The following is a 130,523-nucleotide window of genomic DNA, read 5'->3' on the forward strand; positions in this document are numbered from 1 at the left end:
TCAATCGTGGAAGATAAGGAACAGTCAGGAATGGAGGAGGCAAGTTTCTGAAAAAAAGTTGAAAAATTCTCCACAGTTCCAGAATTAATTATACGTGTAGGGCGTAAGAGAGCATCAGGGTGAAGTTCAGAAGTACATAAGTTAGCATCAGAGATAACAGGAAAGTGATCAGAAATCCCAACATTGCTTATATCCTTAATGCTAATGTCCTAGCCATATGAGAAAACCAGATCGAGAGTATGGCCCCTAGCGTGGGTTGGTTGGTTAACCCACTGGACAAGATTAAAAGAGTCCGTTAATGCAAGGAAATCTTTGGCTAACGGATCGTCATTACAGCAGATATGAATGTTAAAATCACCAACAATAAGCACACAGTCATATTTAAAAATAACTGAACCAAGACGGTCAGCAAATTCGTGAATAAAAGTCTTATTATATTTAGGTGGCCGGTAAACCACAACAAACAGAGAAGTTCGCGAGGCAGTCAACTCCAAATGTTGAGCCTCGTAGCTGAGGTAGGAAGGACAGGGTAGCTGTCGGACTTTGTATTTACATTTAGAGAGAGCTAAAAAAGACACAGTCCGAGGGGAGACGCTCAGAAAAGGGAAGTGACTCACCAGGGCGAATCCAGGTCTCCGTCAAAAAGAGAGCATCAAGGCTCGTGGCGGAGAAAAAGTCGTTTAACACAAAGGTCTTATTTACCAGCGACCTGACGTTGAAAAGAGCCATCCGTGTGTCAGGGGCGCAGCATCCGCACGAGTAGCACATCGCAGGGCACTGAGGTTGCTGTGGTTGACACCACGTCTGTACCAGGCGATCCAGGTCCGAGCTGGGAGGCATGCCACTGGAAGGAAGGAAGCTTGCTGTGAGACGGAGCAAATCTACCGGTGGCCAAGCAGTTTAGTGACGAGGCGATCGCTGGAGACTGGATGGAAAGAGCGTAGCAAGTCCCCAGAGGCATATGGGTAAACCGTAGCCCGTGCTTCAAGGTAAGCTTTCATACGCACATGGAAGCCACTCCTTTTACCGCGTCTCCTGTGTCGTTTCTTATACAGATTGAAAGAGGGTAGGCAGGGAAAGCTAGTGGGGGAGTCTGGTCGTAGTGGGGCGGCATCTCCCAAAGTCCAGTGTCGATCGAAGCGATGTGAATAGGAGAAACGGAGGTCTAGGAGTGTTTGCCGATCATATGTTAATAATGCACAGCCACCTGATGAGCATAATATGAAGAAAATAAAGAGTACTATGCCAAAATCCAGAAGCCGGGGTAGAGAGGGTGAAGAGCAAAGGGGCAGATGCAGGCGAGTGCGAGAGTAAAGACGGCCAGCCATAGACACCGGCGCCATCTTAAAACGTATGTCAAAGTGTAAGGAAGGAGTTCGCTGGCTCTTATCAACCTTTATCCCTCTCCCCCCACCCTCAAAAACAGACAAAAAAGCAGTTCATCTCCCCATTTCTTGAGATACACGGCATCTTAAAGTCTGAAAGAGTCAACAAAGCGCAGTTGTTAAAAAAAATGTGACAATGCAACACACACACACACACACAAACAATTTGCCGTTTCAGCTCGACTGTCTAACAACAAAAGTCTTTCTATAGTGTCAGGATAAAAAGTAACTCCTGTTTGTGTAAATTTACCATGAAAAGCCAAAATGCACACAGTGGCTGATGAACCTAATTAAAACACACCCCGCTAGGAGAAGACAGAGCGTGCGCAGCTTTTATTTTTAAAGAAATAAAACTTGAAAACTAATCCCCTTATTCCTCTTTTTATTAGTTCTTCAGAGGAGTGTCACCTAGCCAAACTCAGGGCTATTCTAGGGCCTTTGTTATTATTTGACTCCATATAAATAAAACTGAATTGAATCGAACAATTTGCTGGCAAACAAAAACTCCCAAACAGCTAAAATACTTTGCTTTATTCTCTTTTTTAACAAATACGTTGAAGTACATCCATAACAACACAGATGAGATCTCCTTTTTAATCAAGTGTTTACATCCTTTGTACAGATCTGTATACAAAACAATCATTTATGCCCCACAGAAGTCTAGTTACACTTAACTATACAAGAACTCGTAAATGAAAGAAACATAAAACACATAATCACAGGTGAAAACAAAAAAAGAGAAAGAATTCATGTGTTGGTGATGTTTTTGCAGCCCTAATGGCTCATGTTGGAGAAACAAACTGAGGAACATGGAAAGTTCACATACACAAGTGTGCGTGAGCGCACACACAGAGAGAAAAACACAACTGAACCATCTGGTGTGTTTGCTTTCATCATTTCTTTTCTGCTGCTTTGTCAGGCTGGAGTATCTGAGTGACTTGGTTGAGGTGAAGTATGATGAGTATCCCTGATTCAGTCCATCGAGACAAAGGGGAAAGAAAGCTGTTGTTAACAAACTCTATGGTAATGTGGCATTTAGCTCTGATTCTACACTCTGCTGAATCCTTTGAAGCTGTTCTGCTGATCAGTAAAGCTCTACGTGCTGCAGCAGATTGACCTCATCTGTTTTCACAGGTGTGGACTTCAGCGCTGAGGTGCAGGAGAGTTTCATTCAGTTCTCCCTGCAAACCAGCATCCAGCCTTAAAATACTGTCATGTTTCCCAGAAATGGTTCTCTTATCTCAGAGAAGAAGTTTGATGTAAATAGCTGCAATCAACAGTGATGTTATGCACAGATCACTTTTCCATTTTGCTCTCTAGATGAGTCCCAGCAGCCTGACCCTGTGTCCAGGTGATCGTCTCACTGAGGAGCTTTTGTTCTGAAAATCTCACGTCCATGACCTGTTTCACAGAAGATGACCAAAAAATGCACCCATGTTCTGCATCTAAAAACATGCATGTTTCCCTTTGTACAGGCAGATTTACAGCAGACAAAGCAACACGGCTGATAGACTTTGACCGCTCCAGAAACAAAACACCCACCAAGTCTGAAGTAGATCAGAGGAACTGTTGAGCAGACAGACTGACAGACAAACATACAGATGCTTGATTCATTAGTGCGATGAAATGATCTTCTTTAAAAGCATCACTTCAAGGGACGGAAGTGACGGACAAGGTAAGCGACACATGTTGTGACTGACGTCAGACGCCGGAGATTTTGGCGGAAAATTTAAGCGAATGGTAGTTTAGAACTGAACAAAGTTTCTTTAAGCTTTAGTATTACCAAATATACTAATCAATTGTCATATAACTAACAACATCTGTCCTATCATCTCTAAACACCCTGGAGGACAACGGGGAGAGTTTAGACGCTCTCCAAGATTACATCGACCGCTGTTTCCAAGATTTAGTCATGGAGAAGGCCCAGAGTGCATCTTCCCCGGCCAAAATTGAGACACCGTCATCGAAGAGATGTCGCCCGGCAGACTCCCCCGGCACAACATCACCTGCCGGCAAAGACATTGCAGACATCCTGGAGTCAATCGACCAACGTTTGTCCAGTTTCGATGCGAGGCTGTCCCTGGTGGAGATTTTAGACCGGGAATTTAAATCTCTGCGAGAATCCCTGGAGTTCAGCCAGCAGCAAGTGGAAACGCTTGCCGCTGAAAATGCCACGCTACGGGAGTCGGTCAAATCTCTCACCGATAACGTGACCCAGCTAAACACTGAAAATAAAAAAATAAAAGAGTCCGTTATCGATCTACAAGCCCGTAGCATGCGTGACAACCTTGTATTTTCTGGTATTCCAGAATCTGCCGGAGAGGATGCGGATGCAACGGTGAAAAGCTTCATTAAAATCCACCTGAAGCTGCCGGAGGACACCGTAAAGAACATTGCCTTCGATAGAGTGCATCGCTTGGGGGCCGTGAGGACGCCGGCCGGGAGACCACGTCCAATTGTGGCCAAATTCGGCCACTTCAAACAAAAGGAACAGGTGAAAAGCCGCGGGAGGGAATTAAAAGGAACGGACTTCAGCGTGAACGACCAGTTCCCCAAAGAGATCCTGGAACGACGCAGGGTCCTCTTCCCAATCCGACGCGGCTTCATCCAGAAGGGCTCCCGCGCTGTCATCGCTGTTGACCGGCTGTACGTGGACGGACAGCTCCACCGCGACCCCGACATCACTCCGTGGCTGTATTAACTTCACACCAGATAAGAATCCGCTACACCCTTTCCGTATCCACTCACACTAACTTGCATTAACTTAAAATTAACATCTGTTTAACTTACCAGCATCAAATCGCATCTTAAGTGTGATTTCATAGCAGAATTAACACCGTCACTCTCCGTCAACGGTATGATTGGAATGTTTCCGGGTTTTGTTTTTTTTTGTTGTTGTTGTTGTTTTTCTCTCCTTCTCGTTTTTTTCTCTCTTTTCCCCCTCCTGTTTTTATGCTGCTCACCCTTGTCCTTGGTTTCTTTCTTTATTTCTTTCACTGCTTCGATCACCTGCTTCCACACTCATCCACAAACAACATCCTTTATTTCGACACATACGCACAGCACGATCACGCACAGTCATGCGCTCAACGGCAGCACATTTACATCACACAGACAGCGCACACAGTATAGGATACACACACTTAAGTCAAGCGTACTACTCATATTAGTAAATATGCACACACATAGTCAGACTCAGGGAGCATCTCGCCACGCATTTTTTCTCTCTCTCCCTCTCTTTATTTATGAACAAGTGATGTTTTCTCTCCACCTGTCTAAGCGACACACACAGCGTACACCCCTAGTTACACACAGACATCTATGGGTGCACTAAGATTCGTTACATGGAATGTAAATGGAGCTGGCTCCAGAGAAAAGAGGTTAAAAATATTTAACCAACTCAAAAAACTACAGGCAGATGTTGTCCTTTTACAAGAGACCCACAGACCTCTTAGAGGTTCGAATGAACTTAAAACACCTGAGTTTCCTAATGTGTTCTCAGCTTGTTATAACTCTAGACAAAGGGGAGTAGCAATTTTAATCCATAAAAATATTAATTTCACAGTACTCGATACAGTTATAGATCCAGAGGGCAGATTCTTAATCATTAAACTATCTATATGTGATAAAAAGCTATGTATTGTAAGTGTATATGGTCCAAATGTTGATGATCCCTCATTCTTTCACAGTTTTTTCAGTGCACTCTCTGAGCACTTAGATGGCACACTTGTTCTTGGAGGCGACCTCAACCTTGGACTAAATGAAGAAATGGATAGGCTCAATACAGCAGGAACTCAGCGTAATTGGCAGTCCACAAATATAATCAAACAGTATATGAGTGACTTTGGTCTTTGCGATGCATGGCGCTCCCTTCACCCCACCAGTAAAGAATATACTTTTTTCTCACATGTTCATCACTCCTACTCGTCTGGATTATTTTTTGGTCAGCAGCTCACTGCTGAGGGACATTTCAGACACTGAGATTCACCCTATAGCTGTCAGCGATCATGCTCCTGTATCTTTAACACTAATGCACAAGAATAATACTACGCCAAGTAAAAACTGGAGATTTAACACATCACTGCTTAAAGATGAAGACTTTATTAAATACTTTAAAAAAGAATGGACTCTATATTTAGACTATAATGACACTCCCAGAACATCAGCTTCTGTTTTATGGGAAGCAGGGAAAGCTGTGATTAGAGGTAAAATAATTTCTTTCTCATCACATAAAAAGAAAGAAGAAAACAAAAATATTCAGGAATTAGAAAAAACCATCAAATCCCTAGAAGAAGCCTACGCGTCCCACCAAGATCAGGAAACATTGAACAAAATACGCAAAACAAAACTAGAATTAAATGAGATAATTGATAAAAAAACAAAATTCTTAGTACAAAGACTACGCTTACAAAATTATGAACATAGTAATAAATCCTGTCAATTTCTAGCAAACCAGCTAAAAATAAATAAAGAAAAAACAACTATATGTGCTGTTCAAGATTCATCTGGGAACACAATATATGACCCGAAACAAATAAACAACATTTTCAGGGATTTCTATAAAACATTGTATTCACCACAAATAAACCCATCTAAAAAGGAAATTGATCAGTTTTTAGACAACATAACTCTCCCAAAATTATTAGACACTCAAGCAATGGCACTAGATTCGCCACTGACACCAGGTGAACTCCAGGAAGTATGATAAGTATGCCCAATAATAAGGCTCCAGGCCCAGATGGCTTTCCTGCAGAATTCTACAAAGAATTCTGGACGATTCTAGCACCAGTTTTTTACAGAACGTTGTTGGAAATCAAAGAAAATGGCAGACTTACATCAAATATGAATTCTGCAAACATTAATCTCCTGCTAAAACCAGGCAAAGACCCTGTATATCCCTCAAGCTATCGTCCAATATCCCTTATAAATGTAGACCTCAAAATAATCTGCAAAGCTCTCTCAAAGAGACTAGAGAAAATAACCCCCCTCTTAATTCATCCTGACCAAACTGGTTTCATAAAAGGTAGGCACTCATCAACAAATACACGTAGATTACTTAATTTGATAGACTACTCATACAGTAAAAACCTTGAAACTACAATATTTTCTTTAGATGCAGAAAAAGCGTTTGACAGAGTTAACTGGAAATTTCTATTTGCAACTTTACACAAATTTGGTTTTGGATCTTCTTTCATCAACTGGTTAAAAATATTATACAATTCCCCAACAGCTTGTGTCAGAACAAATGACCAGACATCCTCCAGCTTCTGTCTCCTGAGGGGCACCAGGCAGGGATGCCCACTCTCCCCTTCACTGTTTGCAATTTTTATCGAATCACTAGCAGCAGCAATTAGACAGAATTCAGTAATTAAGGGCATAAAATGCAAGAACGTGGAACATAAAATCAGCCTTTATGCGGATGATGTGTTACTCTTTCTCCAAAATTCACAAACCAATATCTCTGGGGTGATTGAACTAATAAACTCTTCTGCAAGAATATCAGATTACTCAATTAACTGGTCAAAATCTACAGTCCTTCCGATTAATTGCTCCTTTCATAATTCCTCCTCTTCTCCACTGCAATCGGGAAATATAAAATATTTAGGTATTAATGTTTCTCCCAAGCTTGCAGATCTAACTAAATTAAACCATATCCCACTTTTAAAGAAAGTAGAAGGTGATCTGGCTAGGTGGAAATGTCTACCCATATCACTCATGGGAAGGGTTGCCGCTATAAAAATGATGGTATTACCAAAAATAAATTATTTATTCTCAATGATCCCAACTAAACCGCCGCAAGATTGGTTCAGATCTCTAGATTCATATATGTCCAAATTCCTTTGGAAAAATAAGCCCCCACGTATAAGCTTAAAAACACTACAAAAGACCAAGGATAAAGGAGGATTAGAACTACCTAACTTTCAGCACTACTTCTTAGCCAACAGGCTTCAGTTTATCTCAGGATGGCAAAAACATACCCTCTTAGATGAACCTTGGCTAGATGTAGAACAAGCACTTTGCAATAATCTAGAGATTTCAGATCTACCATTTATCAGCGCAAACATCCAACGACATGAATGCTTCAAAAGCATCAACATCAGCTCTTCTCTGACAGCATGGTGGGAGTTTCTGAAGTTGACAGAGTCTTCATTAATCCCATGCAAACGTACACCTATCTGGGACAACCCTGACATATTACAAAACAATAATATGATAAACTTTTCAGATTGGAGTGGTAAAGGAATCAAATTTTTAGAACATATACTAGAAGGAACAGAATTTATTTCATTTGACAGACTAGTTACACAATATGGGATCAACAAGAAAAGATTTTTAGAATATCAGCAAATTAAATCCATAGTAAAAAAGAGATTTAAACCAGGTCAAGTTGAACTACAAACACCACCAAGTGTGGTTCAATTTCTTACTCTTAAAACCCCCAAATTACTATCCAAAATATACAGAATGCTTTCTAAAACAGATGAATCAATATCACTTCCTATTTCAAAATGGGAAGCGGATTTATCAGTTAACTTTGACCAAAACTTCTGGTCTCAGATTTGCTTAAAAACCTTTCATCTAATTAGAAATCCCAGTCTTCAATTAATTCAATACAAAATACTACATAGAGTGCACTATACAGGTCATCGGATGTTCAAGATGGGCTTTACGTCTACCAACAACTGCTCACACTGCCAAACCAATTCACCGGACAATTATATCCACGCTCTTTGGTTCTGTCCACCAGTTCAGAAGTTTTGGCGCGAGATATGTGAAGACTTATCAAAGTGTCTGAAATGTAACATTCCAACTTCCCCTTTAGTATGTTTGTTGGGCAGCTTAGATAATGTCACTACAGAAAAGAATATAGCCCATATGGTTTTCACTGCCCTATGCATAGCCAAGAAAACAGTCCTCATGAACTGGAAAAATAAAAATAATCTTAAATCTAACCAATATAGAAATTATCTATTAGATTACATTAGTCTTGTGTTACGACCCGGCTCAAGGCCGCAACAAAAAAAAAGATGAATACCAGGTTGTGGGTGAGAAGAGGCTTTATCTTAAAATGGACAACCAGGTTGGCTAAAAATGGCTGGTGCCACTAAGGCAAACACAACAAAAGAGATGGACAAAATGGTGAACGGAGAACTAAACTATACTGGGAAAAACTAAACTACTGACCCTGAACAGAAACACGAACCTGAACACAAATAACCGCGAGCAGAAAACAGATGACGGTTGGGCAGCAGGGAAAACACATGGATGAGACATGGTGGATACACAGACGGGCCAGCCAAACTACAAAGACAGAGGACGCGACTTAAATACACACAGGGAAACACAGGGAGATTGCACACAGGTGGGGAACACAGCTGGGAATAATCAACAAGACGAGACAGAGGTAAAACTGAACACACTCACATGAGACGCAGACCTTCACAATAAAACAGGAAACGAGAACAAATCCTTAAACATAACACAAAACAAAACACTGACAACATTAAATCGTAACATTTCCCCCCACCCAAAAATCAAACATTTAACCCCAAATGAAAATGTTTGATTCATGACCTAGAGAGCCATGAATGCTGTAGTCCTGGAGGACCAGCGCACAAGGCACTGGCCGCTATTCTGCAGGCAGACTGAATGCTGAAGCGGTCCTCCGGACCCTCCAGCGAAGACAGACGAAGGCTGGACAGGCCCCTCAGACCCTCCAGCGGAGACGGACGAAGTCTGGACAGGCCCTCGGACCCTCCAGCGGAGACGGACGAAGTCTGGACAGGCCCCTTGGACCCCTCCAGCGGAAACGAATGAAGGCTGGACAGGCCCCTCGGACCCTCCAGCTGAAACAGAATGCTGAAGCGGTCCTCCGGACCCTCCAGCAAAGACGGACGAATGCTGGACAGCCCCCTCGGACCCTCCAGCGAAGACGAATGTTGGCTGGACAGGCCCCTTGGACCCCTCCAGCGGAAACGGAAGGCTGAAGCGGTCCCTCGGACCCTCCAGCGAAGACGGACGAATGCTGGACAGGCCCCTCGGACCCTCCAGCGAAGACGAATGTTGGCTGGACAGGCCCCTTGGACCCCTCCAGCGGAAACGGAAGGCTGAAGCGGTCCCTCGGACCCCCAGCGACGACGGACGAATGCTGGACAGGCCCCTCGGACCCTCCAGCGAAGACGAATGTTGGCTGGACAGGCCCCTTGGACCCCTCCAGCGGAGATGAATGAAGGCTGGACAGGCCCCTCGGACCCTCCAGCTGAAACAGAATGCTGAAGCGGTCTCTCGGACCCTCCAGCGACGACGGAATGCTCAAGCGGTCCCTCGGACCCTCCAGCGACGACGGAATGCTGAAGCGGTCCCTCGGACCCTCCAGCGAAGACAGACGAATCCCGGACGAGCCGGTGCGAGAGGTCCCGGGTTCAAATCCCGGACGAGCCCCCAATTCTGTTACGACCCGGCTCAAGGCCGCAACAAAAAAAAAGATGAATACCAGGTTGTGGGTGAGAAGAGGCTTTATCTTAAAATGGACAACCAGGTTGGCTAAAAATGGCTGGTGCCACTAAGGCAAACACAACAAAAGAGATGGACAAAATGGTGAACGGAGAACTAAACTATACTGGGAAAAACTAAACTACTGACCCTGAACAGAAACACAAACCTGAACACAAATAACCGCGAGCAGAAAACAGATGACGGTTGGGCAGCAGGGAAAACACACGGATGAGACATGGTGGATACACAGACAGACCAGCCAAACTACAAAGACAGAGGACGCGACTTAAATACACACAGGGAAACACAGGGAGATTGCACACAGGTGGGGAACACAGCTGGGAATAATCAACAAGACGAGACAGAGGTAAAACTGAACACACTCATATGAGACGCAGACCTTCACAATAAAACAGGAAACGAGAACAAATCCTTAAACATAACACAAAACAAAACACTGACAACATTAAATCGTAACACTTGATACAGCCTCTGCCACCACATCAGATCAATTGCTCTGGGCTCCTTTGATCAGCTCCATCACCGAGTGGGGGTTGGGGGTCTTAGTTTGGTCCCACCTTCACTGTTGTGATTGGTGTGGGGGTAGGGACAGGCTTAGGGCATCGGGGGGTTCCCCGGGAGCATCTTCCTTGGGGGGCTCAACCCGGGGTAGCGGTCATGGCCAATTAGGGGCTCTGTTGGCTCTTAGGTGACGGTTTCCTCGTGGCTGTGTGCAGCAGGGTTAGGGGAGGGTCTGTGCTGACGGACGTGGGTTACTGGCCTGGTAGCCTGGCTGCCCCTGAGTGGATCCGGGGCAGGCGGGGGGCTTGGGGTTCGGGGTGCTTCGTCTCCGTGATGGAGCTCTGGCTGGGCGTTGGGGGCTTCGGTCCTCGTCGGTGTGTCGCCGAGGTTGTGGGCGGGTGGGTGCACGGGGGCTCAGCCCTGGCGCAGGGGGCCTCTGGTGCATCGGCCTAACTGGGGGCTCTTCAACTGGCAGGGAGGCTGTTCCATCCTTGCAGAAGTCCACTCTGCAGGTGGGGGAGAGACACAGGAGAGGTGGAGAATAAACCTAACCTGGGTGTCTGTTGTCTTGTGTAGTCTGGAGATGATTGAATGTTGGAGTGGGTATAGTTTCCTCTGCGGTGGGGTAGGGTGGGCTTCCCCAGGTCCTGTGGGGCTTGGCGGTGCTGCTGCCGTAGGCCCCGGTCTGGATGGGCCTGGGCTCCCTTGCCTTGGTGGGTACCAGAGGACGGGGGGTGCCTACTGGGGTCAGCAGGGGAGCTGGCCCTAAGGAGGGGCATCTTGCCCCTCCCTTCTTTTCCTCCCCATCCCCGGCTGCCTCCCTCTTCCCGCTCCACCACATCCACCCACAAGGTAGGGCCTTGGGGTGCGGGTGTGTCACCAGGGTGCAGGGGAGGCATCCCCCCCCCCCCCCCCCCCCCCTGTCCCCTTCTGGCCACCTGTGCCTCAATTTTATTCCACAACTTAGACATCCACATTATTCACACTCTCATAACACACACATATATATGGGGCCTTGAGGGTGACCACGTTAACGATGTCCAGTGGACGGTCTGTGTACTCAACCCTACCTCTGGCGCTGGTGCCCACCTCTCAATTTTAAATCCATGTAGACATTGAGGGTTCTCGGGAGGGGCCGTGCTAACACCTGCTGCTCTCTGGCAGCAGCACCATGCCCTCCCTTGTTTTAAATGCACTTTAGAACAACATGCAGCAACACTACACATGAGCGGGAGGAGGGAGGTATGGGGTCTTCACACACCCCCGTTCTCTGCTAGCTATCGGGGCGGGGGGCTGGGAGGAGGTGTTGGCTGTCCGATTGGCCTCCCTGCTGCTGCGGAGCCTGGGGCGGTCTGCTTGCCTCCACCCCGGGGGAAAGGGTCACATCTCTTGGGTCTGGGTGCCGTTTCCCCCTCTGGGGGCGAGGGTACCTGGACCCGGGGTATAGATTATGTTTGGGGAGTATGATTGTGTGTACATGTCTATGTATGTCTATCCCTACGTTGGGTGAGTGCTGAGTGTTTGTATATGTGTTCATGAGGGTGGGAAAGCATGTTTGTGTCTGTGTGTGGCTGTTTGTCTATGTCTATATGTCAGGTCGGGTCTTAGACTCCACCTCCCTGGGAACTCCCAGGCCCTCCAAAGTGTGGAGGCCTATCTCCCCTCACCACACTCCCTGCCGGTAACTGATGCCCTCAGGGGTTGGTGCATTGGTGGTTCTTGGTGTCCGGGGCTGGGCACTCAGGTATGCACCAGCTCACTCTCGGTGGCTACTTGGCGGGGCCTGGTGCCTGTCGCTCGGTCAGGCCTCTTCCGGGGCAAAGGGGGCCCTCGGGCCTCCGGCCTCGGGGCCTGCGACTCGGTTCACTCTGGCACAGCTGGCTGCCGGCAGAGCCGGCGGGCATGCCAGTGCAGCCCCCTCTGGCTACTGCTCCCGTGGCTACTGGGTGACCCCCTCGTCTGGGGATCTCCTCAGCCCTTCCCAGGAGGGTGGCACGAATGCCCCTCCGGTGGTACTCCTTGGGCTCTCGCACTCTGGGGCCTCTGGATGTCTGGAGCCTGGATCTCCTCCATGCCTGCTTCATGCCCTGGGGGACGGGGCTATGGGCCTCCACACCCTCTAGCAGACCGTTACATGGGGAAACCTTTTGTATACAAGCGCGTTGATCCACCCAGGTGTGCACACGGGTGTTCACTGTTCGTAGACATAAACTACACCTTTCTTAGCTGCTACTTCAAAGCACATTGTGCGCTGTCTGTCCTGCGTGCTGCACAACAACTTTCAATATTTAGTATTTACTGCTGTTCACACTTAGCTAGATTAACGTGATGGTGTTGTGTTTAGTATGTTGCTTTGCTTTGTTTTGTTTTTTGCTTGTTTTCTCTTCTTTTTCTCTCAACAGGTGATCCAGGAGATTTTTTTTTCTTTGTCTTTGTAAGTGCCCTTTCTCACTGTCCCTTTTCCCTTCTGTTTTTCTTTTCCTTCCTCTCTTTCTTTCTCCCTTTCCTATCCCCCAGTCATGTCTGTCCCATCTGTAACTGAAAATAAAATAAATGATAACAACAAAGTTTGATCAAATGGACCAATACGGCAATGCCATGATGATCCATTTGGCAAAATAAATCCATTTGGTATCCTTGTTGGTCTTCAGACAACAATTCTGACGGCTAAAGAACCAAATGGGACAGACAAAAAAACAAAAAAACAAAAAAAGAAAAAAAAGAAATGGCATCAGGCCTAAAAATCTGTCCAATCACACACAGTCACCCACTGTGGTGCCCCGTGAGTAACAGTGCAGCTGAACGTAGCCAGTAAGCAGTTAAAGCAATTCTTTTGTTAAATCCCTTGAATTAAAGCTCGAATTCTGCACTTCAACCACATCCTGATTGTTTTACTTTGTACAGAGACACAACAAAGTTCATTGTCCAAATACTTATGGGACAAACACTTATAGTATATTACACAACATAGTACGTGAACATGTACTGAAGCACCCCTTCCTGCAACCCTAAGTTAGACATGGTTATGAAACTAGATGGGCGGTAAAATAAAAACGATTATGGATGACTGTTGCCGCCTGTAAATCAAAGTCTGCCTGAGGTGGGATTTCAGAAGCAGAAACCATGAGGGAGCACAGTACCACTCCCAGAAGGGTGAGATGTGAAGCCATGAATGCTGATGAGTGAAATGATGATGGAGGAGAACACAGATGAAGATCTGGAAGTTGCTGCCTCTTTATATAGTAGACACTGGACACTAAAAACTCACTTACACAAACCCTCGGCTCTGGGATGGATTCAAGAACATGTCAGTTCTGGTAAACAAATGGACCGTTTTGCAACCACAAAGTTTAATCCTACAAGGGCAGAATTATGTTCACTGTGTGAGAGGTGAACGTCAGACAGTTAGCAAGAGAAACATTCAAAGAAACAACTTAAATAACACAAACTTAGAAGTTGGGATGTAGATCATACGATATCAGCAACGTGATGATCAAATTTAGTTAAAAACACAAGAGAAAACACAAGAAAAAACAGGCTTTTTGCTCCAGAAGGACAAACAAAGCAGGGCCAGATTAACCTGTCGGCACCTGCTGGCATGCAGAGTAACATGTAACAAAAACACACACGACACACGTGGTAACCTGAACATGTTTCACTGGAAACTTGTAGTTTCTCTTTTATAGTCAGCCCTGCTGCTGTTTTTAAAAGTACTTTATTAATAAACTGGCAGAAATGGTCAAATTGAACACTTGTCAGTGTGAACAAAAGGTTCTTAACTTTAGCATAAAAGCTTCAGTGAACCTTTCTCATGGCAGTTACTCCGGTTTGTGTATTAATGGAAGAAAAACTAGATTCCACACAGCTGACGTACCAAGAGTGTCTGCTGTGTGGTTAACTTTATAACCTTTGGTACGCAGTGGTGTCGTTCCACCTGTTAGCTAGTTTAAGAAACTGGTTAAGGAGGGAGTATCTGTGAGGATGAGGAGGATTTAGTTCTTTAAAGACACATCAGATACTTGCAGGAAGCTTCTTTCAGGTTCTTTTCTCCACAGCGCAGGTTTAAAACCATGACAGCAGAAGTCATGATGAAGAGATTGATTAGTCAGTCACAGTGTAAAGAGTCCTCCTGCCTGCATCGCTCGCCAGTATAAACAGACCTTTGCTCCTGGAAAACAAACATATAAAAGTCATGTTGTCCAAGAAATGCATTTTATCTCACTAGTGAATCAAAGAAAGTCTTTATACTTTCTGAGCAGCAGTTCATCTGATCCACTTTAGACTTGGTGTTTTGTTTGGGACTCGTCCTGTGTGCTGTGTTCAGTTTGAGCTTGTTTGGATGAGCTGTTGCTTAATTGCGTCTTTCTTCTCCAAATTGCAGAGCCTGTTGCTTTGTCTGTCCTGAGAGTTGAACACTATATCTGCTGCTGCTCTTTAAAACCAAGGGCTCGACTCTTTGTTTTCTCCTACATAGATGCACATATTGCTGAGAAACATTGTTTTTAGATGCACATTCAGCAGACAGGTGCTTTATCTTTAAGACTTTTTATTAGCCAGCTGTAATAAACATACAGCACATGCTACGTGGTTATAATAGCAGGCAGATAAAAGCAAAGTGATGAATATTGTTTTCAGACATTTCATTAATTCAAAGTTTGAAAGAGCAGAGATAATAAATGAAAACTGTTGCAGGTTATGGATGTGAGTGAAAGTCGTCCTCTGTGACATGAACACTGGGACAGAAGATTGAGCAGCTGAGCACTGAAGCAGCACAAAGTTCCCCCACCTGCTATATAAATATTATAATAAAATCATTTTAATACAAGGAATACAAACTTCTAATGAATCCACAAAGCTTCAAAATCTATAATGTACAAAGGAAAAACAAAGGGAATAAAAATGTCTGTATTTGATGATGATTGTAGGTGGGTGACTTTCCTGACACACTTAGAAAATTAAAGGCATGATGAAATGAGACGTCTGTTCCCCCTGATGTAACCCAGCTCTAACATCATTTGTCCAAAAAAAAGTGTTAGTTTGTGTCAATCTAAACACATCTGCACCCAGAGTGCAGTGTACTTCACTTTATTTGGCAAGAAGTTCGACAGCAACACATCATCAATCTGTCGATCCAATCCACATCTATCAATTAAAACAAATTAAAGTGAGCTTTAAATTTGCAGTTGAACAAATTCCACCGAGCAGTCCTTTCAAACTAATCCCTCTTCTTCCTCTTCTGTGTTTCGTTCTCCATCTCTGAGTGATGTTAGCTCATATTCTTTTCTCTCCCTGGGAAACACTGCAAATGTACCTGTAGCTGCAGACACACTGAGTGACTAACTGCACAGAAACAGTTTGCTGATATTTGCTGAGCTGTGAAGAAGGTTACATGTGTGCTACTGTTAAAGTGGACAATCAAGAGAGAGTTCACGATCACTGGTTAGCAGGACGGAGAAAGAGAGAAGCAGCTCATGAGCTGAAGCATCATCTGTGAGGCAGGGTGGATGCTGTGTCATGTACATGTGTTTAGTGCCTTTTAATAATAATGTACAGATTCCTGTCATACATTTTAAATGTAATTCCACTTGTTTGTTTTTGGAACAGTCACCACTAGATGTCAGCAGACTACAGACTGCAGTCAGCTGACTTCTGTTGTCTTGTTTTTAAAAACAACGACTGAGTCCACAGTTCTTAATGTATGAGGGAGAGAGTCCACAGTGTCGGGGCCACAGTGGCAAAAGCTCTGTCAGCCTTAGTTCTCATCTTAGTCTGTTTTATAGCAAGTAAGCCCTGATCACATGACCTCAGGGACCTGCTGGGGACATCGGGCTGTAGCAAATAACTGCAACATGACAATTATTGTCAGATTTATCAAATGTGCACCAACCTGTTTTGTTCTTTGCTTGATGCAAATGTTAATGAATCCAAATGAGTGAAAATCAGTGTTCACCATCTGTACCCTGCACACTGTCACACACTCTTATTTCTCCAGATAAAGAATCATGCTTACCTCATGGTAAGATGGGTAAATGGTGAGGATACTGTAAGAGAGCGTGGTTAAGAGAGGGAGAAGAAATAACTAAATAATAAGCTTGGCTTCAATAACATAGGTCTAAATATTGTTTTCCCTGAGACACGCTGGCTCATGTAAACTAGCAAATAAATAAAAAAGAAAAAGATCATTTCAATTCAATGTTATTTATATAGCACCAAATCAAAATAGCAGTCGCCTCAAGGTGCTTTATATTGTAAGGTAAAGACTGCACAACAATGCCGAGAAAACAGAGGAAACTCCAGCTATCATATGACCCCCTATGAGCACTTTGGCAAGAGTGGGAAGGAAAACTCCCTTTAACAGGAAGAAACCTCCAGTGTAACCAGGCTTATGGAGGGAAAACCATCTAACAGTCAAATGTTTGATCATTTCTGAGACAGTCCTATTTGAGACATAATACTATTGTTATAATGGGTCTCTCTGATGATTATTTATTCATCTTTTATCAGTCCAACACTAGAAATTATTAAAACTTACAAATACACAAAGAAAATGGTGATCACAGTTGTAGAGAATCGTGAAATACTTGTGTGAATTGTGTTGTTGTGGATGTTCTTCAGTTTATTTCATATAAAGGACGAATAATGAAGAAAAACATTGTAGATTTTTGCATTTTTATTGTTAAAAACTGCTCCAGATGTTGCTCAGTCACATTTCCATAACAGATGGTGTCAGATCTTTATGCAGTGTCGGTGAGACGATCAACAACAGATCAGTCAAACAAAACACTCAAGCGGACACTCCTCTGTAGAAGGAAACATGGAGAGTGTGAGGTAATCAGTGCACAACATCAATTTGTATTTCAGGCTGTTTTTATATAGAACTTCAGCACCAATGTAAAAGTGCCGGTTTTAGGAGGATGAAGAATATTTTCAGGAAGGATGCCGGTCTGCAAGCAGAGCTGGTTGAACTTCTCCTTCAACTCAGCGCTGAGCTCCAGACTACATCCTGTGAAACCACGTGATGTAAATCTGCTGCTGTAACTTCACAGTTTACTGAACACAGCTAAATGCAACTTTACCATATAATCTGTTTTCAACAAAGGTTTCACTCCGTCCAGTGTTGATGTAATGATTCAGGCCGTACTCGTCAGGCTTCCATCGACCATTTCAGTCACAAACCCCGTGACTGACAAAAAGGGAAACAGCAGAAGAAAAGATGTGAAAAAAAGTAATACTGATGATGATGATGGAGGATTAACCGTGGTGGTTAAACTGTTTCCTGTCTTTGTGGGCGTACTCACAGGGAAGTTTCCAGGCACGTCAGTCTTGGTGGCTTAAGTCTCCATTTTCCAACATGTATCGCTACGGGTGCAAAGGCTACTGTGGGCTACATATAGTGGGCTGGTAGCTCCATAGTGTTGGAAAGAAACTATTCAATGTGCAAGTTTAAAATCAGAGGCTCTTCTAACACAGGAGCCATGTTGAGTTTAGATCACAGCGACCACCGGCAGTCTGAAATAGAATGAAGCCCATTGACAGCCAGCAGGTCTAAACAGGAACGCAGCCATTTGTATGCGTGGCAATGATGTGGCTGCAGCTGACACAGGATTGGTTCAAACTAAACATCAGACGCATTTCACAGAGTTCACAAATAAACTCACGTTTTTATCTTTGAAGATGATCATAAAGTAGAATTGATGGTCCAGCAGACAACAGCAGGAGGTTTGAGCCCTTCTGATGCAGCAGAAACAGGATTTGGAGGAAGATGTTAATAGATTAGAAAGAATTGTACACTGTGAATCAATGCAAGTCTTTCTAGATAGACAGATCTTTAATAATCCCTCAGGTAGGTTCCTCTGGGACAGTCACAGATAGAGACTCCAATTCTGACGTCCTTTGAAAGTTTTCATCACTCGTCATGTACACAGATGTTACTTCTACATATTCCTAGTACTGAACTCTAAATCAATATGAAGAAAATGCTCCTACTAATCTGCATATATGTTGATATCAAATCCTTTTCCAGCACATGGATAAATCTCTATAAATCTTTCAGTCTGATCAGAATGGGCACAGTGTTGTTATTGCAGCACTCCCTGATGTTTGAAAAGCTAAATGTCCATTTTAAAGTGCTCGTGTGTAGGATTGTGTTTCCTTCCTTTGTGCAGTTCTTACAGTAAACATGTTTGAATGTTTCCTGTTCCCCTGATGCTGCTTCCTGTTGGATAAAGTTGGTTTGAATAACATGTTCTTATAGGTTTCAATGAACTTCAAACTGGGATCCACTTACAAAACTGTCTCATTTTATTGGAACGATCCACATTTGCATCCATTCACGGTACATTTGACATCTGAACACGTTTGTACACATGATGAAAGCACAGATGGTGTTTGTGTGTCCTTCTTAAACTTAGTGTGAATGTTTCATCATGTAGAACTACTTAGAACAAAGTCTTTGGGAACATTTGGAGAACACGTTTAGGAAAGTAACATCCTGGTAGAACATTTTCTTAAAGCAAAGCAGAGCTGCAACATGACTGTGAGGATTCACAATAATAAAGTCACAATACTTTATTATTATGAACAGAGGTGGGACCAAGTCATTGTTTTGCAAGTCTCAAGTAAGTCCCAAGTCTTTATCCTCAAGTCACAAGTCAAGTCTCAAGTAAAGTCAAGCAAGTCAGAGTCAAGTCGCAAGTCAAGACAGACAACTTTCAAGTCAAGTCCCAAGTCCGAAACTTTGAATTTCAAGTCCTTTCAAGTCTTTTTTTTAACCCTCTGGGGTCCTGGGTATAACTGGCCGTTCTTGACTACTTTTGATTTTACTACTATATTTCACTTTTAAAATATGTTTTTCTTGCCTTGCTTTCTTTCGCTCGCCCGCTTTCCGTCGCGGGTGTCACTCCTAAAAACTTCCCCTTCTCCCTAAACAACCAAATGTCACATGTTGCCTTATCATTTTTTTGATTGGCTGACATGGTAAACTCTAACACCAATAGGGAAGGGGTGTTTTTTCTTTTTCTTTTTTCACTCGCAAGTGGAGAGCGTATGCTAGGCTGTCTGTAGAAAACGCCGTTTTTGTCTAGCATCCCTGTTGAGAATAACCTTTGCAAATAAACAACAGCTAATAACAAGATCAAAATATTTTATTTGATGTATTGACATAAATGACAGAAGAAAAAGGCCATGTATAGCAGGACTACTCAATTACACACTAAGGTGGGCCAGATTTTCTAACCAAAAAATTTTTTCCCAGGCTCAGACATGCAAAAGTTAAACACGACCATACACTAATTGCAAATTAAACACAGTGATTTTGAATTGTGATGTGATGGTAAAATAAATATTTGTCAGTCTAAACTGGGTTAAATCTACGGGGTTAATGATGGGGAGGAGACGGAGAGAGACTGAGTACAGCTACAGAACCCACTTTCTGAAACGGACCCTGCTCACCATTCACCGACAATTCTGAGCTAACAAGTTGCATGTTATTCTTGGATGCGCTTGCAGGACCGGATTTAAAATAGCATGACAAACATATCATACCTGTTAAAGCCAAACAGTATCATCAACGTAGCCCGAAGAACATTTGCTAATAAGATGAAGTTAGCTAAGTCAGCTGTCTCATCGTAGCAAAAAAAAAAAAAAAAACACCACCTACCGTTCTTTATGAAACTTCAAATGTCGGACAAAGTTGGAAGTTGTTCCATCTCCGTCTGTGATTCTCTTCTTGCATGTTTTGCATATTGCATTTCGTTTTTTGTTGACTACTTCGTAGTTTATGTACCCGAAAGAAATTACTCTTGGGAGCATTTTTGGCTCGAGCGTTTTTGTTCTTGTTTTTTTCAAATCTGGTTAATTTGATTGGCTGTGCTACAGCCCACGCTCAAATACATACGGAGTGTGGTAAGAATGAATGAATGAATAAAGTGAATTAATGGTCCGCACTTTTTATATAATATGTATGTTAAATTTTAGATTTGGGTAAAATATCAAGTCTTTTCAAGTAAACAGGTTCAAGTCCAATTCAAGTCCCAAGTCACTGGTGTAAAAGTCCAAGTCAAGTAACAAGTCTTACAACCTTTTTTCAAGTCAAGTCTAAAGTCATAAAATTAATGACTCGAGTCTGACTCGAGTCCAAGTCATGTGACTTGAGTCCACACCTCTGGTATGTACCACCAGCAGAGAGAGGAAGTGGCTCTGTAGATGTTTATAGTCAGTCCTCATGCATATGCTGTGCATATAGTAAGTGTCTGTCATGAAGGCGTCATGTGTGCATATCTGTGGTCAGTAAAGCTGATTGTGATTAATAGCTACACTACAGAGAGCCCAAAGAGTTGTTGCATTGCTTGTTAGCCTTGTTTAGGGAGGGCTGGGGTTTCTTTGGAGCCCCAATTCATTAAAGTTAGTTCAGCACCAAGTGAAAAGAATCCCTGAAGACTCAGCACAGAAAGTGTGGACAGAAGTTTGCTTTGGAGACATGGACTGAGTTAGAAAACTAGCCAACATGATTTATAACGGACAGTCATCATTAATGATGGAGAACTGAAAGGACATGAAGGCTGCGCTGTTACACTTTTTGATAGCTGGAAACTTTAACTGTCATCAGAAAACATCAAATATTCTGGATCCTCTCTGCAGTGTCTCTTCTTTCCTCTGTGACTTCCATGGATTTTAGCTCAAAATGTTTTTAAATGGTTTGTCAGCAAACTGACCTCTGCAGTACTGACCTGTACAAAGAGCTGTCAGTCTCAGCTCTTCTCTCCCAGCACTGGTGGAGCAGGTGTAGTTGCTGCTGACAGCCATTGTTGGTTTTCTCAGAGACAGGCGGAGGTCTGAAGTGTTGAGAGCATCAGCTCTCATCGATGTGCGCCGCTGTAACGCTGCTTTTGTCCTCTGAGATCACCAGGTATGAAATCCGAGTACTGACAGGGCAGCAGGACAGATCTTCCCTCTCATTCACTTCCATGAGCACAGCCAAGGCATGCTGGGAAACTGAGGACACACCAACAGATGTAGAAATGACCTGCATGCTGTGGGTTTGTCTCAGAGTCCTCACAGGTGACACATTAGCTGCAGAAACCCAAGCCAGGTGTCTGAATACTGACACATGGACTCTTCCCATCCAGAGGGAGGATTTAGTCGCACTTTATAATAACGACACAATAGTGAGCATTAGTATGTAGTTTATTAACGGAACCAGACCCAAACTGGTCCTTTTATACTTTCAGGACCTCCAAGTCTGCACTTATGTTTATTATCAGCTGGAGCCCCTCCTCATTCTTCTTCTTCTTCTTTGGTGCAACCCTGTAAATTTTGTGGTACCCCTTTGGCCCCTCCCCTTTTCTACAATTCCCCTGTGGGAGAGGTCGGTGTCATTTCTTTCCCAACACTGTACAACACACATATAATGTATATTTAGCCACCCTGATGTTCTTTGGTGCTAATTAACAGTTTATTCTTGTTGGTAATTATGTAATGAAAGGTAGCAGTAAAAGTCACACACACACACACACTGACAACAACAACTACAGACACGTCTGTGACTGCGATGAACACCTGAGTGTAAGACGAGGACTGAATATGATACAGTAACAGTCACATATGAATGTGTGTAACAGAGCATGATTATGTATTATACATATATCAGAAATATGTGACATTTAACAGCAGGTCAAATCTCTCTGAACATGAAACCAGTGTTAAACCATTTCAGTCTCAGTGTTACTGAAACATCTCCAACAGCATCACTGACACAGACAGTTGGAGCAGCTACAGTCAAATCATTGATCAGTGTTTTTATAACATGAGCTGCTGTTGCTGCACTAGTGCTGCTGCTCTCTTTCTCTTATTGTAGGTCTTTAGCTAACAACATCAAGTGTCTTCATGTGACTGTTGTCTAATGTTCAAATGTAGATAACACCACCTGCACCACCCTGTTCCACAGCACAGCCCTCTCATGTAGGCTTGGCTGCAGCACATATTAGCAGCTGCAGTGACATCAGCTTTCTGTGCAGAACTAGACAGGAGATCCGCTCCATAGTGTCATCACATCTACAGACTGTTACATATTCTCACCTGGTAATAAGAAGCTGCTCACAGCTCCAAGATTAACAGACTGAAGGAAATACAAATGAAAGTTACAGTAAACTGAAATCTTGGAAACACAACATGAAACAGCTGGGAAATATGTTCATGTTGCATAAAACATGTGTTGCATTACAGATATTTATATGATCCATATTTAAGGTGGATGGGCTCATCCACCCACTCTCACACCATCATATCACCATCCTGGGTTAGTGTCTTGGTCTCAGGTCACAACATCAGCACAGTCTTGGCTTGGCTGAGGTAGCTGAGTGGTTCTTGTTGTCCCTGACAGCTGCAGGGACAGTGCCATCAGCCATGCAGCAGCACAATGACTGCTCACAGTCAGTGTGGCTCAGTCTACTGTAAACATTGTCCTAAAGTGGTGGCAAAGTGGCTGCAAGCTGGCTGTACATGCACTGTGTCCAGTACTCCCAGTACGTGCACCTGCAGATGATATCCACAGACCTCTGAGTGTCACAGAGTGGGCCTGTGCTCAGGTCACTCTGCCCCATTGAATTCTACTTACAGAGTTTTACAAGTGTGAGTAAAATTATATATACAAGTTGGTGGCTGATAAGTTCTTGTAGTGACCCCTGACCCCGTGGTTCTTATTGGTTAATAGTAGCTTAGAGCATCTGCACCAATCATAAAGCACCAAGTTTGGAGCTCGTGGGTCTCTGCAAGTAAGTCCCTGTAATGTTGGCCAAGCCTGATATACTAGAAACATCTGTCATTACCAGCAGATGAAGCTGCCCTTAAAGCAGGATCTCACTTTGACCCTGAAAAAGAATTTGCTATTAGCATACTATGGTTATATGTCTCTCTCTCCTGTCTCTCACCTGTCTGCCTGGGCGGAGCTCAGCTGGGCTCCGCCCTTGGCCCACGCACCTGCCGTGAATCTACCTGATGACCTGGACTCCTGGGCTGTTTAAGCTGAGGCTCAGAAGGTTTCTTCGCTGGGTGGTGGACTTACTCTGGTCAGTACAGCCCCGATAAACCCCGTTTGTCGTGTGATTACTCTGTTTATGCTCACCGCAGTTCTCTTGTGCTCAGGTTCTCGGACTCGTCCGTGACCCCGATCTGTTTCCCTGGTGGCGTGGAGTGGAGTGAGAGTGAGTGTGCTGGAAACAAATACGAGAGGAGCGAGTGTTGGACTTTGTCCCTTTTCCCCTGGACCATTGCACATCCTGCCCTGTACACGTGGGGTTTGTAAATAAATGTACGACTGCTGTTCTAGTTCAGCTGCTCTGCGCCTGCTGACAGCTGCAGTTATTATATGACATTTTATTATTGTATTATCCATCCATTCACCTCTACTGTTCTTGCATTACATCACATAGTCAGCATAAATCTGTTTTTAATGAATGATGAAAGTGGGATGAATTTAATGACCCTTGTTGAGAGAGGTGGGACAGAGAGAGACAGAAGTCCCCCCCTCACCTCTTATTGGCTCTGAGAGAAATAAAAAGGTTTTAACATTTAGGCTGTTGTGTTTACAATGATATGAAGTGCTGTTAGTAAATCATCTTCATTCTGAATCAGAAGTTTAATGAATATATTGAATGAGAATGATTGACATGATTTAAATGTGTAGATGTTGTGTGTGTAGACTCAGCTTTGAGAGATTAGTGTGTGTGTGGCTGCAGGAATGTTGGAAGATAAGAAATGTGCCAGAACTCCATCCTGATAAAAGACATTAAGAGTTAACAATAGAGTCATAATTCATATGTGATTGTGCTGATAGTTAATCCTGCTTAACTGACTGAAACTGTTTAGAATACAATCAGGTATAAGTTTAACCAAAGCAACGAATAAGAAAATCTGATAATAACTCTGTAGGCCCCACACTGAGAGTCTGTGTGGAAAGGATGGAGGAGCCACTAATCTAACATTAACATGGAAATCAAATCAATTATACTGAATATATTTGTTTCTGGGAAGAAAGTTTTCCTGTGTGTTTGAATCAAAAAGACATTATGTGGATGTTGATGTGAAAATGAGCTGATGGTGAATCTAATTGAAGATGAACTGCATGGTTGATGCTTCATAAAGTGAAGTATATTCATATGCAGCCAAATGTTCATAATGGAATTTTCTATGTTAAGAAGAAAAGAAGAAAATGAAATGAAGCGATTTTGAAGCTAAAAGTCAGACACAGAGAGGATGAACGTTTATGGTTAGTTGCTCGAGTTCTTGCGGTCTCTGTTCTTCAGACTGGAGTGTTCCAGCTTTTTCAAACATGCCGTTGTGGAAGCAAAGCTCAGCAAACCCAGCTTAGATCCAACATTACATCAACATTATAGATCAGTTTCTCTTTCAGGTCAAAGCTTGTTGAGAAGCCGCTTGCTGTCCACCTCACAGCCTGCTTGAAGAAACACCACATCTATGAGCGTTTCCACTCTGGTTTTGGTCAAATGCATCCACTGACACTGCACTACTAACAGTAAGCAGTTATATTGTGATGTCAGCAGATGGTGGAAAATACACAGTCCTGGTCTTGTTGGAGCTCTCCTGCTCTGAACATCTGAAGCTCTCCACCACATGACTGAGCACAACTCAGGGAGGAACATTTACTGAAGCTGCTGCAACATTTCCTGTCAGCACATGTGTGACAGTCAAGGAGCCACCAGAGGACACCTGCTAACAGGGCTGGGTATCCTCACTCATTTCTACAATCCATTCACTTTGAATCGCTGAAGTTTGCCTCAGACAGTCAGAAATATTATCATTCATTTCCATATTTTTATATCTATAAAAGAAAGCTGACACTGTGAGACGTCATCAGAGGTGTGAGCATCACAGCAGAGGCCTTTGTGTCAAAGTCACTGAGGATAAAACAGAAGAACATGAAGCAGATTTTCCTGGCCTGGCTTTTTATAGCAGATGACCTTAAAACTATTCTGCAGTAGAACAAAAACACATGTGAACATGACCTGATGAAGTGAAGCAAAGTTACAGAGCTTTGATTACAGACACAGCTGAGAGTTTTGCAGTTTTGCATCATTTTACAAAGTTTGTTCAGTTTTGAACAGCAGAAATGAGACTAAGTCAAAAACAACAACAAACCCAGCGGCCGACAGCGCTGTCAACAACGGTAGACTGGTGGGTAACAACAAGCCAATAATGCAGGAAACAGAGATTTTTAGATGGAAACTGATCCTGATGCGTCTTTGTGCAGAATCCGTGTTCCTGCTCTCAGTTACTGTTTTAGCTGTTTGATGGTTGTTGAAACTGTGGGAGCTTTAACCTGAGATTCAGGCGTTTCAGCTAAAATACATTTATATTTAAACATCGATTCAGGATTTTAATGAATCAATATGACGTTATCCAAGCTAGAATCGATTTCAATCACTAATCAAAACCCACCCCTACCTGCTAACCATCGGCATTATGGGTAGTGTAGTAGGAGACACTCACCCAACTTAAAATAGTGCCGGAAATGAAATAAAAGACCTCCAGAGACGATGAGAACAAGAGCCAGGAGAACCAGGAGGACCAGCAGAACCAGGTGAAACAGGAGAACCAGGAGAACCGGGAGAACCAGGAGAACCAGGAGAACCAGCAGAACCAGGAGAACCAGCAGAACCAGCAGAACCAGGAGAAGCAGGAGAACCAGCAGAACCAGGAGAACCAGGACAACCAGCAGAACCAGCAGAACCAGGAGAACCAGCAGAACCAGGAGAACCAGGAGAACCAGCAGAACCATGAGAACCAGGAGAACCAGCAGAACCATGAGAACCAGGAGAACCAGCAGAGCTGTGGCCCAGGATGGAAATGGTTCTGTAGAGAAACACAAATTGTCAGGTGACCTTTGACTGAATGTAATGAATTAAAGAATCTGGTCAGATTTAAAATGGTGAAGCAAGCATGCTTATTGTGACAATATTAAAAGTTCAGTTTGAGTGATTGTGATCGTCTACAGCAGGGTTTTGGTTTGATGTTGACCTTTGACCTGCAGTGGGACATCTCTCAGTCTAAATGATGTGACGGAGCAGGTGTAGGTGGCGCTGTCAGACAGGTGGAGGTTGGTCAGGTTCAGGCTGAGGTCTCCAGTTTCCAGAGCGTCAGTCTTCATGGATGTTCGGCCGCTGTAACGCTGGTTTGGATCTTTCAGTTCGTCTCCTTGAAGCTGACGCTGGTGGACGGTTGGAGGACTGAGGTCGGAGCGACTCCACCCCACTGTGGGGCTGTCCAGATCAAAAGTGGGAAACTCACAGGGCAGCAGGACAAACAGCTCTCCCTCATACAGCTCCACAGCCGAGGCATGCTGGGAAACTGAGGACACAGACAGAGTCCATGTGTCACTTTGAGATCAAACGTGGACACAGCTTCAGTTACAGGATATCAAATATCTACATATAGAAATAAAATCACTCTGCAGGTCAAATAAATAAATACAATAAAGAAAGAAATAAGACGTGGTGTAAGTGAAAAGTCTGAGTTCAGCTCGTCGGCTCACAGAAACACTGACTTCCTGTTATTAATGAGGCGGCTGTGGGAACAGGTAGGAGGCTCCTGATTGGTTCATAAGGTGTGAATAAATGTGTCATGTAGCAGGAAGCAAAGCCACATCAGGCCTTAGAAGGAATTCATGAAAGTGTGAAGTCTGTCTGCAGTGCAGTGGAGTGATCTCCTCCCTATGAATGAAGTTAGAAGTCTGGAAGTTTAGGAAGCAGCTGCACGTCAGGAAGCACAAATGTGATGAGGAGAAGGCGTGGAGCGCTGTGTCAGGCTCTGCTGTGGAAACCAGTGAACTTTTGCATGTTTTGAACTGGAAGAAGAAGCAGGATGTGAGCTTTGTAGGTCAAAACAAAGCTCAGGGTCACATTTGATCCAGTACTTGTGTCACCATCAGTGTTGGGCAAGTTACCTTGAAAAAGTAATTATAGTTACTAGTTCCATCCATCCATCCTCATCCGCTTTATCCGAGGTCGGGTCGCGGGGGCAGCAGCCTAAGCAGAGAAGCCCAGACCTCCCTCTCCCCAGCCACCTCCTCCAGCTCATCCGGGGGAACACCAAGGCGTTCCCAGGCCAGCCGAGAGATATAAGTCCACATTGTTACTAGTTACTTCTTCAAAAAGTAACTGAGTCAGTAACTGAGTTACAATATTCTAAAAGTAATTTATTACTTGAAAAGTAACTATTGCGTTACTTTAAAAAACGTTTAACCCTCTGGGGTCCAGGGTAGAATTGGCCATTTTTAACTACTTTTGATGTTTCCTCCACATTTTACCTTTAAAAACTATTTACTTTGCCTTGTTTGGTATCATTGTTTTCAGCACAACCTCATGTGTCTGAATTTACAGTTATGTTTTCATTTTGACATACTGTATTAACACAATTGATCTAAAATCAGACAACAAACATAAAATCAGAGTAGAAAAAGTTATATTTTTTACTGTAACAACCACAAACATCTTTAATGAATCATATTTCATGACTTTTAAATGCAAATATAAATTGTCAATTTTAAAATCATATGCACAAGTTTTGCAAACAGCAAAATTATTTGCATCCATTTACCTTTTACCTTGATTTTTTAAATAACCATTTCAAACTATTTACAGAAAAATCAGCTGTTCTTCAATAAGATACCACACAAATTGTTTGTGCCACTCTCTCTCTCGCTGTCACTCCTAAAACTTCCCCTGTTTTTGGTTTTTTGCTCATAAGCAGAGAGGTCTCGCTGCGCTGTCCTCAGACAGTAAACGTGATGAAACTATTGAGGAAAAACGCCGCGTATATATTGTTTATCATGACTCTGGTTTTACGTGGCCTATCAACACAGTTCATAAACTGGTCTATATCACCTTGTTGCTTTGTCTTTAAGTGGTCATGTGATTGGTTACCACGACTACTTCATTCTTCCTCAGTCAAACAGCAGCACTCATGCGATTGTTTTGCCCCCTGAGCTCCAGGTGTTGTGCTAGACAGTGATCGTGATTACCGTCCGCGGGAGCGCGCAGCTGCTTAAAGCTGTAGCGTCCAGATTACTTACAGCTACTTCCTGCAGCTGATATAAGATGCGGTAACCTGAACACAGCTTCAACCGTCTGTTTGTTGAAAAATAGTAATGGACCATGTTTTCTTGTTAGTAACTGTAACGGCGTTGTAACGATAGGAATAGTAATTAGTTATGTTACTCGTTACTGAAAAAAGTAACGCCGTTAGTAACGCTGTTACTTGTAACACTGGTTACAAGTAACAGCGGTCACGATACTGATGTCCTGACTGCTGATCAGCTGATCGGTCCTTTCATGGTTTATCAGAGGACAAAGAAACTTGATACCTTGATTTAGTTTGGACAATCCACCAATCACAGAGCTCCATCAGAGACCTTACTGTAACTACATTCACCAGCAGAGCTTTGATGGCGCTACTCTCCACGACCACTAGATGTCTCCACACTCTGTGCTGACTGCAATGAATGATCAGAGCTGCTGAGCCTGTTTGCAGACCGAGGAGGAGCTCCTGGTGATCCGTGTGGGACTAAAAAGCTCTGATAACGTCCATCCAGCAGCTGATAACAGGGACATTTGGTGCCATGTCAGAGCTGCACAGTCAATCATCAGTTTGGCTCTTTAGTTTGAAGAGTTCAAAGCAGCAGCAGAGAATCTAAAGTGTGTCACACAGCACCAAGTTTCCTTTGGTCACATATGAAATGTGAGTCAGAGCTTCAGCTACACAACAACAACACACACAGCAGCTGATTGTAACATGAGCTCATCTGAAAGCCACCAAGAAGAATCCAGTGATTTGAAAGTTGCTGCTTTGGATTGTTAGTTTGATCTGAATCAGAATCCAGTGTTTGATGGAAATCTCCTCCTGAAACAATGAACCAGGTTAAAATACTTTAAAATGTAGATAATGGTTGTAGTGGGCTTGTAATGTAAATGTGATTAAATGTGACATTAATGGTGACGCTGCATAAACCTGATAAAACAGTTCTATTAGTGGGTCTGTGTGATCAGCATCAGTGGGTTAAGGTGAGGCCTTGACTAGTAGAACGTCATGTTGGTGTCTGACAACACATGAGCCAACTATACTAGAAACTAGGAACATTTGGAGAACACGTTTAGGAAAGTAACATCCTGGTAGAACATTTTCTTAAAGCAAAGCAGAGCTGCAACATGACTGTGAGGATTCACAATAAAGTCACAATACTTTATTATTATGAAGACTAAAGTGCACCTTAATGCTGCCAATGAATACACATGTTCTTTGTGAAAGCATGAGCACAGCTGACATGCACCACACTGACCCCACTCGCCCCATTTCATCCACTTCTTGCTCTTGTGCTTGAAATGAGACGCAGATGCAGCAAAAGTCAGAGGCTCTAAAATCCACAAAAAGGGGGCTTGTTAGATCAGGATATTGATGTGATCCATAGAAAACATGGATAATACACCACTTTATTTGAAGACATCTGTAGCACTGCCTCAGGATGTTTCCACAGACTCCTCTGTGCACCTAAAGAAAAGGTCAAAGGTCAGCAGCACATGTAGTTGGGACAATTCTTCATTTACAAACAACAGTCGCACAAACTATACAATCATTTTCCTTTAATGACGACTTTTCACTTGCAGAAATGGTCCTGTGTGATTTCTAGGCTGTGATATAAAAACTAGTTCCTAATGGCAGCGATTCACTCAGTAAACATGTGTTTCCTTCACCAACCTCACACACAGATCCAATAAGATCAGGAAGTGGGCAGTATAGTACAATATAATAATAATAATAATAATAATAATGGATTGGATTTCATATAGCGCTTTTCAAGGCACCCAAAGCGCTTTACAATTCCACTATTCATTCACACACTGGTGGAGGCAGCTACTGTTGTAGCCACAGCTGCCCTGGGGCAGACTGACAGAGGCGAGGCTGCCATATCGCGCCATCGGCCCCTCTGGCCATCACCAGTAGGGTAAAGTGTCTTGCCCAAGGACACAACGACCAGGACAGAAAGCCCGGGGATCGAACCGGTGACTTTCCAGTTGCAGATACGCTTCCCAACCCCCTGAGCCACGGTCGCCCCCCAACACAATATGTGTTATTTTGTACTGTACTGCCCAAACTAAAGATCTGCTGAAGTGTTGGAAATGATTCAGATGTTTATTTTGGACGATACAGCAGAAGATCAGACATGAAAGTGGAGATAACACAGAAGACCTGCAGCAAAGGGTCAGAGGTCAGACTGGGCCACTGGATTCAACAATGAGCCAATGATCATCAAGTAGTGACTAAAGCAGAGCCCTGACGTTCTGACATTTATCACACAGTTAGAACAAATGTCTGCTGATGACTTCATCTCATGAAATGACTGATAGATGTCAATTCATTGATCAGCTGAGCTGCTGCTGCTGATCTTCATCGTGCACAGAAACATTCAGCTTGTTTCAATCAGTAAATAACTCCCACTACTCTCAGTTTGAACTGTTCCCACTCAAAATGCTGTCAGAACAATGATCATTGTAGAACTTCACAAACATCACGTGTTGTTTTCCACATGTAAGATCAGCAAACATACAGAAACTTCCTGTTGCCACACACGGCCTCTAAAATCTCTTCCACGCTTTCTGTCTGAAGTCCACTCTCTGTGTCGGATCCACAGGAAACAACAAGATCTTATTAACATGGTTTTCAATGTGTCTCCTTCCAAAAAGTCCAACCAATGAACAAATGTGTATATTTGTGGAGGCCGAACAAAAGCATGACACATTTGTCTGTTTCTATAAACTGGTGTCAAACACAAATATGAAGAGTTTCATTGACAGACTCCAAAATGCCCCCGCAGTGAATCACAGGGAAATCCTACAGTGTGCAGAGAATCTTAATGGCTCCAACATCAACACATCCACAATGTTGGATCCAGTTCTACCTCACAGAGTTACTAAGACACACCCTCTGCCAGCATTACAACAGCTCCACCTGCTTCACCTGCCTCCTCAGCCTCTGTACACCTGAAGAGAAAAGAAAGGCTCCAAAAGCTCAAATCTACAAAGGATTCATGAAGTTTCATCCAACAAGAACATGTTTGCCTTCCACAGTGTGCTGTTAGACACCACTGTACCTCTGCCATTTCAAAAAGAGCAGCTTGGGAACATTTTGGCTCCAAACACTTTGTGTTTAACTTCCTAATCTTTGTTTTCTTTGTGAACAACATCTGGAGCTTTTTGACTCATAGAAACATCATTTTGTTCTTTAGATGACAGCAGATTGGGACTGAATAATCAATCACTATCAAACCAATAAAGATGCTGATTTTACAGGAACTTTGTTGGAGAAGCTGGAAAGACATGAAACTGGTGGAGATCCCAAACCAGTTGATAGTGCTGATTATTCCAAATAAAGCTGTTTTCCATTTGAGATGAAATGACTTTCTGTCCTGATATATAATAAAGATGTTGGTTGTTTTTGAGCCCCTGTATTAAAAGTAGATCCAGTTTAAAGTCAGCTTGAGTTTGATGTCTTTATGTCAAAGCTGCTCATGATGTTGAGCTGCTGATGGAATAAAAACAGGTAAAAATCTGCCTCAATATAAAAGCATGTAGTCCAGACTTAAATGTAGCCTATTGTTAGCTGAGGTCCACACACAGTGTTTGACAGTGTAAACTGTGTGAAAGGGCTGCTGGTGGAGCTCACTAGGATGAGCAGGTGACCATGTGCCACGAGGTGGAGAGCAGCTGGCCTGGCTTTGATTCTGACCACGCCCCCTTTCTCTCTCCCTCTGCTTTGCTGTCACTTATCTTCACTGCTCTGTCCAATAAAGCTGAAAAAGGCCCCAAATCAAAGAAATCTGCTGCAGCCTCTGAAATGTCTTCTGTTTCCTTCCCGACGGCTTTTTCACCGTCAGCCCATCAGACAGTCCAGCAGCATTTATGATGATGTCATGATGTTGAAGAGACTGCTATGGTGGCCTCCCATGACCCCCAGCCTCATCTACACTGAGATGCAGACATTTGAAAAGCAGACGACTGAATAATAGTCCAACACAACAGTCTGTGTACAGACACACACTGAGCTTTCATAGAGTCAAAGGAGTCAATCAAACACAGCTAGTTGAGTCATTTCTTGTGTGAGTCTAAAGTGAATCTAGTATTTGAAAGTCCACTTCCTGTATTTGTTGTTGAAGACTTCTTCAGCTTCTTCTCAAGGACATCAGCTGCTTGTTTGGCAGCAGAGGCAGTTAAGAAGCTTCCTGAAAAACACTGAACAGTGAGTTCACTGTGGCATATGACAAATTCAGCTTTCTATGTGCAAATGTGTCTGTGTCAACCTTTCAAATGCTGTTGAATCCAAAACATCAGCGGCTCCTTGGCTGCTCACTTCATGCACGTCTGTCTTTGTGACAGTCCAATGACATCACAGCTGTTTCCACCCCCAGTGTCTCAGGACTGGACACCTTTAAACATGTGGAGGATCAAACAGCCGTCCAGCTAAACATACATGAAACTATCAAAGCTGACAATCATTCCAATAACATCTAATGGTGCATATATATAGACACAGGACTACAAGGAAATGGCTCTCAGCATCTGGCTGTGGGAACAAATGATCCCTGTTTGTGTTCAAATTGTGTGCATGTTTTAGACGTGTGTCACATGTAGAAACACAAAAATCCCACAATGACACAAAGATGTGTTTGACACAACTGTGCAGCTGTAAGTTGTTTCTAATGATTCATTGAAGCTCTTCTAACATTCTGGAGACAATCAGTCCATGAATCTGTTCAACACCACAACAATTTGACTTCAATGTGAACGTTTGCCATTAAATAACCTTCTTCATCCAGCTGACAGCATCCTTCATTCTATGATATGAACAGTTCCTCCTGTTGATGACAAACCTCTGACATGATCTGCTTGAGGAGCTTTTTCATGTGAAGCTCTCTGAGCTCAGGGCTAAGTTGCTGTGTTTCATCTTTAAGAGCTGCTGCCTCCTCGCCGTTCTTCTTCTCCTAATGACACCATTTCTGCTTCAGATCTTTCACTGGGCCTAAAACAGATGAAGAGTAGATCTACTGCTGTTCACTGTTTGTGTCAATATGGAGAAATATGAAAGACAAACACAGCACATACAGAGAAATGTAGACAGAATGTGCAGCCAGTGCAGTAAATGGTCTAAATATCAGCTCTTTAGAAAATGATCCTGATGAACATGAAACTAACATCCAATGAGAAACACAGCTTCCTTGTTTCATGTCCAATAACAATAAATGAAGAGCTAATAAAGAGCTATTCTATTGTAAAATGCTGAGATGATTATTAGACAGAACCCAGCGGCTCACCAAAAGCCTGCATTGCAAATCTATATGAAAGTAATCTATGCTCATATATGGCAAAATCCTTTAAGTGTCACTGTGTTTTTTATCTGTGCTCTTGTTGGTTGGACAAGTTTGTAAATGACAAAGAGCTCAGTGGACTTTGCATCCATCAAATCCTGTTAGATGTTTGTTTTTCCTTCACAGCTTTGTGATGAAGGCTAAAGAACAGAGATATGAACTATTGCCAATATGAATCCTGATGCATGACGTGGGCACAGACCCACCAAAGCAACACTCAGCTCACCTCATTCCAGGCGCTTGTCTGCTGGAGACCATGAGCCTTGTTAGTCACACATTAGCACCGTGGTAGGAAACAGCCTCCATCATTTCATTAGATCTGAATTTGGACTGTTTCCCTCTGGATGAGAACCAAGTCTGTCAAATCTATTGATCCAACACAAACTATCAAACACATTGGCTCACAGTCAGATTGGCTTTGTATGGATGGTGTAACAGGGGCTGGGAAAGGATGCTGAAAGCTGAATATAATACAGAACAATAACAGGACATATAATCATGTAGAAACATGATCTTCAACAGGCACACTTCTATTATTCATCATCACAAAGAACTTGTGCAGCCCTGATATCAGCCCTAATATATGAGTGTGTTTGCCCAAAGATTGAAACAGCATCAACATAGACTAGAAAACTGGGAGCTGAGGACTGAGGAAAGCATTTCACAGCTTTTCTCTGACAGGTGTGAGATTATTCTGTTATCATATGTTACCTTATATCTGTAATCAAAGTAGTTGAATTATGATATTGCTGTAGATCATATTATGCCCCTTAATATAGAGTGTGTGATCAGTATGTAGTTTTAGTTTGCATTATACTTCTGACTTAAAAGAGTGTGAAAATCATTAGATCTATTGGATTGACCTGTATTACTCGACACTGTTGAATGTGTTACACTGTTTCTTGACATTTCATACTGCTGAATCATGAAGAGAATGTTGGGTGCAGAGGACCTTGTGCCGATAATAGAAGAGAAAAGACCACATTCCATGCCCCCACCTTTACAGAGAGCAGAAAGACAGGGAGCCGAGGTCATAACTTAGGCGCCGTAAGAGAGAAAACATGTGAATGTTTAGGCTTTTTATGACTAGGTGGGGGCTACTAGGGGCTATAAAAGGCTGAGTAACCCGTCACCATTTTGAGACATGCTGTGACCCTCTTCAAGCATCTCTCCCCATCATGATGGTTCTTATGCTCTTAAGTGTTGAATTGTATGGAAATAAAATATTGTTGATTGAGCATTTATACACCGAGTATTGTCCTTCCTTCAGCCCAAAGATTAAAAGAATTGGGAGATTTTAACAACTTGGTGCCGGTGACCCGGATCTTTGGCGTGCTGAGGAGGGGCAGATTTGGCCTGTGGTGAGATCGTGGGGCGAGGCGAACAGAGGACCGGTCCAAACAGAAAGGTAAGCACAGCCTGTTGTATTATAAATACCAAATGTGCATATTGGGCTTTCCAAATTAATCTGTTCGCTGAGTTACACACATTTTCACATTAAATTTGTCGGTGTCTGGTTTTTGGCACGAGATACTAACAACATAAGTTGAGGCTGAATTCCAGTGTGTTAGATAAACTGCTTCTACCAAGAAACTAATAATACACTACGTTGAGCTAGTTGCAGTTTAATTGCTTCTACCAAGAAACTAATAATATACTACGTTGAGCTAGTTGCAGCCCACTTTACCTTCCACATTTAATTTTGTCTAAGACTGGCTTCTGTAGCAATAATACATTAGAATCTTTTGGAGACGCGGCCATATGTCCAGTACATTGAATAGAGGTTTTGAAGTGGGTTATGGTGTCGGATATAAGCCCTCGTTGATGCGGCCATAAAATTAGTACAGAATTAAGGTTAAGCAGATACTGGCTTACGGTGCGGTTGAGCGCCGGCAACGCGTAATGCGAAACACGTCCGTAGGTTTTGGTTTATGATACGGCCGTGTTCTGGTGATGCGGCCGTAAGTGCAGTAGTGAGGGGTTGCTGGTTTCAGCACATTGAAAAGAGGTTAGACGGTGGTTTATGGTGTCGGTTAAGCCTCGAGGGCTGCGGCCATAAAATTATAAGTAAAATATTTACTTCACCCCGATTAAAGGTAAAGCAGACCCTGGTTTATGGTGTCGGTTTTGAGCCTCGGGGACGAGCATCACTTCTGTTTATGATGCGATTTTGCCCCGTGGTGGCGGCCATAAGCGCAGTGAAAGGGGTACCTGGTATATGGTGCGGTTGTGCTTCGGAAGAGTTCTAACAGTTGAGTTCAGAGGTTTCTGTGTAAATTTCCGCTGATGAAAAGCGCTCTCTGTGGGTCTCACTGCTGGTGAGGCGCGCTCTGGGCGTTGTGTGTGTGAAGCGCGCTCTGGGTGCTGCTCTGTGTGTGAACTGTGAACACAGTGACAGTGACGGTTGATGTGTGATTAGGAGGACATTAGTGCGAAGAGAATGCTTTAAGATCAAAGGTTGACGCCTAGTGTACCTGTGGAAATTAATTTTGTTCAAGGTGTGGCAACCCCCCTGTCTGTGGACGCACAGGCCGGTCCAGCGTCGTCTGGGTGCCGAGGTGGCGACTTGGGAACTGAGGACTCCCGCATAGCTACAGAATAACACTGGAACGGCCGTGTAATCACGGGTTCACATTTATTCTGGAATAGAACAAGAAAATGCTTTGACATCTAAGGTTGAGTTCTATATTAGTCGAAAAACAGAGGTTAGAGTCCTCGTTTCAAAAAATAGAGGTTAGAGTCCTCGTTTCAGTGACGTTTCAGTGGTTAAAATTGTTGTGTGCCTGTCCCCTGATAACGTGAAATTACGAACAAAGAGGGAATTTGGAGCCACATAGAGATAGACGGGCATAATTGGGTGTATTACTCTGTGGTGTAATAAAAAATAATAAAAAAAGGAGAGAGAGAGAGTAAGAGGTGTGTAGTGGAGAATTATTGAGAAGCAGAGAGAGGAATGTGTTGGGAGACTGGCGTGCAGTTTGCGCTGTCAAGGTGGGCGTGTTGCCTGCTTATCTGTTTAACAGTGATGAAAATGATATTAAATAAATCTCTTAGTGTGTTAATACAGGAAGCTACGGACCTGGACCAACTGCCCCCACAAGCACAGCGGCCGAAGCAAAATTATAGTAATGGGAACCACACCCAGCAAGAATCAGCAGCTGTGAAACAGACAGCAGCGAGGAGAGAATTAGAGGAGAAATTAAGAGAAGTTTTAACACATAAAATTGGGGCCGACGGACTTGTGGAGGTTGGGAAGGCGTCCGGAGCATCCCAACAAAAGGTGAAACAAAAACACACACGAGCAGAGAAATGTGAGAGAAAGGCTCCTTTTAAGGTAATGCCCAGTTTGAGAAAAAGTTAAAATTAACCTGCCTACAAATGCACACACATGCAATGAAAAAACAGCTTACACTCATGAACATGTGAAGATTTTCCAGCAAGGTTAAAGCAGCAAAAATTAACATACTTCTGTTGTTAAATGATGAAGTTTATCCATTACTAACAAAGAAACCCTCTGGGTTGCAGGACAACAATTTACCTTCAAAGAAAAAAGGAAATAAAGAGACTGGTATGACCAACCAGTGATGAAATAACAAATTTAGTGGTTAAGAGTCAAATTGTGAGATGTTTTCTGATGATTGAACAACACAAGTGATTACTGACGGAAAGAAAATTCTCTTTTGTGAGTTTAAACATGATCTTAGGAATTTGAACATGTGCATGTTGTCCTGTCAACTTGGTGGGTTATGAGTTGATTATATCGTGAAAAAAAAAAAAAAAAAAAAAAAGGGGGAGAGAAGGCTGACACAGGGCCTGGCCCGGTGTTTCTCCCCTCTCGTTGTAACACAGCCAACACAACATCATTTTCCTGTTCGTACACTTCGGTTTGTTTTTGTGGTTTTTTTTTTTTGTTTTTTTCTCTTTATGTTTAATTACAGGCTGCTTTACTGGCCCTGGAAGCCGAGGCTGACCTGGACTCCTGCTCTCCCCTCTACGTGACCCTGACCAAATGCTGCAATAGCTGGACCCACAACAACAACCTGAAAATGTCAACAGTGCTGCAGGAAAAGGATCTCATGCAGCAGAGACGGAGAGCATTAAAACCAAGGCCCGTTTCGCTACACGGGGGAAAATTCTCCGACAGCTTCAGCTGACAGAGCTGTGACGAGACGCCCGCCAAGCCCGAATGAAAAGTAAGGCCGAGCAAAAGAATGCTGACCTTGATAACTCTGCATTAACACTGTGCAGGACAGTGATGGACCAACACGGCAGCAAAATGGGCGTGACAGAGACAGGAGGAGCAACTGAGGTCAAAAGGCACCTCAGAATGGACAAAAACACAGAAGAAGATGCAGGTTTCACCTGCAGTGAGCATGGACTGGAGAAAGGACTGCCCCAATTGGGGTCAGAACCAGGATGGACAGAACTTCGAGCAGCAGCAGCAGCAATGGTCGCAAACAGACTGAAAAGGAGGAGGGCAGGACCCCAGGGGACGCTTCAGGCTGTGGTTTACCCAAGACACCAGAACAGGAAAGTGATGAGCACAAACACACACACACACACACACATTGGAATGCTGATTCACTGAGAAGTGATCCACACACATACACATACACATGCACACGCTTGTGCAACGAAGAGTGATGCGCACACACACATACATGCTGATGCAATGAAGAATGCTTTGCTAACAAATGCTTATGCTGATATGCAAAATGCTGCACACAAATATCCCAATACATAATTTTTATGAGGAGCCATTGATTACCATTGATTACTTAAAATGTGTTTTATGTCACCCAGAGGACATTTATGTAGATTTTAGGGGTAAGGTCTAAAACAGTTTGGTTATGAAAACAATGTCTGTGCGTGATGTCTGTTTATGGCTCAAGGCCTTGACTGAATTCTTTGCTGTGCTTCACACAGCCTGGTGAGGAACAGAGGCACAGAGTGAAAATGATGAATTAATAGTGCAAGTTTTAGGTCGCAGTACCGCATTTTCTGTGATTGAGATTTAATTCAAGGAGGAACAAAAGGTGTTACGGTACCTGAGGTTCTCATTCCCACACAATATTGTCCCGGCAGGAAGCAAAACGTTCCTGTGAATTTCTGGTTGATTTTTTGGTTTTGCTTAGCGCTAGCTTGATTTTATCAGTGAGCTTTGGCTTGTGTTCTTTCTCTAAGCGAGAGAGGGATGGTTTTATGTTTGGACATGTCTGCAACGGGCCCTAGTTTGTGTTATTTTTATTAGTATTTTGTTGATTACGTCTGTTTTCGTTTTTGTTACAGTGCACTGAGATAAGAAAATCTGAGAGGTGTGATCCACTGGTGGTGATATTTTGTGAGTTCATGATTTAACAATCAGCTCTTTAAACCAGGCCTGAAAGATTGAGATTTAAAGCGCTATAAAATATTATTACTGTAAACAGTTGCAAAGTGTGCTTCTCCATGATTGTAATTGGCTTGAGAGAAATTCAATTATAGGGGACACTGATCACGTGAGAAGTCCTGAGTCTAAAAGGATTGCAGCGAGTCAATCCAGTCCAAAAAACAAGGAATTGTTTTCCTTTTAAAATGATGACGTCATCTTGCTGGTGATGGATGCTCGAATAGGTCGCGCGTGAGACTCCATTATCAGCAACATCTGGTATGAATGGGTGTGAATGAATGCATGTGACTGGACTGTGATGGACGGACTAAAAGTTTTGACTGACTTGATACTGAGACAATGACTGCACCAACTTTAGGATTAGTAAATGCTGACAAACAATTCACCCAGCCGGCAAGAGAAGGGTGGATGCTTCGCTTTGTTTTGTTTTGTTTTTGCAGGAGCAGGAGGATAAGAGAGACTGAAGAGGAGACGGTAGCTTCACATGAGAGTGTGGAACTGCAGATTTAACCCTTTGGTTGCTAATTTTGAGTTCTGAGATATGATGTCACTAACCTTCTCTTTTAATTTTCTAGCTCCGATGGATTGACACATGGGAGTGTGTCAAAAAGGGGGGAGTGGAAGTTGAGTTTGAACATCAAACAATGGTTATATAAAAATTTTTATGACTTTATTTGTGTGGTTAATAATTTAGGTATGGTAAGCTTATAATGTGTTAGAATAAAAAATGGTTAATTTGTTTTTGTTTTTGATTTCTTGACTAAACTAAGTGGTTATAACCACTTTCATAAACACATTGCAAATGTGCTCATAATGAGTTGACACTCAGTCTTTTGAAGGTCATAAGCTTCGTTCGGCGTGACTGTCCGGACTGATAAATTGTAGGTACTGACTTTGAGTGCAGAGGGCTAAATGCCAACACGCTTACACACACATAAATTATGATTAGAATGAGTCCCTGGGTCAGAGAGACCTGAACATGAGATTCTAAACCAACTTTGAATCACTAGAGGAACAATGGATAACAACATTAGATTATCAAGGCTGGGGAGAAAGGTGTTTTGGTTTTCTGTCTCTTGCAGAGAAAGGAACAGACACCAGACGAGGTTACGGAGATACGAGGACCCTTCACAGCAGAGACAGATGTAGGGACTACCGAGACAGCAACTGGGGTCAAGTGTCATGGCGTTTGGGCTCCTCGAGAAGATGGATCCCATAAACACAGCAATAACCATGAAGGGGTTGGCCAAAATCTAGGAACACCAGACCAACGAGGTTCGAGAGGCTCTTGGTAAAAAGGGGGACACAGCTGTGACCCCAGAATACACAGATCTTTGTTTGAAATCGGGGCAGAATAATCCCCTGATCTGTGCAACGACTAAAGGGTGGTCTAACCCCGGAGGTCGAAGAAAGAAGCTGAGAATCACCCAACTGGAAGATACTGGTAGCTGCAGCAATAAAAATAAAGGTTAAAAGCTCCTTAGACAGAGGTTCTAGTCTGAGTACATTTGAAAGGTATAAGGTGGCACCAAAATGGGGGTGGGAAACTGTATCACCAAAATAAAGCTGGGGGGAAACTGGAGAGTAATGGGAGTGTCATCTGTACTTTGTTGTTGTAATCACAGTTTTTCTTGCATCTGAACTGCGTAAACACAGAGGTCATCCCACATATGGTCCACCCGTTAAAGGGGGACAGAGGGCCTCAGGACCAAGAAGAACTGGACCTTGTAACGCTGGAGTGTATGTTATAAGTGATCTCTTTTTTAAGAGATCAAAAGGGGGAATTGTGAGATTATTCTGTTATCATATGTTACCTTATATCTGTAATCAAAGTAGTTGAATTATGATATTGCTGTAGATCATATTATACCCCTTAATATAGAGTGTGTGATCAGTATGTAGTTTTAGTTTGCATTATACTTCTGACTTAAAAGAGTGTGAAAATCATTAGATCTATTGGATTGACCTGTATTACTCGACACTGTTGAATGTGTTTCTTGACATTTCATACTGCTGAATCATGAAGAGAATGTTGTGTGCAGAAGACCTTGTGCCGATAATAGAAGAGAAAGACCACATTCCATACCCCCACCTTTACAGAGAGCAGAAAGACAGGGAGCCGAGGTCATAACTTAGGCGCCGTAAGAGAGAAAGAATGTGAATGTTTAGGCTTTTACGACTAGGTGGGGGCTACTAGAGGCTATAAAAGGCTGAGTAACCCGTCACCATTTTGAGACTTGCTGTGACCCTCTGCAGGCAGGTCTCCCCATCATGATGGTTCTTATGCTCTTAAGTGTTGAATTATATGGAAATAAAATATTGTTGATTGAGCATTTATACACCGAGTATTGTCCTTCCTTCAGCCCAAAGATTAAAAGAATTGGGAGATTTCAACACCTCTCTGTCCAATATGTGAATGTTGGCATCCTCAAAAGAGTGACCTTTATCCTTAAGATGCAGATGGACTGCTGAGTCTTGTCCTGTGGAGGTGGCTCTTCTATGTTGTGCCGTGCGCTTGTGAAGTGGCTGTTTGGTCTCTCCAATGTAGAGGTCTGGGCATTCCTCGCTGCACTGTACAGCATACACCACGTTGTTCAGTTTGTGTTTTGGAGTTTTGTCTTTCGGGTGAACCAGTTTCTGTCTGAGTGTGTTGCTGGGTCTGAAGTACACTGGGATGTCGTGTTTGGAGAAAACTCTCCTGAGTTTCTCTGATACACCGGCTACATAGGGGATGACAACGTTGTTGCGTCTGTCTTTCTTATCCTCCCTCGCTGGTGTCTGGTCTTCTTTCCTGTGCCTCTTTGCTGACTTTATGAACGCCCAGTTAGGATAACCACATGTTTTCAGTGCTTCCTTTACGTGTGTGTGTTCCTTCTTTTTCCCTCAGACTTAGAGGGAACATGTTCTGCCCGGTGGTGTAGGGTCCTGATTACTCCAAGTTTGTGTTCCAGAGGGTGATGGGAGTCAAAGAGGAGGTACTGGTCCGTGTGTGTGGGCTTCCGATAAACTTCAATGTTGAGGTTGCCGTTTTCTTCAATGTGTACGGCGCAGTCCAGGAAAGGCAAACAGTTGTCCTTAGTGTCTTCCCTGGTGAACTTGATGTTTTTAACCACGGTGTGCGCAGTGAAGGATTCCACTTCTTGTATTTTGATTTTGACCCAGGTGTCATCTACAAATCTGTACCAGTGGCTGGGTACTCTCCCTTTAAAAGAGCCAAGAGCCTTTCTGATGTGGTGTGGGGTGTTCCCCACAAGACGTGCTAGGACGGTGGCAAGGTGTTTCGAGATGTTATACAGTGGCTTGCAAAAGTATTCGGCCCCCTTGAACTTTTCCACATTTTGTCACATTACAGCCACAAACATGAATCAATTTCATTGCAATTCCACGTGAAAGACCAATACAAAGTGGTGTACACGTGAGAAGTGGAACGAAAATCATACATGATTCCAAACATTTTTTATAAATAAATAACTGAAAAGTGGGGTGTGCGTAATTATTCAGCCCCCTGAGTCAATACTTTGTAGAACCACCTTTTGCTGCAGTTACAGCTGCCAGTCTTTTAGGGTATGTATCTACCAGCTTTGCACATCTAGAGACTGAAATTCTTGCCAATTCTTCTTTGCAAAACAGCTCCAGCTCAGTCAGATTAGATGGACAGCGTTTGTGAACAGCAGTTTTCAGATCTTGCCACAGATCTCCAAGAAGCTCCATTGTTGTGTTCATCAGTACATAACTGAAACCGGTTTAGAGTGCCTTGTTTAGCCGTGGAGGGTAACAACTGAAAATATGAAATAAACACACATGTAAGCTAAGACTCTCTAAAAAAAACAGCATTGTTGTTGTTCGGCTTTTCATTTCGCCATTTGTTGATTCACTCGAAGAGCAAGTGATGTAATATGGGTCAAGTGATCAGTTTGATATCTTTTGTGATACGCTGTCATATTTACATTATTTGTATAGTAGGAATGATTTGCTTTGGTACCTGCTCAAACTTAAGCTCTCCTCTGTCTGCCTGGCTGGCTTCTTCTACAGGAAACTCGCAGGCAGCAGCCCCTCCCCCCTCGCTCACAGCGTAAGTGCTGTGCTCGGTCGCCTAGTGCCTGAGCTCGGATCATACCAAAATTAGGGGGAATTTACGCACAGTCATAAATTCCCACAGTGTGCGCTATGTGCTTCAAATATTGTGTGTAGTTTTTGTTTTATACAGTTGTCAGTCAGTCATCTAACTATGAAACAAATTACACTCCAAAATGGTAAATGGCCTGTATTTGTATAGCACTTTACTAGTCCCTAAGGACCCCAAAGCGCTTTACACATCCAGTCATCCACCCATTCACACACTGGTGATGGCAAGCTACATTGTAGACCCCGGGCTTCTAAAATATAACCCGGGCTTAAGCCCAGTAAGCCACTCCCCTGCTCTGCCAATGGTTTCAAATAGACTCATTTATCAAATGGCATGTCCTCAAGTGAAGGTCAACAAAGACGCAGTTGTGGTCACTAGTGATGGGATTTCCGGCTCTTTTTAGAGAACCGGCTCTTTTGGCTCCCAACTGGCTCTTCAGGTTGTTTTGTTGCTTTAATTAATCAATTATCAACAACAATATAAAATTATGCACAAAAGGAATTAGTAATGTAAAAAAAAAACTTGGTTTTCTTTATGACTGTTTATATATAAATATTTATGGGGGCCCCCAGAGACAAAGCACGTACAAACTCCAAAACACATTTCTAGCGTTAACTGAACTTCCAAAATAGAGCTACCTAGATCACTTAAATTACACAATCGAATTCATATGTCTATTGTTTTTGTATTAATACACAAACACTCATATATATATTCAAATAATTAAAAAAAAAAAACTTCATTTACCTGTTACTACCACACACCCAATCCGATTGTTGGTTCTTCCTGGCTTGTGTAGCTACTAGGTAACAAAAGCTCAACACGGCCCCTAGCATCCTGGAGCACTTCTGTTGTGTTTTGGAGTTTGTATGTGTTTTGTCTCTAGGGGCCACTGTAAATATACTTTTATTTATTCACTCCACATAAAATGTAATAAATAAATTATAAAATACAGAAACCAACTATTTACATTTCATACATTTCAACTTTTAACTACTTAAATTTTCAGCTTTTTCCTTTTAAACAAATTTAAAGTGAAACAACACATAACACTGCAAACCACAACACAATTAAACATAAACTAAAATATGGAAAAAAAAAGGGGGAAAAAAGAACGCCCAGATCTTTAATTAAGGGAAAGGTTGGCATTTAGAAATATTAATATCACCTTTGTTTTATCAATAAGATTGAAATGGTTCCAGACTTTGCTTCTTTTCTTGGTGTCACTCATTTTCTTTACTGTACCTTTCCAATGTGACGGTGCTCTTGTTGTGTGCTACTGCTGTTGCGAGTGTAACTACCGCCCCGCCCCCTCAGCTCAATGCTGAGCAGAGGGGGGAGGGGCGCAAACGCAAGACTCTGTTTGCCGTCTCTGCTCAGCGCAAACAAAAGGGTGACTTGCAGCGTGAAGAGAAAAAAAGTGAAAGAGAGGGCAGGAGAAAGAAAAAGAAACCCCACGGCTCGCATCGTTCACTTCAAAGATCCGGCTCTAAGAGCCATTTCATTCGTGACCGACCCATCACTAGTGGTCACTCAAAGCTACATCCTCCGCAGACACGTTGCTGATGCTGAGGCCCAAAGAAAGGAAGCATGTGAGACATGGCCGACTGTGGAGGCTCAGTCTGTCTGTTCTTCTTCATCCAACATGTCTGCAGCACTTTACAGGACGCTGCAGACTAGTTACCAAAGAACGAGTCAGGAACACATCAGGAACAAACTGAGACACACAAGTTTTACAGAGACCCAACGAAGATGAAGAGAAAGCTGCTGTAACCTGGAGACCTCAGTCTGACCCTGAAATACCCACAGATGGAGACACAAACACCTCCACCTGCACCGTCTGCAGCAGGGAGGGAAACATCCTGCTGAAGAAACAAGTGCTGCTCACTGTCAGGGCTCAGTGCTGTAGATGCAGGTCAGAGGTCAGAGGTCATGGTGGGACCAGTTTACTCCATTGAATCCATTCAGCCTGTGGCTGATAATGTTTCTAATAACGACAAACTGGAAACACAACTTTACGATTGTTTCTTTAACATCATATTTCCTGAAGTATTCAGACACTTATTTGAAGCCCCTTCAGCAGGAATCACAGCAGCAGCTGTTTTTGATGCAACGAGCCTCGTCCACACCTGGAGTTTCTGTCCTTCTACTTTCTAAATACTCACAGGCTCAGGCAGTGGGCTCACAAAGAGGTGGCTCTGAGCCCGTTTGCAGTGCTGATGAACACTCTGATGTTTGCAGACAAAGTTATGATCTGTAGTGAGAGTGAGGAGGAGAGTCTGGAGAGAAGAGAAAGTACAAACAAGGAGAGATGAGGAGGAGGTCAGGGCTGATTTATGACAGGAGGAGAGCAGTAAGAGTGAAGAGGAGGAGATGGCAGTGAGACCTGCTGTGATGAAGACTGTCCATCCTGCTCACCTCCAACCAAACTCTCAGCATCTTCAGCTCTGCCACCTGCAGCTCCTCCTGTCTGTGTGCCACCAAGAAAGAAGAAGATCAGAGGGATCGCTCAGGTCCAGCAGAGCTGCAGTCAGACTGTGTGCTGGATGCTCCACTCCAGAAACTGACTCAGTGTGTGTGTCAAGTTCACACAGTGCAGAAACAAACTCACTTTACAACATGATCACAGGTTTATTGATCCATCAGAGCAGCTGGAAGGAAGAGACGAGCTCCTGAACATTTCCTGACGCTGCTGCACAAACAAAGTGATTCATTATTAGTTTGATTAGATCTTTAATGTCACAGCTGTCTGAAACATGCTGATGTCACACAGTTTGATCAGACTGTGCATTGGTACATAGTGTTGATTTTACCTTGTTACGGGTTCAAAATATTGGGGATGGATACATGGAGGAAAACCAAAATAACAACACTGGTCCGGCCGGGTCAAGTCAAACGATGATTTTAATGCACACGTGTGGGAGATGGGACACTGTACGCCGACAGCATCGATCTCTCACCGAAAACCACACAACAATAGTTTTATGAACATCAGGGTATTGGAACGCCCCCTCATGCGTAAAGTAGGTACAATACAATCAATGTTGACAACTTTTAACACATTGAAAGAACATCTTCTTCTTCCCGAGGCCAGATCCTTCCCAGTAATCTTCTAACTCTGCTTATCCCCTGGAACAAACAGTCTCTCCTGCAAGCATAATCAAACAGCTACAAGGCCTTGCAAACTATTATTTAAATATTTGAACTCTCCCCTCTACATGAGTTTAACTACTGCTTGTGTGTGTGCGTGTGTGACTCGACCTCAGCATTCACTCTGTCTATAAGGACAGAGGCCAACTCTGCATGTGTGCAATAACCTAACTGAAACCATACATGTAATATGTTGAATAAATGTTCTAATCAAATGCCACTACTCAAAGCTTAATAAAAGAATATAAATGAATAAAGGATAATGATGAATAACATGGTATATGTGTTTTGTAAGCGTGTTCTTTCTATAGCTCAAGATCCTTAACACAATAGATTGTTCAGTCCTCGCGCCGAACAAAGTTTCCGACCCTCCACTAGTTGACCGAGCCCCCCTCATTGGCAAGCACAAAAATACAATGCATGTATATGAAAATGATTATCACTGCAGCTGTAATACAAAATGTTAATATGGGATTATGACGATACCTGTAATAGAAGTTGCAACATAAGGCCGGCAGCCTAAAGAAATTCTCTAATGCAATAACAATTAGTGATGATAAGTAAATGAAGTAATGAGTAATTATTGCCAATACACATTACTTAAAGGTCAACAAAAGATATAACTAAATAAAAGATCATAAAACAACATGATGTAAGTGTAAGCATGATGTAAGCATGTGCGGCCTTCTATGCTCTGCGTCGCTTCACACAATAGATCAGCCAGACATCCCGCTGACTGTAGCTTTTAACCCTTACTAGCTTGAGCACAACTCCATAATAAGCACCAAGCGGCAATATGTATAAAGATGATCATGGTTACACCTGCAATGAAAGATTGTATGATTATACCAACACCTGTAAATAGAAGATTAACATGAGGTTATAACAATCACTGTAATACAAACGTTAATGTAATGTCAATAGCTTCAATAAATGCTTTAATGCAATGCTTATTATATGATTCTGATGCAATGATAAAATAACAGTAAAATATCCCTTCTCACCAATAAGAACCACGGGGTCAGGGGTCACTACAAGAACTTATCAGCCACCAACTTGTATATATAACTTTACTCACACTTGTAAAACTCTTAGAGTAGAATTCAATGGGGCAGAGTGACCTGAGCACAGGCCCACTCTGTGACACTCAGAGCTTTGTGGATATCACGTACTGGGAGTACTGGACACAGTGCATGTACAGCCAGCTTGCAGCCACTTTGCCACCACTTTAGGACAATGTTTACAGTAGACTGAGCCACACTGACTTTGAGCAGTCATTGTGCTGCTGCATGGCTGATGGCACTGTCCCTGCAGCTGTCAGGGACAACAAGAACCACTCAGCTACCTCAGCCAAGCCAAGACTGTGCTGATGTTGTGACCTGAGACCAAGACACTAACCCAGGATGGTGATATGATGGTGTGAGAGTGGCTGGATGAGCCCATCCACCTTAAATATGGATCATATAAATATCTGTAATGCAACACATGTTTTATGCAACATGAACATATTTCCAGCTGTTTCATGTTGTGTTTCCAAGATTTCAGTTTACTGTAAGTTTCATTTGTATTTCCTTCAGTCTGTTAATCTTGGAGCTGTGTGCAGCTTCTTATTACCAGGTGAGAATATGTAACAGTCTGTAGATGTGATGACACTATGGAGCGGATCTCCTGTCTAGTTCTGCACAGAAAGCTGATGTCACTGCAGCTGCTAATATGTGCTGCAGCCAAGCCTACATGAGAGGGCTGTGCTGTGGAACAGGGTGGTGCAGGTGGTGTTATCTTCCTGTTAAAAGGGAGTTTTTCCTTCCCACTGTCGCCAAAGTGCTTGCTCATAGGGGGTCATATGATTGTTGGGTTTTTCTCTGTATTTATTATTGTGCTATCTACTGTACAATATAAAGCGCCTTGAGGCGACTTTTGTTGTGATTTGGCGCTATATAAATAAAATTGAATTGAATTGAATTGAATTATCTACATTTGAACATTAGACAACAGTCACATGAAGACACTTGATGTTGTTAGCTAAAGACCTACAATAAGAGAAAGAGAGCAGCAGCACTAGTGCAGCAACAGCAGCTCATGTTATAAAAACACTGATCAATGATTTGACTGTAGCTGCTCCAACTGTCTGTGTCAGTGATGCTGTTGGAGATGTTTCAGTAACACTGACTGAGACTGAAATGGTTTAACACTGGTTTCATGTTCAGAGAGATTTGACTGTTAAATGTCACATATTTCTGATATATGTATAACACATAATCATGCTCTGTTACACACATTCATATGTGACTGTTACTGTATCATATTCAGTCCTCGTCTTACACTCAGGTGTTCATCGCAGTCACACACGTGTCTGTAGTTGTTGTTGTCAGTGTGTGTGTGTGTGTGTGTGTGTGTGTGTGTGTGTGTGTGTGTGTCTGTGTGTGTGTGTGACTTTTACTGCTACCTTTCATTACATAATTACCAACAAGAATAAACTGTTAATTACCACCAAAGAACAGCTCACTTCCAGATGTTAGCTGCCAAAAGATTTTGTCAAATGTTTATTATCAACTTATTTTTTATTTTCCAACCTAAACATCAGCTGCTTCAAAGCAGCCTGGTTGTCTAGCAGTACTAGTTTCTGTCACTAGATGGCAGTGTAGGCTTTGGTGTGTGTTTGATCACTTTGTGTCTGTTTCTGGTGTGATCACAGCTGAGACGTGTTTGGTTCTGTGGGCCTTTCAGTTTCATCTAAAACCTCCTGAAAGTCTGAATAATCGTCTCCTTCGTTGAGATCAGACAAAAGCACTAACTAACAATAACGACTAGTAAGTGCCTCAGTTAGCAGAAATTACAGTCAGAGATAAGTATTTATGAAACCTCAGAGAAATCAAACTTCATAACATTTATAGAAGCAGAATTATCCTGTATGTTCATCATCTGAAACATTATTATGATCTAAATACTTCATGAATCATTTTCTAAGTAATAAACCTATAATTTCCAACCATAACAGCTCCTAAATAACTGCTCTGTCTGTGATGTCATACTTTAGACATATAAAACTGCTGTCACTGATGATGTTCTGAACTTATTGACCCAGAGCTTTTAAATCTGTCTTAATGTAACCGGCATGTTCCTACGTTGTGTCTGACAATGAAAGGTCAAAGAAACAAAGAGCTCCAAGTCATTAACTTGCTCGCTCCAGCTGCTACAACCAAATGCAAACAGCAGGGAAGAGGGTTAGCTCCACCCACCACAACTTCCAAGCTAGCAAGAATGATCTATTCATGCCAGCATAGACTGTGCCTGTAACACATCTGTGGCACACAGATTAGAAATGGATATGGTGTCATAGAAGTGCTTATTATGGGTTCACTTGATGTCATTGAAAAGATGCACATAGGTAACGTGCAGGCCATCCAGCTCCGAGGTTTATCTTCTCACCTGGAGTCTGCGACACTCTTCTCTCTCCATGTCCTCTCAGATAAGGGCGCCCATTTCTGCATGATCTTCTAAATTACAAAGATCGATTCACAAAACAGAAGCTGACCATCACAAAACACTCATCACAAACCAAAAATGGCTCCACTGAGTGTCAAACTGTCACCAGAGTTTACTGATGATCTAAAGACTCACATAAGTCATTTTGTCTGATTTTGTCTTAGTTTGAGACATAAGTGCATGATTATAATACTGTGTAGTTAGATGAGACAGAGCTGATGCTTCCTCTTAATTATCCTCTTCATGTTTCCCGAGCCTCAGTAGTGGAAGCTACCATGGATAGAAAAACAACTCATCTTAAATCTCAAATGATCTAGATAAAGAACTGAGAGCAAGTAGTTTTTATCACTCTGTGTTTGTACCAGCATTATAATCCTTTCATTTCAAACATCCTTGAAAGAGTAGTTGTCAAACAGCTAACAGATCATCTGCAGAGGAATGGATTATTTGAAGAGTTTCAGTCAGGTTTCAGAGCTCATCACAGAAACAGCTTTAGTGAAGGTTACAAATGATCTCTTTGTCTCCAAAGAGCTGCTCATGTGTCCGATATGATCCACAAGCTTAAACTAGGATTATAAATGTGTGCAGTGATGTGTGTGAAACCTCTGAGGACTCACACACATGAAGCTCTGTGACCTCACACACAACTAATTTTACACATCCAACCTGAACACATCCTGATCATTTCTACAGTTTATTAAGTTCAGCTTCACCTGAACATCAGTGATGAAGCTGCTCTGACTCCATCACAGCTCACAGCCGATGATTTTACAGAAACATGATGCAAACATGAGAATGGACAAATGATTTTTATTAACAGACACTGTTTATTTTTCACTTTGCATGACGTCATCAACACTGTGACACCAGGGGGCGCTCATCACCAGCCTGAGGCAGTGTGCAGTGATAATGGGGGGAGACACAGTATTGTGTGTACTGCAGTCGGACAGAAGGAAAAACTTCCTTCTGAAAATATTTTCATGCTTCCCAAAAGTGTTTAAGTCAAATGTTAAAAATATATAAATACAATAAAATACAGGCTCTTACATAAAATTAGTGATGCAGTTGTGCACTGAGCACCTTTCCAATGTTCCTTCCTCAGATGAGTCCAGCTGCTGAACACATTAACATCTGTATGTAAATGTAGCCGAGAACCAACCTGAGCACTGCTGGGAAAATAAAAAGGCAAACATCAAAAGTGCTGTATCATCTTATTTATTTTGAATGTTGACTTAGATCCAAACCACCATTTATGAAATTATAGAACTAAAATAACAACAATTGTTTGCTTCTTTAAAATTTCTTTTATTACATCAAACCAGTGAAAACTGAAAAAACAAATAGCTGTTAGCATGTTTAGACCAACTTTGAGACAGAGACTGTAAAGTTCTGCACTTTATATCCTGCCTGTGTTCCTGCAAATGATTCACACTGAAAGTATCTTAGTTTAGTATTAAGTGAGCCACAAAGCAGCGTAATAGCTTAAAAACAGTAAAAGTAAATGAAATTGTTTCAGTGTAATTCAGACTAAAGTCCAGCTGCAGATAAGGAAAACACTCATGCTGTTGTTTTGCCCCCTGAGCTCCAGGGGGATGTTCTTCGTACCTCGCTTACTACATCCAAGATCAAATCATCGCGCTAACCGTGAGCTCGCTAATCCGGTTGTCCGAACGCACCTGTTGTTGACGATTAGTATAGCTGGCTGAAGTAATCTGAGATCACTGGGTGGCTTAAAAGGGGCTACGCATCGATAGTAGAAACATTGATCGGCAACCCTGTGATTGGTCGGCGAAGATGTCGAAGGAGCGCGCGCAGTATCTCACGGCAGCAGACCAAGAACTCTTGATTGAGGGATATCAGGAGTTTCAGAGTTTAATTAAAACGCAGGGGAACACTGCAAAGGCTGCAAAAGCAAGGAGAGAGGGCTGGCAGAAAGTTGCTGACAAATTAAACTCGTAAGTGATCCATGATATTACATTATATCATGTGATATTATATTATACCACATTATATTATATTACATCATATCCTCTTTCACATTAGAGCCACAACAGGACCCACTAGAACATGGGAAAAAGTAAAAGTGAAATATAAGAATATTCTACAGAATGGTAATATTTATCACTTATATTGCTTTTAGTCTATGACAAGAGACCCTGGAATAATCTGTTTGTTTATAACAGCAACCAAGAAAAGGGCAGAGCAAATAAAGACAGGTGGTGGTCCTGCACCCCCTCGTCACACCCCTTTTTGTACTGTGACATTTATTGACATTGTGGGTTTTTATGTGTGTAGTTTGAATAACACTCCATCACTTTTACCTGTTCCCATGCAAGGGGTGACTGAAGCATGCACAGTAAGTCGGGAGTAAGTATATACAGTACAGTAAGTATATATATATATATATATATATATATATATGTAGAGAGAGAGAGAGAGAGAGAGAGGAAGAAAGTAAATAATACCCTCACGGGAGAATCGATATCTCTCTATGAGCACACCGTCGCGCTGAGCTAAAGGATCCTGTCTATCCCGCAATATACGCTAAATTCTGTAAACTCTCCTTATCAATCTTGCACCTTCCTTGCTCGCGTACAAACGGACAGGACATGGCTGCGACAGACTTCCCAAATCCACCTTCGCTTTTATAGCCGTGGTCTCTCATCTTGATTGCACGTAGTAATTTACTATTACTACTCTAAAATATGAATTACATCTGACATGATCTACTACATGTAATAGAATGATTAATAGTACATTTCCCTTTTTTTAGGAAATGACCTGTATGTATCTGTATGAAATCAATAAAAGAATCAAATGCTGCATTATCTTTAGTTACATTGATAATATTTATTTATGGTAAAACAGTGGCGAAATATCGCTCTTGCTTTCATATAACTGCAGCGGACATACCTGAGAGGCCGCGATCTAATCCTGTTTACATAAAGTAAACCTGCTCCCGCGCAGGCTTACTTTTACGGATCTGTTGCTATGACAGCAAGCCCCAGATGAGCTTCGGAGAACCGAACGATCCAAGATCACGCGAAATCGTCAACATTCAAATCCGGCTAACTTACTTAGCGAGGTACGAAGAACAGGCCCCAGGTGTTGTGCTAGACAGTGATCGTGATTACCGTCCGCGGGAGCGCGCAGCTGCTTAAAGCTGTAGCGTCCAGATTACTTACAGCTACTTCCTGCAGCTGATATAAGATGCGGTAAGCTGAACACAGCTTCAACCGTCTGTGAAAAATAGTAACGGACCGCATTTTCTCGTTAGTAACTGTAACGGCGTTGTAACGATAGGAATAGTAATTAGTTTACTCGTTACTGAAAAAAGTAACTTGTTACTTGTAACGCCATTATTCCCATCACTGTCAATAACAGAGTCTGGATGAAGCTCAGGTGTTGATGCTGCTCACTGATTGGACGGTTGGGTTCAGCTCTGCTCTCAGTCTTTACTGCACAGGTGAAGGTAGAAAGTGTGACTGGATCTATAGACTGGAAACAGAGAAACATGCTGAACATTTGAAGCTTTGCAGCAGAAATGTTCATGTTACAAATACAGCAGAGCTGATCTGGGATCAGTGTGTTCACACCTGCAGCTACAACAAAGTTTCATGTCTCCACACGTCAGCATGTGAACTTTACTCTGACTCAGTCTGAGCAGTCTGACAGCATATTTTTAAAGTTAACACATCAACACACAGAGCTGAGCCCCTCCCTTATGAGCCTAAACTGGTGTTTTTAAAAGTTATGTTTGACTTTATGACTTTCTGTATCGTTTCTGGGATGCTTACAACTCAAATTGCACTGCTGGAAATAATTTGTTTTGATGCACATGCTGTTTTTTTTTTTTTGCAAATTTGCATTATAATATTTATTTTCGTTTTTACTGCAGTACTTAAAAATTGGTGTATTTCAAAAATAAAACTATAAAGACACACAAAATAAATTTCCTCTGGTGGGAAACTATTTTGTGCAACTTTTTTGTATTTACAGTTTTGAGGGATAAGCCTCTTAAATTTCTCTAACTAGAAATATATGTAAAAAAACAAAAACAATTTTCAATTTTTTTGTAGTTTATTGCACTTCTCTGCAATTTATGTAATTACTATGCACTTAATGCATAATAGAATAATAGAAGTGCTTGGTGTAGCCCCATAGTTCTTGTAGTGAAGAAAGATCGGTCTATACGGTTCTGTGTGGACTACCGCAAGGTGAATGAGGTGTCACAGTTTGATGCGTACCCGATGCCCCGGGTCGACGAACTCCTGGACCGGTTGGGCACTGCTCATTTCTTTACGACACTGGATTTGACCAAGGGCTACTGGCAGAATCGCTTGTCTGCAGAGTCTAAGGAAAAAACGGCCTTCGCCACTCCGTACGGGTTGTTCGGTGCCCCAGCCACCTTTCAACGCCTCATGGATCGGGTGCTGCATCCGCACGCTGCATATGCAGCACCGATCTCACCCGGAAAGGTGCCCCACATCTGGCCTCAGTCGGGCGGTGGGGAAGCTGTGGCAGGGGGTGGTTTGCTGGCCTGCTGCAGAGGAGGGGTGAAACAGTGAGTTCTCTGGGCGGCATGGAGGCGGGGAGGGAACAGGTGTACGGGACTGTGTTAATGAGGGAGATGTGTTTTATGTGTGCCCACAGTGAGAAGGAGCAAAGGATGCTGGGAGAGAGTCGGAGTGGCTGCGTCGAGGCGGGTGCCAAAAACCACAGATTATTTCCCAATGAAAGACAGTATAAGCATAAAACAGTCGTGTGTGTGTGGGTCCTGTGTCACACGTGTATTCAAGAAAGACACAAACACAGTGAGCCACTCATGCCAACAGAAAACCCTGCCCGCCCATGGCAGAGGGTGGGCACAGACCTTTTCAAGCTGGGGGGGAAAACTTACCTTCTCGCGGTTGACTATCACTCTAGATTCGTTGAGATTGCTTTGTTAAATCCCAGAGGACCTCATGTCCAATAATGGGCCACAGTATTCAGGTCAAACCTTTGCAGACTTCGCAGCAGTGTACACTGTAAACCCGGATAAGTTCAATACACTTAAATCGTTTGAGGAAACCGATTCCCTTCAAATGATTTGAGTAATCAACCCAAAACAAAAAATTAACTGATTTAGTCAAGTAAACTTAAAAGTAAAATTGTCACAATTTACTATATTGAGTCATCGCTACCTAAAGTGTTTAAGTATTCAATATTTCAAAAATAATTTGTTTAAGTACAGTTAACTTAATACTAATAGAAAAAACTAAATTGTTTAAGTGGTGCTAATATTACAAAACTCACTTTTTTGCGTAGTGTTTAATTAAAAGCGTCTTTTAATTAAATGTATTATTATTACTAAAACTTAATATGTCAAGGCAAACACACTCAAAACCAAAGACCACTAAAGTGTTTTTTGTTTTTTTTTTACTTTATTTATAACAAAACAAGACTTTTGTTTTCCTTTGAACAGTATTACAATTTTTACACATGGCACTTCTAAGAAGACATTTCTTTCAGAAACAAACACAATATTTCAGTTGTTCCTAGCCACTTTTTGACAAGAATTTATTTGTGGTCTCTGAGGTAGTTTTTTTTGAACAGCAAGTTTTTTGTTTGCACAATTGGACTTCCAATAAAACATTTTCTTTAAAACAATCCTTTTAAACAGATAAAACTGTGTATCACAAGTAAAGAACTTTGGTGCGACACTCTGGGTAACAAGTTGTAACAGTAAAACTTATTTTCACAAAGTTTTTAACTTGGAAAAATAAAAACTATGGAATAAGGAATGGCCCCAGCGAGACAATGAAATTAAAGGAATAGTTCACTGATTTTACATAATAAGATATGTTCTTACCTTAGCTTTGACGAGTTGATGTGTACCAGTCTTGTCTTTGTGCGTGCCCTCAGTCATGCAAATGGAGCAAAGCCTCTCCCATATATTCCAAATACCTCCACTTTTTGCTCCTTTTAGAAGCTACCGAGCTCCCCCACGTTTTCCCTATTTATGTAAAATTACATGAAAAGTGACACTCTCCAAGTTTAGTTTAACTAAATTTAACGTGTGGATTTTCTAAGCCGATAAGAAGGGGTACTATATTACAAGGTGTAATAACACTGTAGGAGCACTTCTTCATCCCCCCAGTAACTCAGTCTATGCTCCAGAGTGCACTAGGGTTACTGCGCGCTTGTAATATAGTGCCCCTTTTTATCAGCTTAAAAAATCTATACGTTAAATTTAGTGAAACTAAACTTAGATGGTGTAACTTTTCATGTAATTTTACATAAATAGGGAAAACGTGGAGGAGCTCGGTAGCTTCTAAAAGGAGCAAAAAGTGGAGGTAGTTGGAATATATGGGAGAGCCTTTCTCTCGCACAAAGACAAGACAGGTATGCATCAACTCTTCAAAGCTAAGGTAAGAACATATCTCAGTATGTAAAATCAGTGAACTACTCCTTTAAGCCCTGGTTTTGCCATCCACTAAAAACAAAAAAAGACAATTACAAACACAATAATGACTTCCTGAACTTGAGAAAAAGCTGCTCAATGAAGAGTGAACATTCAATGTATCTATGCACACATTGAAAGCTCATTTTTTAGCCTTTGGAGTTTTGGAGGAGGATCGTTTCGTCCCAGATTCAGCATAATCTGCTGGATAAACAGGAATGTATTCTTCATGCACTTTGGGTACTCCAAGTGGAGTGCATAAGTCAGTCCAAACAGGAGACACATTGCCAAAGGAAGACTGCAGATGGAATCCATTACCACATTGCCCTCTAGAAGGATCCCCAGCTGGGAGGGGTTCAGTTCTTGCTCTGGACTTCCGTTTTCACCATTGAAGATGATTCCTATTGGGATTTCAAGGTCACCATCAGCAGCATTCTACAGAGGGGGGGAAAAAACTGTGAGTTAACCTGTTGGTGGAGAGTAACACAAGTATAAAAGGTCAAAGTATTGTATTTCTATAAATGCTCTTTATTATTTAAGTACGAGTTAATTGTTCAAATAAAAAAAAAAAAAAAACAGGAAAATTTGGGGAATGTGTAAGGCTTATTGTCATTATACAACTGTATAATGAAGTTTGTCCTCTGCATTTGACCCATTCTTCAATGTTGATAAGGCAGCAACCCGTCAAGAGAATGGGTTTTTGTAGATTGGCTGCAGGAGCCTGTACAGAAGGTTGCGACCAGGGCTGGACTGGGACAAAAAATCGGCCCGGGCATTTTGACTAGAGACCGGCCCACCAGGTATTATAGGAAAAACCATAAAGCCTTTGAATGAAAACAAACGCTGTTTATCACAGTGATGTACACGGTCTTGTTGGTATATATGTATCAGTCTAATAAACTTAAACCTGCATCCTCCCTATTCTGGTATTCTAAACAGTACCCGAAAGTAGACTGCTTGGTCGAGTTAACCTCCTGAACTATCTACAACACGTGGTGAAAACCTGAAAGTAAGACAGAGAAGACTAGAGGTGAGACATGATCATTACTGATTACTGATGACAGATTTAGATATATTTTCATAAATCATTCATTTGCCACATCAATAAACAGCATGGCAGGGCAAAATATTTTTTCTAACATGGCAACCTTTAAAAAGTGAAAGGAGATAGAAAGACAGGTGAGAAAGAAAAACTTAATTGACTTTTTGATGGCATTTCACACACAGTACTGGTACAGTATCTAGAAAATGTGGGAAAATACTGGCATCATATACAGTACTTAGCTACTTCTGAAGAAATTATGATGAAGCCCTAAAAAAATTAATATGTACAACAATGGATTTCTATACATTTTACATCAGATGAAAACGTTTGTTGTAAGATTCAGATAATTATTTGTTAAAAGCGAGACATTTTAAATGAGAATAATAAAGAAAAGTATTTCTTTGTGCCCCCCTTTCCCTGTTAATGCCCTACCTGCCCCCCTGGCAAAACTTTGCTAGACCCGCCCCTGCACAGTTACCAGCTGTCAGCTACGTAGAAAAGGATCCTGGTGTTATTTGTCTCTCGGAAACGGTTCATAACTTCCCTTCAACTCATTCATGTCACCTAAAAGGTAAACCTGTTTCTCCATCACCTGTTCAGCTCTGATGATTCAGTAAGGACATCTCCTGGTTTCATCTTCATGTTTCCCTCTCACCACATATACAAACCGACATCATGACCAGCAGCTTTACAGCTGTGACTCCAGCAAACATCAGCTGATGCTAGATATTAATATTAAATCAATTCTAACAACAGCTGATCAAGCTTAAACGTGCTGCTGTTGTTTAACGCGACATCCGCTGGTTTCCTCTTTCTGGCGCAAAGTGGGCGATAAACAAACAAGAGAGAAAAGCCGATCAGCTGATCATTGATCAGTTTCATGATTGAAGTAGAAACAGGAGAGGGAGGGGAGAGAATGAGAGAAGAAGACGCAGCTGAGCAGCAAAGACAGAATAACTCCAGCTTTGTGTCTTTTTCATTGTAGCTGAAGTACGGGACAAACTGTGTTTCTTTTCACCTCAATACGAAACTGAATACGAGACCATTCCGTTTTTTACAGGACGGTTGGAAACTCTAATAACTAACCTTATAAATAAAATAACATAAAACAAGTTCAACATCAATAACATCACAGCACCCGCCCAGCAGTATATAAACTCCGTCATGCTAGCTTAGTACGCAGTACGAGTTATTGTAACTGACTGTAAAAAGTCAGCATAACAAAAATAAACTCCACCTAAACTTGGTTTATATCTGACCCAGATAGACTGCAGGTCATACCTTCTTACCTGAAGTTCAGTTCACCGCCTCGGGTCTCTGCTCCTCCTGCCTTTCCGTCATCCACCTGCCAGCGTGTTGCATCTGCTGGCCTCCACCACTTGCTAATGTTACTGAATCTGTGGAAGCGCCGCAATAACCACCACCAAACAATTGAGTTATTTTTACACATCTCCCAGCATCTGGCCAATCGACCACCTTTCAGTGTTTATACCGTTACTGGAAAAAAACGGAAAAAAACACAGTGGCCCATAAAAACGAAAAATCACCATCGGCCCACCGGGCAAATGCCCGGTATGCCCGATGGCCAGTCCAGCTATGGTTGCGACCTAGGCTTAACCTGGAAGGAGGATTAACCTGTTGTGCATATTTTTGTAATTTTTCTTTCATAAAGATGATGAGCTTCATCTAACACCGTCCACTGGTTCACTCTTCTACTCTGGTCCTCCTCCTCTGACCGGGGCCGGAGTCCGGACCCGGGCTAACCCTGAACACGGTTTGGATGTGCTCACATCACACAATGGAACCGCGCGGTTTGGATGGACGAGGAAGATGCTAGAACCATTACGCATGAGCAGGGGTTAAGGCTGTGAGGGTTACAGCCTTAAAACATTTATAATAAATACTTTTCACTACTTTTCGGATTTCACTTATTGCGGGTTGTTTTTGGGACGTAACCCCCGCGGTAAACGAGGGTTCACTGTAGATTGAATTAGCGTGCACATTTGCGTAATGTAACATGCAACTATTTTTGCTTAAAGTTGAAATACAAAGATTTAACTCACCAGTTTGCGTGGAGGTTTGAGGAAAAGTACTCCCTATCGACTGTAGACTGAAACAAACATGTCCAATCCCAGGCAAAACCACCAAAAACGACTTGTCTTAATTTTTTCTGACAAACAAGTCCAGACGTCTCTTCGGTTCCAGTGCCGGGAAAAATATGGGAGGGGCAACAAAAACTTAAAAATAGTGAAAGTGCTTTCAACTAAACATAATCAGTAAACATCAAATTTACTTTTATTATTTGAGTGTTGAGTTTAAAACTTATTCTCTTGTAAAAAATTGAACTTAAACTATTTATTAGAATAAACTTAAAATAGAAAGGACCATGTTAAATGTATTCATTTTAGTGCATCACATGCAAAACAATATAGGTTAAGTGCAAAAAGCTTCCACCAATGAGTTCTGTCTGACACAGTTATATGATTTTAGTTTTACAAAGAAAATTAATTACCATCAGTGATTATAGCTAAACCATTTGAATGCAAATAACTTTTGGGATTACAGTGTACGGCTTTAAACACAAGCAGCCCCAAGTTTCCGTAAAGTAATGGAGAAGAAGAACGTGCTGTGCAGACTGTAAAAAATCTCCTGAAAAAAGCAGCTGATCCTTATCTAGCTCCTCTTGCCTATAGAGCTACACCACTGCAGTCGGGATACAGCCCCGCAGAGCTTCTAATGGGCAGACGTCTGCGAAACACACTGCAGATACTTCCATGGCAGCTGGAGCCTACACTGCTGGACAGCGCACTGCTCGCTCAAAAGGAAGGGGAGGAGAGGATGAAGGACACGGCAAACTTCAACAGGCACCACCGCACAAAGCCTTTATGCAGCCTGTCCCCAGGAGAGCAAGTTTGGTTGACTGATGTCAAAACTGCAGGCACTGTTATCCAAAATCACTCCACACCCCAATCATACACAGTGGAGCACAAGGGAGTGTGAGGCATAATCGCGTGCATTTGATTCCTTTAAGTGCACCAGTGCAGGAACCTGCTAATGTGCCTGTGCTGCAGAAACCTCAAACACCCAGTGTGATCCCTGCTACACCTGTTAACACTGATGTTGTCAGAACCAAGTCAGGGAGGGCAACAGTTAAACCTACAAAGTTAGATCTGTAAGAGGAAAAAGGTTGTTGTTATATAACTGTGTTATAATGGTTTTGTAGAGTGAAATGAATCAAAAAGAGTCGTCAAAAAAAAGAAGGGGGGGGGGAGAGAATAAAAACAAAAGGTTAAAAATGTCATGCAGTTTGACAGATGTTTCTGTCTTTGAGAAAGAAGAAATATCATAATCCACTCGAAAGTTCTGTCCCGAGACAAGAAATATTCAGTTTTTGTTTAAAAGGGGAGATGTGGTGTATTCATAACTGGCCCTGGTACATTTGTTGTACAGTGAGTCAAGAGTTGGTCCAAAAGTTGATTCTGTTTCTCCCAGTCTGATAAACATACTGTTTATAACATTATATAAACATTACTGTTTATAAGATTGTAAACCTGCAGTCAGCTGAGACTGAAGAAGTCACTTGGATGACTAAACGTTTCTCCCACAAAACGCTACGTCCAGATGAACAGAATCAACTTTTTGAGAGTCACCAGTAAATCTGCGACACCAGTTAAACTGGAACACCGGTCCGTTTGCTGGAAATGAGGGAGGAGCGGTGAAAGTGAAAGTGTTGAGCCTCCGTTCAGAGCAGCAGGAGGAGGAAGGTGGAGCTGAGGCAGGTGAGTGTTAACATGAATCTGTTTCTTCTTATGACATAAAATAATTCCACGCTGTTCGTGTCTGTGGGTGAAATGTGAGGCCGGTCGGCTCCTCTGAGCGCTGGTTTCCTGTAAGTAGAGAGGAAGTGAGTTTAGCTGAGCCTCCGTTGAGTGTGAGAGAGCAGGAGGAGAGTGAAGCTGTGCTGAGGCAGGTGAGTGTAACACCGGCCCGACTTTAATTATCAAAGTAAAGAACTTGGTGTCGTAAGAGGCCGCACGCTCATTGGATAACGACTTGTCAATCTCACGTTATTAGCCAATGAGCGTGCGGATTCACAGAAAGGCCCGCCCTTATCAGGGGATTTTTTAAAACCTAAAATGGCGACAGTGGAAAAGTCGCGGGCCGTTTGTTAATATGCGTACTTGTGTGTACTTGGTTTCTCGTGGACTCAAGTACACGCGTGATACGTCATCAGTCACAGACCAAATACTGCTTCGATTCAAAGTCCGCATCAGGCCAGGTCCGCTAAAAGAGTCGTCAGTGGAGTTCAGGCTGACTTTGTTAAACGGTGACGTTTGAGCCACTTCCTGTTCTCAGTCCCATCGTGACCGAGCTTTCTGTTGCTCTGATATCTGATATTGATTATAAACAGGCAGAAACATCAGGGGGATGTTCTTCGTACCTCGCTTACTACATCCAAGATCAAATGACACATCCAAGATCAAATCATCGCGCTAACTTTGAGCTCGCTAATCCGGTTCTCCGAACACACCTGTTGTTGACGATTAGTATAGCTGGATGAAGTAATCTGAGATCACTGGGTGGCTTAAAAGGGGCTACGCATCGATAGTAGAAACATTGATCGGCAACCCTGTGATTGGTCGGCGAAGATGTCGAAGGAGCGCGCGCAGTATTTCACGGCAGCAGACCAAGAACTCTTGATTGAGGGATATCAGGAGTTTCAGAGTTTAATTAAAACGCAAGGGAACACTGCAAAGGCTGCAAAAGCAAGGAGAGAGGGCTGGCAGAAAGTTGCTGACAAATTACACTCGTAAGTGATCCATGATATTACATTATATCATGTGATATTATATTATACCACATTATATTATATTACATTATATCCTCTTTCACATTAGAGCCACAACAGGACCCACTAGAACATGGGAAAAAGTAAAAGTGAAATATAAGAATATTCCACAGAATGGTAATATTTATCACTTATATTGCTTTTAGTCTATGACAAGAGACCCTGGAATAATCTGTTTGTTTATAACAGCAACCAAGAAAAGGGCAGAGCAAATAAAGACAGGTGGTGGTTCTGCACCCCCTCGTCACACCCCTTTTTGTACTGTGACATTTATTGACATTGTGGGTTTTTATGTGTGTAGTTTGACATAACACTCCATCACTTTTACCTGTTCCCATGCAAGGGGTGACTGAAGCATTCACAGTAAGTCGGGAGTAAGCATATACAGTACAGTAAGTATATATATATATATAGAGAGAGAGAGAGAGAGAGAGAGAGAGAAAGTAAATAATACCCTGACGGGAGAATCGATATCTCTCTATGAGCACACCGTCGCGCCGAGCTAAAGGATCCCGTCTATCCCGCAATATACGCTAAATTCTGTAAACTCTCCTTATCAATCTTGCACCTTCCTTGCTCGCGTACAAACGGACAGGACATGGCTGCGACAGACTTCCCAAATCCACCTTCGCTTTTTTAGCCGTGGTCTCTCATCTTGATTGCACGTAGTAATTTACTATTACTACCCTAAAATATGAATTACATCTGACATGATCTACTACATGTAATAGAATGATTAATAGTACATTTCCCTTTTTTTCGGAAATGACCTGTATGTATCTGTATGAAATCAATAAAAGAATCAAATGCTGCATTATCTTTAGTTACATTGATAATATTTATTTATGGTAAAACAGTGGCGAAATATCGCTCTTGCTTTCATATAACTGCAGCGGACATACCTGAGTGGCCGCGATCTAATCCTGTTTACATAAAGTGAACCTGCTCCCGAGCAGGCTTACTCTTAAGGATCTGTTGCTATGACAGCAAGTCCCAGATGAGCTTCGGAGAACCGAATGATCCAAGATCACGCGAAATCGTCAACATTCAAATCCGGCTAACTTACTTAGCGAGGTACGAAGAACAGGCCCCAGGCCCCAGGTCTGATCTGAAAATCTCTTCATAAAAACTGTTTTTAAGTAAACAAAAGTTGTGTCCGCGTGAGGCCGCACGCTCATTGGATAACGACTCGTCAAAGTCAATTTTGAGCCAATGAGCGTGTGGAGTCAAATTAAGCCCCGCCCCTATCATGACTTTTTTTGTTAAACTAAAATGGCGACAGAGGAAAACTAATCTGTCAATAATCCTGAGCCAGGAAGTAGTTTACAGAGCAGAGGCTGTACTCAGTTTTATTACTTTTGTACATCATTTATTCAACAAGTTATAGATAAAGGTAGAGCAGAACTCTCACTGACATTAAAATATCTTTAGAGACAAACTGCAACGATATAACAATAATTATTTTAAAGATAGTTCAAGTCATGAAAAAGTTTTGATTGTTATGTAGAACACAGAAGGTACAACAACACAGTCATAGATATAGTTGTAAATCAGGCCATTTCTGTACTTTATATATATGTAGCACACACAGAAATATCAGCAGTCACTTTCAATCGTGACACTAGAAAATGTGCACTTGTTCCACTGACAGAGTTTTTCACTTATTACCATCAGAAACATCTTGTATTAAGTAAGAGATCAGCCAATGGAGTCACTGTCTTCAAATATATCTCAGTGAAACGTTACGATTCAGGTTGTGTTCTTCTTGGTGCTGGAGACAGTGTAGGAAACGTGGTCTTACAGGCTTAGCGTGACACAGTCTGTCAGCAGCATACAGACGGTGTGTCGGGGTCTCAGGATCAGAGTTTACCAGAGAGTCCTGTGCTGCTCACAAGCAGCACTTTGGTTTAATGAGGTCACTTCCTGCAGTGACCCTCAGCTTCTCTCCAAAGGAGCCGTAACATGTGGGCTCCTCACCGTGATGATGATCCCAGTCTGAGCTCCTTCATGTAGCTATGACAACGTTTGTCTAAAGAGCACAAAGAGCTGATAAACACATGAAGTGTAGGAAACATCAGTCGCACTCTGAGGATGATTGTCAGCACGCTGGCAGCTTACCAACCTGTGATTGGTCCTCCTGATGACCAGCAGGGTCATGTGACCGCTTTGCCTCAAGTTTCTCCCACTGTGTTTGTTGAGCTGTTACCCACTGCCATGCTGGTTAATGTGACCTGTGTGTGTGTGTGTGTGTGTGTGTGTGTGTGTGTGGAGGTCAGACCCTGTGAATAATGTGATGGTGTTTTTGTAAAGACTCTGAACCTCTAAAATAACTGTTTAGGGCCAAAGCTCCAACATTAGAGTCGGTGTGATGCTTCCAGTACAACAGCACTGTGTGTGTTTGCCTCTCAGACTAACTCCACCCTGACATCAAGAAGATGGAGGAAGAGGACGGAGCAGCAGCTGCAGCATCCAGGTGTGTGTCTGTGAGGAGTGACGGGGTTACACAATCACCTCCACGTTACAGTCATGGACCTGCAGCAACAAAGTAAGAACACGACTGACTTTATTAGTCATTTAAAGATAACCATGACACAATCATTGATCTGTGATCTGTGTGGGCGATTGTGGCTCAAGAGTTGGGAGTTCGCCTTGTAATCGGAAGGTTGCCGGTTCGAGCCCCGGCTTGGACAGTCTCGGTCGTTGTGTCCTTGGGCAAGACGCTTCACCCGTTGCCTACTGGTGGTGGTCAGAGGGCCCGGTGGCGCCGGTGTCCGGCAGCCTCGCCTCTGTCGGTGCGCCCCAGGGTGGCTACAGTGTAGCTTGCCATCACCAGTGCGTGAATGTGTGTGTGAATGGGTGGATGACTGGATATGTAAAGCGCTTTGGGGTCCTTAGGGACTAGTAAAGCGCTATACAAATACAGGCCATTTACCATGTGATTGGCTCAAACTGTGTGATCTGAGTTTGGTTTCTTGTTGTTTTCTTGCTGAGATCAGTTTAAGTGAAGTCAGTGCAGCAAAGAGAGAAGAGCTGAGAACAAACTGACTTCATTCACATCACTGGCAGAGAAACTGTCTGATGATTGGCTGACCTGTCAGCGTTATGAGGCAGCCATGATACCACAGAGTGATCAGCTGATCATAAGGCTGTCAGAGAGGACTGATCCTCATGTTTGTGTTTGCAGAGGTCAGAGGTCACAGTCTCCAGTGTCCAGCTGTGCGTCTGTGAGGAGTGACTGGTCCAGAGGAAGACCTCCAGACTTCAGTCATGAACCTGCACCAACAATGTAAGAGAGCTGCTGACTCATTTATGGTTGTGTTTTTAAGTCTGAAACCACTTTACAATTTTATATATTTATCCATAATGTGATTTAAATCTTCATCGAATGTTCACAGAAATTCTTAAAGCAGAGAAAGAGAAGGAGAAACCAAGTGAGAGAAGAATATTAGACTTGTTTTCAAATAAAAGATCCAGTATAAAACCTACTGTTACATTTATATTTGAGTTTTATCTTTATGAGAACATGTTTGTGTCTGTGTGTGATCAAAGGAGGATACTCAAGTGTTACGTTCTTGTCCAGGGGGACAGAAGTGCAACATGAGGGTTAAAAGGAAGCTGACTCTGGTGCGCCTGACTGTGTTTTTAGGCAAAGTTAGGCGCACCCAAATGTTTCAACCGCATCGCTTAACACTGCAGTTTTACATGTGCACATTTTTTAAAATTGCTGTCCATACAGTCAACATTGATTTATAAATGATTCACTGACAATCTTGTCAACACAAAGTTTTTTGGAGTTTGCTGCTGCCTGCTGCTGAAAGGCAGTGTGGAGAGGGGACACTTGGGCGTTTATCGCAGCATATAATGTGTCGATTTGATTCAGTTTTGCCTCAGATAGTCAGAAATATTATCATTCTGATCATTTATCAGTGCTGACACTGTGAGACTTCATCAGAGGCGTGAGCATTGCAGCAGATGTGTCAAAGTAACAGAGGAGAAAAACATTCATGACAATGTTCATCAAATGTGAAGCGTAGTTTGGATCTTCTTTTGCTGCTGGTTCAGTGAATTTTGGACGGAGACAAAACCTGCAGCTCAGAATCAGCACAAAGAAAGACGTAAACACAAAGCGCCGACCCGACGATGCATCAGAATCAGTGAGCTGTCAGCTTATGGTCGCACTCTAGAGCCCTGCAGGTGATATCTAAACCCTGCAGGACACGGCCCTTGAGGCCTGGAGTTGCCCACCCCTGCTCTAAAGTGACACACAAAGGTTGTGAGGCCAAGGACGGGTCTGCTGTCAGCTTCTGCTGGGACACAACTGTTGGAGAACGTTTTTAAAACAGCTGCTTGGTGATGGACGTTAAAGACAGAGGACACACACAGAACAAACCCACCGTGATGTAGAACATAACCAGGGCAGTAACGTGAGGATGATGTTCATCAGGCTGCAACATGTTCTAGCCTCTGAGCTCAGAGCTGAACAGTGACAGGTTAGGGTTAAAAGGACGTAAGACAAGAATGTCTGAGTTTGTTCATCCTGAGATCAGGAAACGTGGTGTTTCTGTTCCAAAAAGAGACTTCAGTCCAACTCTGTTTACTGGTTTTCTTCAACAAACTGAGTTTGTGTCTGACTCCTCCCTCCTGCTGCAGCTGAACCAGCTGACTGACGCTGAGTCATTTCCTCATTCATGAAGTCAAAGCTGTCAAAGCTCAGAGGAGAGACTTCATCTGTAGACGTTTGTTTATACAAAAACTAAATCCAACATTAGTGTGCTGCATTTATTCTACATGTCTTTCACTCGGTGTGTGCGGGCAGAGACAGCAATACATCAGATATAATCAGCGCAGAATAAAGCCTAGCTGTCAGACTGTTAGTGTCTCTGTCTGTATGTTGTGGTGTGGCTGTAGCTCAGGTGGTAGAGCAAGTAACCTAACAATCAGAAGGTTGGTAGTTTGGTCCACATCTGCTCCAGTCTGAATGTATCCTTGAGCAAGTTACTAACCCCATGTTGGTCTCCGAAGCATCCACCAGTGTGTGAATGTTAGAGAGAAAAAGTGCTCGTTTGTCTGTTTAAAGTGCTCTGAGTAAGAACCAGTCTATTTATTGTAGACCAGTTCAACCTGTTCACAATGAGATCCACCTCATAAATGTATGGCTCTTGAAGTACAGCAGTAATATAGGCCTATTAAACACCACATACAGTTTACACGAGACAATCTTATTTCTTATATGAATTTTATTTATTTTATTTATTATTTATTCCTCCCTCCTGCTGCAGCTGAACCAGCTGACTGACGCTGAGTCATTTCCTCATTCATAAAGTCAAAGCTGTCCTTCTTCTGCTGACTGGTAGAAGAAGTGAATTTTCCTGGCTACCAGGAGCTTTGACATCCAGGCAATAGTTCCTACGGCATCTCCCGCGCCCCCACTGATTCTCACGTGGACCCCACTCATGGCTGGGATCGTGGCACGGCGGCATCGTGGAAAAGGGCTGTGTTTTTACCATCAGCATTTTGGCTCTGTGTGCTCCCTTGCCGTTTTAAGGCAAGGCATAGCACAGTTTGAGAAGGACTGCTGTAGAACATTTAACTGAAGGTCGTCTGTGTGAAGCTTTACAGACAGAACACACTAAACCATAATCAATTTATTGATATAATCAGACACTGATGGAAAGTGTGTGTCAGTTGGATCTTGGAGATGTGAATGTTTGAGTGAACATGAGGCTGAAACGAATGCAGCTATTTGAGTTGTGTTTGATGTGATATGAATGAAACATGTTTGTGTTTGCAGGGGTCAGAGGTCACAGTCTCCAGTGTCTATGAGGAGTGACGTGTCCAAAGGAAAACCTCCAGACTTCAGTCATGAACCTGCACCAACAATGTTCTTCAGTCATGGAGCTCAGCTGACCATGTAAGAGAGCTGCTGACTCACAGAGTTCAAAGGTTGTTTGCATTTGGGAGCCAGTTCAGCTCACCTGGTTGAACTGGTTGAAACCTGTGACCATATGTCACAGGTTTGATTCCAACCATGTGTGTCCTCCCTCACTGTCTCTGTCCTGTCTGAAAAGTCCTCGCTGTCCTCTCAGACAAAGGCAAAGAGGATGTTTAAAAGTCTGAACTGAGATCACAACATGTTGCTCAGGTTCTTGCTTTTCATGGCTGTTTTAACAATGTTCAGAAAAGGGCTGTCATGATGGTAGACTTTGAAAGTTGCCCAGGAAAGGACTCATTACCCTTTCCCATGCCCACCATCCATTCTCTTCCTCTTATCAGGGTTGCTGGGGGGCTGGAGCCTATCCCAGAAAGGCTCAGGAGTCCACATAGAGTTGATGACACAGGCTGCACAGTCTGTATGTAGTTGATGCCAGATTTTTCTCTGCTACAGTCAGGAACTTTAAAAGAAACATGACCGTTTTTGGACACAAATAACTGTTACCTATCAAAACAACATAGACAAGGCAAGTTTATTTATATAGCACAATTCAACAACAAGGTGATTCAAAGTGCTTTACAGAGACATTAAAAACAAAAACAAATAAAAAGCATGATTTGAAATTGATTACCACAAACAAACAAACAAACAAAACAGTATATAAAATCAAAAATCAGACAGTCAGGACTGAAGATGTGTGTTGCTGAGCTCGGACATTATCATTTTATTATTAGCCATAGCTGCTAGCTGTCAATGATTTTAGTGATGATGAAATGTGTCCACAGAGGGAGGAAGAGGAAGAGGAGTGGTGTTTGTGAGGAGGAGCAGCTGTCCTGCTGTGCTTTGTGTCAGGACGTCCTGAAGGATCCAGTCTCTACCAGCTGTGGACACTGGTTCTGCAGACAATGCATCTCCTCATACTGGGACCAGTCTGCTTCATCAGGAGACTCCTCCTGTCCCCAGTGTGGAGAAAGATCCAGAAGCAGAGCTGGACTGCAGACAGCCAGTCAGAGCAGCTGTGTACAAAGTAAGACTGAACATCTGTCTGCTGATGGACTCATTTCTGAAAACTGGACTTCTTGTGTTGTTCAGACATTGAAGAGTTTTCTTTCTCTTTCTTTCAGCAGATGTTGGTCTGCAGGAGGTTTTAGATGAACATAAGATCAGTCTGAGGAGGAGATGTGAACGTGTGACTGAAGGAAGTGATGAAACAGGAAGTAGAAGCCTCCTCAACAGGATCTACACTGAGCTCTACATCACAGAGGGACAGAGTGAAGAGGTTCATACCCAACATGAGGTGAGGCAGCTGGAGACAGCTTCCAAGATGGACGTCCTCCATGACGCTCCAATCAGGTGCCAGGACATCTTTAAAGCCTTACCTGACCAACAGAGAGCCATCAGAGTGGTTCTGACCAATGGCGTGGCTGGTGTTGGAAAAACCTTCTCAGTGCAGAAGTTCACTCTGGACTGGGCAGAGGGCTTGGAGAACCAACATGTCAGTGTGGTGGTTCTGCTTTCATTCAGGGAGCTGAACCTGATCAGAGATGAGCAGTACAGTCTTCTGGAGCTGCTCCATGTTTTCCATCCAACACTACAGAAGGTCACAGCAGAGAAGCTGGCTGTCTCTCAGCTTTTGTTCATCTTTGACGGCCTGGATGAAAGCAGACTTTCATTGGATTTCACCAACAGGAAGCTGCTGTCTGATGTCACACAGAAGTCATCAGTCAGCCAGCTGCTGACAAACCTCATCCAGGGGAATCTGCTTCCCTCGGCTCTCGTCTGGATAACTTCCCGACCTGCAGCAGCCAATCAGATCCCTCCTACATGTGTTGACAGGCTAACAGAAGTACGAGGCTTCACCGACGCCCAGAAGGAGGAGTACTTCAGGAGGAGATTCAGTGATGAAGAGCTGTCCAGCAGAATCATCTCCCACATGAAGACATCCAGGAGCCTCCACATCATGTGTAGTATCCCAGTCTTCTGCTGGATCACTGCTACAGTTCTGGAGCACATGTTGACTACAGAGCAGAGAGGAGAGCTGCCCAAGACCCTGACTGACATGTACTCACACTTCCTGCTGGTTCAGACAAAGAGGAAGAAGAACAAGTACCCTGAGGGACATGAGAGGAGTCCACAGGAGCTGACGGAGGCTGACAGGGAAGTTCTTCTGAAGCTGGGGAGGCTGGCGTTTGAACATCTGGAGAAAGGAAACATCATGTTCTACCAAGAAGACCTGGAGCAGTGTGGTCTGGATGTGACAGAGGCCTCGGTGTACTCAGGAGTTTGTACAGAGATCTTCAAAAGAGAGTGTGTGATCTTCCAGAAACCAGTCTACTGCTTTGTTCATCTGAGCATTCAGGAGTTTCTGGCTGCTGTCTACATGTTCCACTGTCACACCAACAGGAAGACAGAGATGCTGAGGAATTTCCTGGGAGATTTTTATGATTCTCATTATCCTGGAAGGAATCCCGATAATAAACCATCTCTGGATGATTTCCATAACAGAGTCATGTATAAATCCCTCCAGAGTAAAAATGGCCACCTGGACCTGTTTGTTCGCTTCCTTCATGGCCTCTGTCTGGAGTCCAACCAGAGACTCTTAGTAGGTCTGCTGGGTCAGACAGAGATCAGTCCAGAAACCATCCAGAGAGTCATCAACAACCTGAAGATGACTGTGAACAGTGATGACATCTCTCCTGACAGAAGCATCAATATCTTCCACTGTCTGATGGAGATGAACGACCTCTCAGTACATCAGGAGATCCAAGAGTTCCTGAAGTCAGAGAACAGATCAGAGAAGAAACTCTCTGAGATCCAGTGCTCAGCTCTGGCCTTCATGCTGCAGATGTCAGAGGAGGTTCTGGATGAGTTGGACCTGCAAAAGTACAACACCTCAGAGCGTGGACGACAGAGACTGATTCCAGCTGTGAGGAACTGCAGAAAGGCTAGGTGAGTCACACTTGATTATTCAACATCATCAGCATAGAGCAGTAGATTTGTTATTCAGAAATACATCTGGTTTTCTGTAGGGTTTTTTTAAAAGTCTGAAATTAAAATTAAGGAAAATAAAAGATTTCAGATATCATGTTTCTAAATTAAATTAGCTGTCAGTATCATTTTATAGATGAATACATAGCATAGCCATTGTGATACATTTTGTAAGGTTTTGTCACTTAATTTGGATGTTCCTTTTGTTATCTCGTTTATTATTTTTTTATGATGTAGTGATGTGGAATAAGTCACTGTTAACCTCTAATAGGTAATTAACTAGTTTTCTTTACTGAGACAGAGTATTGAATTAAATAGGTAATTAAAATAGTAGTGAATTAAATAGGAAAATACAAACTAGACAGATACATACGTGCGAGTTTATATGCTGGTGTTTGCTTGAGCTTAAGCAAATGTATAAAGGGAGGTTGTTGTAGAGGACATATTTTCGTATTTCATGTTGTTGTGAAGGCTGAATCTTCCCTTTACTGCCACTCTGACATTCCCAACATCATTTCAGACAGAACTATATAGTTGGTGGAACATTTCTAATCAGATCAGGATTCACCAAATGTCTCCAAATACTCACTGAGAGGAAACCTTGCAGCGTGTCCTGCATAAGAAAGCAGATCCATGTCACACCCTGTTGTGGACTGTTGTGGAAGTTTTCCATTTAAATAAAGCCTGCAGATGAGTGGTGAGCGGTAGCTAACATTCTTTAATCAAAACACACAAAGAACAGACAATCAAGCTTGGTGGAGAGCCTACATGACCACGGGACAGGTCAGCATAGTCTCACTGAGCCTAACATGGCTCTCAGTTAAATACCTTCTCCAGGAACAAAAGGCAGTACACAGCTGTATCACACCTTAAGGTTCACACTCCCTTGTGGAGTTGTCTGCTTCCCCCTACTTCCTAACTAGACCCCCACCATTTGTCTTACAGTATTGGTGTGAAACATGTTTAAATCCTGTGGCACCAAGGCATTATACAATAAAATAATGTGATTAATACATAAGTAAAAGAAATTCCTATACATGGACATAGACGTTCCTACACTGTGGAAGTTTCTGTAGTGCTAATAGAGAGCACCAGACCCTCTGCCACTTTTTCTCTACTCAAGGATATTAAATGTAAACAGTGATCAAGATTCAATGAAAGAAAGTTTGATGCAAGAGAATCAATAAAGACAATCTGAATCAGCAGAGGTGCAGCAGGACCAACAAACTAATCATCAAGGCTGGAAGCATCATTGGTCAGAATCTGAAGGTGTTTGAGTCAGTGAGGGTCAGAGGTCACTGAACAAACTGCTCTCCAGAGCTTTAAAGTTAGAATCACATGACTGAGTTATATACGTGAAGCTGTTTGTACATAGAAGGGATGAAGAAATTCATAAAATAAAGTTTTTCAGATTGAGAGAGTGTCCTTTTGCCCAGTTAACCCTCTGGGGTCGATGGACATGTCGCTGCTTTGAAATCACATGACCAATTTACCACAACATAGCAACAAGATGCAGCAACCCAGAGTCTCCATTACAACTTGGGTAAAAGTGCGGAGTTCAAACTGTATAACAGTTTTTAAATTGCGCAGATAGGCCAGGTAAAACCAGAGTTATGATAGAAAATACACACAACGTTTGTTTCTGAACAAAACAGAACAGTGGTGTTTACAGCGGGAAGAAAAGGTATGAACTGCGTTTTCTACGGACAGTGCTAGCAAACACTCTCCACTTGCGAGTGAAAAAAGAAAAAGAAAAAACACCCCTTCCCTATTGGTGGTAAAGTTGACCATGTCAGCCAATCAAAAAAATGATATGGCAACATGTGGCATTTGGTTGTTTAGGGAGAGGGGGCAGTTTTAGTAGTGACAACAGCGCGAGAAAACGAACGAGTGAAAGAAAGAAGGAGAGTTTTCATATGTGAGAGATTAGTGACGTTTATTGTGCTTGGAGGCTATAGTTAGTGAGTACTGTAGTCATTGTTTTGTTTTGTGTGTCAGTTCTACTAGTGAATGTCACATTTGCTCCAAAAAACCCACCAAAGGCAGATTGCAGTGTAAACACTGTCCCCACATGGAAAACAGGAGTTATACATGCATTATTCGTTAAACATGTTTGAGGTTTTTACAGTAAAAAATATAACTTTTTTCTACTCGGATTTTAAATTTTTTTTTCTGAATTTAGATCAATTGTGCTAATATAGTATGTCAAAATGAAAAAATAACTCCAATTTCAGATATTAGAGGTTGTGCTTAAAATAGTGATACTAAATAAGGCAAGAGAAACAGTTTTTAAAGGTGAAATATAGAGGTAAAATCAAAAGTAGTCAAAACAGCCAATTATACCCTGGACCCCAGAGGGTTAAGCGAAAGTCAAGAGTCCGCAGCCTATGATTGATTGATTGATTGATTGATTATACTTTATTCATCCCGAGGGAAATTGGGTTAAGGCTGCCAGCCGTGCCAGCGCCGTCTTACCCATCCGACCATACATACATCACACAAATATCACATGGGGAAGACAGGTCAGAGAGGTATAACATGGAAAAGCACAACATGAGGAAAAATAAGGAGAAAAAAATAACTCCCCCCAGACTGAGCTCCAACAGGGAGATCAGTTTGAGAACAGAAAAAAACACCTCTGCACATAGCACATGAAAAAAAACTCTTAATACACCAAAGAAACACATGACGAGCAACAGGGATGGGTAAAGGGTAAGAGACATCCAATGTAGACAGTACATCCGGGCCTGCAGCCTATGCGCTGGTCTCCATGATCCACCGTCAGCATCGGAGGGGAATAAGCGTCGAAGGCGTTTGGATGCAGTGGCCTTAGAAGAATATGGGCAAAAGAGTCAAACAGTCCTCTTATCAGGGAGATTTTTCTTGTTCCTGCCATCCTTGGCCTTCGAGCGTCCAGCTGGCGTCGCGCGGTTAGCCGTGTTAGTTAGTACGAACAGACTGAATGAGAATTTTACAGTTGTTCTTAATGTCTATCACTGGTCACCAGGTGTATCAATTTCCTGTTGAAGAGCCATGAACTTCTCCAAGATCTACAACAGTCTGAGTACTCACAGCTCTCCCCAGACTTTTGATCATAGTTTGATCAAAGGTCTGTTTGATCAAACTTGATAGTTTGAACAAGTGTAACCACTTTCTTCAATTTCCGATAAGCCGGCTCCGACCAGCAAGGACCCCGTTATCATGGTTCCGAATACGTAGATGTCTTCGATGCCCTCAATCGACAGTCCCGCCAGGCACATGACGCGCCACTTTTGCCACCCAACCATCGCGTATCCAGCAGGGAATGTCCCTCCAGGACATTCCAACTCTCCCAAATCCAGGCTTCTCGTCGAGAAGACAATGTCAATGGCATTTGGGGACCAGTTGATCAAATCCATAATTCTTCTTTAGGTTTTAGAGAACAGGACTAAGAGGCTCTTCTGGGGTTTAAAGATAGACACGACTAGACAGAAGACATGAGATGCCAAGCAGGCAAGATACCATGAGGGAGATGGAGAAAAGAGAGCCAAGGAGAACGTTCCCCCACGTTGAGCCGATGTGTGTTTCTCCTTGTAATCTTGTAATTATCTCCGCTCTGACCTCAGACTAGAGTTTTCTGCTGTGAGCTGTGGACAGGAGGAAAATGGAAGCAGATGGGGAGAGTATGTCAGATTATCTCAGGTGAAGCAGTGACTGAGGATCAACAATGAGCAGGCACTTATAAGGACTGTAGTCCCTTTGTTTTATTCAGTTGGTTTGATGTTTTGAAATCCAACTGCCAAAGAGATTCATGAGATAAAACAACAATCTGAAGCACAGATGAGAAAAGCAGATGTTTTCAGATGATGACATCAATCTGTTTTGTCTTCATATACATTCAGTCTGTGTTTATAATGCAGATTTTCTGCTTGTATAATAACACATTTTATATTTTCTATAATCACAGACTGACTCAGTGTGGACTCTCAGAGAGTCACTGTGAAGTTGTGGCCTCAGCTCTGAAATCCAACCCCTCCAATCTGACAGAGCTGGACATGAGTGAGAACAACCTGCAGGATTCAGTAGTGAAGCTTCTTTGTGCTGGACTGGAGAGTCCAAATTGTCGACTGGAGACTCTGAGGTGAGTTTACTTATGGAACGCCAGGACTGCCATAATGAATTAATTAAATACACCAATAAATAATTAAATGTGACAATAATTAAATAAAATTGGGAATAATTAATTAAATATTTTTGACACATTTAATTTATTGTTGATACATTTAATTAATTATTTATTTATTTTACATTTCAATTCATTATTGACACATTTAATTATTTAATGGTGTATTTAATTAATTCATTATGGAACCTTGACTCCTTCAGGTCTCACCATGAAATAATTTTATATGTCAACCTCACCCATCAAACTCAGGGGGCGGGGAGTCTTCATGATGAACACGCTGTTGCAAACTCTCCTCCTCTCGGTGGAAATGCGCTTTCTCTTTCCTCTTTGTATAAAAACATTTTAAAAGTCAGTTTAATCTCAAAATGCACTGTTAAATTCAAAACACACCAGTCTAACACATGTGCCAGTGAACCATTAAATTTCAGTAAAACTATGCAGTTCTGAAACGTAACTTTAACCTCAGCCAAACCGATTTGCTCAGTTGTAAATAAAACAGCGAAGTAAACGTGACCCGACAGACAAAACCTGAGTGAATTGAGTCCAGTGTTTAACCACTGAGCGCTAAAACTCAGGTGAGGTTTCAAAGCTGTGTGCCGGTGATTGGACATCAGCCGCTGATAAAGTGGGTTCGCCTATAAAGTGCTCTGTTGGGAAACAAGCTCCAGCATCTCTGCGCTCGGGAAAAAAACTATATTTACTTATCTTGTGCAGAAAAATGTGTTGACATTGCGTTATATCGAGCACCGGCTGCCCAGTTAAACTGTGACTATCACCAGGTGACGTGGGCGTGTTTCTTGAATTAGCAGCAGGTGTTAAACAGCTGACAGGTGAGGAGGAGGATGCATGCAGGTAAACTGAGGGCCTGTTGAGCTGATCGCTGGTGTCGTGAGAAAAATGTCAGCTCGTTCTCTATGTTACAGAAGCACAGAGACAGAAGACCAGGCGGAAAGATACGATCATTCGGTGAAAATGAGAATCTGTGAATGCAACATGTGGAACACGGAGAGTGGAATATGTAAACCCCCCCGCCCCCTTCCCCTCCAAAAACACCCAAACAAACAAAAAACAGTTAAGCTGGAACCCCGGGGCTGTGAGCTCGGTACACTCTGTCAGCTGACTGTTAGCAGAGCTAGTAACATCTCTGAAAACATCTTAGCACTTGCTCTATGTTGACAACCTGACCAGACATGTGAAGATAACGTCGCGACATTACAGAAAAACGGGGTATTTTAAAACTTTACACCACCATTGCTGCCTGTGATTTAGAATTCATTCTGGGATACCTGGCTGCCCCAAGTCCACACAAGCAATCGATTATCTAGGATCGACCTGTCTTGAGTTACTTTGAACGGCAACCAATCAAATGCTAGAGAAGCTGCAGTGGCAGCGTTAACCCTGCCCACTTAGTTTGATTGGTGAGGCTGACAGATAAAATTATTTCAAGGCGAGACATGAAGGGGACATTAGTGCCATAATGAATTAAATAAACACATCATTAAATAATTAATTAAAACTGTCAATTTTTTTGAATGTGTTATTAATTCATTAAATATGTCAATAATTAATTAAATGTGTCAATAATTAAATAATTAAATGTGTCGTAAATATTGTGGCGAGCTCAGGCACAGAGGAGACAGAGGTTTCGTTCGGGAGCACCCGTTTATTTAAACCCTGCCGACAACACTGGCGCGAGCTCCCTGCTCAGTGCGGCAACAAAAACACACGGCGCCCTCTGACCCCGGAAAGCCACCTCGTCGCAGCGAGAGGGCGTCACCTGTCCCCATGGCAACAAAACAAACATAACTTTAAACAGAACTATAATAACAGAACATGAATAACAATAACAGAACTCCGGACAGCCCTGGCCCGCTACATAGCCCCCACCTAAGGGGTCAGTCGTCCCCGACAGCCCCATTACCCCACAAAAAGTCCTGTAAGTGTCCGGGTGCCTTCCTCTGGCGCACCGGCCGGTCTCGACCGGCGGGGGAAAAGTCACTCGGATCAGAACCTGGGGTGTCACCAGCATCCCCTGCCCCGGCGTCCACCGGAGCGAGCGGTCGATACGGTGAAAGACTGTCCCGGTGCAACACCACCATGCGCCCCGGGCCCGGCATGCGGATACGGTACACCACCTCTGTTAGCTGCTCTACGACCTCCGCCGGCCCTTGCCAGTGACTGCACAGTTTGGGGGACACTCCTCTCTTGCGAACCGGGCAGTACACCCAAACCTTGTCGCCAGGCACGAAAGCCTCCCCCCGGCACTTGGTGTCGTAGGCTCTTTTCTGTCGTACTCCGGCGCTGCCCTGGGCCTGGCGGGTGTAGTCGTGAACCACCTGCAGCCGCTCCCTCAGCCTCCTGTAGTAGTCCATCTCTGGCCCACCGTCAATCTCCGGCTCGGGGGGGGGACCCAAACACCAGATCCACAGGCATCCGAAGCTCCCGCCCAAACATCAAAGCGGCAGGCGTGCACTGGCTGGACTCCTGAACCGCAGTCCGATACGACCAAAGGACCAGGGGCAGGTGTCGGTCCCAATCCCGCTGATGGCGGCTGGTGGGAATGGCGAGCTGGGTAGCCAGTGTGCGGTTAAAACGCTCAACCAAGCCGTCGCTTTGCGGGTGGAGCGGTGTGGTTCTTGTCTTCTCCACCCCCAGCCGCCGGCAAATCTCCCCGAAGACCTTCGATTCGAAGTTGCGCCCCTGGTCACTGTGGAGCTCAGCCGGGACCCCAAAACGGGCGAACATCTCCTCCAGCAGCCTCTCTGCCGTCGTCGTTGCACTCTGGTCCGGCACCGCATAGGCCTCCGGCCACTTTGTGAAATAGTCCATCGCCACCAGCACGTACCGGTTCCCTGACTCCGTAACGGGGAAAGGCCCTAGGACGTCCACTCCCACTCGCTCCATCGGGGCCCCCACCAAGTACTGCTGAAGGGGGGCAGTGGAGCGTTGAGTGGGGCCCTTCTGCGCCGTGCAGGTGTCACAGCAGTGCACGTGAAGTTCCACATCCCGTCGACAGCCAGGCCAGTAGAACCGTCCCCTGAGGCGGCGGAGAGTTTTGGTGGTCCCATAGTGGCCTGCCCCCACCGAGCCGTGGACAAGCTCAAGCACCTGCGACCGCAGCAACCGAGGCACCAACAGCTGCAGGAGATCTCTGCCCTGACCGGGGGCCCGCCATCTCCGGTACAGGAGGCCGTCGTGGGTCTCCAGGTTGTTGTGCTGGGAGTAGTAGGCCTTCACCTCGGGCTCCTGACCCGACACCCCCGTCCAGTCTGGGCGTTGCGCCGCCTCCAGCCAGGCCCCCACCTGACCCAACGTCACGTCGGCCTCCTGCTCCCGCTTCAGCTGCTGCGTTGTCAGTGGGAGCCACCCCCCTCCGCTGGCTGTGGCCTGAGCAGTAGCCACCCCCAGCGCCTCCTGAGCCTGCTCCTCCTGTCGCAGACAGTAGCGGCACTCGACGGCCATGCAGGGCCGTCTGGAGAGGGCATCAGCGTTGCCATGCTGCCGACCTGCCCGATGCTGGATCTCAAAGTCGTAGCCCTGAAGGACCTCCAGCCAGCGGGCCACCTGACCTTCTGGGTGTTTGAAGTTCAGGAGCCAGGTCAGAGATGCATGGTCAGTGCGCAGGAGGAACCGGCAACCGTGCAGGTATGGCCGGAAGTGCCGCACCGCTAGCACTACGGCCAGCAGCTCCCGCCGGGTCACGCAGTAGTTCCTCTCGGCTCGCCCCAGAGCACGGCTGAAGTATGCCACCACTCGTTCTCCGGCCTCGCCCTGCTGGGAAACGACCGCCCCGACTCCTACATTGCTAGCGTCAGTGTCCACAATGAAAGGTTGCCGGGCGTCGGGGTAGGCCAGAACTGGGGCTCTGGTGAGGGCCTCCTTCAGCTGTGCAAAAGCCGCAGCGCAGGCATCACCCCAGCCAAACGGCTGGCCCTTGTCAGTCAGGCGGTGGAGGGGGCTGGCTATCGTCGCGAACCCCTTGATGAACCGACGGTAGTAGGAGGCTAGGCCCAGGAAGCTCCGCAGTTCTTTGACGTTCGAGGGAGTCGGCCAGTCCCGGACCGCAGCCACCTTTGCGGAATCGGTGGTGATACCTTGAGCGCTGATCACATGGCCCAAGAACGTAGTCTCTCTCGCCAACAGCCGGCACTTCGCAGGGTTGAGCCGCAGCCCAGCTCGACGGATCGCGCTGAAGACCTCGCTCAGGTGAGACAGTGCACTGTCGAAGTCACCACCGTGCACCAACAGGTCATCCAGGTACACAACACAGCGGCTACGAGGGATGTTCACGAGCACCCTCTCCATCAGCCTCTCAAACGTCGCTGGCGCATTGCAGAGCCCAAATGGCATGACCCTGAACTGCCACAGCCCCTGTCCAATGGTGAATGCAGTCTTAGGCCTTGCTTCGGGGGCCAGCTCCACCTGCCAGTAGCCGCTGCGTAGGTCGAGGGAGCTGAACCAGCTGGAGCCGGTAACGTAATCCAGGGCCTCGTCGATCCGTGGAAGCGGGTCCGAGTCCTTCTTGGTGACTGCATTGAGACGGCGAAAATCCACGCAGAACCTCGGGCTGCCATCCTTCTTCCCCACCAGGGCCACGGGTGCCGCCCATGGGCTGTTGGACGGCTCGACTGAATTTTTAAAGGATAAAATGCAGTTTCAAAGCAAATCAATTCATTTTCATTTCAATTTAGTGATGATCATTTTCAAACCATAAATTCAATTTCAAATTAGACTAATTCAAATTCAGTTATCAAAAGCTTTTATTCAAGTTACAATTCAGATTCAATCCGAGCAATTCAAATTCAAATTTAACTTATTCAAATTCAGTTTCTGATGGCACAGATTTCTGCCCATACTGCTTCCTGTTGGCTTCAGCTGTTTGGAGTTTCCATTTTCTAAACTTCTACATTCTGAACCTTCTTCAGCTCTGAACAGATGATGAAACACTGAATGATTTCAAGCTCACACTTTGTCTAATAAATTTACACCTTTCATTCTTTATACAGATTGGTGGACTGTGGTTTGTCAGAGATCAGCTGTGATTATCTGGCAGCAGCACTTAAGTCCAACCCCTCGTATCCCAGAGTGCTGGACCTGAGTGGAAACTACAACAACCTGCAGGATTCAGGAGTGAAGCAGCTGTGTGTTCTTCTGGAGAATCCACGATGTCGATTTGAAACTCTGAGGTCAGTCACCATGTTTTAGTTGTGCTGAGATTAATATGATGTGAAAGTTGTGCTGACACTGTGGATCAGTAGGCCCACAGACCTCTATACAGGAAGTCTGGTTCAGCTCTTTGTAGAACTTATGATCTCTGATCTTCTGAGTCCGACTCAGTATGCAGAGTTCTGAGCTGATGTGGGTGAGGGGACTCAGGCAGCCTGACACACTTGATGTCCATGTCTTCCCTGCTTCTCCTGATACAAATAAACATGAGTGTCCTTGCAGGTCAAATCTCATCAGTCACACCTGTTAGTGCAGCTCTCCTCCAGATTGTAGTGCTTGTTAAACTAGGATGGTTTTAGAAGCCTGGACCGCAGATCCAAGGAAGAATATTATTTGGAAAGGCTAAAGCAACCTATTAGAGGCATTTGCACTAACATATCATTATCGTCATTATCATAGTTTATTTATATAGCACTTTAAAAGCACACAAGGCTGACCAAAGTGCTGAACAATAGAAATATAAGAGACACAATAAGAATAATAAATATGATAAAATAATAAACATAGTATTAACAATAAAATATAAGTAAATAAAAGTCAGTTACCCACTGAGTCAAAGGCCAGTGAATATAATGTGTTTTCAATCTGGATTTAAAAACCAGCCAAGGCTTGCAAAATTTCAAAATCCCTGGTAGCCCGGCACTCTTCAGTTTTTTGGTAGCCCAAAATAAATTTAAGTAGCCCGAATAAAAAAAGAGAACAATTTTTTTATGTTTTGTTTCCCGTTTTGTTTCTGTTACAATATTAATGTATAATATTGTAACGGAAACAAAAATTAATCAAAAAAATGTTAAAATACAAATCACAACAACTGTATAAAACTTACAATCATCAACTCAAATACTTGGTTCTAATTGAACAGAAATTTCTATGAACTTGTAAGAACTGTAGAACATGAATCAGTCTGTGTCAGATCCTGAATTTGACATTTCCACTAAAGTCACGGGTAAGAGGCAAGTGGAACCCAGATCTAGGACATTTGCTTTTTGAAGTTTGCAAAGACTGCTGAATTTTGCCAATGGTAGTTCACTCTTTGCAACATAGTACGCTGTTCTAAACAGATTTTTCAGGTTTATTTTTAGTATGTTTTTTGCAATTGGTGTTTGTTCTGGGAAAGATATTGGAGACTGAGCAATAATGCATTTCTTGTATTTCTCATGGGTTCTAATGGGGGCCTTTCTTAAAATTACTGTTCCCAGTAACAAAGGCGCTTGTCGACTCAGAAATCGAGGGAAAACCAACAACACACCCGGCAGAACATTATGTTATTTACAGGGATGCACATAAGTGGTCCGCAGGTGCGCATTTGCTGTCAAAAATAAAAGACGCCCACCAGATAAGAAGTTGCAACGCGCGTTTGCGTCCATATAAAAGGCACTGTTTGTGTCTGCTAGAGTGGGATTTTCACGGCACATTCTGCACCACATCTCTGTGCGTTCATCATTTGTTTGAAGCCAGCTCACCTCCTGCAACCACTTTTCCGAGAATACGCGCTTCTTTTGTGGTTCGGACTCCTTCTGACATTTCTTTGGAGGTGGAGGAACACCAAAGTAATTGCTTAAAGGAGCTTTCTCCTTCGACATCTTTAAGAGTTCTAAACAAATGTCTGTCCTCCTCCAGAAAATCTTATGTACGCAAACGCGCGTTGCAACTTCTTATCTGGTGCGCGTATTTTATTTTGACAGCGAATTCGCACCTGCGGACCACTTATGTGCACCCCTGGTTATTTAGCTTGTCATATTGCAGCTACAGAAATTCTTTTGTCCATAAAACCATAAAGCTGCACTTCTTTCTGCCTTATAGTCTGATTTGTCATAACCTTTCCGTTTTGTGGCAAGCTTTTCTGTGGCTGTCACTTCTTCACCCTGACCTGTCTTATTTGGCTCAGCAGAACTAAAATATATATCCTGCTGCTTTTACACACGCACTCACATAACGCTGAGCGATTCTCTGCGCGATCAACCTCTCACATGTTTGAGCTTGCTGCGGGAGAGTTCACTTGTCATGTTTGCATAGTAAGCTAACGATTGATAAGACGATGTCAGAGGAATTGGTGCGCAAATTATCGTGCCTCACCAATCAGTACTGTCACTCTCTATACACAGTTCGCGCGCTTGCAAAATGAACGCAAAAAACAAGCGCAAATTCAAACGCAATTTCAATATGTCACATATTGACAGTGGCTCACCGATGCCAATGACATAATTACCCAGCTACATTTCCGAAAGAATGCAAAAGCATTGACATATATTTTTCCTTCCTATAATAGCCCGACGGGCAGGGCAGAGATAGATTTTGGTAGCCCAACTGGAAAAATCGCTAGCCCCGGGACGTCGGGCTAGTGATTTTGCGAGCCCTGCTTAAGTTATTGCTACCCATCTCCGCCTCTACCTTATCCTTATTTTGGCTTTTTTTTTTAAAATTTCTGATCTGATCTCCTTCCTAATTTCTCTAACTTTCGAGATATTCCAATAAAAGCTTTTTTCCTTTCATTAATCAGCCTCATAAGAGCTTTTGCACAGTCTTATAAACTGGCAGGAGATGCACAGTGTTGTGATCCGAGGATCCGAGGGTGGGGCCTGCCACAGATGTATACAGGGAGTGCAGAATTATTAGGCAAATGAGTATTTTGTCCACATCATCCTCTTCATGCATGTTGTCTTACTCCAAGCTGTATAGGCTCGAAAGCCTACTACCAATTAAGCATATTAGGTGATGTGCATCTCTGTAATGAGAAGGGGTGTGGTCTAATGACATCAACACCCTATATCAGGTGTGCATAATTATTAGGCAACTTCCTTTCCTTTGGCAAAATGGGTCAAAAGAAGGACTTGACAGGCTCAGAAAAGTCAAAAATAGTGAGATATCTTGCAGAGGGATGCAGCAGTCTTAAAATTGCAAAGCTTCTGAAGCGTGATCATCGAACAATCAAGCGTTTCATTCAAAATAGTCAACAGGGTCGCAAGAAGCGTGTGGAAAAACCAAGGCGCAAAATAACTGCCCATGAACTGAGAAAAGTCAAGCGTGCAGCTGCCAAGATGCCACTTGCCACCAGTTTGGCCATATTTCAGAGCTGCAACATCACTGGAGTGCCCAAAAGCACAAGGTGTGCAATACTCAGAGACATGGCCAAGGTAAGAAAGGCTGAAAGACGACCACCACTGAACAAGACACACAAGCTGAAACGTCAAGACTGGGCCAAGAAATATCTCAAGACTGATTTTTCTAAGGTTTTATGGACTGATGAAATGAGAGTGAGTCTTGATGGGCCAGATGGATGGGCCCGTGGCTGGATTGGTAAAGGGCAGAGAGCTCCAGTCTGACTCAGATGCCAGCAAGGTGGAGGTGGAGTACTGGTTTGGGCCGGTATCATCAAAGATGAGCTTGTGGGGCCTTTTCGGGTTGAGGATGGAGTCAAGCTCAACTCCCAGTCCTACTGCCAGTTTCTGGAAGACACCTTCTTCAAGCAGTGGTACAGGAAGAAGTCTGCATCCTTCAAGAAAAACATGATTTTCATGCAGGACAATGCTCCATCACACGCGTCCAAGTACTCCACAGCGTGGCTGGCAAGAAAGGGTATAAAAGAAGAAAAACTAATGACATGGCCTCCTTGTTCACCTGATCTGAACCCCATTGAGAACCTGTGGTCCATCATCAAATGTGAGATTTACAAGGAGGGAAAACAGTACACCTCTCTGAACAGTGTCTGGGAGGCTGTGGTTGCTGCTGCACGCAATGTTGATGGTGAACAGATCAACACACTGACAGAATCCATGGGTGGCAGGCTTTTGAGTGTCCTTGCAAAGAAAGGTGGCTATATTGGTCGCTGATTTGTTTTTGTTTTGTTTTTGAATGTCAGAAATGTATATTTGTGAATGTGGAGATGTTATATTGGTTTCACTGGTAAAAATAAATAATTGAAATGGGTATATATTTGTTTTTTGTTGAGTTGCCTAATAATTATGCACAGTAATAGTCACCTGCACACACAGATATCCCCCTAAAATAGCTCAAACTAAAAACAAACTAAAAACTACTTCCAAAAACATTCAGCTTTGATATTAATGAGTTTTTTGGGTTCATTGAGAACATGGTTGTTGTTCAATAATAAAATTATTCCTCAAAAATACAACTTGCCTAATAATTCTCCACTCCCTGTATGCACCTTTTATGGAACCATAACATAGATCCTGAGTCTTACGGAAGTGTCTGGGTTCACGTACTGATAAAAATTGCCCAATGTTTTCTTCAAGTCACAGCGATTAAAGTCGCCAAGAACGATATTAGGGGCCTCTGGAGAGAGAGATTATAGTGAGTGGATAACGTTGGAGATGGTGTCAGTCGCATTCTTTGGATTTGCTTTAGGATGGATGTAAACGATGGTGATATTGATCTGCAGGAATTCCCTCGGCAGATAAAACGGTCTCAAAGACACAGAGAGGAGGTCAATGTCAGACAGACACATCTTGTTGGGTCCAAACATTTGACCCAGCCATACGTGCAATTTACTTGCAAGGGGAGGTAGCGATCACAAGCTGACTTATGAGTAGCTCCACGGTCCCGAGCCAAACGTATGGGAAACCTGAAGTTTAGTTCCAGAGAAGAATTAGGATCAGAATCCCTGAGCCAGGTCTCTGTGAATGCCATTAGACATGTATCCCTGTAGTCACATAAATGTGCGACATTCAAATGCAGTTCATCCAATTTACTCCTCAGAGACTGCACATAACCCAGGATTATTGATGGCAAAGGAATACGATTGTATCGTATTTGCTTCCTCAATCGCTGATGTAGACCTCTCTTCTTACCCCACTTCCTTGCTTTGACACACATTTGAAACACTGAAGGGTGAAAAGAATCCAGAAACAGGCCGTTCCACCGAAGATCCAGAAGAAACTCCTGTGAGTATGTAATTGTTTGTGAGTAGCAATGACTCCAAACAACTGTTAGGATTGCCAATAAAACCATGCGAAATAAAAACCCGATCTTCGTTAAAAAGAAAGTTCCACAAAGCACAAGCCAATGATATACGATTTCCTCAGGCTCAAAAATTAAAAAACATAACTCAAAAATGAAATGAACTAAGTTAAAACACAGAGACAATCTGCTGGTCGCTGCAAGAGCAGTGCTCTCCTAAGTCACACATTCAGAGATCAGAGTGTCCTGTATGCGCTCTCATTGACTCACATTCACTCTCATATGGCTAAAGCCTGTTTCTACACAGGCTGACCTCAGGAAATCACATGGGGGCTAGGTTTCACACTGAGCTTACCTGAAACCCTGGCTGATTGTGACCTACACCCGTTTTTACACCTTGGTTCGTGTGATTAGGTAGAGGATCAACAGGGGGGGATCATGACCCCCTTGGGTGGACATTCACCTAGGGCTTAAATCTGAGACTCTCCACCATTTCAGCTCAGAATGGAAGCTTCTCAGATGAGAGGTGAAACGTCTTCAAGCAACTTAAACACGTCCAGACGCTTTTCTTTCCTCCTTAGACTACGATGAGCTGGATGACAGAGAACCTTCACAAACACCTCATCAGTGGGACTCTCAGAGCTACCAGCCCTTTGCTACAATCACAAAGCTCTTCATTGAAATCAATGATATAAAAGCTGGAATCAAATGAGTCCAAGTCTTCTGCTGATTCAGCATCACATTCATCTTTGGTCCTTGTTCTGCATCCCCACCATGGACTTCATTCCTTTCCAAGCCAGCCTTGAATGTCCTTTATTCAGCTTATCCTCTGCTTTACTTTCAGACCTGATTTTAGCTGCTTTATCTCTCTTTGAACAATTTTATGTGCCTCAATCTTTTTCTTCTCTCCCTCATAACAAGACAGCTTCTTCTGACTGATAACATGTTTGAGTGATCAGGGCTACTTATTGAGGAAAATAATTCCTGTTTTTAAAGTAATCTCCATTTTTCCCAGAAAGAAATGTAAGTAGAAATAGATGATCTAAGTGAGAATATGAGCCTTTTAAAAAGGCTCTTCTGAGGCTGCTGCCAGTGGTCATAGCCTCCAACAAAGCTCTGTAATTAAATATGTGCTCATACATTCAGTTTTAAATATTTTTAAATTCTAGCTAACACAAATCGGGTGCAAACAATAAAAATAAAAAAAAATAAACATAAGAAGTCATGACTGCTGACGTCTGAAAAATCTATAAAACTACTAAATGATCATCATTGTTCACTTTGTTCAATACTGAATACATTACATTACATTACAATACTTGTTCTCTTGGCTCTTGGTGAAGGCAGTCGCAATTTTCTCCTCTCCCCCTTCCCCTTATCTTCCCTGCTTAGCGTCTTGTGTCCCTGTCTTGTCTCGTCTGCATTACTTTCCCTGGAACACTCTCTCACAGTCTGTTCTCTAAAACCTAACAGAGAATTATGGATTTGATCAACTGGTCTCCGAATGCTATTGACACCCTTTTCTCAACGAGAAGTCTGGGCTCGGGAGAGCCCGAGTGCACTGGAGGTACTTTCCCTGCCGGGTACACGATGGACGGGTGGCAGAAATGGAGGATCGTGTGCTTGGCGGGACTGTCGATCGAGGACGCTGAAGATATCTACCTATTCGGAACCATGATAACAGGGTTCTTGCTGATCGGAGCTGGCTTGGCCCTGGATTATCGGAGAATTAAGAAAGCGGAACCGGCTGTTCAAACCCCCCAAAGGCTGCCCGCTGGGATTGAAATGATGGGACGAGGCATGAGTCCTCAGAAAGGGCTCATTGAGTGCAGCATGGTTAACACCTTAGAGAAGCTGACGGCTGCCGTGGATGCTCAGAATAACACCTCTGAGCGTATATTGGGATACATCAGAGAGGGGTCTGCTCAGTATAACAGCTCTGAGCGTAAGATGGATCAGATCGTCGAACGGCTCACAGCAGTCGTGAGTTCTCAGAATCGACTCTCTGAGCAAAAGAATGACAAGACCATGGATCGCAAGTTTGACAACATCATAGAGAGGCTCGCAGCTCTCCAACAGGAGATTGAGAGACCAGTGTCGGAATGTTAAAGAACAGCTCTAAAATTCTCATGAGCTGCTTGTATAAAAGAAAATCAACGGAATCAACATCATAATGCGGATACCTCTTCGACGCCAGCTGGGGGCTCAAGGCTGGAGCCGAACAAAAACTCCCTGATAACGACTGTGTGTTGACTGTTCTTCCCATTCCATGCAAGGTCACCTGGGTTGGCTGGCGGACTGTTTACTTAGCCTGGCAGGGCGAAGGACACTGTCTCAGCTGAACTATGGATACGCACATACACTGACGCGCACTCACTGATCCCCCCTCCCTTTCCAATGCCTTTGATGCTTGCCCCCTGCTGGAGTACACGGCGGGTCTGGGCCCGCGCTGGAATGGTAGCGCTGGGCAAGATGACTGCTGTGTTTCCCCCGGACTACTGCTCACCCCCTACCCTACCCTGTGGCTTGTCACGTGCTCCATAATGTTGTACTGTGGACATTTATGTGCTCTCTGTGCAGAGGAGTTTTTTTGTTTCCTGTTCTCATGCTGTCCTCCATAAGAGCCCAGCATGAGTAGAGGTCTCTTTTTCCTCTTCTACTTTCCCGTTGTAGTGTACTTTTCCAGTGTTTTTCTGTAATGCTGCCAATCTCCGACTTGTATCCCCATGTGATGTCTGTGTTGTGTGTGTAAGGTCGGGGGGTGTTCTATTCCACTGCAGGGTGACCTGCATGTGGCCAATAAAGCCTTTCATTCATTCATTCATTCATTCATTGCAGCAGAAATTCTCCGCATTTCTGAAATATTTCCGGGTGTCATAGAATAGAATAGAATAGAATAGAATAATCCTTTAATTGTCCCACAAGGGGAAATTTGGTTGTATCATCAGCAAAAACACACATATACAAACAGAACAGGACACAGAACAGAAGCACAATTTTTACATATTTACATCATGGACAATAGTTACCAGAGCAGAGTACAGTACAGTTGTTTAAATTAGCGTACACATAGTGTGCAAACATAGCAGGATACTGAAAGATATTTAAATAGTTAAGAATATTTAGAATAATTAGAAAAGTGCAGATTGTTTATTGTACCTGTGCATTAAAAAGTAGACATGTAACTTTCAATAAGTTAGTGTATATATAAGCTGAGAAAAGTAATGTGCAAGTTATAACAGTAGAAGTTGTTACAGCGCTGATGTAAACATCTATGTTTGTTGGGAGCAGTTCTGATTGTACAGTCTGACAGCTGCAGGGAGGAAGGACCTGCGGAAACGCTCCTTCATGCATCTAGGATGCAGCAGTCTGTCACTGAAGCAGCTCTGCAGTTCAGCAACATTTACATGCATGGGGTGGGAGACTCTGTCCATCAGAGATGTTATTTTGGCCAGAGTCCTTCTGTCTCCCACCACCTGCACTGGATCCAGGGTGCATCCCAGAACAGAGCTGGCCTTCCTGATGAGTTTATCCAACCTCTTCCTCTCAGCTGCCGATAAACCGCTGCTCCAACATACCACACTGTAAAAAATGACAGATGCCACCACAGAGTCATAGAAGGTCTTTAAAAGCGCTCCCTGTACTCCAAATGACCTCAGCCGCCTCAGCAGGTAGAGTCTGCTCTGACCCTTCCTGTAAACAGCATCAGTGTTGTGGCTCCAGTACAGTTTATTATTCAGGTGAACACCCAGGTACCTATAAGAGTCCACTATCTCAATGTCCACTCCCTGGATGTTCACCGGTGTCAGTGTGGTGGGTCTGCATCTCCGGAAGTCCACCACCAACTCCTTGGTTTTCCCAGCGTTGATCAGCAGGTGGTTCTGCTGACACCAGTCCACAAAGTCCAGAGTCCACTGTCTGTACTCTGAGTCGTCCTCACCTGTGATGAGGCCGACTATGGCAGAGTCGTCAGAGAACTTCTGTAGGTGGCAGCGTGGGGAGTTGTGGGAGAAGTCTGCAGTGTAGAGGGTGAAGAGGAACGGTGCCAGCACAGTTCCCTGTGGGGCCCCCGTACTGCAGACCAGTGTATCAGAGACACAGCCCTGTGACCTCACATACTGTGGACGGTCTGTGAGGTAGTCCAGTATCCACTGGGACATGTGGTGGTCCACTCCCGATAGCTCCAGCTTGTCTCTTAGAAGTCGTGGCTGGATGGTGTTGAAAGCACTGGAGAAATCAAAGAACATGATCCTCACAGTGCTTCCAGGCTTCTCCAAGTGAGTCAGAGCTCGGTGCAGGAGGTAGATGATGGCCTCCTCCACCCCAATGCCAGGCTGGTAAGCAAACTGCAGCGGATCCAATGAAGACCTCACCAGGGGGCACAGATGGTTTAGAACCAACCTCTCCAGGGTCTTCATCAGATGCGATGTCAGGGCTACCGGCCTGTAGCTGCTGAGGTCCTTGGGATGGGAGATCTTTGGTACCGGTACCACACAGGTCTTCCACAGCTGTGGTACTTTCCCCAGTGACAGACTCAGGTTGAACAGATATCCTAGGATGCCACACAGTTCATCTGCGCAGCATCTCAGGAGCCTGGAGCTGACGCCATCTGGACCTGCAGCCTTCCACACCTTGATCTTGCGAAGCTCATTCCTCACTTGAAGTGCTGAGATAGAGAGAGTGGATTTTGGGGGAGGAGTGTGTATGTTGGAGTCCACAGAAGCCGGGGGTGGGTGTAATGACTGGGAGCTGGGAGGTGTGAAGCTGAGAGGTGTGAAGTCCTGAGATGAAGGACAGGCAGTCCCTGAAGATGAAGGAGATTGCAGCAGGGGGGACGATGCTGTGGGAGGGGTGGGTGGTTGATCAAACCTATTAAAATATTTATTTAGGTCATTCACCCACCCCAAGTCTCCTGCAGCCTGGGGGGTTGGTTTTTGTCCTGAGATTGTCTTCAGGCTGTTCCAAACCCCTCTGATGTTGTCCTGTTGCATCTGCTCTTCCATCTTCCTCCTGTAGTTTTCCTTCCCTTGCCTTATCTTCCATTTCAGCTTCTTCTGGACAACTCTCAGCTCCTGTTTGTCTCCAGATCTAAAGACTCTCTTCTTCTCCTTGAGGAGAGCCTTAATTTCAGGATTTATCCATGGCTTGTTGTTAGAAAAACACCGTACCTTTTTGATGGGTACGGTGTTGTCCACACAGAAGTTCATGTAATCCATAATGCAGTCTGTGATGCTGTTGAGGTCATCCTCCAGGGGGCTGCAGAGGTTGTCCCACACAGTAGAACGGAAACAGTCCCTCAGGGCCTCTTCAGTCTCTGCCAACCATTTCCTTACTGTGGTTTCACTACTGGTTCTCTGTGTACTAAAGGTTTATACACAGGCTGGAGATGAACCAGACTGTGATCTGAGCCCCCCAGGGGAGGGAGAGGCGATGAGCTGTATGCCTCCTTGGTGTTGGCATACAATAAGTCCAATGTTTTATTGTCTCTGGTGTGGCAGGTAACATACTGGGTGACAATGGGGAGAGTGGAGGACAGGGAGATGTGATTAAAGTCCCCAGAGATCAGGAAAAGGGCCTGAGGGTGCTGTGTTTGGAGTCTGCTGGTTACAGTGTGCAGGACCTCACAGGCTGCTGCAGTGTTAGCAGAGGGCGGGACATACACAGCTATCATAATCACATGTGTAAACTCTCGCGGTAGATAGTACAGTCTCATGCTAACCGCTAGCAGCTCAATGTCCTTACAGCATAGCGTCTCTTTGATAGATAAATGCCCAGAGTTACACCATCTATCGTTCACAAACACAGCCAGACCCCCTCCTCTCTTCTTACCACTCTCCGCTGTTCTGTCGGCCCGGATCAGATGAAAACCATCCATGTTTACGTGTGAGTCCGGAGTTAGCGCAGTTAGCCACGACTCTGTGAAGCACATCAGGCTGCACTCCCTGTAGCTCCTCTGATGCCGGGCAAGGGCCGCCAGTTCGTCTGCTTTATTGGGGAGAGATCTCACATTCCCCATAATAATAGATGGAATCGCTGGCCGGTACCTCCTAACTTTACTGCGACGCCTGATCCCGACCCGAGTATCGCGTCTCTTCCTCCTCACCTCGTGGGGGATGTTAGCTTGCTCGGCGGTAGGCAGGGCAGCGGAGGCTCCGAGGGCTAACAGCCGATCCCTGCTGTAAACAATGGGAGGTCGGACCTCCACGCGCTCTCCGGACAAAGATGCCGTAAAAAATGTAATAAAGAACACCATTGTCCATAGAATTCTGAGCTCCATTGTGGGGGACAGCAGTCCACAATAGAAAAACAAAAACAATAAACACAAAACAACAGAGAAACATATATTAAAGAGAAAAAAGGACTCGGTCAGGTCGGAGCTGCTGATACTGGCTGCCAGCTCGGAGCGGCGCCGGAAGTACGCGGTGTCATGGTTACCAAAGCGCCATCTAGACCTGGCCTGTGGTTGTTATCTAAGTGATAATCATCAATTCTTCTAAAACAAATACAAAATAAAGAAATTTGACACATTTTGTTGATACCAAAAGCACACTGAACAGTGTGCTTTTACTGCTGTTCTCTCTTCACTTCGTCTCCTGTGATTCTCTCCACATGTTGCTCTGCATCAGTGCTCAGTTTCCTGACAAAAAACAAGATTAAATATTGCTAAATATAATAGTATCTCATTACGCTTCAACGTAAGTGGGGGTTTTTGTAATTGCTTATCTGTTATTTTTCAGACTGAGTCTCTGTGACCTGTCAGAGAGAAGCTGTGAACCTCTGGCCTCATGTCTCAGCTCTCAGACCTCTAATCTGAGACAGCTGGACCTGAGTAACAGTAACCTGAAGGATTCAGGCTTGAAACTTCTGTCTGAAGGACTGAAGAGTCCACGCTGTACACTGGAAACTCTCAGGTGAGATCAAGCATTGTTTTTTCATCAACTGACAGAATTAACAAATTAATAATAAAGTTAATCGTCTGATAAGAGGAGACATGGGGTGTTTTGAAGTGTAGTATTTTCTTATATTGAAAGGTTCTAAAACAGGAAATAGTTCCTGGGAACTGCTTCCTTGTTTGTTATTGTCCAAGTAGAAACCTGATGGTGAAAATAGTGATGAGTTTGCAGAGGTGAATCCACAGCACACAACAGAACAATGCTGTTGCGTGCTGAAAGCAGACTTCTCACAGATTCTGAGACTGCAGGTTTCATCACTGTGCAACCAAAATTCACTGAACCAGCAGTAAATGAACATCCAAAACTTTGCTTCACATTTGATAAACAGATGAACAGGGGGGTCCGTACTTTGTGTTTACATCTTTTTGGTGGAATCTTTTTACTTCTCGTCTGTTCACTTGCTGTTTTAGCTGTTTGGTGGTTGTTGAGATGGTTTTGTGAGCTTTGAGATTCTGACATTTCTGTAGATACCACACATGTCTATATCTAAATAACAGATCTGTTGGTACATCCCATTAAACCAGATGTTCTCCCTCACCCGTCATACCGCAGACATTGGGACTCAACAGCTTAAATGTTTATTGCTTAATTATTTTGTATAGTATGAATGGCTATAAGGTTTTCAATAGTAAGAAAAGTTGTAAAACTTAAGAAAATACAGTTAAAACTCCAAAACCTCTGGTTGTTTGTGGTAAGTAACAGATTAAAGGAGTTAAGAGCTATAAATTTTAATTATGAATGGCTTCATCGAGTCTCATTCAGGCCTGTGAGACTCATGTGTGCTACATGCACACATTAATATATCTCTGCCATTCAAATCCACTTTATTTTATGAAGTATTCATTACTAAACTGTAATTTTAGTCTTATTGAAGTCAGCAATTCTTATTTAGTGTTTTCATAAAAGCCTTATTTTTATCCACTTAATGGTATAAGGAAGAACACACAAGTGAGGTTTAAGGTCTTGACAAGTTTGAAACCTTTCGTCCTCCACAATGCAAAATGGGTGAAGACAAAAATAGATATCACTTTAGTCAGCTCATAATTTGATCAGTTCTACTCTCAGCTTCTCCTGTATATCTCCTATATAAATTCTGCACTCAGCTTTGTCGTCTCCAATATCCCTGCAATGCAGCCAGATGCTGCTCATTTTGTATTTTCACTCTTTCCTGACACACTTGCATTTAAATACAGCTCCCCGTTTCTCTGTGTACCGGGTCTCTACCACTGCACTTGCTGTCTATGGAACATTTCCGGCTTCTTTCAAATAATGGTATGATCCCAGTCTGGCTCTTTGTCAAGAGATTTATTCTAAAGACACTTCTTCAGCTAAGAGTCTAAGAGGAGAAACACACACAGACGCTGCAGCATTTACTTGTATACAAGGGCGATCACAGAACGCTCACACCAGAGTGGGGGCCCTGTGATGCGTGCTCTGTTCTTGCACTTGTCTTTATTTATACACAAGAAAAATGAATACATTTGACGTGAGCATGTGCGTATGTGATTGTGTGTGTGTGTGTGTGTGTGTGTGTGTGTGTGTGTGTGTGTGTGTGTGTGTGTGTGTGAGGTCAGAACTGCTTGTTTGACTTATTACTATCGCTGTGAGAAGACTCAGATACAAATAATCAGAAGACGTTTTGTGAAGAACAATCAGTCCTAAGCAAGGAAATGATCATCATGCAGCATTCTATCACAAGCAAACTTATCTCATTAAAAGCTTATACTGACTAAAAAATAAAATTTTCTATTGACATTCCCTCCTGTTGTCAGTATAACTTTTAAGTGAGATATCAGTATGTAGCTTCTTGTTGTACATTTTCTGTCACATCATCATTAATCACACAAAGTCTTCACATTCCAACAGGTCGGGGTCATCATCATCATCATTTGTCACGGCTATGTATGCAGCTACAGTGGAAACGATTATGCGGTTAATCACGAGTTTTAGACATGCCAATATACATGTTACAAAAACACAAAATAGAAGTAAAAATATTCCAACTCCGATGAGTAAGATAAGATAAGATAGAACTGTATTAATCCTATTAACTGTAAAATTCGGTTTCCAAATAGCACAGCACCGACAGAAGTTACAGAATGTGAGCAGAATACTATATATACACATATATAAATACAAAGACATATATAAATAAGAGTATACAAAAGGGATAAATAGAATAAATAAGAATACAAGGGAATTGCAAGTATTTCAAGTATTTCAAGTATTGAAGTCTATTGCACCGTTGGTTATTAACAAAAAGTATTGCACAGTGAAAAGGCAGTAGTAGTCTTTTTAGCACCTGTAGCCAGGAGCCAGTGTAAAGCCAAGAAAACCAATCACTTGTATTACTTACATAGTCCTGATTTTGGGCCTGCTGGATCTGTCTCAAGGCGTTCAGGGCGTCAGTCATGTTTGATGAGTGTACATTGTCTGGTATGTAAGTGCAGCAGGTGTTGTTGAAGGGGACGCAAAGTCCCCCTTTCTCTGCTAGTATCATGTCCAAAGCTACTCGATGTTGCATCACTGCGATCCGTAATGCATCAATTTCCTGATTCTGCTGTTCGTTGATCTTGCACGAAGCGTTCAAGAAGAGTCCAAAGCGGTAGTCCAGAGTTTCGATCCTCAGCATGTTTTTTTCCGGTTCCCACCCAGGGGAACAATGTGTGGAGTACTTTCTGTCCGGTAGTCCACAGTTTGAATTCCTTGGGTACGTTGCTTCCCCATATCGGGTCATGTGGTTGAAGTTTAGGGAACGTAGATCTTCTTTTCCGGCGTGCTGTAGAAGATAAGATAAGATAAGATAAGATGGCCTTTATTAGTCCCACAGGTGGGAAATTTGTTTTGTTACAGCAAAAGTGCAAAGTTATGTAGCAGAAATTAGAAAACACTGGAATGCAATAAAATAAAATAAAATAAAATAAAATACTATATACAATAGAATAAAATAGAATAGAATAATATATACAATAGAATAAAATAGAAATACAAATACTATATACAACTGAGTAGGAAAATACAAAAACACAACTTCGTCAGAAGAAGTTTGAAGAAGAAGTGGTGTTTACTGCGGTCATCCTGAAAGTGTGGTCTGACAGGAATATAGAAGCACACGTTCCTGTCCAGCCTGGGGGCAGTATGAAATATGCCCATTGTCCACATAGCCAGGCCATTCCTTGCACCCAGTACGTGCCGTTAGAAGGTCCACTCATATTCACAGGGGCGCCCTCTCTGAGGCCTGCAGTTTGGACACAGTTTGTGGTGTTTCCAACGGGTGTGTTACCTTTCTCTTGTTGATAACACATGGAGTGGTTCTTCCCTGGGAGTTGGTCCAGAAACACTGGGAAGTGGATGGATGTATTCCGGTTTGTCACATTGAAATCGATCCAGAAGAGTTGATCACATGTTCCATTACTAAGTCCAACAGCATGTGGGATTGTGTCATTGGTGATGATTCGGCTGTGTTGGAATCCAATGCCAGTGAAGCTGGCTGCACACTTTGCTTGAGTGTTGTTCATATATTCACCATATAGTGTGGGGTGTGTCGATGTGCTGGGCATATGAGAACAGACATAACAGTCTGTATTTGCCGATTCCGCCTGGGTCCTGTCGTGGATATAACGGTACCAGGCATTGTTCATCCAAGGATGGATGTGGTCTTGCGTCATGTCTCTTAGGTGGGAGTTGTCGTGCGTCCATCTTTTCTGTCTGCCTCGTGGTTCAGCTGTTATTGGAGTCAGCTGGGGTCCTGTAAGGGTGAGCGTCGTAGTCAAGGTAACCAAGAGGCAGTGTTGGGGAGTAATGGAATACATGTACCGCCGTTACGTATTTAGAATACAAAATATGAGTAACTGTATTCCGTTACAGTTACCATTTAAAAAGGTGGTATTCAGAATACAGTTACTTTGTTGAAATAAATGGATTACACGGCGGTACTTTCCTGTTTTATATTGTCGCCGGTCAGGATTGTTTGGGTTTGTTTGACAGCTATGTTCTGTTGTTCCAGGCGGCAGCGTTACGGTTGCCATGGTTACAGGGTGACTCTCTCTCTGCGTGTTTCCTAGGTGAGAGAGCGCTTTTTTGTTGTTGTTGTTGTGCTAAGCTAATAGGCAGAATGCTACAGGCATGGCCCTAAAGAATGTAGCCTCATGGGCAGTGTAGTCCGTGCCGCAGCGAGAATGGACTGCCATACACGTTATGTGTCTGTGAGTGAGGGAGGGAGAAAAAGGAAAAGTCCAAGCTGTCACGGAGCAAAAACGGGAGCTGAAGCATGTAAATATAATAATAACCACTCCAGCCAAGAAGATAGCCTGACGAAGCCATTTGTAAGTAAGCTATTAAGACTCAACTGTACACTGTGTTCGTGTTTTCCTCCAAAACAATAAGTTCCGTTGGAGCAGCCTTTCAACGCCTCTCTCTGTCTCTGGCAAGCAAAGTTGACCCAGACAACAAAGTAAAGCTATTTTTCGGCTACCAGCCCGACACGGAACCCACCGTATTAGCCAGAGGTCCCTTTACTACGGTTCGGAGACGCGGACCTTCAGTAACAGTAATAAATCACAGCAATAGTACATTCACGTAGTTGTAAACAGCATGATAATATATTAAGTAATCCAAAGTATTCAGAATACGTTACTCTCATTGAGTAACGTAACGGAATACGTTACAGAATACATTTTGGGGCATGTATTCAGTATTCTGTAGTGGAATACATTTTAAAAGTAACCTTCCCAACACTGCCAAGAGGGTCCACCTTCCCATGGTTGTACACACCTGCACCTGGCTGGCCTAAAGTTGATCGGATGGAGATTGGAGTGCGGGCTTACCCTACGGGGGCCCAATCGGCACTTCCCCCCTCACCCCCGAAGCAACCAAGCGCGAGTGAGACTTTCCTTTACTAGTTGATTTCTGTGAAGGAAGTGGAATCCTTGGGGACCTCAACCTTTTGGCAGTGGCTCTGATGTGGCTCTGATGTATCCAGGAGGGTCTCTCCGCTATTTTGCAGGCAGTTGGAGTGGCATTTCAACAGAAATGCACGTTCAAAATATTATCACAAAAGAGAATTTCCTTCATACAGTAAATTACTTGTGCTGCATCAATCAAACAGAAAGCATCTCACAATTTATTGTATTACCAACTAAATTTATTGTCTGATTACTGCTTGGTCATACCAGACTCTCTCTGTGTCTTTATTTTTTCTTCTCTGGACCAAAATAAATGTCAAGAGATTTATTCTAAAGAAACTTCTTCAGCTAAGAGTCTAAGAGGAGAAACACACACAGACGCTGCAGCATTTACTTGTATACAAGGGCGATCACAGAACGCTCACACCAGAATGGGGGCCCTGCGATGCGCGCTCTGTTCTTGCACTTGTCTTTATTTATACACAAGAAAAATGAATACATTTGACGTGAGCATGTGCGATTGTGTGTGTGTGTGTGTGTGTGTGTGTGTGTGTGTGTGTGTGTGTGAGGTCAGAACTGCTTGTTTGACTTATTACTATCGCTGTGAGAAGACTCAGATACAAATAATCAGAAGACGTTTTGTGAAGAACAATCAGTCCTGAACAATGGAAAGAACAATCAGTCCTAAGCAAGGAAATGATCATCATGCAGCATTCTATCACAAGCAAACTTATATCATTAAAAGCTTATACTGACTAAAAAATACAATTTTCTATTGACACTCTTAAAGTGTTTGGCCACATGGTTTGCTCATCATAATAACATCTCAGCCGTGCTCACACTGATTATCAGCAAACCTGAAAGTTCATCAATAATTGACATGAAATTATCTTAACAGCTGGATTTGACCCACGGGCCATATGTTTGACACCCCTGGTTTACACAGTTTAGTATTCAATGTAATAGTGAGTTAGCTCCCAGCTAACTGGCAAACTAGTTAACTAGCAAACCAGCTAACTAGTAAACCAGCTAACTGCAGCCACAAGCTGTGACTGCATCTTTCTAACAAGAGCGTCAGACACTCAGACTGGTTTTCTTTGTGGATGATGATGTATTCTCACTCTGATCCTTCATGGGGATGCTGCCATCCACCCACTGCCCCTGGATTCTTCACCATCATCACCATCAGCCCTCACAATACTCCACCTTCATCAGCTTCATGTTCAGGAGCCTGGATGGACAGTAATTCTTTCCATGGGTTATGGTGGGACATTGAGAGCTGAAGTCAAACAGCAGTGAGAAATGAAAGACTGATTCATTTCTATTTAGTCTTGTGATGTGCAGCTTTGTTCAGAGCATTAAGTGGGGCGTCCGTGGCTCAGGGGGTTGGGAAGCGCATCTGTAACCGGAAGGTCGCCGGTTCGATCCCCGTGCTCTCTGTCCTGGTCGTTGTGTCCTTGGGCAAGACACTTTACCCTACCACCTACTGGTGTTGGCCAGAGGGGCCAATGGCGCGATATGGCAGCCTCGCTTCTGTCAGTCTGCCCCAGGGCAGCTGTGGCTACAACTGTAGCTTGCCTCCACCAGTGTGTGAATGAATAATGGCATTATAAAGCGCTTTGGGTGCCTTGAAAAGCGCTATATAAATCCAATCCATTATTATTATTAAGGCCCAGTGTTACGGGTGCTGTTGGTTTCTCTGTTGTGTGACGTATGTAAATTCACCTGTGCAGACCGGCCTGATGTGACTGGTTCCTGCGGTGGCCGTGAGCTACAAAAGGGCGACTGAAGAGCTGCACTGGGTGGGATGTGTGTCAGACTTCCCATGCACCTGCCTCTGGTCCAGACGGCGCGGCCGCAGCTACAGTCTTTTAGCATAAAGTCGGGCATGTGTGTGAGGTGCGGAGTAAGTAGGGGTGAGCTGCCGATTATTTTGAGATGCCTTCTTTTCTCCTGTGTTTTTTAGACCAGGGGGGTCAGTCTGTGTTATTTCTTTTTCTTTTCCCTGGATAGGTTAGAGGGGAACCGAAGCATAGGTTGAGTTTTGTTTATTGTTTTGGCCTTGGCTCACCCCGAAGCATATACTCCCCCATTGTGCCAATAGTGTAAATAAATTATTGTTAAGATTCAAACGCTGTGGCTGTGTCTGTTTGGGCGTGGGAAGTCGCGTGACATCCTGCGCATCGTTACGGTCATTACGAGCCGGGTCGTAACACCCAGCAAAGATTACTGGGCATGTGAGCACTGCAGTAGTATTAGGCCCACCCTCAATGCTCTCATTGTTTGAGACGCATAATGACGCCCATTTCAAGCCAGCACTGGTCAACATCCCTCCTGTGACCCATGGCTTTTATATTCAGAGCCAGTGAGCACTTTCACAATAATCATGATTTTAAAAACTGTGATTAAAATAATTGCTGACGCTAATCGGTTAATGAGTTAACAGGTTAACTCAACCTGATAATAACAGGTTAAGTTGCCCTAATAATTAGACTTTGGTGACAAACTGATGTGATCTCCATGTTTCCTTTGTTGGACTGTGGGCGAGTGTCAGAACTGAATGTACTGAGTAACATGTAGAGTTTAAATATGTGTCAGTTCCAGTTTTAGAGCTCTAAAGTGCAGCTATCATGTTAGGAATATGTTAGGAATAGACAGAAACACTGAGGTCAAATCTTTATTTTACCACTCGCTGCATTCTTGATGTTCATGAATTCAACATGTTCATGATTGTCTCCAGCATTAATCTCATATTTCCATTAAAGTGTTGAATTTGACTGTTTGATGTTCTTTATGATCTCTGGCAGCAGTTCATCTGTAGGCTGAGCTCAGTCCATTCATTTAGTGAAATAATGTTTAAAGGTCTCCTTGTTATGTGAGCCCGCACAGATCCTGAAGCAGAAAGCCTGGGTTACCAGAGAAATGATCATCACTGTGATGATGCTCAACATCTCTGACTGGGATTTGAGGTTTTGTCAAAGCAATGAATGCAAAGAAAGCCTGGCTATGTTGGACTGGGTGTGGAAGCAGCTCCCAGTTTGAGTTCAGGAGTGGACTTGTCCTCCTCTTTGGCACATCTTCTGTCACCTGTTACTAAGCAAACTCACATGCAACAAGAAGCTGAATACATTCAGGCCTTTGCTCAAGCCTGTTTCTAGATTATATGTGGTATATGTGTTTTGTAGGCGTGTATGAAGTTTTTAACCTTCTATAGCTCCAAGTCACTTACACAATAGATCGTCTGGACCTCGCGCCGAACGAGGCTTACAACCTTTAATTAATTGACTGAGCTTCAACTCTTTAATAAGCACAAAATGCAATGTGTGTATATAATGATTATGGCTGCACCTGTAATAAAGGTTTATATGGTGCCAGTATGTTTAAACATCTTAATGCCGTCTTAATGCTGTAGGTTATATTATTAATGCAATGTTAATGAGGTAGATTATATCGTAGCAGTAAAATAATTTCTTCTATTCCACACCTCCTTTCACTCCTGATGCTTTTATATATCACTACTGCATGTCCTTAACTTTTGTCTTCTCTCTCCTTAGTTTGTGTTTTGTTCTTGTCTCTCTGAGCTCATCTCTTCTCTTTCCCCTCACCCTGCAACCAGTCATGGTAGATGCTCCTCCTGGAGCCTGTTTTCACTGGGAGGATCTTTGTGTCAGATGGAGTTCTTCCTTCCCACCATCACCAAGTGCTGCTCACAGTGGATTGTCTGATGGTTGGGGCTTTCTCTCTAATATTGGAGGCTGTCACCTTACTCTGTTAAACAGCTTCAGATGACTGTTGTTGTCTGTTGGGTATTGTCACTTATAAATAAAGTTACATTGAATAGATGTTATTGTTACAAAGAGAAAATGATTGTTGACAGATGGATTGTTGTTTTGTGTGTCTGCAGTCTGTCAGGCTGTCTGATCACAGAGGAAGGCTGTACCTCTCTGGCATCAGCTCTGCGCTCCAACCCCTCCCATCTGAGAGAGCTGGACCTGAGCTACAATCATTCAGGAGACTCAGGAATGAGGCTGCTGTCGGCTAAACTGAAGGATCCAGGCTGGAGACTGGACACTCTCAGGTATGGAGAGAATGGCTGTATCCCAATTCAGGGTCTGCAGCCTTAAAGTACGCAGCCTCAACGGTCCTCAAGGGCCGCGTACTCAAAGACCGCTAAGGCCGGAAGTGCGAGGCTTGTGAAATTGGACGGTCTAGCCTCCGTCGCACTGCCCAGGTTGCCTAGCAACCATGATAGCGGGAAAAGTGTGGTTGACAGAAATGAAGGAGAACATATTTTGTCCGTTTGTTTCTACACGAGCTTTGTATGATTTAATGAGTATCTGAGGCTGAGACCACAGGACTGTAAAACATGATTGTTGGGCTTCATATCTGTACTGAACAGTCATTTAAGATTAGCTAGTAAATAACAATTAGCTAATGTTGTTCATGAGACTAAAGTCAGTGTAAATATGATATGGCCAGGTTTATAGTTATTATATTAATCATTATTACAACAGTGAGTTTGAACTCTCAAATCAAATCACTTCTATTGTCACATCACATGTGCAGGTACACTGGTACAGCACATGTGAGTGAAATTCATGTGAGTGAACTCTGTGTCTAATACTGAGATTCAGTAAAGATTCAAGTTGCAGTTACTTATATGTCCTATCACCTTAAATCTTCACTCAAAGACAAGTATCTTTGACAGTGCAAATATAGGTGTATCATATATAAGAGACAAATAGTGTTCATTTAATATGTTGGCATTACTAAATTTGGCTCAATGCTTACATATATGTATAAAAAGCAAATGTAGGAGCTGTGATAACTTTTGCTGATAGAATGAAGAGTAGACTGATATATTAAATATTCCTTTATTGGGTGAGAAAATCACACCATGTCATAACTGCTTTAAGTCATACAGAATAGATATCAGAGCCTTAAACAGGCTGACTTCTGCTAAATGGGTCAAATTGGGCAGAACGTATACAAACACATAACATCCTTATAGAATATGATGTAACACTATAGATCAACTTACCTCAGAATATATAAAGCATATAAACAATTACAGCAATATGATGCAACAAACACAGCAGTGCTACTAATCCAAAATACTCAAAGCTTCATAGAACTGAAACAAACATTTATTTTTGGCTCCATTCTGCTGCTGATACATACTTTAGGTTTCTGAACATTAAACTTGTTGCTGCCTTTCATAGTGTGTAACTTGAAGGCCCTGAGTACTTTCTCCCACACTGAAAACACTGGAATGATAACATTATGTGAACATTACCTAATAAGACTGATTCAGGACAGACAATTAGTTATTCTAAACTTTCCTAGCAGTCCTTCACAAACAGGGAACAGTCTGTCTATTCTCTCCATCTGTCAGCTGCTGCTGGCTCTTCCTCCTCCTCTTCCTCACACACTGCTGAGTTTGTCCTGGTGGATCATCAGGGGTGCAAAGCCTCACAGATGATGTGCAGCAGTGGGTCCCTCAGTCTGTCCTCACTCTGGACACTTGCAGTTGTCACACATGGAAATCAAATGTGTGATAAGCTGCAGGATTCAAACACAAGTGTAACTTATAAATACATGTTCATACTTTTATTCCACAATCAGAGAGAAAGAAACAGAGAGAGAGTGCAGGACAGACAGACAGGTGACAGTCTCAGGTGTACACACTGCTACAAAACAGCACAAGAGAAGGAGGATTTAGTGTTTGTGTTATTACGAGTGCTAAACAAGAAGAGTTCCCAGATGCTACAGTGGGCACATGTGTGACTCCTGTGATTAAAGCATCTTTCTTTCAGCTTAACGAGTGAACGGTCAGCTCGTTCAAACACACGTTAAAGTCCGTTTGGCTCGACACCACCGAACAGAGGCAGCAATATAACATAGCTAACATTAACAGTGCAGTGAATCCTGCTTGTGCCGTGATATCCAGGACTGCAAACTGAGCAGCATCACTGACTTTCAGCTTGTTGTGTTTGTGGATATATGACTGACTTTAATTATCCATAAAATCATCACATTCTCTGTAAGATTAAGGTCGACTATTGTATTATTATATTTTAAAGGCTTTAAAACCAAATAAATGCTTAAAGTACAAACATCACTAGCATCACATAACTCTGCCGACATGTGGCCAACAGTAATGTTTTAATGTTCCTCATTATTAAACATTTGCACATAAATAAGTTACATAATATTCAGTACTTACTTTTAACAGTTTACTGCTACGCTACGCTTCTGCCGTCTGTGGCAAAATTATCCACACCGACTGCCGCGCTATGAACTGTGGGATATGTTGGGCCACGAAGTCTACACCACCACAGCCTTAAAATTCAGGGAAATGAAGGACGCATTTGAGGGCCGCATTTCGAGCAGCCTTTGAATTGGGACAGCCTTCGTTGCGTCGCTGTGATGTAATCGGCCTTAAAATGCTGCCTTTAAGGCTGCAGACCCTGAATTGGGATACAGCCAATGTCTGATAGAGGAGGAAGAGCTGGAAACATTTCCTGTGTCCTTCACTCACTTCCTGTTTGTTTCCTGCAGATGAGACATGAACAATCACACATGCAGGAATATTTTCAGGGACAGACACACTAGTCTAGCTGGATAGTACATGGATATTTATGTAGGGGGTCTCCAAGGAGTCTGTTTGCAGGAACATTTAGGTGTCAGGTGTACCTGAGATAGATGCCACTGTGTACCTAAGAAAGTGTCAGCTAACATTTGGAAATGGAAGCTTAAATAATGACAAACTCTACATTCACAGCTGAATTCACAATTAATTTGTTCTCAAGTGCACATTTTTCTGTTATTGTTCTCAAACAACAGAATGAGAATGAAATATTGATTTTAACAGGGCCCATAAACAGCATTAGCTCGGCAGCATTAGCTTATCAGTTTCCATCATGGTCACACAAATCCTTAGCAGAGCAAAGTGGCCTACTTAGCAATAGCTGCTCAAGTTGTAGAAAGCAAGGGAAAACAGTATTGGCATTAGCTGCTAATGGCAGCTTACTTAGAATAAACTCTTCACATCGTTATAACGCAAGGAAAAGGAGTCACTCATGGCAGCCTGTTTAGCATTAACGTCTCACATCATTATAACACAAGAGAAAAGGGTATTAGCGTTAGCTACTAATGTTTATTCACCTCGAATTAGCTTTAGCTGCTAATGGTAGCCTACTTAGCATTAACTCCTCACTAATATAATGCTAATTCACAACAAATTATTACTTCCGGCGCCCCCCGTGTGCGGCAGCCTGTTACAGCAGCTCTGCTCATTCTGAGTTTCTTTCCTTCTTATCTTTTTTCTTCTCGTAATTTTTATAACTAACGTATTAGTAATTAGTCACAGAGGGAGTACCGGCAATGTAGCATCATGATGCTAACGGAGTCGTGGCTAACATCACTAACTCTGGACACGAGCGTGACACTACCGGGATTCCAGATGCTGCGAGCGGACAGGACGAGAGAGAGCGGTAAGAGGAAAGGAGGGGGACTGGCAGTGTTTGTGAATGACAGATGGTGTAACCCCGGGCACATCACTGTAAAAGAACAACTCTGCAGCAGAGACATTGAGCTGTTAGCCGTTAGCATGCGTCCGTACTACCTGCCCCGGGAATTCTCGCATGTTATCGCGATAACAGCGTATGTCCCCCCCTCGGCCAACGCGGATGCAGCCTGTGACACTCTCCACTCTGTGGTCAGCAGACTGCAAACACAATCTCCGAGAGCCCTCCTCATAATATCAGGGGACTTCAATCATGCCTCACTGGACTCCACACTGCCCACCTTCACCCAGTATGTGACCTGCCCAACCAGAGACAATAAAACACTGGACTTACTGTATGCCAATGCTGAAGAGGCATACAGTTCATCACCTCTCCCTCCCCTGGGCAGATCTGATCACAACCTGGTGCACCTTGTCCCTGTGTATGAGCCCTTAGTGCGCAGGGAGCCACCAGCCACCCGCACAGTGCAGAGATGGTCGGAGGAGAGCGAGGAGGCTCTTAAGGATTGTTTTGAGTCGACTGTGTGGGAGGTGATCTGTGACGACCACGGAGAGGACATCGACAGCCTTACTACATGCATTACTGACTATATTAATTTCTGTGTGGATAACACCGTACCTACCAGGACTGTACGGTGTTTCTCCAACAACAAACCCTGGATTACTTCAGAAATTAAAGCTGTCCTCAAGCAGAAGAGGAGGGCCTTCAAATCCAGAGACAAAGAGGAGTTGAAAAGGGTGCAGAGAGAGCTGAGGGGACTGATAAGGAATGGGAAGGACAGCTACAGGCAGAAGATGGAGAACCAGCTTCAGCAAAACAATGTTGGTGAAGTCTGGAGAGGCCTCAGAACCATCTCAGGCCACAAACATCAGAACTCTCTGCCTGGGAGGGATGTGAGGTGGGCAAATGAACTGAATCATTTCTTCAACAGATTTGATTCAGCCATGAGGCAGTCTCCAACATCGGCTGCAGACTCACCCACCCCCACTGCTGCTGTTCCACCTCTGACACCTCAGACACTTCACACCTCCTCTATTCACCCTGCTCACTCCTCCCCACCCCCAACAACAGCATCCAATACACACTCAACACAAGGCTCCAGCCTGTCTCTCTCAACCACTCAGGTTCGGAGGGAACTGAGGAGGATTAAAGCCAAGAAGGCAGCGGGTCCAGATGGCATCAGCTCGAGGGTCGTCAGGTCCTGTGCGGACCAACTGTGTGGTGTGATGGAGCACCTCTTCAACCTGAGCCTGAGGCTGGGAAGAGTCCCACAGCTCTGGAAAACTTCCTGTGTTGTTCCAGTGCCAAAGACTTCACGCCCCAAGGACCTCAACAGCTACAGGCCGGTGGCTCTGACATCCCACCTGATGAAGACCCTGGAGCGGCTGGTCCTGGCTCAGCTTCGGCGCCTTGTGAGCTCATCACTGGACCCACTTCAGTTTGCCTACCAGCCTGGCATTGGAGCGGATGATGCCATCATTCACCTCCTACATCATTCCCTCGCTCACCTGGAAACCGCTGGGAGCACTGTGAGAATCACGTTCTTTGATTTCTCCAGTGCCTTTAACACCATTCTTCCCTCGGTTCTGAAGGACAAGCTGGAGAACTCTGGAGTGGACCATCACCGCACTACCTGGATTTTGGACTACCTCACCGACCGACCACAGTATGTGAGGACTCAGGGCTGTGTGTCGGACAGGGTCGTCTGCAGTACGGGGGCCCCACAGGGAACGGTTCTGGCTCCGTTCCTCTTCACCATCTACACTGCAGACTTCTCCCACAACTCCACCCAGTGCTTCCTGCAGAAGTTCTCTGATGACTCTGCAATAGTCGGCCTCATCACTGATGGGGACGACAAGGAGTACAGAGGACTGACTCAGGACTTTGTGGACTGGTGCCAGCTGAACTACCTCCAGATCAATGCCAGTAAAACCAAGGAGCTGGTGGTAGACTTCCGCAGGCACAAGCATCCTCCACTGCAACCACTGAACATCCAAGGTATGGACATCGAGGCTGTGGACAGCTACAGGTACCTTGGTGTTCATCTGAACAACAAACTGGACTGGACTCATAACTCAGACGCCCTCTACAGGAAAGGGCAGAGCAGGCTGTACCTGCTGCGGAGACTCAGGTCGTTTGGAGTGGAGGGCCCACTCCTGAAGACCTTCTATGACTCTGTGGTGGCCTCAGCCATCTTTTATGGTGTGGTCTGCTGGGGGGGCAGCATCTCTGCTGGGGACAGGAAGAGACTGAACAGGCTGATCCGAAGGGCCAGCTCTGTTCTAGGATGCCCTCTGGACCCAGTGGAGGTGGTGAGTGACAGGAGAATGGTGGCTAAGCTGTCATCCCTGATGGACAACATCTCCCACCCCATGCATGAGACTGTGACGGCACTGAGCAGCTCCTTCAGTGGGAGACTGCGGCACCCACGGTGTGGGACGGAGAGATTTCGCAGGTCTTTCCTCCCCACTGCTGTCAGACTTTACAATAAAGACTTTTGCAGCTGATCAAACACACAAACCCACACATGTGCAATAAGACTGCTATACGTGCAATTCTTCTTCTGACGAAGTTGTGTTTTTGTATTTTCCTACTCAGTTGTATATAGTATTTGTATTTCTATTTTATTCTATTGTATATATTATTCTATTCTATTTTATTCTATTGTATATAGTATTTTATTTTATTTTATTGTATTTTATTGCATTCCAGTGTTTTCTAATTTCTGCTACATAACTTTGCACTTTTGCTGTAACAAAACAAATTTCCCACCTGTGGGACTAATAAAGGCCATCTTATCTTATCTTATCTTATCTTATTAGCATTAGCTGCTCATATTGTTATAAGGAAAGAGAAAATGGTATTAGCATTAGCTGCTAATAATTATTCACCCATAATTAGAAAAAGCCGCTAAAAGCAGCCTACTTAGCATTAACTCCTCACATTGTTGTTACCCAATGAAAAAGAGTATTAGTATTAGCTACTATCATTTTTAATAAGTAAAAGAAAACAGTGTTAGCATTATTGGATAATGCTAACTCACATTAAATTAGCATTAGCTATTTACAACAGCGTACTTAGAATTAGCCGCTCACATTGTTAAAAAGTAAGGGAAAACAGTATTAGCATTAGCGCATAATGCTAATTCACATCAAAGTAGCATTAGTTAATAATGGCAGCCTACTTAGCATTAACTGCTCACTAATATAATGCTAATTCACATCAAATTAGCATTAGCTGCTCACATTGTTAACAGGGAAGGGAAAACGATATTCACCTAATTAGAGTTAGCCCATAATGGCAGCCTACTTAGCATTAACTCCTGACATCGTTATAATGCAGGGGAAAAGAGTTACCATTATCGGATAATGCTAATTCACATCAAATTAGCAATAGTTAATAACGGTAGACTTCGTATCATTAGCTGTTGTCATTCTTACAAAGCAAAAGAAAATAGTATGAGCATTAGATGCTAATGCTTTTTCATCTGAAATTAGAATTAGCCACTAATGGCGTCCTATTTAGCATTAACTCTTCACATCGCAGGGGAAAAGTTACAATTGAATGAAAAAAGTGTTCACATTAGCTACTGATATTGTTAATAAGTAAAAAAAAAAACATTGTTACCATAAGCGGATAATGCTAATTCACCTCAAATTAATATTAGCTAATAACGGCAACCTACTTAGGATTAGCTGGTCGCATTGTTTTAAAGCAAGAAAATATGGTATTAGCATTAGATGCCAATTCCTATTCACCTAAAATTAGCATTGGCCACTAATGGCAGTCTACTTAGCATTAACTCCTCACTAATATAATGCTAATTCACATCAAATTAGCACTAGCTGCTCACATTGTTAAAAGGGAAGAGAAAACGATATTAGCATTAGCTGGTAATAATTATTCACCCCTAATTAGAATTAGCCGCTAATGGCAGTATACTTAGCATTAACTCCTCACATCGTTATAATGCAAGTGAAAAGTGACAGCATTATCGGATAATGCTAACTCACATCAAATTAGCATTAGCTAATAAGAGCAGCCTTCTTAGCATTAGCTGCTCACATTGTTATAAAGCAAAGGAAAACGATATGAGCATTGGGTTTTAATGCATATTTGCCTTGAAGTAGATGTAGGTGCTACTGGTGGCCATACATTGTTAAAAAGTAAGGGAAAACAGCGTTAGCATTAGCACATAATTCTAATTCACATCAAATTAGCATTAGCTGCTAACATCAGCCTACCTAGCACTAGCTGCTCAAATTGTTATAATGCAAGGGAAAAGAATTAGCATTATCGAATAATGTTGACCTTGGCCCACTGGAAAAGTTCAGAACTAAAGATTTAGGAGTGTTTCTTGATAGGTCTTTCTTATTTGAGAAACAAATGAATTCTGTTATTAAAACCAGCTGTAAGGTTTATATTGTTGATTGTCATTTTTGCTTAGAAATATTTACTTATATGATTAGAGTTTTATAATTGATTGCATAATGATAGAGGTTTGATCCTTAGTAGTCTGTAAAGACTCTAGCTGTGTCCAAATTCATGGGTTGCATCCTCCTGAGGACCCGGCCTTCGCGGTCTACGTGGGCCGGGTCCTCAGAAGGTCGGGTAGGCCGGAAGTAAACGGCTGTGAAATTGGACAGTCTAGCCTTCAGATTAACGTCACCGCTGTCTCGGTGGAGTTTAATGAACTCAGCCGTCTGCTCCTTGCTATCTAAAATATAACAGGACACTGGCGTAAATTCTCGACCATCTCACACTTCTGTTTAATCAGTTTTCTGTTTGACGTTTATTCAGCTGTGTGAAAACCAAGGAGGAGCCCACCCGGGGGATCAATAAAGTTTTATTTTATCTAATCTAATCTAATAACTTTAATCTCAGCCAAACCGATTTACTCACGAACAAATAAAACACTGAAAAAAGCCAAACAATATCATTTTTAGGTTGTCTAAGTGACTTATATATTACGTTTAACCTGAGTAGCGAAAGTCCGAGGTGATCTGAAAATGATGTGCCGGGAGTTGTGCCGTTCTCGGCGGCTTCAGTGACCCTCGAGCTCTCGGCTAGCTATCGAGCTGGTGGGTAACAGACGTCTCCGAAAACGTCGAAGCACTTTTGCAAATATGCAATACCTTGATAAACCGAGCAGATATTTGAAGTTTACACAGCTACATTCTCGCCTGAAAATATGTTAAAAGTTTATTTTGTGACCCAGAAGGATTAATAAAAGTAATTTTAAAACTTAGTAGCGGCCGCCATTGCCGGAAACTGGAGTTTGGCTGGGCCGTGCTATGAATTCTGGGATATGGTGGGCCACGAAGGACACACCCGACCCATCCTTCAAATTCGGGAAAAAGGAGGACGCATTTGTGGGCTGCATTCGGAGGAGTCCACGAATTTGGACAGCCTTCGGCGCGTCGCTGTGACGTAATCGGTCTACAAATGCGGCCTCGGGAGGATGCAGCCCATGAATTTGGACACAGCCTCTGTGTGCCTTCCAGAGTGCTCTGGCATGCACACACAACTTGGGGTCATGAGAGAGGTCATACCTTCTCTTACTGATTTTTGGTATAGGAGGACACCTACTCTGTGTCTGCTTAAGTATAAGAGCCCTTTGTTAGGGGGACCGCTGGACTCTTAGCACCAGCTTTAGGGAGTCTTCACAGGGTCACATCTGGAACACATACACACACACACACACACACACACACACACATACCTACACTATGCACAGACTGGTACTCTTTGTTCATACCTGTGTAAGACGTCATGCATATTCATGTAACCTCAATAAAGAGCAATGTTACGAGGGAGCAGACGAGAGCGACTGAGGTCAAGTGAAGGAACGGCGCTGTCACATCATAGTTTGATCTTGTGCATGAGATCAAAGAGCTCTGCTTGGAGCTTTTTGCTGTTGTAGTAGAATTGTCTGGTTCCAGCGGTGGGTCTGTGCTAGACGACCCATCACCAGCTTTTTCCAGCTTTTTCCACTGGTTACCAGTACGTCGTAGAATCCACTTCCAGATTTTAATGTTTGTCTTTAAATCTCTGAATGGATTGGCTCCATCTTATCTCTCTTTAACAAAAAGATTGATTGATCTTGTTGCGCAAGGGGCGTGTCAAGATGGCGCCGGTGTGTGTGGCTGCTCGTCTGTCACTGCCAAGTTTGTTCCTGTTTATGTTATTTCTAATTTGTGTCATCCACGAAACAAAGTCTCTGCTGAGGTATGATCGCCAGACACTATTGGACCTCAAACCTGTGGTCCAAAATATTGTGTCCTTTGGAGCTGGTGGGCAGCAACCCCTGCCCCCATTTGCATCGGAAACCCCGGGTTACCTGTACCGGGTTCCCACGCTACCTTCCCGGCGAAAGCGTCATCGTCGCCAGGGTAAACGAAGCGGTTGCCTGGTGAAGCTAAAGATTTACCTAAAGAATTATTCTGCCGTTTTCCGACCAGTGCATGGATTATTTCCAAGGCTGTTTGCGTCTCGACGTTTTCTGGATCCTGTTGATGCCTGTTTGGTGCCTGTGGCTTTGATGATGATGCTCCACGGCTTCGCTGCCCATGCCCTCCCAGGCTAAACCTCCGCTGTCAACATTATCGGAACCTGAGATCGCTGCGGCGGGATTCTGGACCTCCTGAACCCCGAGCGCCGACTCCAGCTCCCGCTAGGATTGGCCTGGTGAACGCCAGATCACTTTTAAACAAAACTTTTATTCTTTGGGACTTCTTCAGTTCCCGTGATCTGGATTTTCTGTGTGTGACTGAGACGTGGCTGAGTGTTGGTGAGTCCAGTGTTCTATCTGAACTTTTACCTGTGGATTGTTGCTATTTTAACTCGCCACGGATGTCAGGCAGAGGTGGAGGCACAGTGACTGTTTACAAAAAGGATTTTAAATATAAACAGTGTTTTCTACAGCCTTCGTTCTCCAGCTTTGAACTTACCTCGTTTGAGGTGAGTCGTACAAACCCGGTTTTCTGTGCTGTCATCTATCACCCCCCGAAATACAATAAGAACTTCATAAACGACTTTTCTGATTTTTTAACTGGGATTATGCCCAACTATGATAGTGTTCTTATTGTTGGAGATTTTAATATACATGTATGTTGTCCTGATAAGCCACTGGTGAAGGACTTTTTAAGCCTTATTGACACTTTGAGCCTGGTACAGTCCGTGCCTGGTGTCACGAAATCAATCAAAAATGCAGAGCAGAGAACAAACTACGGAGGCTCCAGAAGAGTGCAATCAAACGGTGAGTTTATTAGCACAGGAGAAGAAATATCAGCATATGTCTTCCAACAAAAAATACACTGGATGCTGGTTTTATAGCAGTGAGGATCACGCCTCCACGTACGTCAATCACAGGTTAAAAATACATTGTTTACAGTTAACGGTACATCTTGTACATCTCTAATAGCTATTAACAGACATATAACTTACAGACATAGCCACTGCCACGCAGTTTTCTGCTGCTTTTAATCAGCTCAGCGGCCCTTCTGACTTTGTTTCCTCTGATACAGAAGAGCTAAATTCCTGGTTTTATTCTTGCTGTCAAAAAATCATGGACTCTGTGGCTCCTTTAAAACCCAGGCAGCCTAAGGCTAAACCTGAGCCTTGGTTTAATGAGAGCACTCGTGCTGTTAAGAGGGAATGTCGTCGAGCAGAACGGAGATGGAAAAAGGATAAACTGCATGTATCATTTCAAATTCTAAAAGACTGCTGGCATCGCTACCAGAACACTGTTAAAGAGGCAAAAAGGGAATATTTTGCAAATATTATTTCTTCCAACTGTCATAACCCACGTGTGTTATTTAGGACTATTGACACTGTTCTTAATACTCCATTGAATTTCTGTTTGGAAGTTTCTCCTGAGATTTGCAATGATTTTCTGAACTTTTTTATTGAAAAGGTTGTCACCTGCAGGGCTCTTATCACAGCTCCTGACTCTGGCCCCTCTGTCCCTTGCGCTGCTGTTTTTACTCAGTTTGAGCTTGTGACGCTCTCCACTTTAGAGTATGTGGTTCGCCATATTAAGCCCACAGGTTCCCCTCGGGATCCTGTCCCTCCACAATTCTTTAAAGAAATTTTTCCTAGTATACGACAGTATGTCCTTGACATTATTAACAGCAGTCTGTCTTCAGGTATGGTTCCTGCAAATTTCAAAAATGCAGTAGTGCAGCCACTGCTTAAGAAACCTGGCCTTGATCACACAGTTTTAGCGAACTATAGGCCTATTTCCAAGCTGCCTTTAGTCTCCAAGGTTTTAGAGAAAATTGTTTTTAGTCAACTGAAAGATTTTCTAGATGAAAATGGCATCTTTGAGGTTTTTCAATCAAGTTTTAAAACCCTTCACAGCACAGAATCTGCATTATTAAGGGTTTTTAATGACATCCTTCTGGCATGCGATTCTGGTAACCATGTTGTTCTTGTCTTGCTTGACCTAACTGCTGCCTTTGACACCGTAGACCACAATATTCTAATTTCTCGATTACGTGATGTAGTGGGTATTGGTGGCACTGCACTCAATTGGTTTAGGTCTTATTTGTCAAATAGAACTTTCTCTGTCAGCCTTCTCGGTTACGAATCGTCTTCTGCTCCTCTGTCATGCGGCGTCCCACAGGGCTCAATTTTTGGGCCACTGCTCTTTTTACTGTATCTGTTGCCTCTGGTTCTATCCTTAGAAGGCATGGGATCTCTTTTCATTGTTATGCCGATGACTGACAAATTTATTTGCCACTAAAGCACAAGGATGGCATCTCCATAAAACCTCTCTTGACATGTCTAGATGACATTAAAGCTTGGTTGGCTCTAAACTTTTTAAATTTTCATGAAAAGAAAACAGAAGTGTTGGTGTTTGGACCCAGTGGTCCCTGTGAGTCCTTCTCTGTTGTTTTAGGATCCCTGGAAGTCTATTTTAAACCTGTTGTTACTGACCTTGGTTTTAAGTTGGACAGTGATTTTAAATTGGACAACCAAATCAGAGCAGTGGTGAAGTCCAGTTTTTATCATTTAAGGCGACTGGCAAGAGTAAAATCCTTTCTTTCGAGGCAGCACCTTGAAACAGTGATCCATGCTTTTATTTCTTCCCGCCTGGACTACTGTAACTCACTTTATGTGGGAGTCAGTCAGTCATTGCTCTCACGTCTGCAGCTGGTTCAAAATGCGGCTGCACGACTCCTAACAGGAACTCGAAAAAGAGAGCATATAACCCCCATGCTAGCCTCTCTGCAAATTCTTATGTTCTTATGTTTGTTTTTAAATGCCTTCACAGTCTTCCCCCGCCTTACCATGTAATGTCCATGTGTGCATGCTGACTGTGCTGCTCTGACCCCCCTCCTCCTTTCAGGGTGGAGCCTGCTGGAGTCCGATGGTTGAGACCAGGTCTGAGGAAGTGTAAGTGTGTTTTTAATGGGATTCATGAAAACAAAGCAGCACACATTCAACCATCTTCATCATTCTGATTAGTGCTGGGTGATATGATGATATATGTACTGCTCTCCTTGCGTGTGTGCATGCGTGCGTAGGTACACAATTCAGCAGCCAGCCAAACTCCATTCAAAAGAATACGGGAGTCAGGATATAGCGTCCAAGCTCCAGGTGCTTTATTTTACATTGCACCGCCATACACCATTGAATCAGAGTGAAACTAAAACAAAAACAAGAATACAATAGTAAGGTGATTAACACACCGATATTACAAATTCCCTTATGTACTCTACAGCAAGTCAAGGCTAGCAGCAAAAGACAAAGAAATATCCATGCAATAGGTCCTCCTATGTATACATGACATGAGATTAGCTTAGCAATATAATTATACACAAAGTTAGGCTTTAGAACACAAAACTACCAAAATGTTACTAAAATATGGCTCTATACTCTTAAATCAACAAGTACTTACAGACGATGCTTTCGAAGGCATAAAGAAGAAAGAGGATTGCAGCGGATAACTACAGGAACACTTCAGCACATGTGAACCTGCTTACCCCAACTAACATGGGTGACTTCCTGTTCTGGGTCAAAGTGCATGTCACATTAACAACAATTTACAAGGCCCAGTAGGGGGCACTGAATTCAAGGCAGAACAATATATATAATGTGGACGATAGAAAAGTGTCTATCGTGCCATTTGTCTTCTATCGTTTCTATCGTTTCTAACCCTAATTTTATAAATGATTACATAAAATATATCATTAACCCTATACAACCGTTCGGAGCAGGCACATTGCGTTTTGCCTAACTATTTTTAAATCCCTGTAGAACTGGAACCACGTAAGCTAGTGCAATATTTTTTTTTTTTGCATATGAAACTGGAGGAGTTGTACTTACATCTAAAATCATCAGCTTTTCCTAGGTCATGGTTTCCTTCCACATATAGCTTTGCAAAAATTAAAAAGCACTTCCAACAACAAAAACATAATATTCCAGAAACACGCTTTGCCGATCCGATCAGCTGTTCATAACACTTCCTACGTTGGAATATAAGTCAGCGCGAACTATCGCATGTCCACCATTACCTGTCCGAAACCGGAAGTGACGTCATTTTCGTGGAAAATGTAGTTTTCTAGCTTCAAAGCCTATATTGGTGTTTTTAAAAGTCATGTTTGACTTTATGCTTTTCTGTATCGTTTCTGGGATGCTTAGAAGTCAAATTACACTGTTGGAAATAGTTTATTTCTATGCACATGCAGTTTTTTTGCAAATTTGCATTATAATATTTATTTTCATTTTTCCTGCAGTATATAAAACTTAGTGTATCTCAAAAATAAAACTATGAAGACACTCAAAATAAATCTCTCGTGGTTGGAAACTATTTTGTGCAACTTTTTTGTATTTACAGTTTTGAGGGATAAGCATCTTAAATTTCTCTAACTAGAAGTATATGTTAAAAAAACAAAAACGATTTTAAATTTTTTTGTATTTTATTGCTTTTTTTGCAATTTATGTAGTTACTATGCACTTAATGCATACATATTATTAAAATTTGGGCTATAACGGTTGTATTGATATATGGAAACTTGAAACGCTCCTACAAATGGCACTACAGCATGTAAAATGTGAAGATAAGCTCTGGCGGACTTGATTCTATGGTAGGTCTTAAAGGGTTAAATAGCCTGTGGCAAATATATTAGTGTTGTCTTCTCACTATACATACTCTTAACTTTATGCAAGAGAAAATAAAGTATAAAAAAATGATATTTTTCGCAAAGAAACTCTGTCTTGTGTTTTTGACACCGGGTGCTGCTTTACGTGCACCCGGATTTGCGACATGCTTTACGGTAACTCAAAACAAAGACTGCACCCTCTGCACTCGCTGTTTACAGACTGCATACTTTCTAGATGACCACAGGTCAGGTGGTATATCGTGATATATATCGTTATCGTGATATAAAATAATTCATATCATGATAAATATTTTTTCCATATCGCCCAGCACTAATTCTGATGTCAGGAGTCATCATCAAAGTGTCAATCAATGAACAGATGATGGATCAATAACTGCAGCTGGATTGTGTTTGTTCTCTCCATCAGATTCCTGTCAACTCACAATCGACACAAACACAGTGAACACAAAGCTCCAACTGTCTGACAACAACAGGAAGGTGACACATGTGAAGGAGGTTCAGTCATATCCTGATCATCCAGACAGATTTGATGTTTATCATCAGCTGCTGTGTAGAAATGGTCTGACTGGTCGCTGTTACTGGGAGGTCGAGTGGAGAGGAGACGTTTATATATCAGTGAGTTACAGAAGAATCAGAAGGAAAGGACGCGGTGACTGTTTGTTTGGATTCAATGATCAGTCCTGGAGTCTGTACTGCTATAATGGTGCTCCTCATTGTGTCTGGCACAATGACATAAAAACATCCATCTCCTCCTCATCTTCCTCCTCCTCCTCTGTCTCTAACAGAGTAGCAGTGTATGTGGACTGTCCTGCTGGCACTCTGTCCTTCTACAGAGTCTCCTCTGACACTCTGATCCACCTCCACACCTTCAACACCACATTCACTCAAACTCTTTATCCTGGGTTTACGGTCGGTCGTGCTTCCTCAGTGTCCCTGTGCTGAGTGTAAAGAGTGTCTCCTGTTAGAGAAACACTCTGACTGTTGAACAGATAGTTCAGTCTGTACATGTCTGTCTCTTTCACTCACAAACACGTTTTCACATTCATGGATTCAATCAGTTGATGTTTGAAACTCTTCTAAATGATTCCTTGTAAACTTCTTCCTCTTCAGTCACAAACAAACAGGAAGTGATGTCACATGTGTTCCTGTCCACACAGCAGAATGAGTCTATTGCTGACAGTGATGTACAAACAGAGTGAGCATTTCTGAGGCCAAAATAAACTGAGTAGTTCACTGAATGAACACTGTGAGCTCAGTTCCTTCATCATTAGTATGGATTATATATGTATATGTATTATATTAGTATCATATATATCAGGTGCTGCTGGTTTCAGTCATTGTGCAAATGTGCTGTTTGTAAGGTTGTAAAGCTGCAGTCAGCTGAGACTGAAGAAGTCACCTGATCAGTGAGCAAACGTGAAAACGTCCAGATGAACAGAATCAACCTTTTGGGATCAGCCAGCAATGCAGCATCATTGTTGTTCAGGTTCAGAGGTTTGCAGGAATGAACTGATGACCAGAAACAGCTGCAAAGTCCAATAAAATACCAGCTGGAGTTCAGCTGCATTTGAAGAAGTCAAAGAAAAGTAAGGATGGCAAAGGGCGATGTTTTCTTCCAAAGAACTGAAAACATGGTCGACGCCTCGTTAGAAGAATAATCTGCACATTTGTGAGGAACTCTAACCAAGAAAGCAACACAAGAAAGCAACGTCACACAGATCCAACAGACAGTTTCCATGACTGGAAGTGTTCAGTGTAAAAATGCTACATTGCATTATTGCATCCTCTCACCACAGGAGGTGCTGTTGGCACCACTGATTGCTGATCATCTCTGATGATCTGATTGATCCTGTGAATAACGGGACTCACTGAACTCTGTGACACAGTGAAGATTACAGAGTTTAACATCTGACTGACGTCACACAGACAGAAGGATGAACCAGTGAGGCACAGAACACAGTTACTGGAGATACTGGATCAGCTCCATGTGAACCTCTGATGGTACTACTACTACTAATACCTACTACCTACTAATACTACGATACACAATCACATGTGTCCACGTGATGGATTTGACCAGCTTTATTCATTAATGATCAATCAACTTATTTACTGCATCTGAGTCCAGCTTCATTTAAATGATCCAACCATGAAAATGACATCAGTCCTACAGAAGCACTTAATGCTAACAGGAAGTCATTTATTAAGGTGGAATAACACAGAGACACAACCACTCACAGTTAACCTGACCCCACTAACTGCATGTGTTTGGACTGTGGGAGGAAGCCGGAGTACCGGAGAGGACGCACACAAACACGGGAGAACATGAAGCACTGAAACAAAGATGGTGGATTTGACCTCAGGACCAGGCGCGTAATTTCCAGGGGGGTTACGGGGGTCATGACCCCCCAATAATCAGATCAGCCAATATAATTTCATCATTCCAGTTTATAAATTTATGAATTATCTTGCATAAATAGCTTGTTGATTTTCTTTAATCATTTCAATTATCCATCCATCCATTCGCTTCCGCTTATCCTTTCCAGGGTCGCGGGGGGCGCTGGAGCCTATCCCAGCTGTCATAGGGTGAGAGGCGGGGTACACCCGGGGTTCATGTTTAATCATCTAGTAATGTAACCCCGCCTCCTTTGCTGCATACTTGGTATTACCCGACCAGCTTTCTCTACCAAACCTTCACTGTTTGCTGTATGTTTGTTAGCACAGTCGCTGGTGCCAGAGACTGCCAGTGACTTCAGTCTGAGGGTTTGAAGTTTCCATGTCTGTGTGATGTGTGGTGTGAAGGCTGCTGGTTAAACTGGGACTCACTGTTTAAAGCACTGAGTGCTCATAGAGAGATGCTCCATGAGTCCCAGTACAGACTACAAACATGGTGGAAACTTAGCTTTGATATCCACACACTCTGCACGTCTGTGAGTAACTGTGATGAAGATGTGCAGAGATCTGTGTACAAACAGGAGAAAGACTGTAAAGACTCTGTGCTTCTAACAGCCTCTGTTAACATATGTGAGGCTGTTTGTTGTTGTTGCCATGGAGCTTTTCACTGTTTGGGTCAGCAGGTCATGTGATCAGGTTTGTTCTGTGAAAGCTCGACGATGGTTCAGTGTCAGGGTTTGTTTGCATTCATCAATAAATATCTAAATAAATCAAAGACTCCATGTTTGTTCTTTCATCATGTGACCTCTGCTCATCCATCTCTGTGTGTATCAGGATACATTTAGTTCATAATACACAGAAAAATCAGAGTTATTACCTGTAATAAATGTGAAAGATTCCTGCAGTGATAACCAGGCAGGACTGAAACACTCCAGCAGAGGGCGCTGTTAAGTCCTTATTGTAACACAGTTACTGTGTGCAGTTATACTTCATACATAATCTGCACTTATTTCAATCAGACATGCTGTCAGTAAATGATTGGTTTCTATTGATTCTACTTCCTGTTGACTAGTTTGATGACAGTGAAACAATCACAGCTGATTGTGTGATGATGTAAACTGTCACTGTTACATTCAGTGTGTGTGACATCATGTTAGTGCAGGCTGATAACAGCCTGGTTATGATGCTGTTAGAAACACATGAACGTGTCCATAGATCAGTGTGTGTTTAACATGAGAGCTTCAGCCCTGCTGATGTGTTAAATAAAGACATGCAGGAAAACTGATGAGACTCTGAAATAACTCTTTATATTTATAATGTAACTCTGCATCCAAAGAACAACAAAGGATCCCAGACAGGTTTATGTCAACAAAGACGATTCTGATGTTTCTGTGTTTCTAACAGTTTGACATTATTAGTAAACAGACTGCAGTGAACAGGATTTATAAAGAGCTTATATATAAAGATATGACAGCTGTTTGTTGATCACTCTGTGTTTGGACCTGATCAGTCCAGCTGTTTACTTGAAATATCTTCATTTAGCTGTTCTGTTATATTTATGTTCTTGTCTCTGTTGAAAAACACATTTTAATGTCCCTCAGATTTTTCTCCCAGATGAATAAATCTAAAAATGACACAAACTGACTGCAGCTACTTTTTGTCCTTTCTGTCAGAAACCTTCATGTGACTCATGAGAGACACGTTTCAGCTGTTTGTGACAGATCAGAGGCCAACAAGTCATTTATAACACTTTCCATCATTGTTTAGCACAAACACATGTTGACACAGCAGCGGGGCCGCAGTGAGAGTCAGAGCCAGGAGATAAAAACTCCTGTTTGACCACAGCCTCACTTTGTTCCTGCAAACACTTCCTGTTGTTGACTGGGTGGAGTCAGGAAGCCAGCGAGGCCCTGCAGGACTGAGACTGCAGACTGGGACGTGCTCTGTGATGGAGATCAACAGCATCACTGACTGTTTCTGTGAGGACACCATCATCCCAGCAGGGCTGTTTCCCAACAACAAGCCTGGACCATCAGAGACCTGAAGCTGCTGCTGAATGAAAGAAGAGGATCTTCAGGTCTGGAACAAGGACGAGCTGAGAGTGTTAATAACGTTACTAATGTTCAGCTACACTTTACTAGGTCACATCTGTGACACACGTCACTTAAATAAAGAAGCAAATATTGGCTCTGTTTTATCTGCTGGGCCCAAAAGTGACTCCCCGTATTTAAACTGCTATGAATAACTTGTTGGTCTATAATATGTGAAACATGTGTCAAATGTCTCCATCATGAAAGATATCAGGTCATCTTGAGCCACAAAAACATTCCTATCATGAGGTAGAAGCTGGAATCAGTTTGTTGCAGAGGGACGTTTATATATCCCATATTTATCCAGTTAAAGTCACACTGAAATTCAAAAATGTCTTTTCAAGAGTCGTCTGTCCAAGAGGAGCAGAAACAAATATAACAACAGTTATTTAAGCTGTTTTAAAGGCCACAAAGGAGCAGATTGGTTATAATGCAGCTGCTTCACAGGAATAAAGATGAAACACTGTTTTTATTTCATGTGTAACACCTTTCAATCATGTGTTGACTAAAGTCTATTGACCAGTATAAGTAAAGACATCACACACACACACATGGAAACACTGAAACCTGTTTTTGGTGCAGCAGCGGTCCCAGCTGCTGGCCTTTATCTAGACTGGGTCGGCTGCTTATCTCAATATAATCAATGTTTAAAGTTCTCAGTGTTTCTGTGTTGCTTCGTATAGGATCTCCCAGCATCATCACTGTGCTGTCCAATCATTGTGTGCTAGGTTACCCTTATAGTGCGATGTGTGTTTGCACAAAGAGAAGCATGTGTGTCAAATATAAATAAGCACAGAACAGAAAAAGCTGCCAGTTTCTTCTATTTAGAGTCAAGTTAGTGTTTTGTGTCTTTGTTTGAGGCCTAATGTCAAGCAGAGGTGTGTGTAACTGCACTGCTCTGTTATATGTGTGAAATGTGTGCTTCAGCATCATCTTCGTCACTGCTGATTCCTTTGTGTCATCATGTGTTGAGAAGAGAGAACAGTTATAACGGAGGAGCAACAGGAAGCCCTGAAATCTGCATCCAACAAGGAAGTGTTGGCTCACCAGTGATCCCAGCAGAGCCACTGGTTTGGCTCCAGTTGTTCTAGATTCAATGATGTTGTTGCTACAGATACATGTTAGCATCTTTATTGTAGTAAAGTCTTGTAATGTGAAGCTAGAAACAAGGCAGGAAACAGCTCCATGATCTGATCTTAATGATGTTGTTTTATTTCTGTCTTTCAGAACTGGATTGAAACTATCAAAGGTCTAAAAACAGCCTCAACCCTCCCAAAGACAAACTTTACACACGTCATCTTTCAGCTACAATCTTTGTTGCAGGGATCTTCTGCCAAACAAGGCTGAGAGAAGATTTCTTCCAGCTGTCATGTTGATGCTGTTTCAATCTTTGGGCAAACACACTCATATATTAGGGCTGATATCAGGGCTGCACAAGTTCTTTGTGATCATGAATAATAGAAGTGTGCCTGTTGAAGATCATGTTTCTACATGATTATATGTCCTGTTATTGTTCTGTATTATATTCAGCTTTCAGCATCCTTTCCCAGCCCCTGTTACACCATCCATACAAAGCCAATCTGACTGTGAGCCAATGTGTTTGATAGTTTGTGTTGGATCAATAGATTTGACAGACTTGGTTCTCATCCAGAGGGAAACAGTCCAAATTCAGATCTAATGAAATGATGGAGGCTGTTTCCTACCACGGTGCTAATGTGTGACTAACAAGGCTCATGGTCTCCAGCAGACAAGCGCCTGGAATGAGGTGAGCTGAGTGTTGCTTTGGTGGGTCTGTGCCCACGTCATGCATCAGGATTCATATTGGCAATAGTTCATATCTCTGTTCTTTAGCCTTCATCACAAAGCTGTGAAGGAAAAACAAACATCTAACAGGATTTGATGGATGCAAAGTCCACTGAGCTCTTTGTCATTTACAAACTTGTCCAACCAACAAGAGCACAGATGAAAAACACAGTGACACTTAAAGGATTTTGCCATATATGAGCATAGATTACTTTCATATAGATTTGCAATGCAGGCTTTTGGTGAGCCGCTGGGTTCTGTCTAATAATCATCTCAGCATTTTACAATAGAATAGCTCTTTATTAGCTCTTCATTTATTGTTATTGGACATGAAACAAGGAAGCTGTGTTTCTCATTGGATGTTAGTTTCATGTTCATCAGGATCATTTTCTAAAGAGCTGATATTTAGACCATTTACTGCACTGGCTGCACATTCTGTCTACATTTCTCTGTATGTGCTGTGTTTGTCTTTCATATTTCTCCATATTGACACAAACAGTGAACAGCAGTAGATCTACTCTTCATCTGTTTTAGGCCCAGTGAAAGATCTGAAGCAGAAATGGTGTCGTTAGGAGAAGAAGAACGGCGAGGAGGCAGCAGCTCTTAAAGATGAAACACAGCAACTTAGCCCTGAGCTCAGAGAGCTTCACATGAAAAAGCTCCTCAAGCAGATCATGTCAGAGGTTTGTCATCAACAGGAGGAACTGTTCATATCATAGAATGAAGGATGCTGTCAGCTGGATGAAGAAGGTTATTTAATGGCAAACGTTCACATTGAAGTCAAATTGTTGTGGTGTTGAACAGATTCATGGACTGATTGTCTCCAGAATGTTAGAAGAGCTTCAATGAATCATTAGAAACAACTTACAGCTGCACAGTTGTGTCAAACACATCTTTGTGTCATTGTGGGATTTTTGTGTTTCTACATGTGACACACGTCTAAAACATGCACACAATTTGAAGACAAACAGGGATCATTTGTTCCCACAGCCAGATGCTGAGAGCCATTTCCTTGTAGTCCTGTGTCTATATATATGCACCATTAGATGTTATTGGAATGATTGTCAGCTTTGATAGTTTCATGTATGTTTAGCTGGACGGCTGTTTGATCCTCCACATGTTTAAAGGTGTCCAGTCCTGAGACACTGGGGGTGGAAACAGCTGTGATGTCATTGGACTGTCACAAAGACAGAAGTGCATGAAGTGAGCAGCCAAGGAGCCGCTGATGTTTTGGATTCAACAGCATTTGAAAGGTTGACACAGACACATTTGCACATAGAAAGCTGAATTTGTCATATGCCACAGTGAACTCACTGTTCAGTGTTTTTCAGGAAGCTTCTTAACTGCCTCTGCTGCCAAACAAGCAGCTGATGTCCTTGAGAAGAAGCTGAAGAAGTCTTCAACAACAAATACAGGAAGTGGACTTTCAAATACTAGATTCACTTTAGACTCACACAAGAAATGACTCAACTAGCTGTGTTTGATTGACTCCTTTGACTCTATGAAAGCTCAGTGTGTGTCTGTACACAGACTGTTGTGTTGGACTATTATTCAGTTGTTTTCAAATGTCTGCATCTCAGTGTAGATGAGGCTGGGGGTCATGGGAGGCCACCATAGCAGTCTCTTCAACATCATGACATCATCATAAATGCTGCTGGACTGTCTGATGGGCTGACGGTGAAAAAGCCGTCGGGAAGGAAACAGAAGACATTTCAGAGGCTGCAGCAGATTTCTTTGATTTGGGGCCTTTTTCAGCTTTATTGGACAGAGCAGTGAAGATAAGTGACAGCAAAGCAGAGGGAGAGAGAAAGGGGGCGTGGTCAGAATCAAAGCCAGGCCAGCTGCTCTCCACCTCGTGGCACATGGTCACCTGCTCATCCTAGTGAGCTCCACCAGCAGCCCTTTCACACAGTTTACACTGTCAAACACTGTGTGTGGACCTCAGCTAACAATAGGCTACATTTAAGTCTGGACTACATGCTTTTATATTGAGGCAGATTTTTACCTGTTTTCATTCCATCAGCAGCTCAACATCATGAGCAGCTTTGACATAAAGACATCAAACTCAAGCTGACTTTAAACTGGATCTACTTTTAATACAGGGGCTCAAAAACAACCAACATCTTTATTATATATCAGGACAGAAAGTCATTTCATCTCAAATGGAAAACAGCTTTATTTGGAATAATCAGCACTATCAACTGGTTTGGGATCTCCACCAGTTTCATGTGTTGTTGTGTAGCTGAAGCTCTGACTCACATCTCATATGTTCAGCTCTGACATGGCACGTCATGAGCTTTTTAGTCCCACACGAATCACCAGGAGCTCCTCCTCGGTCTGCAAACAGGCTCAGCAGCTCTGATCATTCATTGGAGTCAGCACAGACTGTGGAGACATCTAGTGGTCGTGGAGAGTAGCACCATCAAAGCTCTGCTGGTGAATGTAGTTACTGTAAGGTCTCTGATGCAGCTCTGTGATTGGTGGATTGTCCAAACTAAATCAAGTTTCTTTGTCCTCTGATAAACCATGAAAGGACCGATCAGCTGATCAGCAGTCAGGACATCAGAATTGTGACCAGTGATGGGAATAACCACGTTACTTTTTCAGTAACGAGTAATCTAACTAATTACTATTCCTATCATTACAACGCCGCTACAGTTACTAACAAGAAAACGTGGTCCGTTACTATTTTTCAACAAACAGACGGTTGAAGCTGTCTTCAGTTTACCGCATCTTATATCAGCTGCAGGAAGTAGCTGTAAGTAATCTGGACGCTACAGCTTTAAGCAGCTGCGCGCTCCCATGGACGGTAACAACGATCACTGTCTAGTACAACACCTGGAGCTCAGGGGGCAAAACAATCGCATGAGTGCTGCTGTTTGACTGAGGAAGAATAAAGTAGTCGTGGTAACCAATCACATGACCACTTAAAGACTAAGCAACAAGGTGATATATACCAGTTTATCAACTGTGTCGATAGGCCACATAAAACCAGAGTCAGGATAAAGTGAGACCTCTCTGCTTATGAGCAAAACAACAACAACAACAAAAAAACGGGAAGTTTTAGGAGTGACGGCGAGAGAGAGAGAGAGCAGAGAGCGAGTTTTGAGATGTGAGATTTGTGACGTTTAGCGTGTTTGAAGTGTGTAGTTAATGTGTTGTCTTGTGTAGTTAGTGTGTAGTGTTGTGGACAGTTTTGTGTTGTGGGTCAGAAGAATGAGGTGACTGCTGTCTCCAGGTAGAAACAGGAGTGATACACCTGCTGCTGTCAGACCTGCAGGTATCAGGCTGTGATGTTCTCCTTTATAGTGGACAGAAAATATTTTTTGGAGTGGCACAAATAATTTGTGTGGCATCTTATTGAAGAACAGCTGATTGTTCTGTAAATAGTTTGAAATGTTTTTTAAAAAATCAAGGTTGTTAATTTGGGTTGAACCCAGGACTGTACAGGCGTTGGCTGAATAGCAGTGGTGTTCACCTTAGGGTGTTGGTCAGAACACACAGGACGCATGGTTAAAGGTTATACCGTCTTTACTGTGATTCCTTAGCTTAACAGCACAGTACAGCAACATAGTAATGCAACCGCAGGCTTACAAAGTGGTGAGGGGTGTGGGTGTGTGGTCTGTGAACAGAACATATACAGAATACTGAATATAATAAACATCTAAGTCCTGAATTATGCCCCATTAGCGTTCTTCGAATCTAACCAGAACTACAAATGGGAATTCCTATATGAACATCTACATACACAAGTTTCATACACTACCCCCAAACCCTTACAGTACATGACATTGATTGCCAATACACCCAACAACAATATATCACAAAACACCAAATGGGTTTAGCTTACAGATAGCAAGTATGTAGCATAACAGGTAGCATTAGTAGCATGAACTAGCCACCTAGCGAACAGGTCAATACACATTGCACTTCTACGTCCACTAAATGTCTAAATGGCATAAAAGACTAAAACTGTCCTTTCCAGGCAGGGCCCCACAGCTACTCACAATTCTTTAGTGACGCACACGACTCACACCGTGTGTAGACATCCCATGCTGAGTAAGTCTGCCAGGTGGCTCTTGCTATGTGTTAGCTCCAACGCTGATCACTGGAACATGTGCTGAATAGTGCAACTGTGCTCTCTCACCACAAGGGGGCTCCCCTCCCACAGCTGACAGCCTTTCCAACAAAGGTAAAGGTAAATGGATGCAAATAAATTTATTTTTGCAAACTTATGCATAGGATTTAAAATTGACAATTATATTTGCATTTAAAGTTATGAAATATGATCATTAAACATGTTTGTGGTTGTTACAGTAAAAGAGATAACTTTTTCTACTCTGATTTTATCTTGTTTGTCTGATTTAGATCGATTGTGTTAATACAGTTTGTCAAAATGAAAATATGACTGTAAATTCAGACACGTGAGTTGTGCTGAAAAGGATGATACCGAACAAGGCAAGTAAATAATTTTTAAAGGTCAAATGTGGAGGAAACATCAAAAGTAGTAAAAAATGGCCAATACCCTGGACCCTAGAGGGTTAAACAGTTTTTAAAGTAACGCAATAGTTACTGTTCAAGTAATTAATTACTTTTAGAATATTGTAACTTAGTTACTAGCTCAGTTACTTTTTGAAGAAGTAACTAGTAACAATAATGAATTACTTTTCAAAGTAACTTGCCCAACACTGATGGTGACACGAGTACTGGATCAATTTGACGCTGACCTTTGTTTTGACCTACACGTTCACACCCTGCTTCTTCTTCCAGTTCAAACATGCAAAAGTTCATTGGTTTCCACAGCAGAGACTGACACAGCGCTCCACGCCTTCTCCTCATCACATTTGTGCTTCCTGACGTGCAGCTGCTTCCTAAATTTTGTAACGTTGGGTTGTGCTGCGTGGTTGAGAGGAGGCAGCCAACACCTAGCAGGCTAGTCAGAGAACACACACCCAAACTGGCATCGGTAATCCACGGTGGTTCTTTAATACGCCTTCTCAACAACCATATAAAAGCCCGGCTGAACGGCTGCGGCTCAACAACATAACGCCCAGCGTTCATACAACCCAAGCGTTGCAAACAAAGAGAAAAACAAAAAAAGGTCTCTCCTCATGCACTAGCGTGCAAGCACATGTCCAGAGAATCACAGAGAGAGAGAGCAGTGGCACAACCTGATGACACCATCAACCCTCGACCTGAGTGTCTTAAAGGGACACCACACCATTGTGACTGTTACAACTTCCAGACTCTAACTTCATTCATAGGAGGAGATCCCTCCACTGCACTGCAGACACACTTCACACTTTCATGAATCCTTCTAAGGCCTGATGTGGCTTTGCTTCCTGCTACACGACACATTTATTCACACCTTATGAACCAATCAGGAGCCTCCTACCTGTTCCACAGCGCCTCATTAAACAGGAAGTCAGTGTTCTGGAGCCGACGAGCTGAACTCAGACTTTCACTTATACCACGTCTGATTTCTTTCTTATGTATTTATTGATTTGACCTGCACAGTGATTTATTTCTATATGTAGATGTTGATATTGTGTAACTGAAGCTGTGTCCACGTTTGATCTCAAAGTGACACATGGACTCTGTCTGTGTCCTCAGTTTCCCAGCATGCCTCGCTGTGGAGCTGTATGAGGAGAGCTGTTGTCCTGCTGCCCTGTGAGTTTCCACTTGAACTGGACAGCCCACAGTGGGTGGAGTCGCTCCGACCTCAGACCTCCAACCGTCCACCAGCTTCAAGGAGACGAACTGAAAGATCCAAACCAGCGTTACAGCGGCCGAACATCCATGAAGACTGACGCTCTGGAAACTCAGACCTCAGCCTGAACCTGACCAACCTCCACCGTCTGACAGCGCCACCTAACCTGCTCCGTCACATCATTTAGACTGAGAGATGTCCCACTGCAGGTCAAAGGTCAACATCAAACCAAAACCTGCTGTAGACGATCACAATCACTCAAACTGAACTTTTCATATTGTCACCAGTGTGGGTAAGTTACTTTAAAAAGTAATTAATTACTATTACTAATACTTAGTCATATTGTATTTAAATACTTATCTAATTACTGTGTCAGAAAAGTAACTTAAGTACACATAAGTATTTAACTAAATACTTCTTAAATCCATATAAACCTGAGTGGACAAACAATAGAAATAACTCTTAAATAATAAATACATTTTTAAAGACGGACACTCTACAGTATGCAGCGGTAGCATCTGTTCCACAATGTAGCCTGGCAGGGCTGGACTGGACAAAAAATCGGCCCGGCATTTGACTAGAGACCGGCCCACCAGGTATATAGGAAAAACCATAAAGCCTTTGAATGAAAACAAACGCTGTTGTCACAGTGATGTCACTGTCTTGTTGGTATATATGTATCAGCTAATAAACTTAAACCTTCACCATCCTCCTCTCTGGTATTCTAAACAGTACCGAAAGTAGACTGCTGGTCGAGTTAACCTCCTGAACTATCACAACACATGGTGAAAACTTGAAATTAAGACAGAGAAGACTAGAGGTGAGACATGATCATTACTATACTGAGACAGATTAGATAATTTCATAAACCATTCATTGCCACATCAATAAGGCAAATATTTTTCTAACATGGCAACCTTAAAAAGTGAAAGGAGATAGAAAGACAGGTGAGAAAGAAAACTAATTGACTTTGATGGCATTTACACACAGTACTGGTACAGTATCTAGAAAATGTGGAAAAAGCTGGCATCATAAACAGTACTTAGCTACTTCTGAAGAAATTATGATGGGATCCTAAAAAATACTAGTACAATAATGGATTTCTATACATTTACATCAGATGAAAACGTTGTTGTAAGATTCAGAGCGATAAACAAACAAGAGAGAAAAGCTGATCAGCTGATCAGTTTCATGATTGAAGTAGAAACAGAGAGAGAGGAAGAGAAGAAGAGGCAGCTGTGCAGCAGACACAGAACTGCAGCTTTGTGTCTTTTTCATTGTAGCTGAAATACGGACAACTGTGTTCCTTTTCACCTCAATACGAAACGCGTAATATTTTCTCTGTATACCAGACGATTCCGTTTTTACGGGACGGTTGGAAACTCTAATAACTAACCTTATAAATAAGATAAAAGTTCAAAACCAAGAAACCCCCCATCGGCCATAAAACGAAAAATCACCATCGGCATACCGGGCACTGCAGTCATTTTTAAGCTCACCTTCAGACGCTTTCTGTGCTGTTTGCTGCTTAGCAGGAGTTGCCCCGGTGTATCCATGGATGATGACAAGAATCACTCAGAATTGTTCGTCTATGCTCTGTTCAGGCGCTTCAGTATTACTCGCGCTATTACAACAGCCGATAGCACAAAGGCACAATTGCTGTAATGTTCTTGTCTGCTTGTTTCAGAAAAGTGAAGAGACGGGAATATGTCCATGTCATAAACAGCCACTCGCTTCAGCCGAGTCCGACATCTTCCGCTGTAGAATACGACATGCAGCAAACTGGCGCCAAAGACGTGCAGCTGCACACAGCGATGTAAAGCGGCAGAGTTTTACTTTTACGTTAGAAGATAAATTAATGAAATAAATAATGATATTCAGCGAGTTTAATTATTTACATGTAACGCAAGTACATTGTAGTAACTGTATTTAAAATACCTAAAAATGAACAGTAATTAGTTACTCTACTTTTTCAGTGGAAAAGTAATTTAAATACAGTAACGCGTTACTTAGTAACGCGTTACACCCAACACTGATTGTCACAATAAGCATGCTCGCTTCACCATTTTAAATCTGAGCAGATTCTTTAATTCATTACATTCAGTCAAGGTCACCTGACAATTTGTTTCTCTACAGAACCATTTCCATCCTGGGCCACAGCTCTGTTGGTTCTGCTGGTTCTGCTGGTTCTCCTGGTTTGCTGGTTCTGGTGGTTTCTCCTGGTTCTCCTGATTCTCCTGGTTCTCCTGGTTCTTTCATCGTCTCTGGAGGTCTTTTTATTTCATTTCCGGCACTATTTTAAGTCAGGTGAGTGTCTCCTACTACACTACCCATAATGCCGATGTTAGCAGGTAGGGGTGGGTTTTGATTAGTGATTAAATCGATCCTAGCTTGGATAACATCATATTGATCATTAAAATCCTGAATCGATGTTTAAATATAAATGTATTTGAGCTGAAACGTCT

At 43.0% G+C, this 130,523-nt stretch overlaps 1 protein-coding gene and 2 long non-coding RNA genes across 3 annotated transcripts; 2 read left to right on the forward strand and 1 right to left on the reverse strand.

Annotated features, from left to right (window-relative positions):
• Nucleotides 1–21,205: 21,205 nt before the first annotated feature.
• On the reverse strand, nt 21,206–23,592 carry LOC112844899 (uncharacterized). Its single transcript, XR_003217655.1, has 2 exons — nt 23,524–23,592; nt 21,206–22,934 (listed from the first exon to the last, which is right to left on the reverse strand). It is a non-coding gene; the product is annotated as an uncharacterized LOC112844899 (long non-coding RNA).
• On the forward strand, nt 23,051–24,040 carry LOC112844900 (uncharacterized). The gene is made up of 2 exons (XR_003217656.1): nt 23,051–23,467; nt 23,544–24,040. It is a non-coding gene; the product is annotated as an uncharacterized LOC112844900 (long non-coding RNA).
• A 45,366-nt stretch (nt 24,041–69,406) lies between these two features.
• Nucleotides 69,407–114,318, forward strand: LOC102080346 (protein NLRC3; the record flags this gene model as incomplete). Its single annotated transcript, XM_019354503.1, has 6 exons — nt 69,407–71,199; nt 75,185–75,358; nt 80,410–80,589; nt 92,284–92,457; nt 101,308–101,481; nt 114,285–114,318. Coding segments are annotated over 6 exons (2,529 nt in total), but the record flags the coding sequence as incomplete, so codon positions are not given.
• Between the last annotated feature and the right edge of the window lie 16,205 nt (nt 114,319–130,523).

Source organism: Oreochromis niloticus, unplaced genomic scaffold (genome assembly GCF_001858045.2).
Source record: "Oreochromis niloticus isolate F11D_XX unplaced genomic scaffold, O_niloticus_UMD_NMBU tig00002015_pilon, whole genome shotgun sequence".
In the NCBI taxonomy this organism is placed as follows: domain Eukaryota; kingdom Metazoa; phylum Chordata; class Actinopteri; order Cichliformes; family Cichlidae; genus Oreochromis; species Oreochromis niloticus.